Here is a 139,298-nt window from a genome sequence, read left to right on the forward strand (position 1 = left end):
CTGTCTCCACCGGATTCTCCTGTTCATCAGGAAACTTCAAACTACCATTGATGAACCCGAACTTTCGTTTGGCTCTAAGTGCATTCTCCAATTCTGAAGACCATTCAGAATAGTTCTCTCCCGTCAAGATCACAGGCGTAATACACGTTCCTGGATTATCAGCGGGGGCGAGATAATAAGGAGATGTCGTCCCTTCAGTCACAGACTTCGACGAACTCACGATTGCTGTCTTCTCTCCACTCATCTTCTATCTCTCGTTAAAAATACTGAGTTTGCCCTTTGATTGGCTCTGATACTATGTAAACAAGAGATATGGTGAAAAAATCTTATTATTCTTCTCTGTCACTTACGTGACTTATATAAGCTTTACATGATAACCTTGAATCATAACAGAGAATCTTCTGATATCTATCTACAACAGAACTTATCCAATATACATTTACGTACGTCGGTCTAGAACTATCTAGACCCTTCCTTAACACCTAACTGTAATTAAATAAACCTGTAATTGTATCTACGTTTTGTTTTCAAAAGAAAGAAAAAACTGTATCTACGTTTCTATTTATTAATCTTTTATGTCAGTTCTTCTAGTTTAGGGAACTTTTTCGGAACTTGTTAAGACTGATCATTATTAACCTTCCTGTTCCATAGAGGAAACGAGTGAATGAATAAAAGTCATAATTAAAAAATTAAAAAAAAGGAACTCCATTGGTTTTGATTTGATTTATATTTATTCTATTATATGTAAACACATTATCTTGCTCTTCTTCATCTTTTGCTAAGTCACTATTCTGCTCTTCTTCACCTATTATTTCTCTACCACAAGCCTGCTTTCCTTCAACCAATTTGTTTTTACCAAAAAAAAAAAATCATTAATCTTATTACGATTGAAATGTAGTCCGATGTATTCTTTTTATTCTATAAGAACTGTTAATTTATTTCACCAAAAAAATTAATCTAAAACTTTTTGTTATATAAAAATATCATTTTAGAATTTCAATGTGAGTAATTTATATCTATTTTAAAATTAGTATAATTGTAAATTGCGTTGATTTTATAACTAATTTTATTTATTTCAAATGTTATTTGTTAAATAAATGTAATAATAAGAATATAAATGTATTTTAATTATTTTTAATCAGTGTGAAAATATCAAAATAAACCGAATGAATATTAAAAAATCCAATTATCCAACGTACGACCTATCTAATCATAAAAAGATACAAACGTGTAACACACTTTGTGAGAAAGAGAAGAGAAACACAAACTGCAATTTGTGTTATTGTGTTCAACCCTTAACGTGGCATTGGTCAACGACTTTGACACAGAAGCATGTCATTGGTTGTACCGTGTTCAACCTTTAACAAGATAATATGTCCCAGGGCGACTCTTTGATATCATCTTTGGACACAACTTACTTACTTTCGTCGACTTTGTTTAGTTTGTTCAACTATGGACCCAAAATTATGTATCTCTCTGTTTTAGGATTGTGAAGTATATTTGGTTAATTTGGCACATGTCCTGATGTCCATGAATCAAAAAGTATCCAAACTGAAGAAATTGGAGACAGAGCTCCTGTGTATTTGCCTTTGGAGAGCATGGCTCTACGTGAAGCTGGAGTGTTCAGACTTCAAAGGCATATAATCTTTTGCACTTTGCTTTGGAAATACATAATTTTTAGTATATTAAGTTCTTGATTAAAAGGAATAATCACATATGTATAGATAAAAGTATTATATTAAGAACTACGAATTATATGAATTCTATGATAATAATATCTATAAACTAAGTATTATAGGGTGGGAACTACCGAAATAAAGTAAGGGAGTTTGTGAAGTTCACATTTCAGTTTGCTTTGGCTTTCGATATGTAGGGCTTTGTCACCATATTTCTCCTTCTCCTCACTCTTCTCTGCCTCGTCGAGGTTGTCGATAGTATGCATCAATCCAATATAATCGAGCAACGATCAACGTCAAGTTCTGCGAATTAATCACAACTTTTTTAGTTAATTAAATACATTAATATGCATTTACGCGGTAACAAAGCTGATTGGCCTGAGTGAACTCGCTCAAATTGATAGCGAAAGGAATGACAGTTGAGAGAATTTGAGTTGCAAGCTGAATCAACAAAACCTGATCGATCTCTAGAACTTAGCATTGCATTAATTAGAGCCAGAGTTGGCCCTTTGGACCAAACAAAAAAAGCCATTGTTTTCGGTCGCTTAATTATAAGAACAATTTTGGTCACAAATTTTCAAAAATTTCCTTTGGTTTAGTGGTAAAAATGTGGAACCTAATTTCTTTTTTATCTTTAACCAAGGTTGAGTCTCAGAGAATAGCCTATTTTAAAAAAATTCTTCTGGTCTAATATTTTCTAGGACCGGGCTCTGATTAGAGCTAGCGATGTTGAAATATTTTGTTGACGATATTCCTCACCAAAATAAATACACATCTCCTACCTCATCACTGTCTCTACTTTTGTTTTAACCAAAAATCTTCTATGAGTTGTTTCCATCGATCCATTCTTCTTGCACGTAAAGATTTAATTACGAATGATTTGGCTTTGTTGTAAACTGCTACAACAAGTGTCCATCGTCTTGCATGTCATATAGCCAAGTGTCGAAAGGCTAAGACAAATATCAAGAGCTGTTACAACCATTGTTTGTATGTTCGAATTGGATAACTATGTTGTGATCTAAATAGTTTATTTTCAAATTAAGTCTTACTTTTTACTTGACAACACGCCAAGTATATAGATATGTACGAGTGCAGCTACTATACTATTACAGTTGTCAATGCAGTAAGCTATACACATCAGATTAAAATCTTACATAAATAGTAACTTTTTCTTGTTCATTATGTAATTAGTCTATATTTTTTCGTTAGTTCAAAAAACGCTTAAGAACGTTCATAGTGCATCCACTTTTTTCCACAAGAGGAACCGATTTGCAAGTTCTATTTTGAATCATAATCTTTTCATTAGTCTACGTATCAAGAATCGGAGATGGATTTTGTGCTGAGAAAAGTGAACAGTTTAGGAAGAAAAGTTGCAACTTTCCCTCATGTGGAAACTATTGGAAGAACACTCTTTGCCTCATCCTTCTTCCTCTCTGCTTGGCATGAGTAAAACTCATCAACCACCACATCTATTTTCCTCTAAATACCCTTTTCTCTATTTATATTTTCACAGGCACTATCTTTGCTTAGAATTCAAATTGAGATTTTGTCTCTTTTTTTTCTTTGTTATTTAGTTACATGGAGCTCAGATCCAATTGGGAAGGATCAGAGGATTACTGGAGACCGAAGTTCGGGTATTCAGGAGATCAGATTAAGCATCTTATGGCAGTTAGTATCATGGTGAAGACGCTTGGTGGACTTATCTTCATCTATGGCAGCTTCTTTGGAGCTTTCTTCTTGGTACCAACTCTTAGTTTGCTCTCTTATTATATCTATTTAACTGCAAGGTTCATTTGATTAGTCTCAAATCGTCTCCAAATACAACTGATCCTTCTACGAGTCCATTAACATTACCATAACTATTTTAAAAACCCTGAAAACCCTTGAACCAAATCTATTCAGAACAACGTAGCTGCCTGAATATATAAATTGTGCAGTTCCTTCTATTTTGAGCTGTAACTCTTATAGTTATGGATGTCTTGGTTTCATTCCAAATAAATTTGTTTCCTTGTGGTTATATAGCTTCTACACCAAGGCATTGCTACAACGATACATCATGATTTCTACAACCAACGTATCGACACAGAAGAATTTGGACTACTTTATATCAAATTCAAAAGGGTAATAACAATGTATATTGCTTCCTTCTCAAAGACCAATTGTTTTGTTTCGGGTCTCATATTTTCTTGTTTTTGGGTTTCTCTGGGTTTTGTGTGCGTAGATCCTTAATGAAACAATATACGAAGGCGCTCAAAATCTCTATAATTCAAATTTTGACGAGCAGCATATTAAGCAAACCATATCGAAATTTCGTGAGGTGCGTTCTTGAGGCCCATGTGTAATAAGTTTAGACTAGTACTTTGTGAGGGCTGAGTATAATGCCTTTTGTGTAGCTTGCGGATCACGCAGTTACAAACCCTGCCTTGTTCGGACGTGATGAGTTTTTTCGACGGCTCTTACGTTTCATCAAAGCATTGGCCGTAGTAGGAGCATTGCTATTTTTCGTGACAATGAAGCATAAACTCAACAATTCCAAGAAGGAATCCAAAGTTAAAACTGACTGAAACGGGGGCTCATTTTGTATATTTACCTTTCAGGCTTTCCTTATAGATTTTATGTGATTTTCTTTGTCTTCATGCTGTTAACCTAAATATATATCTCCTCAACTTTTGGCTAAGGAACTCTCTCTCTTTCTCTCATATAAGTCATAGGTTGTAGTCATAGGATTATCAAATGCTGATCAAATAATCAAATAAGAATAAGGACACCAGCTGTTACTTCAATGTTAGATGTCTTTTTAAAGCCTTTAATTTAAAATTAGAAGAAAAAAACGAGAAGAATAAGAGCATCTGCACTGAGAGTTTTTAAAGAGTATTATCACAAGTGAGTCTTTCACAAACTTGAGAGACCTACATGAAAGTTTCTAATTTTACTACAAGAAAAACTGGTTATAGTAGTTTCTCATCATCACAAGTGAGTCTTTCACAGCTTTTAGTGGTTAGAAACCAATTTTTTTTGGCTATTTGACCAATAACTTCGAATAGTCACAACAATTTTTGTAACATTAACTTTGTGACTATCGCCTAGCTGTGATTATTTTTGGTTTCTCTTTCAAGACTAAGCTACTTTCAAGACTAAGCTACGATAATAATTGTGGCTAATATCCGAATAGTTACCAAATTTTATTTGTACCTATATATTTGTTTCAGTTAAAAATTAAAATTTAGTTAATAGATATAATATTTATTTCAAAATAGAAAATAATACTAAACCAAATTTATAAATCCATTTAAATGAAAAGCTAGATATGATTTATAAGGGCATCCGTTAGAAAAAAAAACTTATTTTAAACCGAGCTTTTTTCCTTTTCCAACATATTTTTTATTTCAAGTACTTGGTAACGAAATATAAATTACAAAAAGAAATTATGATTTTTTTACTATTAATACATCAAAATTATTTGGCCGAGAAATTTCTTTATATCAATAGTGTGAAAATTTGAAAAAATTGTGTAAGGGGACAGTCAAAACCCAAAATAACCAGCAGTATCGTTCTATATGAATACTCAAAAATGTACATGCTTCAGTTAATAATGACAAACATTTATACTATTTCAAAAAGATTATTTTAAATTTTAAATAGTAGTTTCAATAACTACATATAATTTAGAATAAAAAATATATGTATAAATGTTAAGACAATTTCTGAACATATAAAACTAGGATACTATTTTATCTTTAGAATATTAAGTTTAAACGATGATTTAAAATGTTAGATTACTATACATAATAGTTAGTATCATGAAAGTGAGAGGACTACAGTTAGGTGTTTTGAGTTCATAACAGTGTTTAATATTTATATTCGTGTAACAAAAAAAAAGTTGTTTTGGCCATGCAAAAAAAAATAAACTCTTATATCCGATTAACAATAATTTTGTATAAAACACCTCTGGGGGCAAGAAATGTTATGGTTTTCACCACTTCATGTAGAAGTGGATGCACTAATATAGGGAACGGAGTGTATGAAAATTTTATGTTAGTTTCAGGTTACTTTTGCAACAGATTATTTTCAATTGGTGAGATGGTTTCAAAACTATAAGAATAACCAGCGTTTGAAATGTATTTGGAAAACATTAAGATTTTGAAAGCATGTATCGTAAATCCAGAGATCATTCATATACTTCGGACGGAGAATTCAAAGACGGATAATCTACTACGTAATGTCAGAAAATAACTGTTTTTCATAGTTCACATGGATGTATAATTACCAGTTTGGTTCACAGAGTCAGAATGAATTTGTATATGTTAATAAAAATATATATATATATAATTATTTATGAAATTATATGTATCAGAAATTGTTTATTAAAACTAATGACTCATGCTAAATTTACGGAAAACATGAAAAATAAGCAAATTTATTTTTTAAAGTAATAGTATAGATGTGTTTAAAAGCTTCCAAAATAAAAATATTTTCTTTTATTGTTTTCATACATGCTAAAATATTAAAATATATCATAAATGTATTTTTGTGATTATCATTTTTTTGATAAAGTGACATCAATAACTTTAATTATTTTTAAGTTATTCTTATTAAATAATAAAATATTGTAAAGTTATTTTTCTGAAACAAATTTTTACAACATTAATTAAATTAGCATTATGAAATAAGTGATCATTCTTTAGTTTTTTTGTCTAACATTAATTAATTAGCATTATGAAACCAATATTGTCATGTACTTCAAAACTGTTTGCGTCCACACTAAAGGAAGCGGTGTTTATATATGCTAGTTTGGAAGCATGGGGTTTAAGAACAAAAACAAAAAAAGGAAAGGGTCACAAACAGATTACGTATATACCAATGCAGCGAACGAACATTTGTATACAAATCGTATTAATTAGCTCGGAAATTGAAAAGAGAGAAAAAAATCTTCGCCAGCTACAAGCATCAAGAGGTATTTTTTGTCTATAACATTTGAGAACAAAACACATCAATTCTGTTTTCGTCACTTGAGTAACGAGTTGTAGACAGACAATCCTGCCAAGAAAAAAGTGCAGCGAAATATTATTTGTAAAATAGCTTCAGTCATTACTCAATTTGACTAATTATTTAGTTGATCGGTGTTTCATTTACTTAGTACGTCCAAAAAGAAGTAAACGATTATTATCCCATCAAAAAATTCCATAACTTTTAAGCAAAAAGAAAAAAATTTCCATAACTTTATTTAGTTTGGAAACATAGGAGAAAGTTTAATTCCTTAGTGGGATTTTTATGAACTGAGCACCCACTGATAATAAAAGAAAAAAAAAACATATGAAGGCATCGTTTTTTATGGGTGCACTAACTTAGGTTTTACCATCTATTCTAGCATTATTATGATAAATTCACTCACAAATATCAAAACATAAATATAATAACGGGTACACGTGCACCCTTAATGCCAATTAGTAGCTATGTTTTAGTCAGGAAAAAAATTAATAGCTTTGTTGAAACGAAACCCGCCGTAGGCCTCATTCGTTGACCCGTAACACTTTAATCAACTTAAGTGTGTGTGAACACATTAGTCAACTTGCATTATGTTACATGAGCTATTTCGCCCGGTCAGATCTTTTATTTTGTTTTATGTTTACTTTTTTTTTGTGTACTTTTTTTTTTTTTCCATCTGAAAGTTTATTAATGGGTCAATGTCCAAAAGGACAGAGCCCAAAACATTACACACAAACGGCCCAACAGAAAGGCAAACTATACAAACCAACTAAAGGCCCGTCAAGCCCAAAGAAACCCGTTGAGGAGAAGAGTGACACGACGTCCACCACGCGTACGGTCGCCCAGCGATGCATGTACACGCGTCAAGATGATGGTCACTTTCGTCCACCGGTAGCAGGGAGGAGGCGAGAGGGAACTCCGCCGTCAGCGGAGAAGAAACCCTAAACAACCACCAGATCTACGCTTCAAAAAACCATAATCGACTTCAATCGATCCCTTAACCTTAGACGAAGGATGAAGGAAAGAGAGTCAATCAGACTGAAGAGACACAAGAACCGTAGATCGAACATAATCAGGAAGATCCTGATGAAAAGCCGCCATCAACACGAACGGGGAGTGTGACGCGGAGTCAAAAGCCGACCGTCCATTACCGAAGGTAAAGACGCCGGAAGCAAAAGCCGACCGTCCACCGAAGAAAGATGCGACGCCGGAGTATGATATCCGGCCGGATAGAACCGTCACCGGAAAAGCTTGAGCGACGGAGTATCAAACACCAAAAGAAACCGCCGCGGAAATCAGATCGACAAACTTTTTTGTGTACATTTAAGGAGTTACTAGATTCTGCAGATTTATTATCTCAATGAAAGTTTAATTTTAATGTTTAATCTATTTAAATAATAATAGTAGTAAATATAAAAATCTAAAAGATCTTGATTACTTTTGTATAAATGTATTATGCACTATATTTATTGTAACTAATGATGTATACTTCGTGCGTCTACCCGGTAATTTATGTATATGCAAATAAATTAAATTATTTATTGTAAATATATTTTTCAAAAAAAAAATAATGATGTATAATGGATATTTTATTTTAATTTAAATGTATAAGACGTTATATTTTTATGAAATGAATTATAAAATCAAATAATTTATTTATAATACTTCAGTAATATTTATAAATTTGGTTTAGTTATATAAATATTAATATTTAATTTTTGTATAATTGTTTTTGTAAAATAAGAAATATTTAAATGTTTTAAAATGTAAGTAATGGCTGAAATACTTTTGATGAAATTACTTCTAGAATTTGTCAAAAAAAAAGAAAAAAAGAAATTACTTCTAGAATTAGTTATAACTTCAGTAATATTTTTTATATCAGATCTTAACTAAAAATTAGTTTTGTATATTTCTCTTATAATAAGATAGATTAACTTAAGAAAATACTTACATTTCTATCGGTGACTGTTTTTCAAAGCCAATTCAGATATGAGTTCAAAATAAAAAGTATGTTAGGTAAAATTTAGAATACTAATTAATTAGGTTATATCATAAAAATTAAAATTATAAGATTATTTTAAACAAACATATCAATGATATATAATTTTAATTAATATGACATCTGTTGAAAAGAGTTGTCCGAAACATAAAGTTCAAAAAAAAAAGTTGTTCGAAACATGCGACTTTACCAGAATTTCGAAAAAGCAATGTGTACTGCAAATTACTTTCTACTTATAACATATTTTATAGCTATAATAACATTAAAACAGTAATTAATCATTGTGCTATAATGATTCGTTAAAGTATATAAATATAGTAAAATCAATTAGCTTCTTTTTCAAAAAAGGTATAAATATAGTCCGGAGGATATAATATTGCAGTCAAATTAAGTTTTAAAATTTTCATATCATGTACTATTTAAAAAATATGGAAGTTATTTATATACATGATATTTTTCAAATTTAGGCATATAATTCATAGATTTTTGTAAAAAGATTGAATAGTTAATCAAAATTTAAACCTCAAAGCTAAGAGTAACTAAAACCAATCTTTTTATTTTACGTATGATTATCAAATTTTGGTGGATGATGTAGCATGGTAAGATATTCTAAACACTTAGTTAAGACTAACAAAAATTAACTGCAAACCAATAGTCAAACCATTATATTTCCAGATAAAAATCCAATCAAAACCGTATTATCGATTATATTTAGTCAGAAATAAAATTTCGTCAGTTCAAGTATAGTCTTTTATAAACAAGGACATGGCATCATAGTCAGTGACGGAGCTACAGCTTGGTGAGGGTGGTCATATCACCCATATCAATTTGTATCAAAATAGTAATATACATTACAATTGCTAGAAATTGACATGTTTAACCTAAACAAGATTACAACCAAGGTTAAAGAAGTTTCTTTTGTGTGCATGCACATTTAACAAAGTTAAAGTTTAATAAGAAAAGTTAAGAAATTACGAAATAAATTTTGTTCGGAAAAATGAAAAAGAATTTTTACGAGTAGATATAACAAACAGTGTTTTATGGTCAACATATAATCCACCCAACGTTGATTTTTGTTTTGTCGTATATAATCGTAAACGTTGATTTTCTACAAAATATACGTGTGGGCTCGCTATAACGCACTTCGTGCGTCTACCCGGTGACTTTGTTTCACTCGGTCCACATGTCTCGCCATCACACTCTACACACATTTTTTATATATACAAATAAATTATTTATTTTAAATATATTTTTGCAGTCACTAGAAAAATCACACCCATTGATTCCCACATGCAATATAATATATGTACATACTTTTTGACTTTTGTGCCTCTAACCAAAGAAATCATCTCTCTCTCACACATCTCCTTCCGGGAGGCTTACCAAATGCTTTTGAATTCTCGCACATGCCTTTTGACAAATGCAGTATAAATACTCAAAACCATATAAGGCAGTAATTCTCAGGCTCATCAACAACATTGATCATATAGCTCATAAGCATTTGATCACCACAATCTCTCTCGATCCTATACTCAATACAAAACTTCAAACTTTTCACCAGCAATCAAAACACATCATCAGAAGATGGGAAGAGCTCCATGCTGCGAGAAAATGGGGTTACAGAGAGGTCCATGGACGCCTGAAGAGGATCAAATCTTGATCTCTTTTATTCACAAACATGGTCATAGTAACTGGCGAGCCCTCCCTAAGCAAGCTGGTATGAACAAATTAAAAGCTATATATATATATATATATATATATATATGTGTGGAGTCCAATTTCCTAAATCTCTTTATAAAATTTCTTAACACTGATGATAACTACTAATTACAGGACTTTTGAGATGTGGAAAAAGCTGTAGACTTAGGTGGATGAACTATTTAAAACCTGATATAAAAAGAGGCAATTTCACCAAAGAAGAGGAGGATGCTATCATTAGCTTGCACCAAGTCCTTGGCAATAGGTATATTTACTTTACACACTTCTGTTTTTACATATGAATTTATACACGTATGCCTATATACGGTTTACATACATCCAAAACACATACGATAATGATCATCACAAGAAACATGTCTTGGTCCACTATTATATAAAAGTTAGTATACAATTATCGGCTCTTTTGGAAAATTTGTATTAAAATTCCTTTTTTTTCTTGGTATTGTCTCTAGATGGTCAGCGATTGCAGCAAAATTACCAGGAAGAACGGATAATGAGATCAAGAACGTATGGCACACTCACTTGAAGAAAAGACTCGAAGATTACCAACCCGCTAAACCTAAGAGCAGCAATAAGAAGCAGGGTACTAAACCTAAATCTCCATCCGCAGCGGCGAAACTGAACAGTACTAGAAGTGAATCGGAGCTTGGAAATTCATCAAACCCTTCTTTTGAAAGCTTGTTCTCGGCATCACCTTCGACAAGTGATGAGGTTTCTTCTGTGACACTCATGAGCCACGAAGGCCATAACAACGAGGCTAAGATGGATAACAAATTGGGAGACATCAGTACTGCGGACCAAGATTGTTTTTCTTTCGAAAATTTTGGAGCAGATATCGACGAGAGCTTTTGGAACGAGGCGCTATATAGTCAAGATGAACATAATTACGCGTCGAATCTTGAAGTGACTGGTTTTGATGATGAGACACAACAAGAGTTTCAGCAGTTAGGCTCCGTTGGAAATGAGATGGTTTTCGACAGTGAGATGGACTTCTGGTACGATGTATTCGTGAGAACTGGAGGGGAGCAAGAACTATTAGCTGGGATATAATTAATTAATTGTTCGACAGTGTCCGTAAAACTTTAGTTGTATTAGTTTGGTTGTAGGTAAGTCGGTTGTAACGGTAAAGTTGTTACTTGTTAGTGTAAACTTTTTTGCAAAAACTTTTGTTGTAATTAGATGTGTTGTAGTTGTAAGTTATAGGTCGTAGATATTTTAAAATAAAATATGTAATGTATCTATAAAATAATTATATTTATCAATTAAAATCATTTATATTAATTATTTTATATATTATCAAAGTTTACTGTTATTTAAAATGTGATATTTAAATAATATTTATGTTGTCTAAAATATTTCAATAATTTAAAAAACACCCAAAATTAAATTAAAATATTTTTAGATGGTATTTATTATGATTATCTAATTTCTTTGATATTATAGATTTTTTTTTTCATTTTACAGATTTTACCGCCTATAAAGAAGGATGTAGGTTTTTTAACCAAAATACATAAGAAACAATTTTGCTTTAGTTTTTTGCTGTAACTTTAAAAATAAAGTTAAAAAATGATTGGTATATTTAATAGAAACTTGATATGGGTTTTCACTTTTAAAAATAAAGTTACAACATAACTGGTAAAATTTAATGATTTAAAAATAAATAAAGCGAAAATATAGATATAAAGCCCAGCCAAATAAAGTCAAATGGTGCAAATATTATGGCTAGGAAGCTCTTTAACTTTTTATAAAAACTAGCTACAGTGAAAACTCTATAAATTAATAATGTTGGAACTATACTAAAACTATAATTTTTTAATTAATTTATAGAGATATTAATTTACCGATATACTAATTGAACCAAAAACTCAATTTGAGACTATAAAATTATATTATTTTATAGAGATTTTTAGTGTATATTAATTTATAGAATATTAATTTAAAAAGGTTATACTGTAGTTAGTTACGAGGGTTACTCCTATTAATTAGATGTTACGTTTTCAAAAGATATGTATGTATTTTCTCCAAGATTGAGTAGTTAGCGACTTCGAGTATAATCAATGACAAGTGATTAACTATAACCTATATTGCGTTGTGGATGAAATAATTAGCCGACAAACATTGGATGCCATGCCAACAAAATTGATTAAAATGTAGTACTCTCTCTTTTTAATTTTAAGTGTCACTTTGGATCTTTGCACACAGATTAGAGAAAAAATTAATTTTGTATATTTTGTATATAAAAACATAATTACCTATACAAATAACCATACTTCAACTAATAAAAAAATAAATTGTATTTCATAGCTAATCCTTTTTTGTTTATCCTATAACGTTCTGGCGGCGACTTTGACGCAGGATATCAAAACGACGATGTCTCCGGCTGAAATTGACGATAAAACAATGGAAACTTTCGGGTTTGCTCTGAAGTAAGACTCGATGAAGCTGTTTATATATATGAGGAAAAAGAGAGGAAGGTAGGACAAACACAATAACTAAGATATTAAAAAAAGTCATTGATTGATCGAGAGGAGCAAGCGGTAACAGATATTACAGAGCAACCAAGAAGGTGAAGACGAGGTGGAAGAGTCAGGGATGATCAACTCGTACGCTCCAGACGAAATTATGGTTGGGTGAGATTGGGCTTGCTATGGACCGTAAAGAAAAGTAATGACAGCCCAATTTTGATCTTAACACGACAAAAACAATAGTGACATGGCAAAATATAAATATGTGACTGGAAAATTTTTAAACGATATGGACATGCTGAGAGTTGATTATTTAGAACTTTTAGTATTGTAAGATACTACTCAACTTTCTAAATTGGTTTCAAGTTCAACTATGGTGGAAAAGGAAAAGTTGCTACTAATTAACTAGCAAATTAATTATCAGAGAAAGTAGCTTAGTGTATAAAGAAGAATTCTGTCCGTTGTGTATCTTTCTTTTAAAATTCTACGAGACAGATTTTCCCAAGTTTGTGCCAAAAATGCATAATTGAAGAAGATATGATATCTTGGCTCCATTGTAAATAGACATAAAACGCACTGTGTTGATGTACTAATTCCATTTACCATACGATCACTAATGGACAAATGATTATGCATAGCAACCCATGACATGAAAGCATAGTTGGATGTGGCAGCAAGTTAATATCACGTATAATAATTTTATATTAAGAATATCACAATTTTTCCTTAGTTATGCAACTAGTAATTTCTCATAATGAGCGTTTCACTAGGAGAGCCACTCCCTAGACATTCCCTGAGGTCGTTGTTCTTCTACAATTTAACGCTTTCAACTCCAAAGTTTGCTAATTTTCTGAAGGTTTTTCTTTTCTTTTCATATTCATATATACAGTACGTTATTTGCAACTCCAAAGTTTGTAAGATCCAGTGAAAGTGCAGGAGGTCATGGTGGTGATGGAAACGTTTCTCTTGTGAAGTAATGGTTCATCCAAGTACTCGAGCGCACTGTATCTTATATATCTTAGAGGAGATGATTGATGGATAGTTTGACAAGAGTACTTCCACTCACTCTGCTGAACTGTGGTTTTGTTTTGACATAGAGCATGAATGAACCTTTTCTCCACTGGTTAGGAATGGGTTTAAGTGAGAAAGCTTAAATAACCTACCTATTAAGCACCGCTAAACTAATATGCGACAGTGAAGTTCTATTTTTAAGATGGTTTTGTTTTTCACCCGTTGCCTAAAAGATTCTTGTTGTTTTAGGAACTTTAATAATATCATTCTTCTGTTTCTAAATAAGTGTTACTTTGACAAATTTCATACGGATTAAGAAAGTGACTGAACTATATGTAAGCTGTTATTAATTACACCTCTCTAACCAATAGTATTTGAGATAACTAAAATTATTTATAAAAACAATGCAGTTTACAATTAATTTTCGGCTGAAAGTAAGTATAATTTGCATTGGAATTGCAAAGTGACATTTTTTGTATAACAAGAAGAAAAAAAATTAGAATGATATTTATTATGAAACAGAGGAAATATTAAGAAATGGATATTGAAAAAAAAGACTCTCCTCCTCATCCTCTCGAAGATACAAACCATATTCAACTTTGCTCCGGCTCAGGCTCCGGTGAACGCGTGAATGTGACGGCTGTAGCCGGATGCGCTCGTTCTTCTTTCCTTCGTCTTCCTTTTTACTTCTCCATGGCCACTCGCTTCCGACATATCGCAGGTTCTGGTGTAGAGGTTCTAATCGGTGGAGGCTCTGCTCGCGAAGGGCTCATCGCCGGTGACGTCTCAGCTGCAAGCTTCGGTGAGGTTCGTGAAGAGGTGGTTCATGGAGGAGCCGGCTTTTTGAGATGGGAGTAGATCGATTTTCAGTTTTCAGATCTACAATTCCTCTCCGCCATTGGCTTGAAGTGAAGGGCTGAAGCTCCGCTCCTGTCTCGTGGTGGTCTCCGCCGCTCTAGGGCTGTGGTTTCAGTCTTCTTCTCGGGTTTAGAGTTTGTGCCCCTTTCGGTGTCGGAGAGGTACAGCTCTGGTTCTCATTAGTTAGGTGGTCTCTTATGGTTTTCAACTCAGAGGCGGGTCTTCGACAGCTTGGTACGTAAGTGGTATTGGTGCAGTGCTCTCCTTAGGCTCGTGTGGGTGAGGTTTGTAGATGTATCCTCCGTTCACCGGTGGATTTCGAAGGTTTTCTATGGCCTTTGGAGGCTGCGGGTCTTGCTTCTTGCTTCGTTATCTCGGATCTTTTTGTCAAGGCACTCGTCATAGTCCTTCCGGGTGTTAAAAGGCCTCTTATCACTTGGCTTGTACTCCTTGTTTCATCGGCATTTACTTGTCCGTTGACACCGGTACATGGGTTTCACAACTTAGACTTTGATCTTTGGTTCTCGGAGATCACAAATGTGGAGATGGTTCTCGGGAGAGTCATTGACCGTCTCCGTGTCAACATTTGGTCTTAGTTCGCCTCCTGAACCCTAAGAGTTCGCTTGATCTGTTATGGTGGTGTTCTGGGTCTTTCCTTGTAGGTTTAGGAGTATTCTGGGCAGGATGTGGCAGTTAGGTCATCTCGCTTTTTGTTTGGTTCGTGGCGGCATTGAAGGTTGTCTAGCTGGTTTCTCGGACTTCTCGGTAAGGGTAACCTTCCTCTCTTGCTCGTCTAGCACTTCATGGACAGTAACGTTTGTAAGCTTCGAGGTGTTCATCGGTCGCTAGCTATTCCGGAGACGACATAGGAATTTCCGGCATCCGAAGCAACGAGGAGAATTTCACTTGGTCATCGTTGATGGTTGAGAACGGCGACCGATTCCTAAAGATAATAAAAACGATCTAGCGAAATGTGCTTGGTTTAATGGGTGGACGAAACTAGGTTGTAATACTTAGAATTGAGAAATTTTGTTCAAATCGAGGTTGTAAACAAATCTGAATCCCCGGTTATCGGGATGAATAAAAATTTCGATTTAAAAACAAAAATTAACAATATCGTATTGGCATTATCAAATACTTGTTGGTTCAAATAAATTTTTTTTTTTGGACAACTGGTTCACATAAGTTAAACTGTCTTTCTTGGCTCAATTTTCAAGATAGGAAACCTAGATATATACTCTCTCTATATATATATATATTATTAGGTTTTCTGATGTAAAAAAAATCTATATAGGTGTTCCTTGGATCTCTCTCTCTCTCTCCCTTCCCATCATTCTTCAGCTCCCCTTCTCATATTACGCTATTAGAACTTTTTTATTTACGCAGTTAATCAGAAGTCTTTATGCAGTTGACAAGCCTTCCGAGGGATTTGTTAGAGAATATACTCTCTAAGGTTCCGGATACACCTCTGGCACGATTCCGAACAACATCGAAACGATGGAACATTATGTTGAGTTCTGAGAGCTTTGTTAAGAAACATTCTGCGAACGCACCAAAGGATGAGTCTCTGTGTATCACGTTGATGAACTCTAGGGTTCACTTAGTAAGGATCAATCTCCATGATCCATCTGTTAAGGTTGCAACTCATCCATTCTACCTTAAAGATCCACTTTCCAATTCGTCACAAGTCGATATACGTAACGTGTCTCGCTGCGATGGCTTATTGCTATGTAGCACAGAGGACGATAGACTCGTGGTTTGGGATCCGTATTCAGGTGAAACCAAGTGGATTAAACCTAGAGACAGATACAAGGACACCGACTACTTTGCTCTTGGTTTCGACAACAAATCCTCATGCAAGCAATACAAAATCTTGAGGGTGGATCGTAACCATATACTACCAGTCTGCGAGGTCTATGACTTCACCTCTGATTCCTGGAGAGTTCTTGGTACGGCTACTGATTGGTATCTACCAGATTATTGTCATGGCATATCTATGAAGGGAAATACATATTGGCTTGCTATGCGAATGGTGAGGCCAGAAACTGAATTCATACTAGGTTTTGATTTTTCAAAAGAGACGTTTCAGTGTCTGCATCTTCCTCATCCTTCTCTTGGACTTACCGCTTTATCAGTGGTTAATGGGTGAGGATGAATCTTCATCAGAACTACAAGTATGGGTGACAACTAGTACTGGATCATGGAATAAGTCTCTAGCAGTTATAGGCCTTGATGGATATAGAGATATGTTAAAAGATATGATTCCTCGAGGGATAAGTTTCTTGGCAGACGAGCAGAAAAAAGTTGTAATGTGTTTGAACCGCGAAAACAACTTCAATATTCTGCGAGAAAATAAACACATATTGAAGGAACATCTTGGTGGCGGTTCTAAATGCATATCATCTCCCGCAGTTCTTATGAATTATCCTCCAAGTTTGGCTAGAATCCGACAAGGTACATTTCTTGGGGACGCAAAAGGAAAGCGGAAAGCATGTGACTTGTAATTTAAGCGTTATTTATCTGATAACCCCAGTTTCTTTTTTCTTGTTTTCTGCTAGCAACTTTTATACATTTTTCTGGTTTGCCTAAGGTTTTACAACCTTTTTTCTTTTTTCAACTTGTTTTTTGTTTTTTTGGTAAAACAACTATGTTGTTTGGTATTTTAAAATTTCCTATGACTTGTCAAATTAACTAATTCCATATATATATATATATCTACAACCCTCTTTCTGTTACTTTATGTGAATCATATTGATACTTGACCACGATCGACAACATTTAGCACAGTTGTTTCTGTTAGAGGTATAGTGTATCACCATTTATCCGGCTCACACGCATATTGCAGACAAGGAAAACATATAACCACTATTGTTTTATATAGACAAGGTGGATTTCTGTAAATGTTTTGTTGTTTTAGGCAAGACGGTTATACTTTGATCTTATATTATCATTATGTATACAAAAAATTCCATAAATTTATAATGCAAAGTTATAAAATTTATTAATTGATAGTAGAATTTGAACTGCACTATTGTTTATGTATAATGATATTTGTGTACAACTTTGAATACAAATTTTCAAATTTATAATTATTTTTATAAATATATTAGGTTTGTGATTAAAAAGTTAAAATAACCATACCAAATTATTTATAAATATTTAAAAATTATGTATTATAAACTCAACCCACTCCTAAATAATAGTCACTAGTTTTTGAACATAATATTATGGTATTTTTGATTGAATGTATTTTTAAAAAGTAATATTCAACTTACGATATTTCAAACAATTTTTCATCTTTCATATATGTAAGAAAATATTTAGTTTTTTTTTCCTTTTGTAACACGTAAGAAAATATATAGCACAACATGTTAAGAATAATAAATTGCGAGGAAGTCAACCAAAACACAATCGGACAAGTGTAATGACTACACTTTCACATGATGAAAATTGGTTTCCCTAGTAACTCACTCACTCTGTCACAACAAGATCATCAGAAAGAAAAAAATGCGTAGATCCAGAGGCAATATAAATCATCAAACAAAAGAGCTGATAAAAAATAAAAGCTCTTCTTGTAAATCGATCCAGAGGCAATAAATCATCAAACAAAAGAGCTGATAAAAAATAAAAGCTCGTCTTGTAAATCAATTCATGTTACATTAAAAAAAATAAATAACTAAAAATCAAATCAACACACAAAGATCACCGACACAACACACACAAAAAAAAAAAAAAGATCGATTAAATTAAAAAAAAAATACTTCCTCTGTTTTATAATATAAGTCATTTTAAAACTGCACACACAAATTAAAAAAATCATTAATTTCTTATATTTTTTAAACAAAAACATCATTAGTTATTTACCTAACCACAAATCAATCAATAATAAAATAGAAAACTAGATTTTGACCCGCACATTCGTGCGGATATTTTTCATCTTATGAATGTATACTTTTGATTTATTATAAACATTTTAAGTATATAATTTTAATTTTAGTGTTATATATTGTGAATATAAACCTATTACTGTAGTAAATTGTATACATGGTAGCATCCATCATATTATTTTAGTAAATTTTATTGATATAGAATATTTTTTGGATGTTATGATATTAATTTTTTTTTGTTATTAAATTAAGACTTCAAAATATTAGATTACTTTAATTTTTATAACATAGTTTGTTTTTCCGTGTTACATTTCAAGAAGTTATTCTTTATTATCTATGATTATACCTTTTGAAAAATTTAAAACATTATTATTTTAAGTTTGCATACTTATTTTTTTAAATTTTATATTTTGTCAAAATTGTTTAGAAAATTATACAACTATATTTGAGGTGGGAGATTATATGATTTTTGAAATTGTTTTGTTATTAAATAAATACATTATTTTATATAAATAATTTTAATTTCGGTAAAACTTTTATACATCTCTCAGAATATGTTTATAATTAATATAAATATTAAATTTATAATTAAAATTTGATTTGTCATTAATATTTTGAATGAATAATTAAAATTCTATAGTTTTCTAATAACATATTTTTAAATAGTATATGAACTAAAGGTTAGTTATAAACTATTATATTTTTGTATATTATTATTTTTTAAACAATATATTGTTGAGAGTTTCAAAAAAAAAAAAAGTTGTTGTAGATATAATAGTTTAACCTATGTTAATGAATTTATGTTTATAAATTTATTTTTCTAAAAAATATAATATAGTTTACGAATTTAAATACATTTTGATGATGAGTGATAATTTATTTAAATGAAAATATTTTAAAAATAAAATAGATAAATTTACCCATATTTAATTCATATAGTACTTCTATTTTAATATAATATATAATATAACTAAAAATATATAAAATAGTATAGAATTTTATTTTCTTGTTTTATAATAAATTTTTAATTAACATTGAATTATAAAGTTATATTAGTATTTACGAAATTAATTAAGTGTTATTTTATAAAAATATTTAGAAAGTTGGTAAGATTTTGTTAGATTCTTTTTCAACATAATTTGTTATATTTAAAAATAAATTTATATTTATATTTGTTTTATTATTAATGTAAATAATGAAATATGTTATTTTTTTAGAGGATCCTAGTATGACTTGTTAAAAGTAGATAGAAAATAGAACTTTGTTTTAATAGATTAGATATCCAAGGAACCAAACACATTTCTATGTCCAAACACGTGCTATTCTAAAGGAAGTCCAAAAATAAATGAGAACTTGTAAATGGTAGATAAAAAATAGGACTCTATTTTAATAGATTAGATATATTATCATTGGTCATGTAAACTGTTAATAAATTTTATATAAAAAATCGAAAAATATTATATAATTTAGAACATAAAATTTATTCAAAACAATTTATATTAAAAAACGAAGGGAGTAGTAATTAAAATTCAATGCAAAGCAAATTGTTAAATGGTTAAACTTAACGACAGTGGCGCTATCTTCACTCGAACTCTCGCTCTGGCTGCAGCTGCTGCTACCACCACACCAAAAAGCAAGGAAGAGAAGAAGAAAGTTCGTTTCTTTTCTTTCCCAATATAGAACGAACCAAACTCCTTAGATCCGATTCTCACTCCCATCTCCTCTTCTCTCTCTCTCTCTCTCTCTCTCTCTCTCGATTCTAAAAGCTATTCATCTTGGATCTGTTCGTCCCTCCAAATCTAAGAGCTACTGTGTGAGTGAGCTCCTCTCCTTGTTTCTCCTTGTCGAATCGTTTGATTATCAAATTAGGAATCTTTGTAATTCCAATGTGAATCGTTTGATACGAATCCTCATTGCTCTCATTATCAGATCCATTTTTTAGAATCAAACTGTGTAGATTAGCAATGGCGTTGAATCAAAAAAAAAGGATCTAATAGTTTAATTTCAGTGAATTGTTTTTTAATAAAGTTTCAACCTTTTTGTTTGTTTTGTAGAGAATCTCACGTTTCGGAACTTAATACATAAAAGAAAGAAAGGCGGAAGGCAATGAGGGGAAGAACAGAGGGAGGGAATAAGAAGAAGCCAGTGATTGTTCTGCTCTGCGTTGCAGCGGTTGTACTTGTTTTTGTCTACCTCTTCTTTGGCTCCACTAGCCATGCTATTGAGTACGGGAGGAAACTTGGGTTGGGTGGTGATAATGATGATGCTACCAAGAAGGAAGACGCTTCTACCTCCTTTTATGTTGACGATGACGCCAACGGCTTCACTCCAAGAAGCTTCCCTGTGAGTTATTGCACCCTTTTTTAGAGTGTTTTTATGATTAGACAGTGTGGTTTTAATTATTGTTTTTCTCTTACAAAAGGTGTGTGATGATCGACACTCGGAGCTTATCCCTTGCTTAGACAGGAACCTCATTTACCAAATGAGATTGAAGCTGGACTTGTCTTTGATGGAGCATTATGAACGCCACTGTCCTCCTCCTGAGAGGCGCTTCAACTGCTTGATTCCTCCTCCTCCTGGTTATAAGGTAAGTTTTTTTTTTCCTTTACAACATCTGTTTGGTTATAGTCGGTGTCTTCTTGACATGTTTTGATATTGTGTAGGTTCCGATCAAGTGGCCGAAAAGCAGAGACGAAGTTTGGAAAGTGAACATTCCTCATACTCACCTTGCCCATGAGAAGTCTGACCAGAACTGGATGGTTGTCAAAGGAGACAAAATCAATTTCCCTGGTGGTGGCACTCATTTTCACTATGGTGCTGATAAGTATATTGCATCCATGGCCAATGTAAGGGCACTGTGACTAGATCTTATATGCACTTCTTCAACTTACTGATTCTCGAAACTTATGCAGATGCTTAACTTTCCCAAAAACATTTTGAACAACGGAGGAAGACTTAGGACGTTTCTAGATGTTGGCTGTGGTGTTGCAAGTTTCGGTGGGTATCTTCTTGCATCAGATATTATGACCATGTCCTTGGCACCAAACGATGTGCATCAGAACCAAATCCAGTTTGCTCTTGAGAGAGGGATTCCTGCTTACCTCGGCGTTCTAGGGACAAAGAGGCTCCCATACCCGAGCAGATCCTTTGAGCTTGCACATTGTTCACGTTGCCGTATTGATTGGCTTCAGAGAGACGGTATCCTTCTTCTCGAGCTAGACAGGGTGCTGAGACCTGGTGGCTATTTTGCGTATTCATCTCCGGAAGCATACGCACAAGACGAGGAGGATCTCAGGATATGGAGAGAGATGAGTGCTCTTGTGGAGCGTATGTGCTGGACCATTGCTGCTAAAAGGAACCAAACTGTGATTTGGCAGAAACCAATGACAAACGACTGTTATCAAGAAAGAGAACCTGGAACTCAGCCTCCTCTATGCAACTCTGACAGTGATCCTGATGCTGTGTATGGTGTCAACATGGAAGCTTGCATTACTCAATACAGTGACCGTAAGTTTTCATTACTTACTCCTCACATGTTTGTGATATAGCATATGCTTACTGAAACATTACAATTTCATTAGATGACCACAAAACCAAGGGAAGTGGATTGTCTCCATGGCCAGCTAGATTAACCTCTCCTCCACCTCGGCTAGCTGATTTTGGATACTCCACTGACATGTTTGAGAAGGATATGGTAAGTTAAGCGGATGATCTTAGTTTTAGTGCTATAGAAACTGTAGTCATCTTATATTATTGTTTCCACCATACAGGAAACTTGGAAGCAAAGGGTAGATGCTTACTGGGATCTCTTGAGTCCTGCAATTCAATCAGACACTGTGAGGAACATAATGGACATGAAAGCAAACATGGGTTCTTTTGCTGCTGCTCTGAATGACAAAGATGTTTGGGTTATGAATGTTGTTCCTGAAGACGGGCCCAACACGCTTAAACTTATATACGACAGAGGCCTGATGGGTGCTGTTCATAGCTGGTCAGTTTCATCCTTAACGTCACTTAAAATCGAAATCTCCATTAGTATCATATATGATTTTATCATTTGATTATGCTGCAGGTGTGAAGCATTCTCAACTTACCCTAGGACTTATGATTTACTCCATGCTTGGGACATCATTTCTGATATCAAGAAGAGAGGTTGCAGCGCAGAGGATTTGCTGTTGGAGATGGATCGTATACTTCGTCCAAGTGGGTTCATACTCATAAGGGACACACAATCCGTAGTTGATCTGGTGAAGAAGTATCTCAAGGCTTTGCATTGGGAAGCAGTTGATACAAAGGCAACCTCAGATTCGGACAATGTTATACTCATTGTCCAGAAGAAGCTCTGGTTGACAAGTGAGAGCCTCAGAGACCTGGAGTGATGATCATTGATTATAATGAGGACAAAAAACAAGATTCACCGAAGATTTCTTTACTGAGATCATCTAATCAAAGCATACAACGAAGAAAAATTCGTTTTATAGCGGCATTTAAACATATTTCTTTCTGTTTAATGTTTTCTTTATTTTACGTATTCATATATGTTCTTTGTATGGTTCAGTAGAGATGACTCAGTTTCCTATAAACTATAACTTTTTGGATGCAATTAGATGTATGCGTTCAATCATTGAATAATAGCTTATATAGACCCATTGATTTGTGTTTTATGTAAGCACATTTTGGTCAAACATTGTTCTGTTACATACTTACATCTAATGTGTAGCTTGTTAAACAGTATAATGAAAATCATTACAAAAACATATGCAAAGTCAGCAAGACAAACAAGGAGCTGCATGGTTTCATTACAATTTCGTGACACTTGCACAAGTTTCTGTGTTGTTGACGATTAGCTTTCTAAGGAGACTTATAGAGTATGCTGTCTTTATGAGAGGTTTATGTATGTCAAGGTTAAAGCATAATGTGGCATATGAGATAGTTTTCTGATATTAATATATGAGTTTTTTTAGTTTACAAAAAAAATAAAAATATATATGAGTTCTTTATTCATATATTCTGCTCCTTTTTTCGGGTAATTGCATTTGCTGCATGTGTAAAATGCTGGAAAATAAGTTAGCTGCTGCAGAAGTCTCTAGAAAGAGAAAAAGAGTCTGCTTAATTAAGGATTTAGAGAAGAAAGAAACTGAATACATGCAGAGAGAAATTTACTTGCAGAGGTTTTCAGCAATTGCATTGTGAAGCTGCATTGTTATTTCCAAGATGGAAGAGTATTTGTATCCATTTTTTTATCAACAAAGAGTATTTATTTGCATATCTTATTATGGAATTTCTACCTAGTGGAGAGATATGATGACGTTACATGAGGAAAGACACTTACAGAAGATGAGTCGAGACTGTACTGTTAGCTATCGAGTCCATTCATAAGCACAACTATAATATCTATTATTTTGTTTTATTTTAATATCTCAAACAATTTCAGTATTTAGGTGAACGTCTGGATCAAGTTGCTAAATCTTATTAAGCTTTTACCTAAATAACAATAACCGTATCTTCCGCGTTTGCCAGTAAAAACGACCTCAAGGTGACTCAAAGAACCTTAATATAGGATTGAAGAAATTCCATTGAAATCTTCTGGTTATCGATTGACTTGCAACTTTTACATCCAATAATCATCTGCCATGTGTCCATCACACATATGTTGAAAAATAGACAAGAGAAAGAGAAAGAGCCTCGGTGCTCAAAGGGCAGATTTTGAGATTTCTTTTTCCTTACGCTACCTCTAGATCCCTCTTCAACTAGAGACTCATAACAAACAAAAAATAGTTAAGAAACAAGAAAGATAAGTAGATAAAAAAAAACTTTTGATTTTTCCTAAATCATTTTGGAAAAACACATTCTTTTAAAGTTTGTAACCAGGTAATTTATTTTCTTACAATATTTTTTTTTTGTACAATACAATATTTCATTTGTCTATTTAACATAAAAAATGTGTTGTTGTTCTTGTTTGTTTATGCATTCCTCTTGAATTTGCAGAAATTCATAGCTCTTGGAAATCTATATGTTTCATCTTCTTTGTTAAAAGGGTTTTATCTCTACCCATAACATGTAAGTTCATTTGATTAATTTCTTAAGATCTTTTATTTCTTGATATGATCACCCAAAAAACAATGTACATCTCTCTCATTCTTTGCATCCTCAGAACCTGATGGAAAACACTAGTAGAGAAGCATAAGAAAAATGACAAAAAAATCTCTAAATAATAACTCATTTCTGATGAACAAACAAGGGTTTTGATTTTGCTTCTTCCTCAATTTAGGTATGCAGCTGCGTGTTGAAGATGGTCTCACCAATGAAGGGTCTATTAAAAGGGTTGAGGTACATTGCTCGTATCTTCGGTGAGTTCTATAAAACCAAATCATAAATATCTACGTACCTTTAAAAATAATCAAGAAATCAGTTTGTTTTTAAAAACGTTAAAAAAATTGTTGCATGCAGAGGATGAGAAGGAACCAGAGATGCAAATTGGACAACCAACCGATGTCAAACATGTTGCTCATATAGGATGGGAAGGGCCTTCTGCTACGACCCCAAGCTGGGTATACATATAATCTCTCTTTTTTTAAAATATATAATGTACTTGTGGTAGTGGATGAGCTCATATATGACTTGCATGGGAATATTCAGATGCATGACTATAAGCCACCCGAGGATGAGGCAAAAGGAAGTTCCGAAAAGAAACCTGCGAGTTCCAGGGAGAGGCAAAAGAATAAGGGAAGGCGTAAATCATCTACAAGCACAAACTCACCTGCAGAGTCTCCAGCAAGGCCAAGACGCAGCACGGGTAAACAGAGAGAGCAAAGTACGGGTTCAGGGTCGGAGTCAGGTTCAGGGCTAGACATACCTCAACAGAATGATCAGTCTGTGGTACAGAAAACCCCGAGGCAGAAAAAATCAAAAGGAACAGCAGCAGTAAGAGGAGGAGGCGGTGAACCTCCACTGCCTGTTCCACCTGTAGAGTCAAAGGAAACAGATATATCCGTGCGGGCGGTTTATCCTTGTGTGGGTCTAGAGAGTTCTACAGGAAGATGAGAGATGAAAAAAAAAAAGAGTTTTTCATGATCAAGTTTAGAGTAGAGTTGTGGTTTTGTTTTTCTTCTCATTATTTACAATTGTCTTTTCTCTCCCTTTTGTTAGAGATGTACGTTTGTATAACAAGACCAATGTTTTTATCAAGCGATTAAGTCGAGAAAACAGTACAGTTTGATGATTATTAATCAGGGATAACATATGTTTGGCTTAAATGATTTTGGTTACTCTAAAAGTATTATACCTCAGCAACCTTTCTGTTGTGTTTTTGGATCAGCGGTTACATGTTATGATAGTTTTTGTTTTAATAAAACCAAAGCTTTTACTATGTTAAGCAAAACTCATTTGCTAAACTGCTGGTACAAAGCATTTAAATTAAATACGTTCAGATGAAACCAAAATTTTTATTTTTTTTATATAAAAATAATTTTCTTTTGTTTTTGTTTGTCATATTAAAATATTCATGAACAACTAATATAAAATCATCTGCAAAAGAATTTAATGTAAAAGCATAATTAAATAAAATATTTAAAAACCGGTTCTTAATTTTTTTAATTAAAAGTTAAAAGACAGTTTTTTATATTTCGCCAAAAACTCCATCATACGAACCCCATTAATCATACTCTAAAATTACGTTGTCTGTATTTTTGTCAGTAAAAATGCAAATTGCGTTTTTTCATCTCATAATTTTTCTTGATTGGCAAAATATTTGTATAATCGTGTTTAACCATAATTCTGGCATTAAGCCATTAGGCAAGGTTAGGAAACTCGATCAATAATGGGCTAAGACTTTTTAGTAAACTCTGTGTAAGCCCAATATGTTTATACTAAATACGGGCCTACAGGACCCAAAGTCGTCGTTTTAGATAGGGTTTACTATAAGTTGTGTTTCTTTGGCTAGCGGACGACGACGGCACACAAGCTTCATTCAAGGTCAGCCGAGCGAAAATGGTAATTATTTCTTCTGTTTTGTATTCGTTGAGCTCGTTTCGATTTTTTCAAGATCTCTAGTTTCAAGATATAATGTATTAGGTTAATAAGAGAAGTGTAGGCTTCATTGGACTAGTTAAAACTGAGGCATGTTTTGTTTGAAGGTGAACATTCCAAAGACAAAGAAGACATACTGCAAGAACAAGGAGTGCAAGAAGCATACATTGCACAAGGTGACCCAATACAAGAAAGGTAAAGACAGTCTCGCTGCTCAAGGAAAGCGTCGTTATGACCGTAAGCAATCTGGTTATGGTGGTCAGACCAAGCCTGTCTTCCACAAGAAGGTACAATATAGTTTACTTCTTCTTCTCACAGATTGTTTTTATTTTATTTTTAGTTAGGTTGTTACACATCAGTTGTGATTATCCTTAATCAATGTGGCGAACCATTAGTAATCTTGATTTGGTTTTCTTTTGGGTAGACTCTCAAACATCAGTTATAATCAGTTTTTTTTCTTTCAAAGACTGAGATGTATTTATTTGTGACACGTTGAACAGGCTAAGACCACGAAGAAGATTGTCTTGAGGCTTCAATGCCAAACCTGCAAGCACTTTTCTCAGCATTCAATCAAGGTAATAACGAACTATCTTCATACATAAGTTCTTTTTATTACCAGATCTGCAAGCGCTTGGTAGTTGTTCTTACATTGTGTCGGCTTTTGTTTCTTCAGAGGTGCAAGCATTTTGAGATCGGTGGAGACAAGAAGGGGAAGGGAACATCTCTTTTCTAAGTTGGTCTTGTCTTAACTTTTTGCAAGTTTTGTTACTCATGTCGGATCATGATTCCATCTGTTTTAGCTCTCGTATAAGATAATCCCATCTTTGCTTGTTAAAGATATGGTTTGACTCTTTATCATTGCACTTCTTAGTCAATACAATATAACTCGCAAACCATATTTCGTTTTAGTCTCGGTTTTGCTCAAAATCAGCGAAAGCTTCGTTTAGGCCTGGTTAGGCTGGCAAAAAACCCCAAAATCTGAAAAGTCGAATTCGATCCGAAAAAATAGTATCAAATTCAAACCTAAAATGATTTAATATCTGAATGTGTTCAAAATTTTGGTATCAAGAAAACCGAATCTGACTCCAATTGAAGTATTTCGGGTATCCGAAATAGATTTATATATTTAATTATATTAATTATTTTTAAATTTAATGTATAATAAAAAACATTCAAAATATATAAAATACTTAAAACACCAAAATACTTGAAATATCTATTAATTCGGTGTCCAAATATTCAAACCAAACTAATTTATATGTTAAGCTTAGGTATTTTAATATATGCTATTCAAATTTATATGTAATATTTTATTTTATTTATAGTTTTGAGAAATATTAGTAATATAATGAGTTTAAAAAAAAAATTAAAAGTAATTTAAATAGATTATCCGAATCGAACCCACAAAGATCCTAACCGAATCCGGACCGAAATTTAAAAATACCCAAATGAGGCTGAAATTTTTGACCCTGAAAATCCGAAACACGAATAGATCCGAACCGAACCGAACCGAGTGGGTATCCGAACGTCCACCCCTAGGCCTAGGAAAAAAAAGCTGAAACTAAGGAACCGAACCGAAATACCCAAAATTAGAACTGAATTGAAATCTTCAAATATCCGAATGATTCGTATATTTCTATAGCCGAAATAACTGAACTGGAACCCAAACCTGCACAAAAAAGGAAAGCCCAAGTCTCAGCCTGTCTATCTTGAAAATCAAACGGTGCATGAAATTTCATGTGAGCAAGTGGATGAGTTTGTTATAACAAACTCGTGAGCTGGCATCGTCGCTATCACGAAAAACAGAGAGAGAATACAATCAAGTTGCAGAGTACAAGAGAGCAAAGACTTAGCTCAAGGTCGTGAGGGTGAGGATCGATGAGTTGCGAAAACGGTACACGGTATATACTATTCCGGAGGTGACTTTCCGATCTCACAGAAGAAACGACAAGTGAGCTTCATTTCTCGATCTTGTATCCTGTTGTATAGATCCGCCATTGTTGAGATCTTGTAAGCTTGATTGAGTTTGATAGTGAGTCAGTTGAGGGATGCCGTTCCCTCTCCGGTGAATTGATCAGCGAACACCGGGTGAACAAATTGTCTCGGTGCTGTTCTCTGATTGTTTACTTCGATCGCTAACCTGAAAATGAAAACAATCGAATCGATCACTTAACATAAGCAAGATAATAACCCTACTAAATCAGATCTAAAACTCCACAAGAGGATTACAGGCTTCTGTCACATTTTGTTTCTGTTAAAGGATTTTCAAAGGCTTCAGTCACATGATACTCAACAAAATTTTGCTCTAATTCTCTAAACATCTAGAAACTATTACTACAACAATGTGTCATGCTAAAAACAAAAGTTCTCTTTCTAAATACGACAGATAAAAACTAATTCAGGGGTTCTCTTTGCAATTTTGTCAAAACAGCTGTATCTTAGGGCATCATTAACGCTGAAATCCGTTGAAGGTTTCTAAAAAAAAAATTATATTAATATTTAATTATTTTAGTGTTTTGAAACGTTGCAGGAACGACAACTGTCTCAAAATATGTGGAACCGGTTCCAAAACTTACTAAATAGGAACCTTTTGGCTGTTTCTCTTTCATGATTTATTAATTTTCATTTAATTTTAATTCTTAAGAACTCCTATATATCTTTGCGTTAAAGGTGCTCTTATCAATCTATATATATTTGTCTGGTGCTTCTCAGTTCTTCCTTATCGAAACGAAAAATAAATCGGTTTTATACAATTAAAGCGAATTAAAAGGTCATGGGTAACAACATAGACACCGGAAACTTTGGCCACCTGGGAATCACGACGGCAGAGATGGAGTCCCTAGCTAGCTTCTGCGAAGCTGTCTTGCCTCCAGTGTCGCCGCCTGAAGAATATTCCGGCGGAGATGATCACTACCGGAACAAAGAGACACTCCGATCATTTTTCTTTACTTCTGGGTCTCGTACTCCTGTTGTTCGCGAGGTAAACCCACTTTCTTCTGGATACATTTTTTTTAAAAAAAATTCCCTAAAATAATATTTTTAAGTTTTTGTCGTTAAAATAGTTTTCAATAAAAAAAAGTGACCAAATTTTTTTATTAAAGGGTAAAAGTATAACTAATCTAGACTTGTGGTGGGATTTTGGGATAGAATTTTAATTTTAAAAACTAAAAAATAAATATTAAAAATTTAAAAATAAAAAAATAAAATAAAAATTATTTTGATCTTTAATTTAAAATCTATTTTTGTGACAAAAACTTAAAAATAGCTATCTGAAAGAATTATCTATTTTTTAACTCAATTTTCCTTTTCAATACAAAAAAATTTGTCAAACGTCTACACAGAAACAAAAACATAGAGTTTGATTCAAACTCGTTTTACATAAAACTATAATATGTGTATAATATATTTTAAATTTTATATTGGGCAATTGTCAATAATATCACCTTTTGAAGTTTATGTCTCAAAAATAGCACTAGAAGGAGAAAGTCACAAAAATGACATTCATTAAAGGGTAAAATATCCCTAATACCCTTGGTTTAAAATTAAATAAACAAACAAAAATAAATAAAAATAAAAAAATAAAAATAAAAATAATAAAAAAATAAAAAAAAAATAAATTTTTTTTATAGTTTCAGATTATATGTTTTCAGATTCGAAATTTTTATAATTTTTTTTTTGAAATTTTTTTTTTTTGAAATTTTTTATAATTTTTTTTTTCAAATTTTTTTTTTATAATTTAAGGATACTTTTTGAAACTGTTTTTAAAATTTTTTATTTTTATTTTAGTATTTATTTTTTATAAAATTTTAAACCCTAATTCCTAAACCCCACCCCTTAACTCTAAACCCTAAGGTTTGGATTAATTAACTCAAGGGGTATAAGTGTATATTTACCTCTTTAATGAAACCTATTTTTGTGATTTTGAGCCTTAAGTGCTACTTTGGGAACATAAACTTGGTTTGGTGCTATTCTAGTCTTTTTCTCTTTTATATTCTTGAAATATCAAACATGTTCATGTTTTTTTTTTTTGTAAATGTGTGTTTATAGACAATGTTTTATAAGGTGTCCTTGCAAAATTTAAACTCAACAAAAATCAACTTTGTTTTAAAAAAAACGCTGAAGGTTCTTCATTTTGCATTGGATGGCGTTCTTTTTTTGAGTTAACCCAAACAATGTTTGAGGACCTTTTACCAAAAATAAGAAATGTTAAAAAAAAAATTTGTTACAAAAAAAATGTTAAAAGTTAAAAGAAAAACAACGTTTAGTGGTTCTATAAAAAATATACGCACTGATAAAGCGAGGTCTATAAATGAAGGTAAATGTTTTGAATAGAAGTCAAATATTGCGTGAGTGAAAGACTTATTTATTGGATGCAGAGCATTGAGTTGATCACTAAACGAGGGACAGTAGAAACTTACCTTGTAACGAGACTGGTTCTGTTCTTGCTTGCTACTCGGCTAGGGACGTTACTCATTTGTGGAACCGAATGTTTGGTCTCGAGATGGCCTTTCGTCGAGAAATTCAGTGAGCTCTCGTTGGAGAAGAGGGAAAGAGTACTTCAGAAACAATTCAGAAACTGGCTTTTAACTCCTATTAGAGCTGCCTTTGTCTACATCAAAGTCGCCTTCCTCTTCTGTTTCTTCTCCCGGGTATGTCTAGAGATGTCAAATGGGCGGGTTGGGCAGGTTTAGGTATGTCCGAATGGGTTTCAGTTTTTGCTGGACATTTTTGGTCAAAGCCCAAATAGAACCATGTCCAAATGAGACCATAACCAAATAATACCATGATATGTTGGGCTATCCATGGACGGTCCATATGCCCACTTAATTTAAACAACATAATTTCAGTTTTAAAGATTTAAAGATTCTGAAGTTTTCAATTTTAAAAATGCCATATATTTAAACTTTATGTTTTAAACTTCATGTTTCAAAGTTATAAAAAACATAAGATAAGTTCAAAAGATTGGTGATTTTGTCTGATTTGTGGAAACAGAAACAGTCGCCAGACTCGCCACCAACTTCGTTATGAACACAAATCACCGATCCATCTAACCCATAACACAATATTAGTAGATGATACAAATCAGTAGCTAATAGTGAAAACCCACAACACAAATCACGAAATCAAACCTTAAGATAATGAAATCAGAAGTTAGTGAAGAAGAACCGAAAAGAATCGAAGAAGAACAAAGACGAGGAAGAAGAATCGAACACGAAGAAGAAAAATCAAAGACGAGGACTCGAAGAGGAAGAATCAAACACGAAGAAAAATCGCAAGAGTGAGACGAGAAGAAAAAAAAATGATTTGTGTTTTCTTCCAAATTTCCAAACCCTAGACATTTAAGTTTATTGGGCCGCCCATTGTCCAAATGGTTAAGCCCAGTGTTGCCCATAGATATAATTGGGTTCACCCATCTGGACAAATTTTAATTATGGTTTAATTTGGGTCTGTCCATTTTTGACCATATCGATTTGGACACGGGCCACCCATTTAGAGCCCGCCCATTTGACATCTCTAGGTATGTCCCAAATCCTCTGTTTTTCTTTACACTCCAAGGCTTGTCTAAGTCACAAAGAGACTGTATTTATTTTACAGTTGTGTTCAATTTGGATTAACCAATCTAAAATCCATCAAGCTAAACAGAAAGTTCCAAAAATAAAAAAACCCTAAACCTAAAAAATTTACCAAACCATATGAGATTGTCTTTTCCTTTGTTTAATTACACATAAAATAAATATAAGTTTCTATTCTAGTATAACAAAATCTCCTTAAATCTTTTATTTGGAAAAATTAGAATAATTAAATTCGAAATTATTATTAAAGTATGCAAATTAAAATTAATTTAATTTTGATCAATAAACGAAAAATATATTTTATGATATTGTTTTTATAAAAAAAAATTACATTATTCGATACACAAAAAATGCCATTTTTACTCAACAATCATTTTATTAAATTCTAAAAACTGTAATATAATAATACGTTATAAGATCCAACAAAATATCTATTATATTTTTTTTTAACTTGATTATTGCCAAAATAACAAAAACTAAACTTATCTACACATATTAACATAAATTAAAATATATAATTTTTTCATTAAACTAAAAAAATATTTAAAAAGAAATGTAAATTAATAACCATGCGTTTTGTAAACCTGAACCAGAATCTACTGGTTTCAAAATAGGATTTTTCCTACTTTTGTGCTGACAACTTATTATTATTTTACAAAATATTATTTTATTTTAAAAATTAGAATTATAATATTAGTATTTTCTATGTTTAGTAAATTAGATTTTTAACTATAAATCTTATTATTATCTTGATTTGCCGATGCTTTTGTCTAGGTGAGTCCAAATGGCGAAAACCTTGCATGGGAAGCCATAGGTTACAACGTGAACACCAATGAGAATAAACCTTCTGAAACACATAAAGAAAGACCTCTTGAAAAAGGGATGGTGGAGACCATGCAAGAAACAGAGCAAACTCTCGTCGAATCACTTGCTCAAAAGGGCCTAGAAGCGGAAACAGACCACGATACGATCAGAATCAAATGCGACGCTGTCGTGGTCGGATCTGGTTCAGGAGGAGGCGTGGCTGCTTCTGTTCTAGCAAAAGCTGGTATGAAAGTAGTTGTTATGGAGAAAGGAAGCTACTATACGCCGTCTACTTATCCTTCTACCGAAGGTCCTGGCATGAACAAACTGTATGAAAATGGAGGGATCCTCCCAACCATTGATGGGAACATGATGGTGCTCGCTGGTGCAACCGTAGGCGGTGGATCTGCTGTTAACTGGTCTGCGTGTATAAAAACGCCGAAGTCGGTTCTTCAAGAATGGTCGGAGGATCGAAAGATCCCTCTTTACGCCACCAAAGAATATGTTTCAGCTATGGAACTAGTGTGGAAGCGGATAGGCGTCACGGAGACATGTGAACTGGAGGGTTTTCAAAACCAGGTTCTTAGGAAAGGTTGTGAAAATCTTGGGATCAATGTCGAAAACGTTGCACGTAACTCCTCGGAGAGGCATTATTGTGGGTCGTGCGGGTATGGATGCAGACAAGGAGACAAGAAAGGAAGCGACCGGACTTGGCTTGTAGACGCCGTGAGTCACGGAGCTGTTATTTTAACGGGGTGTAAAGCGGAGAGATTTATACTTGAAAAGAACGGTAATAACGTAGGACGCAAGAAAATGAAATGCTTAGGAGTGATGGCGAAATCTTTAAACGGAAACATAGCGAAGAAAATAAAGATCGAAGCTAGAGTAACGGTTTCAGCGGCTGGTTCACTTTTAACACCTCCGTTGATGATCAAAAGCGGGTTGAAAAACCGACACATTGGTAAAAACCTTCACCTACACCCTGTCCTAATGACGTGGGGTTACTTCCCGAACAAGGAATCTTCCAGTTTCAACTTCAAGGGAAGGTCTTACGAAGGCGGGATTATAACATCAATGAGCAAAGTGTTGTCAGAAGATTCAGAAGTTAGAGCCATCATTGAGACACCTGCACTAGGACCAGCCTCATTCTCGGTGCTATGTCCTTGGATCTCAGGGCTTGACATGAAGAAGAGAATGTCAAGATACTCAAGAACCGCGAATCTCATAACGATAGTTAGAGATCGCGGTTCAGGAGAGGTGAGAACCGAAGGCAGGATAAGCTACGTTGTTGATAAAATAGATAGAGAGAATATCACAGCCGGGCTTAGACAGTCGTTGAGGATACTCATAGCAGCTGGAGCAGAGGAAGTGGGAACTCATAGAAGCGACGGGCAGAAACTGATATGCAAAGGGGTTGATGAGAAGTTGATCGAGGAGTTTTTGGACTCGGTGAGTGCAGAGGAAGGGCCAAAGGCGATGACCGAGAATTGGAGTGTGTATAGCTCAGCTCATCAGATGGGAAGCTGTAGAATTGGAGTGGATGAAGATGAAGGAGCGATAGATCTTGATGGAGAGAGTTGGGAAGCTGATAAGTTGTTTGTGTGCGATGGAAGCGTGTTGCCTAGTGCGGTTGGTGTTAATCCTATGATTACAATTATGTCTACGGCTTATTGTATCTCCACGAGAATTGTTAAGAGCATCAATGAACTTTGAGGAGGATCATAATTTTAATTTTTTATTATTTTTTTTTGTTTTTTTGTTTGATTTTTAAAAAAAATAAAAATAAAAAAAATAAATGGACCAATCGCGGGCCGCCACGTGGCGTGAGGTCCGCGTTACAGTGATGAACCGGATTCATCCTAATGAACCTGCAAGAGCTGAGTTCATAAAAATGAGAATATTATAATATTTTTTTTTTTGGGAAATGTGTGAACTTCTGCATTGGACCCTCAATGCAGATGCCCTAAGTCCATCACCATTGGTTAATTCTTTGAAGAAAATGATGACTTCAATTTCGTATATCAACTCTGCATTAAAAAATCCTTGTAGATCTGTGTAGTGTGATTTATTATTATTATTATTATTTGTTAAACTTACAGAAAATCCATATATAAACTGGGTGGTCAAATTGTCTTGTTCTTAATACACTTAGAGTATGATTAATCCGGGTTCTTAATTTAAGGTTCTTAACTCGTGTTTTGACATTTTTTTTTTGTTTTTTTTTACACTTTTCGGCTAAGAACTGATTCTTATATTTTTTATTTAATAGATGGTTCTTAGTTAAAAGCTAAGAAAACATCTTTCTACTTCGCAGTACGTAAAATCTCTTATGGGTTGTCATTCTTGTTCTTATAAATTTTATCATTTCTGGTTTTTTTAAATATACCAGGACAGCTTTGTAAGTAAGCAACCATGCATTATCCACAGTTTCTTAATCTCCAGGAAAGGTTATTCATGTTCAAACATATACAAATAACAACAATATCTTTCTTCAGAAAATGTTACTGATAGTCTAATAATATGTTATTGTTTTCTATTTATTGGAAGATAACTCATTTTTTGATCGGAATGTACAGTACAAGCATGTATCTTTCTCCACAATAAATTCTTGCTGGCTCACCACGCATGCAGTATAGTATTATACGTATATTTTTACTGCACGTAGTTTGCGTATCAAACTGGAGCGATAATTAGGTTATATTTCTTATAGATTAATGTTCGGGATCTTGACCCGAGTCAAGATTAATCATATGGGCATTTAAATGTCCCGTAGTAACAGTTAGAGGATAATTGTCTTGAAACTCGATAACTAGTAGATGCAAACGATAAACACAAGACTAACACACATTCATCAAATTATTAGTAACATGTTGAAAGATCATAACAGATCCAAAGAGACGATCATAACTCATAAGTAAAAAGGAAAAAGCTAATGGCAATGATGATAAATACCTATTATTATTATTACAGTCACATCTGGATCCATTTAGCAAGCTGGGTCGGGTTGACCACACCAGGAATATGGATCCCATCTGTCTTGAACACACTCGAGACATCAGAGTAGCTCTGGTGAGTCTTCTTCTTCACTTCCCTGTGTTGTTGCGGCGACGGCGTGTCCAACGGCCCAACTTCAGCCCATCCAGGATATAGCTTCCGGCCCAACATCGTCCCGCACGTGAGGAACTCGTGAGCCATGTAGCCGGCCAAGACCAGGTTCGATGTAGCCGAAGCGGCTCTTGGATCAAAATCTAAACCACTCTCCGTCATGTCCTTGCGTTTTCTCGACGCGCCCGTCGTTTGAACTGCATGCGCGTGGTGGTTTTGACTCATTTGATTACTTTTCTTCAGATGATGGCACGTGGTTATCGGATCAGGGTGATAATGGTCAATGTACACAAGAAAGGGCAGAGATGTCAATTCATTTCTCACCTGAGGTGAAAAGCGTCAAACGCATGACTTGTCGAGAAAAATAAGCGGATACGGACAGAAGTTAATAAAAAAAGTTTTCTCGATAAAATAAAATAAAAGAGTTTTGTGATGATGTTTAAATTAAAGAGAATATAAAAATATTTAAAAAGCGATCGGAGGTTGCCGGATGAGATAAATCTGAGCGTATTGGTGACGGCAATATACGGCACCGTCAAGGATCCGTGAAAATTCGAGGCCGTAGATCGGAGAAGATAAAGTAGGCTGAGATCGGGGAAGAGATATCGCCGCCGGGATCGGCGGAGGAGTAAGCAGCGAAAGACGGAGAGCAAAGGGGATAAAATAGAGAGAGAGAGAGATGAATGGGAAAAGAGACGTAACTTCTTATATTCGATAGATCAAAAAAATGCGACGAGGCTTTAACTGGGCCTGCAATAAAATCTGATGACCTTCGTGGGCCTACATTAAATCTAATATCTAGCTTTTTAGAAGTCGCGGATGATGGAGAATTAAGTGAAGTTGGGTTACTTTAGATAGCAATATTAGAGATCAGTAAGTAAAAAATGTTATTTAGTCATTTTTTACATTTAAAAAAAAAACTAATATATAATTGACACATGTAAATGCTGTCTCTCAAAATAGAGTTTCCCACTAGATAATTTCTAAACTTTTTTTCGGTTTTTCATTATTTTATTCAATTTAAAAGGTGAGGAATTCTTGAGAAATTTTCTAGGACCCTTTAAAGTTTTTTTAATCACAAATATAACTTCCAATGGTCAAAATGAATATAATGTTTCATTAAAAGGTAAATAGACATTTATATTCCTAGTATTATCTAAACTAGAATTATGGTTTAGATTTGAGAGATAAAATATATGATTTTTTTTTTAAAAATACTTAAATTAGTTTCGAAACAAATTTTTGAAACTCAATTTTGAAAAAAACGATTTTCAACAAAAAAAAAGTTTCAAAAAAACAAATTTATAAAAAAGTTCGAATTTAAAAACATATAATTAGTAAACTATAAGAAATTTATTTATTTTATTTAATAATTATTTATATTTATGTATCTACAAAATAAGTGTATAAAAATCTTTTGGTTCTTTAATGAAACTTCTTTTGGCAATTTTCCTTTTTGTAGATTATTTTGGTGAAAAAACTATTTTAAGGTTATCAAAAAGAATTACGTGAAATTCTATGAGAGATACCATTGACTTCGATAGTGTTTTTGTTCTTTAATACAGAGAATAATAAAGAGATTGGATATTAAGAAACTATGTTAGTGATTACCTCAACAATCAAGGGATATTAAGAAACTATGTTAGTGATTACCTCAACAATCAAGGGATATTGAGAAACTATGTTATCTTTTTTTTTTCTGTGAAGAGTCTTTATCTTATATTATATAGAAATTTGAAGTTTGGTTTTATTTCTCTAAAGAGTTTAAAGTTGTATCTTGCAATTAAGTTTGAAATATAATATTTTGGTTAATCATGTACACTTGTTTTAAACTTTTAGTTCAAATTAGAGTAATTAAAGTTTTTGGATAGAAACATTATCCAAGCAAAAATATATTTTCGCTGATTGACACATTTTGTCTGCCCTCAGATAGGTGCAAGATTGACATATTGGAGGGTAGGCAGCGTTGAAAATGTAAGATAAAAAAAAGTTGTTTAAAAAAAAGATAAGAATCTTGTTTAATAGTCAAATTATTTTGAACAAACTAAAAATAATAATTTGATATCTAACGAATCAGCTAGACATTACTTGATAGTTGGTACTGACTTGTCACACATCCATTTTCAATTTAAAATACTTTTTATGACCATTGGGTTGTGGCGAAGATCAAGCATACTTATCCCGGAGTATCTTGCCTTGCTTCTTGACATTAAACTATAATGAGAATCACTTTATCTATATTAATTAGTTATGTAAGTCACAAATAAATGTCTCCCCGGACACGCCGTTAGCCTAATCACTAATCAGGTTATCTATCACGTTATAAGTATAAGCAGGGGTAGAAATGAATGTAATGTTGCTTCGACAAATCCCATCTTGAGATCAAATGCACCTTATGTCAAAAACAAAGAGGTATATTTCTTTTCTACATGATTAGTTCCTCATTGATCCAATATTGAATATTCTACGTTTCTATAGTCGGTATGGTCCAAGAATCATAAGAAAAAAAATAAAGATAAAAGAATTCCATTGGTGATTTCTTAAAATATATTTTTTTTCTAAGAAAAGAGAGAAGGACAAGTATTTTTTTTGTTCTTCTTTTGAAACAGAAGGACAAGTAGTTTATTAACCTAAATACTATGAGAAACTTACTAGAATCTAACTATTGGAGCGCACGTGTTTGGCCCTGGAACTGTCACATCACTTGTCCTTCTAATTGACCGACCCTGCCTGTGACGCCTTGATCAGATATGTGCTTCTGGTATATGAGAAACTATACTACCTGTGAGGCAGCTCGAGAATTTTCCACGCGAAATCGATTTAACTCCAGTCAGAGTCGGCCATACAAAACCAGTCAAGTGGCTTAAGTAGTAGATACCCATATAATCAAAAATATACAATAAGAAAATAATCTTATTTTCTATATGAAAACCAAAATAATACTAGTACGGTATTATTGAATAAATTTGTATTCAATGTCAATTTGTTTCTCGTTTGTTAAGGCGGCCTTCCATTATTTTAAACAAGAGCTGTTGCTGTCAGAAGAGAGTCGGTCAAACTAATATTTCTAACTGAATAACTTTATGCTTCAAATAATTATGAAATTTTGGTTTCAACTTTGAATGGTACCAAAATTGACACAACTCCTAAATATTAAAAAAAAATTGTTCATGAATTGCGTATAAATATTTTCATATAAGAATAAACCAGCTAAGACACCACATGATCGACTTGTAATTTCTTCTTTCGTAAATATTCATACCAAATATAATATCCTTTTAAGAATCAATGAATTGTTGCGAAGAACAAGCGTATCCGGGGTTATGTCGTTTGCGTCTTGAAATTAAACTAGAATGAGTTGGCGTTATTTAAAATAATTTTATAAATAATTTTTTTATTAAGGAATTAGTTATACAAGTCAAAAATCAAATGTTACCCCGGACACGCCTTAAGTTTCAGGCTTATTTCTATATAAGTTAGCAGAATATGGGCGCATGTATTTCAACAAGTCCCCATCTTTAGATCAAATCCACTTTGTGCACACAAAAACAGGTATTTTCTTGTCTATATGAATTAATTATTCATTAATTCATTCTATAGTCGGTTTTGTCCAAGATTTTCAGAAAATAACTTTTAAATAGGAAAAACGAATAAAAATGAGGGTGGCGGTGATCGGAGGTGGGGTAAGTGGATTGGGAAGTGCTTACGTTCTTGCAAGAGATGACGCAGTTAAGGAGTTGGTGCTGTTCGAAAAGGAGGACTCTCTGGGAGGTCATGCTAGAACGATGCGTTTTGATGGCGTTGACTTAGACCTTGGATTCACAGTCTTCAATAGTGTACGTATGCTTGCTCTGCCTCTATCTGGAATTATTAAAACGAAAGCCACCCAAAATTCCATTTTCTTAGTAAATATATAAACGGTATGTGCGTGGAAATGAATATATATGGATAGTATTTTATAAGTAAATAGCAAGTTTTGAACAAAAGATAGACACACATTCGTTTTAGAAGTTTTTACTCCTATAGTCCTATGCCCATTAAACATTTTGAGACGCGTTTCTATACGCTCCTTTTCCATGAGATAAACTTCAATTTCCATCATATGAACATGCTATCTATCATGTTGAGTCTTTTTAAATCTGTCATTTCGTGTTGAACAATGGTTCGTTTTGGCCATTTACTTTTTTAGGGAACACATTTAATCATTTACTTGAAAACTATATAGTTTAAAGTGTTTTAACGATAAAATTAATCAAGTCACCAGATACCTTTCATGACTAATTTTTGTGTAGACAAATTTTTGTTATTTGCTAATAGCAGCAACTTAACAAAATTGCTATTTACGTAAATAAGATTACTATATATGTATAATTGAATTGCACAGACCTGATGATGTATATGTGGGCCAAAATGCATAGAAAATCTCTTGTAGCTTTGATTGTGGTGTATAGGCTCTGCTAGGGCCGCCTAGACGTTTTGATAGGTCGTGACTCGTGAGTCTCGTGACTCGGGAGTAATAAACTAAAAATACGTAAAAAAAAAAAATTGGATAACGATCATGACTATCTATGTAATCAGGTTACGCATCCGAACATGATGGGATTCTTGAAGAATCTAGAGGTAGACATGGAGGATTCTGATATGTCTTTCTCAGTGAGCCTTGACAATGGCCGAGGCTACGAATGGGGATGCCGCCACGGCCTTTCAAGCTTGTTTGCTCAGAAGAGAAACATTCTCAATCCGTATTTCTGGCAGATGATCAGAGAAACAAAAAAGTTCAAGGAAGACGTACAAAAATATCTAGAAGACCTGGAGCGTAACCTTGATGTCGACAGAACAGACACCCTAGGAGAGTTTCTCAAGTCTCATGGGTATTCTGACGTGTTTCAAAAGGCTTACTTGGTGAGATAGTATGTTCATGAGAGTTTCTTGGACAACAAATAAAATAATAAATTATGTTTTTTTTCTTTCTAAAGCTAAGATTATGTTATTGGACAGGTACCAGTATGTGGTTTGATATGGTCAGGTTCATCAGAGAGCGTTCTCAACCTTTCGGCGTACTCTGTTCTTTCGTTTTGTCGTAACCACCATTTGCTTCAGGTTCATACATAAATCTGTCTAAAGTACTTTCTAATTTTTGTAAGTATATATATTTTGATAAAAGAGTGCTTTCTTAACTTTGTTTATCATTTCTTTCTCAGCTCTTTGGGAGGCCAGAGGGGCTGACCGTTGCAGGACGTTCTCAGACTTTTGTGGCAAAGGTTCTAAATTACTAAAGTTGCATGTATTATATATATATTGGTTTTGTTACTCAGATTACTTGCGGATCAGGTTAGGGCAGAATTGGAGAAACGAGGATGCAAGATTATAACAAATTGCAATGTACAATCTGTTGCGACATCTGAGAATGGTTGCGTCATAGTAACAACTGAAGATGGATCTCAACAAATATTCGATAGCTGCATATTAGCTGTGCACGCACCAGATGCTTTGAAATTACTTGGAGATAAAGTTACTTATGAGGAGACTAGGGTTCTTGGTGCTTTCCAATACACTGACAGGTAAACCCATACTTGTAATAATCTAATCTAAGCAAGATTATGGAGACTCATTAACTTGTTTCAATGCAGCGATCTTTATCTCCACCGTGACACTGACCTGATGCCACGGAAGACTGGTGCTTGGAGCGCTTGGAATTTCCTAGGAAGTTCTGAAAATAAAGCGAGCGTTACATATTGGCTCAATATAATTCAGGTACATTGACAGCATTTGGATAGCTTTTTAACATAGAAGAAAATGAGATTGAAAGTGTGTTTTTTTCTATAACAGAAGCTTGGAGAGGAACATGATCCATTCTTTATCACTGTTAATCCTGAATATACACCGAAGAAAACATTGTTCAAATGGACCACTAGTCATCCTGTGCCCTCCGTTTCCACTTGGAAAGCTTCACAAGAGCTATACCAGATTCAAGGGAAGCGTGGTATATGGTTCTGTGGTGCATATCAAGGTAACACCTGGATTTTGTAGTACTAATCAAATTTGTTTTAAGATAAAACTCATTCTAACTTCTTAAATAAAATGAACTAAACCCTATGTTTAGTCCCTGTCAATGTTAGTTAATGTGGTTCATTTACCTTTTTGCAGGTTATGGTTTCCATGAAGAAGGACTAAAGGCATTGATCATTTCTATAGTTAATCCAATTCAAAGTTCCTCTTAGTGAGTTTTATTTTTAACTTCAGAAGTTTGTTAATATTATGTCAGGCTGGCATGGCGGCTTCACAATGTCTGCTAGGAAAAGATATGGTTACAACTTTTACCAACCCGAAACATATGGTCCCATCTGTAACCGAGAAAGGGGCTCGGTTTTTCTTTACTAAATTCTTGAGAAATTTCATATCAACCGGTTGTATAACGTGAGTCTTTTTCTCTTGTCTTGAACGTCCTAGTTTCATCTTATATCATTTCTTCAGTATTACATATACTTATTAGTTAGTTCCTTACAGAATACATGAAGAAGGAGGTACAGTGTTCACTTTTGAAGGAAAGGATTCAAGCTGTCACTTGAAATCTATCCTTGAAGTCCACAGTCCTCAGTTTTACTGGAAGGTTTGCACATAGGACACTGGTTTTAGATTAGTTCTTGCAATCAGTGAAACTTGTTTTTTCTCTAAAGCTCTAGAGCTGGATTCTTTATTGTTTTTTTCCCCCATAGGTTATGACACAGGCAGATTTAGGCCTTGCTGATGCTTATATCAATGGAGATTTTTCATTTTCTGATAAGGAAAGAGGACTTTTGGATCTGATCATGGTATGGTAAATACACTTATTGAAGCATAAAGATATGAGTATAGAAACTTATGACATCCATCATAAACTTGCAGATTCTTATTGCAAACAAAGAATTGAACTCAAAAAACTCAAAACTTGCTAAGAAAAGGTAAAGGATGATTCAAATTTTAGCTAAGCTATTAAGTAAGCTTTCACTTGTCACAACATTACAAAAACCTGTGTTTGATCTCATAGGGGATGGTGGACACCGATGTTCCTGACTGCCAGTTTAGCATCTGCAAATAATTTTCTAAAGCATTTTTCTAGGCAGAACACATTAACCCAAGCTCGAAGGAACATTTCTCGTCACTATGACCTTGTAAGTTTTCTTGTGCCTTACATTCACTATGTGTCAAACGAACATATCTACTCTGAGTTTTTGATTTGCTTCATGGTTGGGTACTTATGCAGAGTAATGAGCTTTTTGCTTTGTTCCTGGATGATACCATGACTTATTCCTCTGCAGTATTCAAGGTGGGGTATTATTTTATTTTTTTCAGTTAATATCTCTGATTCTGACTTACAACCTTTTTCCATTTTCATGTTATAGTCGGTTGATGAAGATCTGAGAACTGCACAAATGAGAAAAATATATCTTCTAATTGATAAGGTAACGTCTATAGAAAAGTGTTTCTTGATTTAAATCAAGAACCAGGATTCTTTTATTCTCTGTTTTTAATGGCAAAACATTTCACTATAGGCAAGGATTGAGAAGAATCATGAGGTTTTAGAAATCGGATGCGGGTGGGGAACTTTAGCCATAGAAGTTGTGAAAAGAACTGGATGCAAATACACTGGCATCACACTTTCTATTGAACAACTTAAGTATGCAGAAGAAAAAGTGAAAGAAGCTGGACTTGAGGTTAGCAGAATCCATCTCTGGATCTTGGTATTGATTTCCATATCCTATGACTAACAATATAACATCTTAATCACCAGGATCGGATTAAGTTTAAGCTCTGCGATTATCGCCAACTATCTGATGCTCACAAATATGACAGGATTATATCTTGGTAATATATATTGTCTCTCTTATCTGCTGTATATGTAACTTTGTAATCTATCTTATAATAAAACATTTTGGAAACTTCAGTGAGATGCTAGAAGCTGTTGGCCATGAATTCATGGAGACGTTTTTTAGACATTGTGAAGCTGCACTTGCAGAAGATGGCATTTTTGTATTGCAGGTAACATTTTCTTTTTTCATTTTCAGCTAATTTCCAGTCTCATGTTTTCACAATCATTGATCTTTTTTTATAATGTTTTGACCATAAAAGTTCATTTCAATACCTGAGGAGCGTTATGATGAGTACAGACTAAGTTCAGATTTCATAAAAGAATACATATTCCCTGGTGGATGCCTTCCTTCTTTAGCCAGAGTTACTTCAGCCATGGCATCTTCTTCTAGACTATGGTAAAGTCTTTTCTTTATCAAGTGTTTAGTTTCAAGTGCATTTTCTCTACTTTCTCTTTCCTTCAACCTTTCTTACACCCAAATAAAAATCAGCATTGAAAACGTTGAGAACATTGGGATTCATTACTACCAAACATTGAGATTGTGGAGGAAGACCTTCTTGGAGAGACAGAAGTAAGCTTAATACTAAAAACATTTCCTCTGTTTTATGTTCTGATAATCATATGCTTTCTCATATGTCCAACTTATTATCTTTGCAGACAAATAAATGATCTTGGATTCGACGATAAATTCATCAGAACATGGGAATATTATTTTGACTACTGTGCAGCTGGTTTCAAGACTCTTACCCTTGGAAACTATCAGGTTACACATATGAGTATTAACCATGCTTTTTCCTCAGTGTCACTCAATAAAGACATTATTTGAATACTTGATCATGCGTTTTGGCCAACGTTACAGGTAGTGTTCTCACGTCCTGGGAATGTGGCTGCACTTGGGGATCCATTTCGCAGCTTCCCTTCTGCTCAAGTATAATCAAGAATATATGCATCTTTTTCAAACTTGCTTAAAGTATTATTGCTCTCTCATTTCTTGTGTTGTTTTCCATAAAAGATTCATAGTTTGGGTGTGAAAGTACATATGTAAACTTGTAAGAATATATGCTTCCATAATTCTGTGCCAACAATATTGTACTGTCCAGACCATATATCAATTTATTCTACAATAAAAGTTCATAACCGCCTCAACAATGTGTCTTATCTTTTTTTTTTTAAATATATGTTAAATTTATTCAAAGAAAACTGATTTGTTTACAACAAGTGCATCTGTTTTTTGAGAAAGCTAAACCTTAGTTACAACCCAACTCTGCTACTTTGTGGCAAGCCACAAAGTTAACGCTCCCGTATACTTCAAATCTCCTATTTGTCGCAATGAGAACAATGTGTCTTATCGTTTACTTCATAAATACAAAATCCAAAAAAAAAGTTCCAACACATACCACACTTCATGAAGAGTGGCCCCTCTTTATCTCATAAGCAAGGCAAAAGCCAAAAGTTTGAGGTAATGAGGCTTAGGGTTGCTTCTATAGACCCAAGAGGTTCATCGGCTGGCAGGTATGCATCATCCTTAAATTGCAACATTGAATTATCGGAAACCATTGGGATTTTCACCGATTTAACTATGTAATACGTGAAGATTCTTACCTTAATCATTGAAGGGCTTTCCTTAGTTGACAGATATATACGGTAAAAAGTGAATATTTGGCATTTTTACGTGAATCTATGAAACATCGGCGAACCTGATCACCGATTTAACTATGTAATACGTGAAGATTCTCGTACCGTACGAGTCACATAATCACACAAAAGTGGAGAGCATGCCTTCATCAGATGGAGACACTGTTTGTGCAGTGCAGCCCTCTTAGCTTAAGCATGGCTGCATGGGTATTGGCTCATGGAAGGTGCACTGTATCTTGTACTCTTTCATGGTCATCACAAGGGAACAAAACTGGGAACCGATTAAAACTATAAGAAACAGGTTCAATTCGGCTCAGAACATATAACACACAAATAAAGTAAAATTTGGGGTTTCTTTCTCTAATGAACTAGTTTGGCTCTTTTCGCAAGATTATAAGAAAATAGTTAGTATTTTTCTTTTTTGAAACACAAGAAAATAGTTAGTAATTATTAGTTATCAAAGACAGAAAAATGTAGTAGTTGAGGAATATTTAGAGAATTGACGATCAATTTATAGTCCGTATAAAATGGAAAAGCTCAATATTTTGAAGAAAAAGAAAGTTGAATATCCATAATTTATTCTGTTGAAAATAATAAAAAAAAAAAGAAAATATTTTTTTTTTAAACAAAAGGAAAATATCCATTTTGAAGCGAAACGAGAACGTCGTTCTTTTTCTCCACGCCTATAAGTAATAGAGAAGCTGCAATCGCAACAACATCCACTCACACCCTCTTACATGGAAATCAACAGTTCGATTCCATCCAATGGCAAAAAGAGCATTCGCGATGCTTGAACGCCAATCGCTAGCGGAGAATTCATCGCCGTCGGTCGATACCAAACGCCCAAAACGCTCTTCCGACGTAGCAGCAGCGACCGAGAGTACAACAACAACATGTTTGTTCCCAAAAGCGGTTATTGGATACCCGGAATTGTCCGAAGAGCCAAGTAGCGATTGGGATAGAAGCGTTTTGTGTAGGATCTGCGTTCGATTACCTGACGGGAGAAGAGTGCAGAGAAACTTCTTGAAATCAGAATCGGTTCAGCTTCTCTGGTCGTTTTGCTACTCCCAGATGGATCAATCGGAGAGGAACAAGCCTTTCAAGCTGTTTCAAGCCATTCCGGGTTATTACAAGAATCTTTATTACGGATATTACACGAGTTTCGAACAATCTGGGCTTGCCAACTCTTTGATCTCTGTGACTTGGATGTGAAGAATAACCTCTCTTTTTTTCTTGCTTCTGCTACTTAGTTTGTATTTTGTAATCTCAAGTTCATCGGAAAGATTCGATCAAATCGATTTACAAAACAAACTGTTTCAAAGTCTATCATAGAACATGTATCACCTTTCCATGGTTACGGTTTTAGTTAATCAATTATGACAACAACTTCAGCAAATATCACTCGTCAACATTATTCTTGTAACGGCTATGAGTTGGTAACGGGGTCAAAGTAACTCAAACGTGTCGAAAATAATTAAAATTCCTAATATTTTCTTAAATTACATGTATCTACCCGAAAAGTATAAAAGGAAATATATTTGAATTGTGGATTTGATTTCAAATCCATAACACAAAAACATGAAATAAAAACTTAAAAGCATAAAGAAAGAGAACTTATACAAAAACAAAGTAAAAAACTGAAGACAACTTCGTCGACATGTTTATTTCTCAGGACAACTTGTGGTCTTCAGTTGATCATTACATTAAAACCATAGGAGCTTCCTGACTTTGTGCACAAAGAAAGAATAACATTTTTGAACTTTCATATGCTCTATAACAACTATGGTATCATTATATAACTAATGTTCTTGTTTTTTCAATTAGATCTAATTAACATATATGGCAAGTTCTCTTCAATAGATTCTGAAAAGAAAACATTTGCAAGGGATGACATGTGTTCTTACTCTTGCATGTCTTGAGCCTTCTTACACTTTCTACACTGCGTAGAACCAAGACAAAAATTCCATAAGCAGATTCTACCTCATGTAATGTCTAGATTTCGTATTTCTAGAATTTTAGAATACCTCGTAAAAGTAGAAACTGCATTCGTAGAAAAAGTAGCTAATACAATTAGTAGAATTCGCATTCCCTATTTTTAGAAGTTTAATTAAAAGTAGATTGTTCGTTCTAAAAAAATAGATATGAACTTGTTTAATCCGGAATTCAATTTCTACAAAACTCATTTTCCGTAGAAGACAAAATCTACTTTTAGTATAACGTAATTTAAAATTTAAATTTATCAAGTTTTTCAACAAAAAAATATCAGTTTGCGTATATGAGTATTTTATCAATTGTTTGTATTTTTGCATAAATTTTTTGATTCATAAAACTATTTATTTCATTAAGTTTTAGAAATTGAAATGGTAAAATGGAAAAAAATGGACAAAAAATATTTTATACTAAATGAACAACCATGCTATTTTTTGTTCTGTTTTAGCAATTTTCCCAAAAAGAAATAGACATGATATATTCCTCTGCTTTGTATTCCCTCATTAAAATATGGATTTTAGGTTCCATTTAAAATCCTATAATTGCAAACTGAAACAACTCTCTCATTCTGAACAAATACCTTTTAACTTTCTTTAAGTAAAATTAAGTCAAACTAAAACTTTCCTCTAATTTGGACTGGATCTATGTAAGTTTCAAAAAAAACCAGCTTGGATCCAATACGAAAACAAAACGACATCCCAATTCATAAAAATCAAAACAACAATACAACAGAGAGAAATCAAACATCGGTTTTTAGGTTTTGTTTTTGGACGACACAATAAAGGGTAGACTCATATAAAGGCTTTGAAAACATATTATCACTCGCCAAGTACTTGATTATGCAGAAACTGCTGCTGCTGTTGAGCTATTCGGATTAAATTTGATGCACATTACTGTATTCCGACCATCATCAGCCAAAGATAGAGTAGCCTTACCGTAACTCTTCACAGATTAGGAAAAAAAAAATAGAGGAGAATTCAGTTTTTTTTTTTATTTCGTAAAAAATTATATGCCAACAACGTACCACATGATCGTCGTTTTGCAAAGGAACGTCAGTAAATACGAAATCAACGTGTCTGCCAAGTCCAATAGGCGATGAATTTAGTCGTTCGAGTTTTGGGCTTAGTCTTGTTCTTAGTCTGGAATCAGTCTACACTAATACCAGAAACATGAAGTAAAGTTTTTTACTAGGCTTAAACTAGAAAAAGAACAACATCAATGCCTATGCTTGGACACATGTGTTGGATTGATAATTACAAACAAGCCTATTATATGTAATAGTTCAAATGATAAGAATATTGTAAAGCATATTTGCTTATCCTCTCTCGTTTTTCTATAATTATTTTATCGTTTTTCTTTTGAAAAATGAACGCTTTCAATCTAATGCATATTATTTATATAAGAAAAACTCCATAATGCATATTCTAAACTGACATTCATAGCATGAAAACTACATAACCTATTTTAAGTGGAGACGCACGGGTTGGCTCGCAAAACTGCTTAGCTATACGGAGCAGGCTTGAACATATATACACAAATCGCAACCTATGGTAGGCCGGCGCGGTCGGTATAAAAGTTTAACCCCCTACGGATTGAGATAGTTGGAAGCAGATTGGTCCGTCTGGAATCTCTACATTTCAGTACTTATTTAAGTTGCAAATATTTAACTCAAATAGTAGTTCGTATATTGAGATAAAAGTTAATTTTCTTATTTGAGGATTTTTTGGATATTCTTCCGGATTCAGATCAGGTTCATATATCTCTGATATCTGAAATACCACCTTACATAATCCCTTTTGATATATTTTTTATAAATCGGATCGAATACGGATTAAGATTTTTGGTTCTGGTTTGGTTCAAATTTCTTGTTCAGTAACAAATTTCCATGCCTAATTGCAGATATACAAACGATCAAATAACAAAGCCTGACTTTAAAAGACTGATGGTAAATAGAACTTACATCTTCAACTTTAGATTTACATTTTTAAGGAGAAAAAACCTTTCTTCATTGTTTTTAGTATACATTGTACTAAGATTAGAAAAGATGTCAAGTCCGGTGTATATGTTGACAATCTGACTGAGGGATGTGTTGTGGTTTTCGAACGTGACATAATTACAGGGTTTTCTGTAATTTTTTTTGGAAAATGTGAATGATCTGTTTGGCAGTGCTGTTTCCGTTAAAAGGAGTTTGCTGTATGGGAGCAAGTTTCCTTTCTCGCTCACTTTTTTCACGGAGATTCACCATAGCAGTCTCCTTCTTTGTCTGCCTTCTAGCTTCTTCCAAGAGTAAATCTGAAGCAGTGAAAACTTGTTTGTCCAATATAAGAACGCTAAGATCATCACTCGGTAAGTCGTCTGCAGGTCTCACAAGACAGAGCTCTCTCGAGGAACTCGGTTCTGTAGTAAGACTCGGTTCTTTGGCTTCCTTCTGTCCTGCTTTCGTTCCATTCACACTTTCACTCTGCAATTTCAAGTTCACAATGTGTTTAAAAACTATTAACCAAAGATCAAATTCGCACATGAAACAAAGCCCTTACAACAAAGATCAAATTCTCACTAGAAACAAAGCACACATGTTCAGAATCAAGGCATACAATGGTTCATCAAAGTACACTAGAAACAAAGCACACATGTTCAGAATCAAGGCATACAATGGTTCATCAAAGCACACAAGAAACAAATATAAGAAAAGCTAAATAATAAATAAATATACAGTATAAGAAATTAAAAACAACAATAAATATAAAATGTATTATTTTCTGGTTTTTTCTAAGGATATAGGTGTAAATATACAATATCTGTAATTAGATATGTTTTGATATATGTTACTCCTTGTGCCATTATTTTCTATTTTCAGAAAAATTAATAGTTGAGCACTAATATAACTTAGGTCAAGCACACGAACAACAACAAAATTGAAACATTGCAAAGAATGCTCACATCAATATTACATACAATAACTTTAGGGAAAATTACCAAAAATGACTCAAATTTTGATTTTGAATACAAAAGTATATCGCACATTCAATCAAATGCAAAAGTAACAAAAAAAAACTAGTGAAATTACAACAAACTCCTTATGTTATTTAGTCAAAGATTTAATCCATACAAATAATTTGATTAAATATGACCAAACCTAAAATACAAGTATAATCTTAAGGAGATTAATATCTAAGTTGATATTAAATTGAACAAAAAATATCGTAAATATCACATAATGTAAGGTTTAGTTAGTGCTCATGTTTTACTAAGAGAGATATCATTAATAATTTGAAATAATAAATTAAATTATTGCAAGCAAACTATAAAATTATTGTGTTTGAAAATATTATAGTAAACTATTAGTAATATGGTAAATATTAAAATTATATACCACTAACCATATAACTCAAATATTTGTATGTATAAAAATAAAAATAATCATCCGCACGATTGTGTGGATCAAGATCTAGTTTTACCTTAAGTCATCAAAATTTATATATCAATGCAATACAAATTTTCTCTTTATCACATTGTTTTATACTCCCTAACCAAGTTTTAGATGCCACTTGTGAAGTACCTTTTCCATGAAAGCAGCTCCATTTTTGATCCAACTTCTTTGGAAAATGTGTACCGTGCCAATAGAATATGTTGACGTTGTCCAAATTTTAGTTTAATTATTATGCGATTTGTTTTTCCTGTTCCTCAAAATCATTGATATTATATAATATATATATTATCAAAAAATAAAAATATATATTTTTTGTAGGAAATTTTACCATATATATATATATATATATATCAATGCAATACAAATTTTCTCTTTATCACATTGCTTTACACTCCCTAACCAAGTTTTAGATGCCACTGCAAAATTATACAAGTTCTAACCATAATTTCCGGAGTTATTAATTACTGATTTAATTTATAAAGTATTACTCGGTTGAAACAAATAAAAAATAAAGCGAGCTAAATTTATGAGATATCTGTTACATTAATTTTTGGAGCATATAACGAAATCCATGAAAATTTTATTTCTGAAAGACTTAAGAATTTATCTCAATTTTTTATAACAATGGTTGAAACATACCCCTAAAAAAAACTATCGACATCATGTATTAAACATTTTTACAAGTACGATCCCTTTCTGTGGGGTTATTTATAAATGCATGGGAGGAAAACAAATTTTCTTGGAAACTTTCACCAACTTTTTTGTATCTTTGTTCATCGCTCCTCTTAAAAGAACCACTTATTATTACTATTATAAGCAATCAAGAGCCGTTCCCAATTGGTGTTGTCATGTACCAATTTAATTATATAGCATACCTGTATAGCGCATCAGTGAAGCAATAGCGATATAACATACGGAAAAGTATGCATCATTCCGACAGGACAGGCATAGTAATGGTAACCGTTGAAATTGCATTTGATGTATGCATGGGTAATGTATAATACAATAATAATAGTGTATCAGTATTTAGCACGTTTCATGGATTTTGCTAAAAAAAGGCTTGCGATTGACTGGTTTTTACAGACTTGAAAGAATAGACGTGTCTTGCGAATGGACCCAGCAAATTCCAACATGTTCAAAGTCGTATATGCAAAAACGTTAATAGAATTTGAAGTTACAAAAAAAACGTTAATGGACATCTTTTTTTTTTAATGGACATACTTTGAATTGGCGATGATTCTATATATTATAGTATGAGTGATTAAGTATTTGATAAATGATTATAATATGTGTGATTCTACGTTGTTGTTAAGGATGACTTATTGTAAAACATTTGGGTAACCTTGCTACATTAAATAATGCGAAGAAATTTAAAAAAACTAATGATGGATCAAAACTAAAACTAAAGCAGTATTCAAAGTGATTATGATAGATATAAAGGATTTGGTCAGTTTCGATATCCTGGCAAGATTCATAAATTTTGGCAAGTACATATATTATATTTGCAAATTTCTTATGAGTCTTCTTTGTTTATTTTAACCAAACTCAGATAATAGGACAGTGTTGTTTAAGTCTGGAATAAAGTATTTACAAATATTATGTTTTGTTTTGAATATTAGTTATGTCGGTGGTTTATTGAGTCAAAACTTAGGATTTAATGAACTTTTCTTGGGACTAATCATCTAACAATTATCTAGTTGATTAACGTGAGTTATATTGTAACAGTAACCATTTATTTACTGGTTACTCATGTTGATTAACGTGAGTTATATTGTAACAGAAACAGACGCTCTCACCTTTGACTTAAAATTGGTACCGTATATCTCTAAGAAAAAATTTTATTTTGCGAGTGTGTAGAAAATTTAGAAAAAAATCGAAAAAGAAATCCAAATTTTATACAAACCACATTATCTTTTTTTTTGCAAAATATAAGTACAACCAGAACATAAATTATTGTGCACAAAAAAAAAGAACATTAATTGTTTTATTTGAAAACAACTCCACACTAAATGCAAAAGTAACACACAGATGACAAACAAATACTAATAGAAACACTAATCAAGTTCTACAGTCTCTCCATCCAACATATTCCAAAGTTGCTCAACGTCAAACGCAAAGGTTGCCCCCTTTTTTGTTGCCGTACCTTTTGGAACGAGCCCGTCAGGCTGTTTGCTCTCCTCTAGCAAACTCTCCCACCACATATTCTCTCCATCCATTAAATTACTATAAAGTTCATACTTCTCCCCAGCTTTGTTACATGTCATACTATTTTCACAGACATTATTAATGTTGTTGAGTCCAAGGCATGGAGGAACAACGTCAACTTCTGGCAGGCCATGGAGATGGCTGCAGCCATTGTTAACGGTGAAGAGTCGAGGTCGAGGTTTGAAAACGTCGATTTTTTGGGCGGGTGTGGTAGAAGAGAATGTAACGTTTCTCTTCTTCATCTTGGTCTTACAACATGGTTCATGTTTCTTGCTCAGATGGGTGTTCCAGTAATTCTTGATATCATTAGCGGTCCGACCGGGTAGTCTACCAGCAATTAAAGACCACCTAAGCATGCATTTGAACGATTTGGATATACATATATATATATATATATATATATATATATATATATATCTTATGGATCATTAGACAAGATACAAGTTGAATTTTTGTCTTAAGAATACAAACCTGTTTCCTAAAAGCTTATGAAGACGGAGAAGAAGATCAACTTCATCAGAGCTAAGTTTTCCTCTCTTGATATTTGGCTTCAAATAGTTCAGCCATCTTAGTCTACAACTCTTCCTACACCTATTAAGCCCTACAAAACCAATAATTTTATCACGAAGAATAACACTAACAGAAATTATATATTATTTCCACACAAAGACACGTGTTCGTACAGAAAATGTCACTGAATTCATGTACTAAAGGACAATCGAAAAAAATTGTTGGTATCTTTTCGCTTTGTCAGCGAAAGTAAAAGCCTTAATTATAGATCTTCGTTTAAGTGCGACATAATTAATATGAACAACATGAATGTTTTTTTCATGAACAACCGCATAAAGCATGAGTCAAAGATTTGTTCATTATGACAAAAAGAAAAACTTTGCTTTGTGCAGCCATGTGTTAATTAATTCCCCGAATAGTAGACAAAGATAAAGAAATTTTTCATAGTGATTAATTATATGTATACAGATCATATGTACATATATGTGTGTGTGCAGAAGAAAAAAAGTAACATACCAGCTCTTAAAGGAACTTGATGCCATTTGCCTTCTCCATACTTATCAATGCATCGCCTCAAGAGACTGTCTTCTTCAGCGGTCCATGCACCTTTTGTCAACCCTTTGGACGAATCCTCCATGGACCAAAGATTGATATTAAAATTATCTAACAAAATTATTGTAAAATTTATACGTAACAAGAAGGGGAAAAGGTTTATAAGTAGTGGTTTCACAAATCCCTGGAGGACTATATATATACACGTGAGGGACATAGGCAGTGACGTGCATGTTTGATATCCACACTTCCTCTTTTTTTTTTTTCTTTTTTGAAACTCGTTCTTAATTTGTTAAATTATCTCTTCATATTAAAATATCACTATCAATATTAGAGTTTTATCGGATCAGCCGGTATCATATTGCGAGTTAATAGCAGGTTGTGGAATTTTTATCAGATTTTTAATTAATAAGTTTTCATCATTAAATCCAAACTGAATTATATATAGATCGTCGGGTCTATAGTCTAACAACAGATGGGGTACGGATATAAAACATTGCATGAAACTCAAACATTATAATATAATAACTTTAAAATTATTTATTTTCTAATAAAAGTCACAAATTCATATAAATTTTATCAAAATGTTCAACAAAAAAGTATTTGTGCTTTGAAAGTTTGGACCAAAATTTAGTCAGCATTACATCTACAACTTTGAGTGAATAATGTAACAGCGGTTCTTGGTCTCCCTTGAACAAGCCAACCAACCAGTCTTCTTTAATCTCTAATACTCACTAAGACACAAAACTAAAAACCAAACAAAAAGAAACACAAAGAACTGTGAGCGTTCAAGAAACAATTAATAGTTTGATGAAACGCTTTTCTTGCATGAATGATTATATCTTAATCCCTTAAACACAAACCCATAATCTCCTCTAAATACCCCCTTAACAAGTCTCCTCTCCTTCATCCCAAATCCAACTCACCACTCTCCTCTCAACAGCATGTCTTCTCCAATGGCTTCTTTTGCTCTGTTCTTCTTCACTCTCATTGTCCTGTCAAGTAAGTCTCATTGCACATATTATATTTCATTGACCAAAGACACTTTACTTACCACAACCTTGTCTTCTTTTCACAGGTTCTTGTCGCTACGCAATTGGTTCACCGAACAACAAAACATTTTTATCACTTGCAAGTAGGATTGGGATCAACTACGGAAGATTTGGAAACAATCTCCCATCTCCTTACCAATCAATCAACCTCATCAAATCCATTAACGCAGGCCACGTCAAACTCTACGACGCCGACCCCGAAACCCTAATGGTCCTCTCTCAGACCAATCTCTACGTCACAATCATGGTCCCTAACAACCATATCATTCCCATCGGCGCCGATCAAGCCGCCGCAGACAACTGGGTCAACACCAACGTCCTTGCTCACTACCCACAAACAAAAATCAGATTCGTCCTCGTCGGCAACGAGATTCTCAGCAACAACTCTGATCAAGACAAGCAAACCTGGTCGAGTCTTGTCCCTGCCATGCGTAAAATCGTTACCTCTCTTAGAGCAAGAGGGATTCACAACATCAAAGTGGGGACACCACTCGCCATGGATGTTCTTCGAACGAGCTTTCCTCCGTCGAGCGGTGCGTTCCGGGAAGAAGTTGCCGCTCCGGTGATGTTACCGTTGCTGAAGTTTCTCAACGGAACAAACTCTTTCTTCTTCCTCGATGTTTACCCTTACTTCCCTTGGTCCACTGATCCGGTTAACAACCCTTTGGATTTCGCTCTCTTCCAATCGAATTCGACTTATACCGACCCCCAAACCGGTTTGGTTTACACCAATCTTCTAGACCAGATGCTCGATTCGGTTATTTTCGCGATGACCAAGCTCGGTTATCCGAACGTCCGGCTTGCAATTTCTGAAACCGGGTGGCCTAATTCAGGTGATATCGACGAAACCGGAGCTAACATTCTCAACGCGGCAACATATAACCGGAATTTGATCAAGAAGATGACTGCAAACCCGCCGCTCGGTACACCGGCTAGACCCGGTTCACCTATACCAACGTTTTTGTTCTCGTTGTTCAATGAAAACCAGAAACCCGGTTCGGGAACAGAGAGGCATTGGGGAATTTTGAATCCTGACGGTACACAGATCTACGAAATCGATTTCAGCGGGACAAGACCGGTTCCTAGTCCTGGTTCGTTGCCTAAACCGAGTAACAATGTTCCGTTCAAGGGGAATGTCTGGTGTGTGGCGGTTGAAGGAGCCAGCGAGGCGGAGTTACAGCAGGCGCTTAACTTTGCTTGCGGACAAAGCAACGCAACGTGTGCAGCTTTGGCGCCGGGAAGAGAGTGTTACGCACCGGTTTCGCTTACTTGGCATGCAAGTTATGCGTTTAGCTCGTACTGGGCACAGTTCCGGAACCAAAGCTCTCGGTGTTACTTCAATGGCTTGGCGCGTGAGACCACGACCAATCCAGGTGAGTTTCTCAAAACACTTCATTATGTTTCTAACAAGAAAATACTAGACATACGAACATTTAAATACTTTTTTTTTTTTTTGAACACAATACGAACATTTAAATACATTTTATGATTTTAATGACTATTTTCTACAGGAAATGAACATTGCACGTTCCCTAGCGTTACCCTTTGAGAGTTCCGCAAGAGTCAAAACTAAGGCGTATGGAGAAGGATCAAAAGCTGGATCATTAGTATTTTTCAAGTCAAATCTTGTTCTTGATAATTATCAATTTCCTTTTATTCGAAGTTTTTACTCCTTGTTTTCTATTGTTGAGAAAGATTGAATAAACAACGAAAATTTGTTACTAATATGTTAAAAACGAAGATTACACATCTCTCATTTTTTATCTATCTGGTAATATATTAATGTGTGATAAATATAGTGAGAAAATGATAGAAGACATCATGGAAAAACTATAACGAATTGAACCAGAGCATATACAATCACCAAGTCGGGAACTACATTGAGTTTTTTTTTTTTAGTGTAAAACTACATTAAGTTTTGCTAGATTGGTTTCAGAGGCGAATCTGAAATTTTAAGGGCTTGAAACATTTTCAAAAACCTTGATAAAAAAATTCATAACTATGGGGCCTATGTCTATATAAAAAACCTTTAAAAAAATTTGGGGATCAAAGCAATGCATGCTTCAATAGGTTGTACCCAGATCCGTAAGAGTAAGATGCTAAATATATGTAAAGATTGAAGAAAATGGAGATAAGTTCTTATATTTGTGTATGTTGCCATGCGTATAGACATCTGTCTTGATTAGGAATAAATTTTAACATTCAATAAAATGAGTATTATATCTACAAATGTTGAGTCAATAACTTGACAATACGTCTCCTTTGAACCAGCCAACCAAGTGCCAACTACTCTTCTTTAATCCTTACACATTTACTAATAACACAAACTCAAAAGAAAAAAGAAGCACCAAAGAACGGTGAGAGTTCAGAAAACCAATCAATAGTTGATCTTGTCTTTGGGAGGCGATTAGCTTCGCTTGCGGGAGAAGCGGAGGCCACGTTTAGAGATTGTTCTTGTTTCGGTGGAAAGAAAGGCCATCTCTCTTGAAGTATGTGCGCCACAAACGATAGGAGCCATGAGACGGTCTACAAACTAGAAACGTAAAGTGGAGTCTCATGAGAGGACCACCTTTTTCTTAGAAAAAAAAAAGTTCTTGTCTTCTTTGGCCTTTTTAAGTCCCAAAGATTGCACACTTTATTAAGAGAACATCAATAAATTCCCATAAAAGTATTTTTGTTTAAATATAAATTAAATATTGGACACACTTAATTCTCATTATTTACAAGTTCACATTAAATTTTTATAACATTAAAAAAAAGAATTAATCAAAAACAAAGAATTAATCTGCAGTATTTTCTTTCCAAATATAGTAAAGTTCAAAATAAATATTTTCTACTATTATATCTGGGAAATAAAATTATAAAACAACCACCAAATTTGGGTGTTACATTTAATTATAGGTAGATTAAATATGTTAAACATCATGGTTTTCACATATCTAATAGATTTACAAGGTTAAGAGATGCACCGATAAAATAAAAATTTGTAAGAGAATGGTGATAAAATAAATAAAAAATCTTAAAATTGTGCAAGTATCTAATATCTACTCTGTTTGTTTTCTTTTAGTAATCTCAGAAGTTGCCATGCTTCTGCAGCGGTGCCAACCAACTGGTCTTTTCTTTTATCTTATATTCCTGTGAAAATCGTAATCACAATATCGTCACGCTTCTCTCGTCCTTTTCTATGTTACTTGCTTCGTCATCTCTCTCTCCTTCTCTTTCTCTCATCTTCACGCCAACACCAGTAACTTCCTTCTTCTCTCTCAGCCATGGCGTCTACGTCTCTGGCACCATCGGTTCTCGTTTCAAGATTCTCCTCCTCTCCTCGTGAGTTTCAAGATTCTGGGAGTTACAAGTGTTTTAGCCGCCGAACTCGTGTTCCTTCACGCCTGCGATTTCGAGTTCACTGCGAGTCTACGGCGAGTTCCCTTTCTTGTTTTCTACTTCTGACCGATTCTTTTGTTAAATAATATCTTGCGGAGGGTTGACTTTTGGGGTGGTCAACTATAGCGGTTGCACTAAACCAGACTAGTTTTAGGTCTTACGAAAGCTAAAATCACTTTTTGAGCCTTCTTGAATGATTTATAACATCAAAATCTTGTCTACTTTTCTTATAGGTTCAGGAGAAGGAGCTAGGACGTTGTTCACCCTTCTTGGAACGCTTAACAGTACCAGGGGGTGATGCTGCTGCTGCTTTGAGATCTAATGAATGGAAGGCTGTTCCAGATATATGGAGATCATCTGCGGAGAAGTACGGCGACAGAGTTGCTGTGGTTGATCCCTATCATGACCCTCCTTCCACTTTCACGTATAGACAGGTAAAATTTCTTATTTATCAGTTCCTCTGCAAAGCATTGCGTGACTCACTTGTAAAGATCCTCCTCCTTTGAAACAGAGGTTTTGAAACAGAGGTTTTTTTCGGCTCAAGTAGGAGTTAGTACGTATGTTATCACCTTACTGTTAAGTGAACTATGCTTCTGATTGATTTTCAAATCCTGGATAAATTGGCATTCAGCTTTATTTCTTCATATAATAGTTCTGTATTGTCTAGACATTCTGAAACAGAGGTTTTCAGTTAATATATTTATACCTTCTAATGAGTACTGTGTAGCATGTCCTTTGGTGTTTGTTATTTTTTCACTTTAGGATCCTATAAACCAATTATGTTTCAGCATCTGCCTCATAATTACTTCTTCTTATGTGATAAGATAGGTTGGTAATTATTATACTAGATAGGTTTGTTTTAAGATGATTTTCATTTCAATAATCTTAAAACTGCAGCTGGAACAAGAAATATTGGACTTTGTTGAGGGCTTGCGAGCAGTTGGAGTGAAAGCAGATGAGAAGATTGCACTTTTCGCTGATAACTCCTGTCGCTGGCTTGTTGCTGATCAAGGTACGTACGTAGTTGATTATATTAGAACTCAATATCCATTACATAACTTGCTTAGTGCTTGAGCCTTAACCGTTACTAGATGATCCCACTAGACTTGCAACACTGACCTTATCATTACTTACCTTACACGTTAATCATCTTGGTCATTTCCAGAGACAACCAATGATCTGTGGAGATGCGTATTGTATAATGTTTAATACTTTATGCCAGGGATAATGGCGACAGGAGCAGTCAATGTTGTCAGGGGATCAAGATCCTCTGTTGAAGAGTTATTGCATATATACTGTCATTCTGATAGGTATACCTAAACCTTTTCTTCCTTTGTTGAATTTGCACTTTGTCTTTATTGTTCTTTGTTATGTGTTCTGCTTGATTTCATGTAGCTACTGGTTCTTATTTGTCTTTTGAATTACCTTTTTATTGCCTTGTCTTGCAGTGTAGGTCTTGTTGTGGATAATCCTGAGTTTTTCAACCGCATTGCTGATACATTTTCTTACAAGGCATCTCTGAAATTTGTGATTCTTCTCTGGGGAGACAAATCCTCATTGGTTACATCAAGTAGGCAGACACCAGTCTACAGTTACAACGAAATAAAAAACTTAGGGCAGCAGAGACGTGCAGAACATGCAGGATCTAGTGATGCTGGTAAGTATGAATATGAGTTCATCGGTCCAGATGATACAGCCACGATCATGTATACCAGCGGAACTACTGGTAACCCAAAAGGTGTTATGCTTACACATCAGAATCTGTTACACCAGGTTTTTAAACCAATCTTTATGTCATCATTTACACAATACTGAGTTTGCTACACCAGGTTCTGAAAAAAAATATTTGTTTCTTGGATTACTTGACAGATAAGAAACTTATCTGAATTTGTACCTGCTAAAGCTGGGGAAAGGTTTCTAAGTATGCTGCCATCATGGCATGCTTATGAACGGGCTTGTGAATACTTCATATTTACATGTGGAGTTGAGCAGAAGTATACTTCTATAAGGTTCTTAAAGGTAAGCCTCTCTATGCTATATGTCACACAGTGACATATTAAAGAAATATCGTAATCTTGGCTTTGAAACTTTTCCTTTTATGTTTTTGGTATAGGATGATCTCAAGCGGTATCAACCACACTATCTTATCTCAGTTCCTTTAGTATATGAGACACTCTACAGGTATATACTACTTTACAAGTAAAACTGTTTCACAAGATTCTTTTACTATGCTAAATAGATTTTTCGGTCTTCTGAGAGTTGCAGCGGGATTCAAAAGCAAATTTCAACAAGCTCCCCTGTTCGTAAGTTATTGGCGCTTACATTGATCAGAATCAGCCTAGCATATACGGAGATGAGAAGAGTTTACAAGGTTCGTGACACAGATAATGTCGCTCTCTTTTAGTATTTATTTCTGCCTATTTGTGATGCTTGGACCGATGATAACTTCATTGCTCTCTCATGTTCAGGGTCTTTGTTTCACAAAGAACCAAAAGCCTCCAGTGTATATTGTTGCTTTGGTGGATTGGTTGTGGGCGAGGGTAGTTGCGTTTGTCCTGTGGCCATTGCATATGTTGGCTGAAAAGCTTGTGCACAAAAAAATCCGCTCGTCTATTGGAATAACAAAGGTAGTATTACAACACTCTACTTCACTTTCTCTTTTTAGTTCTATATCTATAGCCCAAAAAAAACAGTTTACTTACAACAAAAATATTGTGAGAATGACTTCTTTGTTTTCTCCAGGCTGGTGTTAGTGGAGGTGGTAGTTTACCTATGCATATTGACAAGTTTTTTGAGGTTAGACAAACCAATATTGTTTCTTGAAGTTAGAGATAAACGTTTATTATCTACCATGCAAACAGAGTTTATTCTTGGTGCAGGCCATCGGTGTGAATGTACAAAATGGATATGGTTTGACAGAAACCTCACCGGTTGTCTCTGCGCGAAGGATTAGCTGTAATGTAAGTTTAAGCTCTTACCTCAATACGAGTATAAGCTCGCATCTAGTAAAGTAGTGCTCAGAGGACATTACAAATTCTCCTATCTATTATGTGCTCTTTTTATATATAATCATTCATTATTTTTGCTGTTATGTTTATTATGATCTTATATAGTTTCTTGGAGTATGTCAACTAGTTAATATTGTGTTTTCTTATATGAAGGTTCTTGGCTCAGTTGGGCATCCTATGAAAGACACAGAATTCAAAATTGTAGATCAAGAGACTGGTAATGTTCTTCCACCTGGTTCAAAAGGCATTGTCAAAGTCAGAGGCCCACCAGTTATGAGAGGTTACTATAAGGTAAAACACTGACTTTCTGCTGATTTTACAACAAAGTTGTGAATTAATTTTCTCCAAATATCTTCTGTATTTTGGATGATTAGATCATATTAACTCATATTTGTTGACTTTTCTCAGAATCCAGTGGCCACCAAGCAAGTTATAGATGACGATGGATGGTTTAATACTGGAGACATGGGTTGGATAGCGCCTCATCATTCAACAGGGCGGAGTCGTAGCTGCGGAGGTGTCATCGTTCTTGAAGGCCGTGCCAAGGACACCATTGTACTTTCCACAGGTATATTATATGTGCTAGCAGGTATTTTCACAGGTTCAAGAGTAATGATGCTATAAACGTTTGATATATAGCACTTTGATCGCTGTAGGTGAAAATGTGGAACCATTGGAGATTGAAGAAGCAGCCATGAGAAGCAGTCTGATTCAACAAATAGTGGTTATTGGACAGGTACTTGTATAGAAGCACTTTGATTTAGGAACACGGTATAGGATGTTTCACTTCTTTACTTTTTCGTATTTGATTGCTTCTCAGGATCAACGCCGCCTTGGAGCTATTGTTATCCCAAACAAAGAAGCAGCAGAAGGAGTAGCCAAAAACAAAATTTCACCTGTAGATCCTGAAGTCAACGAACTTAGCAAGGAGACGCTAACGTCTATGGTCTACGAAGAACTGAGGAAATGGTAACGGTTCAACCCTAGTGAATATATTTTTATTTCTTAAAATGATATTGAGATGTGCGCAGAGTGTATACCTCAACCCGAAAAAGTTGAAAACCAAGTGTTACTCTATAAATCGTCATGCAGGACATCAGAATGTTCATTCCAAGTTGGTCCAGTTCTCATCGTGGAAGAGCCCTTCACGGTAAAATCCATATCAGCCTTTTTGGCTAGCTTTTCATTGATGTCCCCTTCATTTGTGATTGGAAGATTGAGCCTCATGTGAATGTTGTATGAACATCATTGCAGATAGACAACGGTTTCATGACACCTACAATGAAGATAAGACGGGACAAGGTGGTTGATCGATATAAGGATGAGATAGCTAGACTCTACAAGTAGACTAGACATTTTTAGCATCCTATTCTTTTCAAGCTTTAGCTGTTGATATGAAACTTCCGGAATAGTAAAAGTGACTAAAACCATCTCAGTTAATGGTACCATGTTCATTATATCATATATCTCTAACAGATCACATCACATGTCTCTAATATGATGACTTATGTACTAAATTAGCAAGGACAATATTAATGGCCTCCATGTTAGGTAGAGATCTCTCGAGTAATAATTGGGTTTCCGCAAAGCAACAAAAATCTATTTACTATGAACGTAACAAATCAAAATATAGGCATTTATTGCCCTGCTTGTTATATGCCACACTCTCTTTACCAATCCCGACACACTCAGAGACAAATGAAAACACACTCTAATATTTTGGTGACAATCACGTTGACGATCAGCCTCGTTTGCCTTGCACGTGCCGACGAACCTCCATGCAATAGCTCGTCAGAGACAGAGGAAGTGATGATGATGATGGAGCCATCATTGATGAGCCAAAGGTTCATGGAGGAGAAGAAACAGATATCGTACGGAGCTCTCAAAAAAGACCAGCCGGCTTGTGGGAGAGCTCGCCGTGGCCACTCTTACACCAAAACTTGTCTTCCTCAGCCGAGCAATCACTACACTAGAGGTTGCTCTAAGATCTACCGTTGCAGACGTGATTCTAAATGATCTCACATCACCTCCTCGTTTGTGCGTCCTCACGCATTGCCATTTGCCACATATATATATACTTCTGATGTATGTTTTTTTTTTTGTGAAACAAACTTATATTAAAATGGGAAAGTTAAGTTTGGTACAATAAGGAAAGAGCCTGTTTGGCTACAGAGTCGGCTTTATTATTATCCGCCCTGGGGATAGCTATAAACTGGATAGCACTAAAAAGAGGGATAATAAGATAGATGTCGTTTAGAATCACAGCGATCTTTAAGAGCACCATTATTGCAGGTTTCAAAAGAGTTTTTAAAGGTTTGGGTCCCACAAAAATTGCAAAACCGGTTGCAAAAGGCGTGAATAAAGAAACGATCCTGGTGGGTTTTGTCAACTGCTCGCGGGCCCCACCGACACGTGGCGGCCCGCGATTAGTTCATGTTTTAATTTTTTTTAGTTTTTAAAGCCAAAATTTCATTAAAATGTGAGAAATTCAAAAACACACTTTTTTGATGTACTGATTTTTCAAAAAGATATATTTCTAAAGCATTTTAATCGCATTCCATTTTCCACTTCAAAGTCCATTTTGAAATAAACTCTTCTTTTACCCTACTCAATTTTATATGAATTTCAGCTGAGACATGGCTTTAGTTTGTATGTTAGTTGTGTGTTGTCTTTATAAAAACCAATATACATAGTTCACTTAGTAAGCCATCAGCAATAATCTAACAGACTAACACCATTTGTTTCCTACTTCAGGTTTTGTCATACTTTAACTTTCTATTCAGAAAAGATGATGATGAGGCGATTCAAAGGTCAAAAGTTGAATTTTTGGATTGACCATCTCAGTATACAATTCAGAAAAGACAAAGGATATTAAAGCCGAAAGTAGCTTTACATTTCTTGTTTGATCACTTGTTCGAAAAGTTAACTGGTAAACAGAAAATCACATAAGTAAGCCTAACAACAGAGTAAAACAAAAACTAATTTATCTTGAGATAATATAAAACAAAAAATAAGCCTCTCAAAACCAAGAACAACAATCCCTTTTTTTTTTGAACGGCGAACAACAATCCCTTATTCATACAAATATTTGGTCAACCTCCTCAGAAGACCAATATCTCACATTCCTCAACCAGAGCAAACCCAAAACCAACTCAAATGGCCTAATCATAAAAACCACACGAAGAACTCTCAGTCCTTTTTCTCTCAGTACCTGTAATGACCCGGCTTGTAAGGACCTTCAATAGGTATGCTGACATAGTCAGATTGGTCCTTGGTGAGCTTGGTGAGTCTAGCACCGAGCTTGCCCAAGTGAAGTGCAGCAACCTTCTCGTCCAAGTGCTTAGGCAAAACATATACTTTCTTCTCATACTTCCCGCTCGACTTCTCGTTCCATAGCTCAAGCTGCGCAATCACCTGGTTGGTGAACGAGCACGACATCACGAAACTCGGGTGTCCAGTGGCGCATCCCAAGTTCATCAAACGACCCTCAGCTAGCACAATGATGCCTGACTTGGTGTCGGGGAACACCCACCTATCAGTCTGCGGCTTGATGGTGATGCGTTTCACACCAGGGAAGGTCTCAAGTCCTTGCATATCGATTTCGTTGTCAAAGTGGCCAATGTTGCAGACTATGGCGTTGTTCTTCATCTTCCTCATGTGGTCGACCATGATGATGTCTTTGTTTCCAGTGGTGGTGCAAAAGATGTCAGCTTCGGAGACGACGTCCTCAAGGGTTAGGACTTGGAGGCCTTCCATGAGAGCCTGAAGGGCACAGATTGGATCTATCTCAGTCACGATCACACGTGCACCAGCGGTTTTCATGGCTGCGGCACAGCCCTTTCCGACATCACCGTAACCGCAGATAACAGCGACCTTTCCGGCGATCATGACATCAGTGGCTCTCATGAGACCGTCAGGGAGAGAGTGGCGACATCCATACAAGTTGTCAAACTGCAAGCAAGTCAATTATCAGTGATATAACACAGAGAATTACAACTGAAGAAACGTAGATTTTGTTTCAAAATATGTGAACCACAACTTCAACCGTGTTTTGGTAAATGAAAATTTCACATTATACCTGAGCATTTTAACCGAAACCCAAAACACTAAACCTAATCAAACTTGAAAAACCCGAAACAGGAACCGGACAAGAACTCATACGTATACGAACAGAGTTCATGTTTTCTATACCTAAAACAGAAACTATCCTTAATTCCCAAAGTATAATTCATATACCTAAAAGTATTAGTAGTTTAGTTTTAAAATAACTATATACTTGCAAGTATAATTTATGAACCAAAAATTAAATTCGTAAATACCTAATTTTTTTTTAATGAATTACTCAAAAAAAAACCGAATTACTCTAATATTTTAATTTAAGTTACCCGATATTTTAATCCAAACAATCCAAATTATTTCATTAGTTGGTTCCTAGTATTTTTACCAAATGCTTTTACCAAAAGGTCCAAAACCAAATTAAAAAAAAAATCAAAGCAAACCAAATTTTATAAATATCTGAAATTTTTCTACATTTCTGCCCCTAAAATAAAAACCGAAATAATCAAACCTAAATTAAAGCAAAAAAAAAAACAAAATGTGCAGAACTATTAATAATTGTACACAGTAACGTTACAAACGCCAGATCCTGTGTAAGAGCACTCCCAATGCTCTTATAGAGCTATAATGGGACAGAATAAAAAAGACATACCTTGCTCTTGGTGACAGAGTCATTGACGTTAATGGCAGGGAACAAGAGAGCTCCACTCTCCTGCATCTGATAAAGCCTCTTAACACCAGTGGTTGTCTCCTCCGAAACACCAACCAATCTCTCCTTCATCTTATGATACTTCTTGGGATCAACTTGAAGACCATCTTTAATAATCGACAACACGATCTGAAACTCAGGATTATCAGTAGAACTCGGATCAGGGACCTGACCCGTCTTCGCAAAGATCTCCTCAGCCTTAACTCCTTCGTGAATCAAGAGCGTGGCGTCACCACCGTCGTCAACGATCAGATCAGGACCACCTCCGGGACCCCAGTCGAGAGCCCTCTCCGTGCACCACCAGTACTCTTGAAGAGTCTCTCCTTTCCATGCGAACACAGCGGCGGAGTCACGAGCGATGGCGGCGGCGGCGTGGTCTTGGGTGGAGAAGATGTTGCATGAGCACCACCTGACCTCAGCGCCAAGAGCGGTTAGCGTTTCGATGAGAACGGCGGTTTGGATCGTCATGTGGAGAGAACCGGTGATTCTAGCGCCTTTGAGGGGCTGAGAAGGTCCGAACTCGGTGCGGCAAGAGACGAGCCCAGGCATTTCGACCTCGGCCAGCTCGATCTCGAGACGGCCGAAGTCGGCCTGAGACATGTCCTTGACCTTGTACTCACGGCCACTCGACGTCTTCTCCACAAGCAACGCCATTGTTTTGAATTTTTCCAAGTGTGCGAGGAGAAACGAAAGGTAGCGAGTGATGTTAAATAGATTAACGCGGGAGATGAGATGGATGGCTGAGATTAGTTGTGGGGAGAATTTGGTGGATCTGGTAAAAGAATCAGACTTTTCATCTTCTTTTTTTTGTTTATAGATTTTCCTAAAAGGGTGGCAATTCTGTTTTCGATTTCACTTATGAGAAAAAGTATTAGTATAATTAAGGGTTTTTAGTAATTAAACCCCTCAACTAAAGATGAATCGTAAAAAAAACCCTCAACTATAAATCTTGTGAAATAAACCCCTAATTTTAGTTCCGTTAACATATGTTACCCTCCGTCTAAAAAACCGTGACGGAGGGTGACATATGTTAACGGTTTATAAGTTGAGGGTTTATTTCATTGGATTTTTAGTTGAGGGTTTTTTTTACGATTCATCTTTAGTTGAGGGGTTTTATCACTAAAAGTCATTAAATGTTATTAAATTATTTATTATCATATACATTGTTTTAGGATTTATAAGCCTTTAAAACTAATTTATAAATTTTAATATATTATAAAATTAATTTATACATCATAAGTTAATAATTTTCAGCACTACTTACAACTTATTATAACTTTGAAATATTAAATTATTTGATATTTGGCAATAGTGATATAAAAAAATTTGTGTGTTTATATCGTCATTGTCAAATATGAAATAATTTATAGTTTCTAAGTTATATTAAGTCTTAAGTAGTGTCGAAATAATTTATCCATAAAGTCAATCTTTCTATTTAGAGTATGACGCATTTTTTTCTATTTTCATGATTTATGTCATCCGGCTCATACTTTCCCCCTCCCCCCTTCCAAAATAATACATGATTATTTTTATTCTCATTGATTTCGGAATAACTACGTTATATTTTTATTTTCTTGATCAATAATATATTTGAAACATAAAGTAATACAATAAATCAAGAACAATATAGGAAAATAGGAAAGTATGAGCCGGATGACGAAAATCATGAAAAGAAGAAAAAATATGTCCTACTCCAAATAGAAAGATTGACTTCATGGATGAATTATCCTCGACACTAATTAAGACTTAATATAACTTAGAAACTTTCAATTATTTGATATTTGACAATGACGATATAAACACACAATTTTTTTATATCACTATTGCCAAATATCAAATAATTTAATATTTTGAAGTTAAAATAAGTTGTAAGTCGTGTTGAAAATTATTAATTTAAGATGTATAAATTAATTTTATAATAGATTAATGTATTAAAAATATAAATTAGTTTTAAAGGCTTACGCATCAATCTAAAACAATGTATAAATGATAATAAATAACTTAAAAACCCGTTAATGACTTTTAGTGATAAAACCCCTCAACTATTTTTGAATCGTAAAAAAACCCTCAATTAAGTTTTCAACATTATAAACCCTCAACTTATAAATCGTTAACATATGTCACCCTCCGTCACGGTTTTTTAGATGGAGGGTAACATATGTTAACGGAATTAAAGTTGAGGGTTTATTTTACAGGATTTTTAGTTGAGGGTTTTTTTTACGATTCATCTTTAGTTGAGGGGTTTAATTACTAAAAACCCTATAATTAATGAATTGTGTATTGGTAGTAAGACAACAACAACAATGTTTCAAAAGGAAAATAGATATATATTACATGGATATGATATGTCCATATGAAAATAGAACAAAAAATACTTATTCTAAATGTTTTCATCTGATCATCAGTTTTGAAAAATATATACACATGTAGACTTGTCGCTCTGTTTACGTTTTAAATTACTCATTCGTTTGTTTTATCTTTAGCCAACACTTTTCATCATTTGGCCAATCATATCATCAGCATTTGTACAACCTGACAATAGTGAACTATTGAAATAATATTTTTATTATGATTAATTGGTATATATTCATAAAAATCTAAGATATGTATGCAAAATGACTGTAGATATTAGATAGTAAATACTTTGTGGTCTATAATTCTATATGAAGTTCAATAGTTAGCTAGTGTCTACCCTATGCAAAATGTGTTATTACCGCGGTCACTCACATGACATCTTGTAGATTTCGTTTCTTAAAACTTTAAACATATCTTCTATTCTACTTTGGCCAACCGGCAAGTGTGGATTCAAGGCTAGGGTAGACACATTTCTGTAACGAACACGGTATCTATTTGTGTAGAACTTAGAAGTTGCAAGGGCCACGCATTACGAACTCCATAATCGGCATTCCAAAATAACTTTTGGCACTTTGTGGTTCGGTGAGAATAGTCATCAATCTCAACTACCACACTTCCAAAAGTTTCTTTTAAACGTGATTATACTCCACACTGCTATTTCTTGTTGAAATGTCAATTTGTTGGCTGCTTAGTGTAGTACTTTTCAAATATATGTTTTAATACTTTGAAACTAAGAAAATATATTTTTTATTCAAGATTAACTGACATCCTATACAACTTTTTAAATTAATCCTAAACTAAATATGATGTATATTTACCATATTTCAAAAACGCCTAATTACTTTGAGTAGTTATGTGATGTAATCTGATTCCTTTACTTGCTATAATTTTAGTAATTAAATTTGAACTTTGAATTTTATTTACTAATTGAAATCATTGTCAAATAACTATCTTCATGTAGATAAAATGATGGATTTAAAGTTGATTTTCTACATCTCGAAAAATCTCTACCTATAAGTGTGCTATGGTCAACATATTTCGTCTCACCAGAAGAATCATGAACAACAACAGAAAACACTTTCAGTGATCAATGGCTTACAAAAGTTTCTTATCTTATCGAAAAATGAGCATCCTCTCAAGAACTTATTTTGCTCTAGGATGTTTGGTCACTTTTCTTGTAAACGCAAACTCTCCAAACTTATGCCCAACTTTCCCCTCTGTGATCTTACAACGCACATGAGTTTTCCCATTATAGATCCTCACAGACGAATCCACATACTCTGGCAGAATAGTCGATCTCCTCGACCATATTTTCCTGTTCAGAGCTGCGTTTTTCTTCTTCATCAAGAACGCGTCGACGAACGGATCTTTCCATACAGATCGGCTCACCATCTTATTGCCTTTCTTCTCATCCTCTGTACTCTCTTCCAAAGGCAAGCTTGGCCATTCTTTTGCAACATCCACACGGATGTTAAACCCATTCAACTCCTAATAAACCACCACAAATGAACAATACAACACAAAATAATAAATATAATATGATATTCCTTTTGTATTTCTAACCTGTCCATCCATAGCTTAAATAGCAGATTTAGCAGAATCCTCACTGATGAAGTTAACAAATCCATAACCTCTAGACCTCCCAGTCACTTTGTTTGTCATCACTCTTGCTACAGAAGCAAAGAATACGACAAGGTTTATGTTAAATACACAACAAAAACACATTCTACTACAGAACAGTGAAAAAAAAGATGAGCAAGATCCAGGGCATACCCTCGGTCACTCCGTTGAAGGTAGAGAAAGCATCCTTCAAGGAATCGTCGTCAGTTCCGGGTGATAGGCCTGGGACCAAAGCATCCAAACGGTTACACAAGAGAGATCAAATCAAAGATAGTACACGGTAACAAAGATTCACGGCTAAAAATGGCAGTGAAATGAAACCATCTGATTAGACTTATTACCACCAATAAAAAGCTTTGTGGACATGTAACGGAGTGAACCGAGCATTGATGTAACTGGAACACTTCTGTTTTGTAAGATGCCGAGTTTGGTGCAGAAAGCCATTTTAAATGTCTGGAAAAGATAATCCCATTTCAGACAGTTTTCAAGATGTCTACACTCCATTTTAAAAGAGTTTCTATGGCGTGGAGAAACCCTAAATGCGAAACGTGGGGAAGAGATCATAAATCAAAACCTGGGAGTCAATGGCTGACTCGTTAAGAGCAACATTATCAATGGCAACTCTTAGCAAACATCTTAGAATTTTTAATTACTATTTTTAGTCTAAGAAGTTTTCTAAGATACTTAAGTAAAATACAACATTATCAATGGAATCTTAGTTCATCCACATACTTAAGAATTTATCAGCAACACCTTCAAGTTCAACCATTCAGATAAAACTTACAGAGACCATTGAAGTTGTTCCCAAAGTTATGATATCATCACTTGCAAGCTCGACAGGATGACCCCACTTTCGGCTGCCTAGATCAGGATGACTTACTGACCGAGAGTTCAACAGAGTTCCATTAAGGCTGCCCATGTCTACCAGCTCCCATTTCAATTTCTGAAAATCAAAGCCAGGCAGGTGTGAAAATGTGACAAGCAGGAGTACAATGCTTAGGTGTATATCTAACACAAGATATGTTATATATCTTGCACGACTAATTAAAGATATAGATTGAAGTTGTATTATTTATAAACTTAGGAAAACAAAATAAAAGGAAATTACTTTGATCTTTAACAACAACTCTTGGAGAAAGCTGGGAAAGTATATCCTTTTCCAAATCAGGTTGCTGCGAGCCATAGGTTTGCACCTCTTGGGAGCTAACTTTATCAGCTGGATGCTTAAGCGTCTCCCCAACCAAAGCATTGTCAGAAGGTTCAGAGATTATTTGTAGATCAAAGCTTTCACCTTCATAAATTTTAAGGACCCGATGGATAAGCTCAAGAATGCCGACTGGATAGGGAAGAGGGATGCTGAAAGACTTTACCTTGGGCGAGATGGGGAGAAGAAGAAGAAGAAGGAAGCCTTGGTTTGTAAACCCCTCGTCCCTCAGTGAGAGAAGAACGCAACAGGCCTTCGTTTTGGAAACAAGCTTCTTCTAAATCAAATTCCCTTGAGACCTCACTGCTTTGGCCTTGGATCAGATTCTCATCATGAGATACAAGCGGTCTCTGCAAATCCCCCACCTGACAAGTAAAAAGTATCAGAGCTATAAAGAGTTGATCCAAGGCTAATCAATCAAAAAAAGCCAAAGGAGCCATGATACATCAATGTAACGCCACCAAGTCATTGGTTATGATCAAGCGTTAAAGGTTGATCATTTAGCAAAGATCGGGAGATTAAGGGAGGTTACCTTGAAGGTAGAGAAAGGGGAGGATCGGGAACGGAGAAGGAAGCGCCATGGCTTGCAGACGAAAAGGATGATGATGAGGAGGAGAAGCATTTGCTCATGGTCTCTAACATCGCCATCGTCTTCGCTGTCTCCTATCTCCTATCACAACTCGCCACGTGACACAAGCAACACCACCAAAAACTTCTTAGGTAAAAATCGATTCCATTAAATAACTCCTTTTTTATTTAAATTTGGCCCAAAGTAAAAATAAGAATCGGGCTAAGAAGCTCGATAATGATGCTCTAAGGCTTGTCGCGATTCTAACCAAACCGGTTCGATCTATATGTTTGGGTTTAGCTCTCTATTAAACCCGGTTTTTGGAACCAAACCGGTTTACCAGCAGATCTGTGTCCCACTTCCTATTAAACCAGTTTTCTGAAAACGGCGTCGCTTAGCTGAAACCCATAATAATAATCGGTTCAACGCGCCTATTAACTTTTCTTCTTCGTCGCTTCAACCATATCTACTCTACTTGGGCTTTTTTCTAACTGGACTCTATAGGTTTCTGTGGCTTGGCTGAATGAATAGGCTTTAAAGATTTGTAACTGTATATTGTATTCGAGTCGTCGATCGGCCTATCTAAATTGGATTTTCTGTTTAACTGGTCTCCTCGTATAGGATTTCCAATTATAGAAGGTATTTGCACTCTACTGATATAGTCGTGAAATAAAGGCCACAACAAAGAAAAAAGTGGACTTATCAAGTAGTGAGTTTAGAAAATCAAACAAATGAAGGAAACGTACTCAAACCCATAAGCTAGTAAACTGGAAAAAATTGCCATTAGACTAACAAACATTAATTATCAATGATTAGGGTTGATGTATATATTAATTGGGGCTGCAAGCCCATGCTTGTTTCGCTTTTATTCAAGGCGCCACTGCTTCATGTTAGCTTATTACTTCTTACATGAAAGTATGGTTTGTATTAATCATTTAGAACTCGGATGCATGGCAGTGCTTCACTGCTCACACATCATTGTAAAGTAAAAATCTTCTTATAGAAATTTAACAATATTACCGACGATACGTCGGACTAATGGTTTAGTGCTTAGAATTGATTTTATTGTGCCCATAGTTCATTCCCATTAGGATGGATATTTTATGTCGTGTCATTGGTATTAGCGCTGGCTAGTTCCGAGTCTAGGGGAGATTCGGACCTTAAACCAAACTCTTTACCGTTTACAAAAAAAAAAAAAATTAAAACAAATGTTATCGGTTTTGATAGGGAAGTAATTTGGCTTTTAAAATGAGAATCAGTTTTTTTTTTATTCACGCCTTTTCCTTTTGCTTGTAAAATAAGGATGATTTTATGAAAAGATAAAGTGGAATTATGTGATTCTCTAATGATTCATCATAGCTCATTATATTGGTAATATTTCAATTTCATAGTTAATGATGAGTAGTCATTGTCTTTGCCTTGGCACATGGGCAAGAAGAACCACATCCCATATTGCAATAATTTCTTAATATTTCTTTCATATACAAAAAAAGAATGCATATATATATATATATATATTGTTGCATCTGGATGTGTCTTAACATTTTGTACATGTATGTCTTTTTGGTTTAGAAAATTTATTTTTTCTAGATAAGCATCTATTTTTATAGGAGAAAAATCAGATTTTGAGGCTACTATAAATACAGGTTTAATGATTTGTAAGATTATTCATTCACATAATAATAATAAAAAAAATTCTAAAGAGGTATTTATCTCAATTCGTTTTGATCTTTTTTTCGTTTTTTTTCAAAGTTGATTTGCGTTTGCTCACAACATATATGTGTGTGTATATTCATAAACAAGTCATATATACCCTATCAGTCAATATCAATTCTCTTTTTGGAGGAAATGGCTTAGGGAATACATACAATTTAATATCAAGCATAACTTTTATCACGATAGTCTAGGTTATTTCGTGCATTAATTAAAATAGTATAAAAAAGCATGTCGATTTATAGCATACTGAACAAACAATCCGGTCCTCGTATATCATCTTATCCCTGGTGTTTGAAATAATTAATTGAAAAGATTTGAAGGAAATCCAGTATTGAAGTAGTATTATCTTGATTGAGTTTGAAGTATTTCTTCCTGTTTGTAAGACCATCGGCATTGAGAGAAATGATAAATTTTGACGAGTCTCGAATTTTTGAAAAGTACTCTAGCATCAAAGTATTATTATTATTGGTGAGAGATTTTCTTTTTAAAGACTCCCAATTTGGATGTCGTGATAAAAAGTAGTATTATATAAAATTGGGAACGATGAAGTGGAATTTGATCTTTGATATTGAGGAACACCATTAATCATAAGACACATTGTACGTATATATGATTGGTTACAAATGTTCCATGCAACAATAACTGAGGAGATGATGGGACAACAAAGGCCTAAAAGGATAAAGTCTCTTTTCAATCAAGGAGAAAGAAGCATTTGCCGACATAATAGAGAGATGAGAGTTTTGTGAAGTTAAGAAGGAAGTGTGTAGAGTATGAATTGTGATGGGCTTTTCAACTTGCACATAAAGCCAAGATAATTGTAATTGGTCAACAAAATCACTGTCCTACCTTTTTGGCTATTTCGAGTTATTTCTTTAGAACTCTTACCCGCGATCACGATCAAAAAGGAAAAAAAACTTTCATGTCTAGTCAAAATTACTAGAAAAACGATTGATTCATGTTATTAAATTAATAAAATAGAGGTGGAAATGTATAAATATGATAAAACGAGTCTCATAAATATTCCAACTGAAGATCAGCAACAAACGTGAAGAGTATAATTATATTTATCTACATGCTAGTTGAAACAAACGATCGTCTAATTATCGATGAAGTCACATTCTTTGAATTTGATTAATGTAACCATATACTGATCGCAGGGTTCAGTTCACCGGAGTTGGTTATATAAAAAGAAAGTATCAAATAAGAGATCTAGATCTTATTGTCCTCTTAAGTAATTTAATTTCAGATTTTAGGGCATCTCCAACCCTACTTTATTTTCTACTCCAAACATCATTTTGAAGTAAATCTTCTTCAACCCCACTTTATTTTCAACTCCAAAATGGAGTAATGCCTAGGGTTACTTCATTTATGGAGTAATCTTATTCATTACTCCATTTTGGTGTTGAACTTTTTTTATTTGTGAATTGGTCCTTTAAATTTTTAATGTTTTTATTTATTACTTAAATAATATTTTAAAATGATACAAGAACATAAATAAACAAGATATTCCATTATTTAATAATATTACATAAAAATATATACTATAATCAAAAAATAATAATATAAAATAAAGATAACATAAAAGGATCTATAGTTGCGTTTCGCTATTGTGAAAGGACTTGTTCGGTTTTGGAAAAAAATGTGTTACATGACATCATGACTACATGTACATAACATGATAATTAAAGATGAGCGTGAATTTGATACACCAACTGAACTTGGAAGAGAAGCTACACCTCCATATATCAAAGTTACATAAGATGAAAATGTCTGATTTCAAAATTTTCTTGTTCGATTTAGAAATATCAAAGATAAAGAAGCTTATGTTTCATTACGAAATGTATTAGTTGATCATTGTGAGAAAAATATTCTAATGCCACTATTAAACCAACTTATATATTATCTTTTATTTTATTTTTATGATTTTTTGTACTTTTTAATAATAAATGTTTAATTTAAATAATTTTTTTAAGGAATTTTTGTAAACATAAAATAGTTGGGGTTAATTAGTATTTTTTTTATAAATATAAAGTATTATTAACAATTATTAATAAAATATATTATTTTTAGAGTAAAAAATGGAGTAATACGCTGGAGTAAAACCTTACTTCATTTTGATGTTGCACTATTTTGGAGTAAAATATGGAATAATACATTAGAGATGCTCTAAGTATAATAAAAAAAAATACAAGTAACGAGTGAAGAATTTAATACTACGTACATTTAATGCTCGGCGTATTCTAGCCTTAACCACAACGACCTTTAGTAATGATCTTAGTTACAAGCTCACCAATTATTTTAATCGTTATTTACCTTATGCTTTGTAAACAGATCCACCCAGTCCCAACTCCCAAGGTTTAATACAAACTCTTTCAGACTTCGTGAAATGCCATAACAGGCTACCTTTCTTAGATTTAATATGAACATCTCCGTTTCTACAGATTTTTATTTACTTTCCATATCAATTTAACTGGTGTTTAAAGATTTTAATTTTATTTTAAAATAAGTGATGTTCTCACAATTCTAGGTGAAATTTAATGTCATTTGAAATTTTGATCAATTATAAATATCGCATCTTTTTCTTATTGGTTGAATTAGTTTTATTTAATGTTATTTTATATTCCATCTGTTTCTTAATATTACATATTCTGGAAAAAAAAATTGTTTTTAAAAGATTTATTTTTTTACATTTTCAAGATATGTTTTATTAACTAATTGCAAATTTCAAAAAACTTAATTGCACTTACTGAATTTTTATTGGCTTAAAATTATGAAACAAAGATAAACACAAAAAAATTATGTAAATTTAATGTATTTTATTAAAATATGTGAAAAAATAGAATATGTAACATTAAGAAACAGGGGGAGTATAACCAAAGCCAATTACATAAAAGTTTATATTTTTTTAATATTTGTGCAAAAACCTTAAATACCTCTTAAAATGATACAGATAGAGTATTTGAATATGCAGTTTGATGTCATCAGATTTTTCTTTTAATAAATGAACTTTAATGAAAGGAAAGTAATCAAGTTGTACGAGAAACCACATCCAATACTAAAATATGATATTTTAACCCCAATCTCATCGAAGCAAGACAAATTTGTTCTCCACTAAACATCATGTACTCAAACATTTGTCTCTCCGCCCCCATAGCTGAGGGCGGCGTTGGCCGTTTTAGTAGTTGTGAAGCACGCTATGGACATCAGTTTCACAAAATGTGGATCCATTCCTCGTAAGATCTCAGTCAAGCTATCAACCTAGGTTTGCACAACAGTAGATTATATGGAGTTCTTGGGGATATTGATTAATCATATTTTTTACTAGTGATTGTTATGCGCTTCGCTTGAAAAATTGTATTCTGCTAGTGTTTAATCTTTTCAATATGTTTGAAGTGTTAAGTTATATATTATGTGTAAATCATTATTTATGTAATTACATTTTTATCACTATTTTTTTGTTAAAATTGTTTGTTATTAGGAGATTAGGTATCAGCTTTGTTACAGTTGATCAACCAAATTTCCTAATATGATTGTTGAAATTTTTGAACGTGACTATGTTATGTTCTTTTAGCAGTATAGAGATTTTATCTATGTTTTTTATTTGAAGTCATTTAGTTTTTATTATGCTCTTGTGTATTTTTTGTTGGTAGTTTTATATTGCATCTCTTGTTTGAACTATTGAAGTATATACTTTTTCAGTATTAGAATTATAATTGAACTTATTCTGAATTCAGCATGTAACATTGTAAAATTTTCACATTTATTTAAATACAATAACTTTATATCTTTTATTTAGATCTTGAAAAAAGTTTTTTTTCATTTGGTGTGTCTGTTTACAAATCATATATTTCTCTAATCTTTAAGAAAACCCATGAAAGTGTAATTGTTTTACATTGTTTACAAGGTTTGTTCTACTTTTTTTTGTAACACCAAGGTTTGTTCTACTTTAAATTTGATAATAAGTAGGATAAAGTTTGTTAAAATTGTGATTTATTTAATTTAACACATAAAACATGCATTATTTCTCATTTATATCTTTGTTTTTGAATTTAGTGGTATCTTCATATATTCTACTAAAATTGTTTTGTTAGATGAATCAAAATATAATAACCAATTTACTGTAACAAAATACTATTATTTTAAGTTAGGTAGGCATATGAAACCCTTATATAAATCGTTACTATTTTGCATATGTTATTGTACTTGAAATCAAATGAACCATGTTATCCGAATAACTAATTAATTTTTTAAAAATATATATGAATTTTTTTAGATATGATCTTTACCTTGCCTTTAACTATCACATTCCTAATACCATTTTTTATGTTTACATCAACCACATTTACCTTTATTTTTAAATAATAAATAAACAGTTATAACCTCTGGGTTATAACCCAAGGATTAACTAATCTAGGCTTATGATTTAAAGTTGATGGGTGGAGGTTTGGAAGGTGGAGTTTGGTATTTTAATAAATATATAAATAAATACCTAAATTTTTTGAAAAAGTTTGAAAAAAGAAATTGAAAAATTATTTTTCGAATTTCAAAAAGAAAATTTGCAAAAACAAAATTGAAAAAGTTCGAAAGAAAAGGTATAATTCGAAAACTACTAAAAAAATTATTTTCATTTTATTTTATTTAAATAATTATCTATATTTATATATCTATAAAGCAAAAGTGTAAGAGTTTTTTGCCTCTTTAATGAAGAAAGTGTACCAACAATGTGGTAAAAATGAAATTTACCCTTTACTATATCTAATTTGTGTATTATATACTAAAAATAAAGTAAATATTATATTAAATATAATTATTTTTATTTAATAATATTTATTTTAAAAATATAATTATTATGTATTCCTTTCATTTTATTCATAGGCCTGAAATAATTATTATGGATCCGCTCCAAAATAAGATATCTGGAGCGTCTGAATCTGGATCCGGATAGTAAAGTCTCGGATCCGTTAAAACCAAATCCGGATCTGGATATTTTGATTTTTAAGTCCAGATATCCGGATCTGTATTTTTAAAATTTTTAATTTTTTTAAATTTTATTAATAATTATATTTGATATATTAATATTTATACATAAATTAGTTTAATAATGTTATATTTTAATTTTAATATTATATACATATAAATATAGTTATTAGTCTTGTATAAATATTTAATTTATATATTATTTTAAAATTTTAGTTTTTTTTTTAAATTGCTTTTTAATTATTTTTACGAATCCGAGTATTTTCAGGTAATACAATATCTAAACGGATCCGACGCATCTGGATCCAGATCCGGATACCTTAAATTTTTCGGATACCCGGATCCATCCCACCCCTAGTTCTTAGACATCAAAATTATGTAAAAATCAAATAATTTTAATATACGTTTCAAATCAATTTAAATACATACCAATTAAATGTTAAAATGATGTTATATACATGGAAATAATGATGATATTATTACTGAGTATATATATATGTTTCATAAAATAAATTTTGTTTAGAAAATATTAAAATATTTTTAAATATATTAGTATAACCAAATGTATTAAAATGAATCATTGATTATAAAATAATTATGGACTATTGAATATTACATTAGTACATTTGGTTTAAATAATAAGAAGATGAAAAATATGAGATATTTAATAATTTTAAAAAGAAATTGTGGTGAAGTGACAAATTTTAGTTTACCATTTGATGAGGTGGCTTCATGAAAAAATATTCAACTTTATTAATATAAAAATTCTGGAAATGTTTAAATTTTATTTATCGAAAAACTACAAACTAAAATGTTTAAGTATAAATTTCAGACATTGTAAGAATTGTAAAACATCAGCTTGGGTCATTAAAAGGTTTTAATTATAAATCAGTCAGTTTTACATGCATTGGTGTTGGTGGAAAATATGAGTTATTATCCGTTTTAAATATGTATTCTAAAATACAGTCACCACGGCCGGCTTTCAAAATTGATTTTAGTAGATGTATTAGGTAGTGTGATACAAAACGCTTAATTTTTGTTATCTTGAAGTTGAAAATCGATTAATAAATGATAGATCTACAAGTTTGAAATGTAAATTACATCTAAAAAGTAAAAGAATTAAAGGCTATAAATATTTAACATATAAATGAATAAATGGAATAAAGAAGAATGAAATAAAATGAATGGATTATAATAAAAAAAATAGAATATATTCGTTCTATTTATTTTATATAAAATTGTTATGAAATGTTTTATTTTGTATTTTATTTACTTTTTCTGGAACTGGTAAAATAATCATTTCATTTGATTTAAGTTTAATGATAATAATTGATTGAATTAATTATTCTACATTGTTTTATTCTAAAAATGGGTAATCTAGTTACATGCAAAAACTATACGAAAAAAAGTAAAGTTTATGGCGATGGCAAAGAAAAAACAGTAACTACATATAACTGAATAAAAAAAGATTTTTAGTAATTAAATCCCTCAACTAAAGAGGAATCGTAAAAAAAACTCTCAACTTAAAATCCTGTGAAATAAACCCTCAACTTTAGTTCCGTTAACATATGTTACCCTCCGTCTAAAAAACCTTGACGGAGGGTGACATATGTTAACGGTTTATAAGTTGAGGGTTTATAATGTTGAAAACTTAGTTGAGGGTTTTTTTTACGATTCAAAAATAGTTGAGGGGTTTTATCACTAAAAGTCATTAAAGGGTTTTTAAGTTATTCATTATACATTTATACATTGTTTTAGATTGATTTGTAAGCTTTTAAACCTAATTTATATTTTAATACATTAATCTATTATAAAATTAATTTATACATCTTAAATTAATAATTTTTAACACGATTTATAACTTCAAAATATTAAATTATTTGATATTTGACAATAGTGATATAAAAACATTGTGTGTTTATATCGTCAATTTCAAATATCAAATAATTGAAAGTTTCTAAGTTATATTAAGTCTTAAATAGTGTTGAGGATAATTCATCCATGAAGTCAATCTTTCTATTTGGAGTATGACGTACTTTTTTTTATTTTCATGATTTTCGTCATCAGGCTCATACTTTCCTATATTGTTCTTGATTTATTGTATTACTTTATGTTTCAAATATATTATTGATCAAGAAAATAAAAATATAATGTAGTTATTCAGAAATCAATGAGAATAAAAATAATCATGCATTATTTTAGAGGGAGAGAAGTATGAGCCGGATGATAGAAATCATGAAAATAGGAAAAAGTGCGTCATACCCTAAATAGAAAGATTGACTTCACAGATGTATTATCTCGACACTACCTAAAACTTAATATAACTTAGAAACTATAAATTATTTCATATTTGACAATGACAATATAAACACACAAATTCTTTTATATCACTATTGCCAAATATCAAATAATTTAATATTTCAAAGTTATAATAAGTTGTAACTAGTGTTAAAAATTATTAATTTAAGATGTATAAATTAATATACAAATATATTAATGTATTAAAATTTATAAATTAGTTTTACAGGCTTATAAATCTTAAAACAATATATAAATGATAATAAATAATTTAATAACATTTAATGACTTTTAGTGATAAAACCCCTCAACTAAAGATGAATCGCAAAAAAACTCACAACTAAAAATCCAGTGAAATAAACCCTCAACTTATAAACTGTTGACATATGTCACCCTCCGTCACGGTTTTTTAGACGGAGGGTAACATATGTTAACGGAACTAAAGTTGAGGGTTTATTTCACAGGATTTTTAGTTGAGAGTTTTTTTTACGATTCATCTTTATTTGAAGGGTTTAATTACTAAAAACAAATTGTGGATTAACTTTTGTAGAACTCTCAATTTTCTCGTTAGGCACTAGCTCTAGCGCTAGCTAGACGAGTTTTTCTCTCTTTCATAGGTTAATTAATGGGCTTATTTGTGATATAACCATAAAAAAAAATTAAATTAGTTTTGTAGAAAGAGGTTAGAGAGAGATAGGAAGAGAGAAGAAGAGAGAGAGGATGATTTTGGTTATATAATGAATTAGAGATTTTTGTTTGGTTATACCACCTAATTTCCCTTAATTAATTGTTTTTTTTGTATCTAAGAACATTTCAAATGTGAAATGGCACACAAAATTTTTTGTCTATATTTCATACTAACGTTGTTTTTTCGCTTTAAATATAGAATAAAAAAATAACATAACTTTATATTTTATTCTCTTAGGATATTTCCAATTCCACTATATTTTCAACTCTAAAATAGAGTTTAGAGTGAAAATGTTCCAATGATACTCTACTTTTCTATAATATAGTGAAAACTAGATTTATTCTAAATATAGAATAACTAATTTATTTTTTGTTCATCACTCTATTTTTTACTTTAAAATAGAATACTACTAGAGCAAACTCCAACTCTATTATAAAGTTACTCTATTTTAGAGAAAAAAAATAGAATAAACTATTGGAGATAGTTTTGTAGAGTAACTTTATTATAAAGTAAATTATTGAAACAAATCTAACTCCATAATAGAGTTATTATATTTTAATAAAAGAAAAAAATTTATGTACCATTGAAAATGGTCTAAATTCTATTAGTTCATCTGGAAGTGGCTAGTCCACCTGGAAGATTCCATCTGGAAGCGGCTAATCCACTTTTGTAACGGTACTATTAAATTAAATAATCAATGGGCGTAAAGGTCATCTGAGCATATTATAGACCCAGTTGGTTACTTTTTTTTCGTTTTTTTCCCAGCTGGTTAAAAGAGAGATATGTTATCTTCTTATAAATGGATACTTTCACTTTCTTTATGAAACTATGATTGGACATGAATATCCAAAACCTTCCAGCTTTTCTTCCTGACAAAGCATTATATCATGTCTGCTTTTAATCCAGTTATTTTTTTTCAAAAATGTTGTATCTAGAACTTACTAGCATCATATTTTCAAAATTAGATTTATAACAAATGAATAAATATTAAAATCGGCTTTAAAAAATAAAAAAATAAGATTAAATGTTTTGAATTTTATTTAAATATTGTTTTATATATCCATAGAAAATATATAATTATCATTTATCTTTTTAATGAATGTTAGATAATCACTTTGGTATGTGCTATTTTAAGAATAATTACATGTTATATGGTTAATTGAAGTTCTTTCTCAGTTTTATTTAATTTTATAATAAGAATAAATATTGTTTTGGTCTTGAAACATGGATATTGAATTTTTTTCTAAGAATTTATATTTCTCCTTTCTTGTATTTATCACTAGTTTGATATGTATCAAGTTTATTTGGAAAATATGACACTACTTCTTGTGTTTCATGTAAATTTCGTTGTAGAGAAATTTTTTTGTCTCAAAATAAGTATTATTTTATAATTTAATACAAATTTTATTAATTTTAAATATTATATAAGTAATTTTGTTATTTTCCGGTATGTTTTTCTATTAGTTGAAATGTGATTGTATATAGATAATAAAATTTTATTTAAAAAGTATATAAAATTAAATGTTTTTATTATGTGTGCACAAATCTTAAATGACACATAAAATGAAATGAATGGAGTATTATCTAAGAGACAAACAATTTGTTTATTTTTTATGTTCTTGTCATTTAGAATACTTTTCGAAGACAGTTGGCGTTTCACATGATATTTAATATAGTTTTGGTTGGATAAAATTCATATGCATGCCGTATTCAATACTTCTAAAATCATATGAAAACGATGCAAAACATTCACACTGAATAACTGTACCGACAAAGAGTTCCGTTTTTTCAACTAAAAGCCTTGGAAGGGACCAATATAGGCGACTCTACGGCTTTCCCTGATCGCTTTCAATTTTAATTATTGAAATTTGGCTGAGACGACCGACACTTTTTTTACAACCAGTTTGCAAACAAAAATGATCTCTTTCACCGAATCCTCCCAAAGTTCGATTAGTACAGCCTGGATTAGTACTTGGCTAAGCTAGAAGTGTAAGCGAACTATCACAGTTAAAGCATGACATCTCTAAAAGGGTAGAAACATGTCCCCACTAACCTCTAACCGATCGTTCAGCCCGTCTGATACTTAGAAATATATGTCTTGTACACACGCAAAAACCAATCGTTTCAAGCAAACATTCATGAGTTTATTGAAGACCTATGTCCATTATAACTTTATAAGTATATACTCTAGTAAGTAGTAACTAAGCGAAATTAAGTTTTCAAGTTCTTTGAGAGACACATCCCATGCACAAACATAAATTCTACACATGCAGCTTATATAATTAATTAGCTTGAAATAAAGTTTATTTGAGCTGATTCTGGAAGCTTTTGTCGGTGACATGCCACTAATTGTTACAAATAGAATAGTACACTACATACCGTTCTTTAACGTCCAAGAAATAATTTAGAACGTGTTACAAAAAGAAATTAGAACAAATAAAGTGATAAAAGTATACTTTATGGCTGCCCTTCCAAACAAAATAAAATTAACTAGCATGGGCTTCTGCAATAAATGAAGAACATGGTGAATCTACTAAGCAACAAACGAGGGTTTGAGCTTACTTTGAGAGACCAGTGCAAATCGAAGTCAGATTAAATTAAAACATCTTGCTTGACAATAACCTTAGAATCTCGAGAGATATACACATTTCCACGAATTTGTAGTTTATAATTTATTAATACTGGTATTGCAAAGACTTGTTATCTAATTTATCAGCAAGTAGTATGCATCGTAATCAGAGAGAATATTGACACCCAACCAAAATAAACGAAAATAAAAAGAAGTAATAACGGGGGACCTATACGATATCGCATCCAATGAAAGAAGTTTCAAATTAGACATTTTAAAGCAATTGATATGATTACAATAAAGAAACCACATGTTTATTCGCTAATAACTTTTTACAAGTCAAAAACTTATCTTCTGATTTGAAATCTGACCCAAGGTTTCTTCCAAGTTCCAACTTGTCCATACAATTCTTTGTTTTCTTGTCTTTCATTCTATATGATCACATGTAAAAGTTATAACCAAAATTATTTTACTTGGTTCGGGGATATCATCAGTCAAAGCGAACCACTGATCTGATTTTTGTTTTTGTTTTCCTGGATAGATTTCTACTTCTAAAGTACAGAGTTATCTATTTAATACATGTATTTTAATCTTGCAGTAGAATATTGGATAAAGAAAAGGTAAGTTTTGGCTCTACTGTTTTGTAATATGTTTAGAAGTTAGAACTAAAGCGGAGGTGTAACAATGTTTAGAAGTTAGAACTAAAGCGGAGGTGTAACAATAGAACTTAATTTGTCTTTTTTACTTAGATTATGATGTTAATTAACTTATTCGATTTTGTCCATTTCTCTCACCACTAAGTCGGGATCATACCTATATACTATGGTATATATCACCGAATAAATATTTTTAATAAAAGCTGTACATTTTTAATCTCGGGTAAAAGACTAAATAAACTTTATAAAAAGATTTAAATCTCAGGTTTTATAGAAAAACCTTTGCTAGTAGGGATGAATATTGGTGCATGTATTCAAGACTGGTATTGCATATCTTTAGTTTTGCTACATATAAGCTAGTAGGGATCAACGAGTAGATATCTTTAGGAAATGTTTAAAATGACTTCAAAATAATATAAGCTAAGGGTACAATATTACTTGAAACGAATTGATTCTTTCGTACTCGTTTATATATATATATATATATATATATATCTACTTGAAACTTTGCAAGTCCAGAAACAAGCTGCAGAAATAACTATGCCAGTCTTTAAATTTGATTTGAATTCATCGCTTTATTCATGTTACTGCAATAAGTCGATACTCATGGTGATCTGATCAGATCTAGCTCTAACATTAATGCTCAGAATAGTAATTGCGGTTTGAGCGGTGCGGAACAAACGGTTTAATAGCGGTGCGGTTTTAACAGTTATAAAAATATATAGATATATGATATATGTAGAGATTTTTGTTACTGTTAACTGCGGTGCGGGCGGGGCGATTCGTAACATTCGAAGTCTAATTTTTCAGCTTTGGTATACTATATACTTTTGATTTCTTTTTTTTTTTTGCGCAGAATTCAATCATCTTGTGAAAACGCGTGGACTAACTATTTTATAGCTTTTGTCCTAAAAAGGCGTCATTTATTTTCAACCTGTACTGTTTTAATATTTTTATAATAAGTTGATCACACCCCAATCTCACAATATATGATAATTATAGAACACAATGTAAAAGTCAGCAAATAAAATTGCCTCAAATGTTCACAATACGAACATGTAGAGGGGACTAACATGGGCACATTTTCCTGTCCCTTACACCACGAGACAAACAGAAGTGGGGTTGTCCTCTTGCTTAACCAGTTAACCAATGTGTTAAACTACCTTAATTATTTGAACCATTTTGTTATATACTTTGACAACGAAGGTCCATTACTTATTATTATTCTTCTTCTTATTAACAAAAAATACACTATGCACACTTACTGTTAAGTCTTAGAAGTTAGAACAGTCGCTACTATTTTATTAAAAATCCAGTTGGTTAAGTCCATGTTTTACAATCTCAAATGTTATCTTCGCTTATTTTTTACGTACCTCACATGCTTCTTCTTTTATTATATTGAACAGTGCTGTTTGATATACTTAACTTGACTAAGAAAACATTTAAGTATAGTAAAATCTACTTACTTTAATATACGATTTATTTAAAAAGCTTAAACTTACATGTTATTAGATTTGACTCAGGTTATTTATATCTATATCTATCAATAAATTGTTTCAATTAAAGCTAATATTTATATTTATCTATACCTCTTCTAATTTGTTATCTTCAAATATAAAATTGAAAAAAATATTAAAATGAGAATCTGATTGAATACAATTGGAAATAATCACCATAATGTATCTATAAAGATAAAGAACCCGACTTTAATATCTAGTGATAATGGGAAAAACTGATAAACAGATATTGACTATATAAGTAAATAACCCAAAGACTTTTTGAAAAAAACAAAAGAAAACTCTGTAAGAAATGGAGAACAATCTAAACTTTCTCCAATGTGGCATAAGCCTAACTAGCAAATCCTTCTTGTATTTCGGGTAAATTGACACTCGTGTTTCGAAACCAAAGTCACCATAACAAATTAACAAGTACAGCAATATTTTTTGTACAACCAAACTAATTTATTTATTTTGTTTTAGAAATTAACTCGTTATTTATATTATATATTTATTACAGAGAAAGTGGGTTCCGACCAGCAAAATCTCTCCCTTTCTCTTTATAAAATCATCAGATCGTTCCTTCACTCTGGTTTCAGGGCTCAAAAACTCTCTCAAACCCTCAAAATCCTCCCTTAAAATAATATAATAATTGTAACATTTTTCTTCTGTCCCCTTCTTGGATCCAGGGAGAAGAAGAATCCACAGACATATCTAGATCAGAGTAAGAGTTCCTATCTAAAGACGAAAATGCCCCCATCGGCGACGGCGGCGGATACAAGCAAGACGGTGAAGCTGGAGAGGTACAACAGCTACCTCCGCAAGATCCACAGCACCAAAGTCCTCAACGCTTCTTCCAAAGTCCTCTTCCGAGCAACACTCCTCGTCGCTCTCGTCCTCCTCCTCCTCTTCGCATTCAACTACCACCCACTCTCCGACAGCCGCGCCGCCGCATCGCACCACCTCCACCGACGCAGCTTCTTATCCACCGGAATCTTCTCCTCCTCCTCATCCTCCTCCTCTTCTGCTTGGGAGAAGCACGTGAGACAATCCTCGACAGCAAAACGACAGCACGGTCTCTCCGTCCTAGTCACCGGAGCAGCCGGCTTCGTCGGGTCCCACTGCTCCATCGCGCTTAGAAAACGCGGCGACGGAGTCTTAGGGTTCGACAACTTCAACGACTACTACGACACGTCACTCAAAAGAGCAAGACAAAACCTCTTAGAGAAGCAACAAGTGTTCATCGTCGAAGGCGACCTCAACGACGGTCCCCTCTTGCGGAAGCTCTTCGACATCGTCCCTTTCACTCACGTCCTCCACTTAGCAGCTCAAGCCGGAGTTCGCTACGCCATGAAGAACCCTCAGTCCTACATCAGCTCGAACATCGCCGGCCTCGTGAACCTCCTCGAAGTAGCCAAAGCGGCTAACCCTCAGCCCGCGATCGTATGGGCCTCGTCGAGCTCCGTGTACGGGCTCAACACCGAGAACCCCTTCTCCGAAGAGCACAGGACGGACCAGCCCGCGAGTCTTTACGCGGCCACGAAGAAAGCAGGGGAGGAGATAGCGCATACTTACAATCACATCTACGGTCTTTCGTTAACCGGACTCCGGTTCTTTACGGTTTACGGTCCGTGGGGAAGACCGGACATGGCTTACTTCTTCTTCACTAAAGCCATACTCCACGGGAAGTCGATAGACATTTACCGAACTCAGGACAATCAAGAAGTGGCGCGTGACTTCACCTACATAGACGATATCGTTAAGGGATGTGTCGGTGCGTTAGACACGGCGGAGAAAAGCACCGGAAGCGGCGGGAAGAAGCGAGGACCGGCTCAGTTACGTGTTTACAACCTCGGGAACACTTCTCCGGTTCCTGTCGGGAGATTGGTTTCGATATTGGAAGGGTTGTTAGGGACGAAAGCGAAGAAGCATCTGATCAAAATGCCTAGAAACGGTGACGTGCCATACACGCATGCGAATGTGAGCTTAGCGTATAGAGACTTTGGGTATAAACCAACGACGGATCTCGCGACGGGGTTGAGGAAGTTCGTTAAGTGGTACGTTGGTTATTACGGGATACAGCCGAGGGTAAAAAAGGAAAACTCTCACGCCGATGATTCCGCTTAATAATCTCTCTCTCTCTCTGCTTCATTATCATCACATGCTTGATTTTTCGTTTTACAAAAAAAAAACTATTCACAGGGACAGATTTCTGTATTTTTTCCTTTTTATTTTAAAATGCCAAAACTCATTAATGTGTGGGAATTTAATTGTCACAGGCTGTATGTTATAATAGACAGATATGTAGAAGGAGAAATGAGAAAAAGAGAAAGAAAAAGGGGTATAGTTGGATATATAATTAAGTGGGGTTTGTTATGTAATAAATGATGGGTTAATGATCTTGCTGGAAAGTGTTTAGAGAGCAGATCTTACCTGTTGGATTTTTATAATCAAGGAATGAAACCTGTGATCCATTATCAACTGTAATATAAAAGATTTATTCTCCTTTTCTTTTTCTTTTTTTGCCTTTTCTCTCCTTCACTTTTTTAGATTTGATGTTTTATTTCTTTACTATTTTCATGCCAAAAAGGAGTATAAATGAATTGAACTAAACCGGAAGTAAATATCAAACCGGATTTGACTCGACAAAAAAAACTTTATTGTGCAATAACGAATTGCAATAAACCAAAAAGAGAAAGGAAGAGGACCATTGGACCCATCAATCCATATTTCCAGTTTTCGGTGTTGTTATCTTTCTTTTATTTTTCTTATTGGTTCATTTTGTGTTTACCAATTTTAGCTTTTATTTTCTGTATAATAAGTCGATACAATATCTTACCATTTTTTATTCAAACACAATCTTTAAGACTCTCAAAGGTATGCAACAGTCTTGTAACTCTTTATATAGAGATTATATTTTCTAAATTCATTCGAAAACTAACCATCCTAATCCTAACTCAATTATGATTGGTGTAACTTGGATCCTAAGTTAACTTCATGTTATTTCCAACATAAGAAACAAGCCGGGTTCACTTACATACCTCAAGCAGTTATTATATCCCTTGTTGGGCACCTATTCAACATAAAAACCAAGTCAAAAAGTTGACTTGGAATTACATAGGAGGTCCAAACTAGTAACGACTCACCAAGACACTGTTGGCATATATCCCTTGACTTTGCTGTAAATTACCCATGTGGAGTAGCAGTTGCAGATTTTTCTATCCACCTCCCATTCATAATAATCGGGCTATTGAGTTATATAGCCAATGTTGTCAAGTGTATTTTTATGGATAGTTGATTCTCTGATCTATCAGGTGGAAGGCGTCACTGTCCTTCGCTAGATAGAAGCAAAGTGTTGGTGTGGATGCGATTCCTAGTGTTATCAAACCATTTGAAAGGAAACATTGATGACTACCAAAATATGACCAATGGTCAGTCCAGAACCTACTGCCGACCCCTTAGTTTTATCCATGGAAACATCTCATGCCGCAACTAAAGTAACTTGTTCGCTAGCCAAGAATGAGACTTGTTTCCTTTCATGATCCAAAAGTTGTTGAGTCTACCTTGGAGGACCACTTGCTTAAACCATGCTACCCATACCCTTCCCTGAAAAAGAGTAGACAAACAGGCTTTAGACAATACACTTTATTCCAAATTTCCTTTTTTTAATTCCCAAACCACCTTGCTCCGCTGGCCGAGTTACTGATTCCCAGGAGGATCTCGTTGAATGGTGACTGTCAATATCACCTTTTCAAAAGGAACACAGTACATAGAGAATTAATGCGTTTGATACAAGATTTTGGTATAGGATGAAAGAAGCACACTAGAACGTTTAGAGGCCCACAATCACTATTTTAATTAGCAAAAGACGACTTGAGGATGGTAAGGTTTTGACACTTCAAGCACAGAACGGGATCTTGACTTTATGAAGTAAATGCTCACAATTAAATAAGCTCAGTTGTTATTATAAAGTGGGACTTCCACGTAACGAACCACAAGGCATGCCCGTAGATACCTGAATTACAGCTATTTCAGAGTCAGACAAATCAGAAGCAAAGAATCTTGAATCCTGCCTACTAAGCGCTAGACCAGAGTGTAACTCAAATTCATGAAGCACAGTACGTACATATTGCGCCGACGGCAATGAACGATCAACATTGTAGAAGATACCAAATAATAGCTCACTCTCTGTTGAGGTGGGTATGAATGAAACATCAGCAGCCGCTGCCCATAAGTGATTTTCACTTTCAAATGGGGGTGACTTATATTTCCATTCAAACTAATGATTTAACAATTCAGAAATAAGAAAATAATTTTCAATACTAGCCACTCAGATCATTTGATTGATCCAATTATATGTATCGAATTGGTTTAGTCAACTAAAGGAAATAATAATTTAAGATTACGTAACCAAATGACATTACTGCATTCCAGACTCCAGTTTTATTAGAAAAAACATTCCATACTCCATTAATAACAAACACAAAGCAAGACTAACAAAACAATTGTGTCAACTTAAAAACACACAAGACTATTAGTTGAAACATTTGTTCGACTTTCTGAAACATTTTTTTCTTAATATTTTTTTTAAAAAACCTTTATAAAAAGATATACACATATAGAGATTATATTTATGAACAATTTCTCTTAGTATTTATATTTTATGGTTATAATTAAGATTCTGTTAAGATTTTTTTTTTCTTTTTGAAATTTTAAACCGCAATACGGAAGTTTCATATTTTAGAAAAAATCATAATTTGGGAAGCGTAAAAAATAAATAAAATTGGTGAAAGAAAATATGAGAGAGAAATATAATTAAATAATTTAGAAAATTGACAAAGAAATAATAGAAAAGAAACAAATAAAGGTGGCAAGCATGTATATATAGTTAAGAGATTGATTGTTAAGTGCATTAGCAATTTAAGAGCTGTTGCTTCACCATTATCGGCTGGATTAGCTTGATTCTTAATTTTCTCTTCTCTCTGAATTAATTTATACCAAACCCTAATTTTTAAAAATTGTTTCAACAGAAGAACAACTTATAAAACCAGTTGTCCCTTCCATGGCTTCTTCTTCTTCTTGAGTTTGGGAAGAGAACGTGTCAAAGTGAAAAGAGGTACCTTTCAAATTCGAATATTCTAAGAAACCCCATGTTCTTGCTCGCGATATTATTCCCTCAATTTAATTTATCGTTTGTTTCTTTTCGCTGTAATTGTTTTTGTTTGTTTGTTTGTTTGCAATCGTAATGTAAATAAATCTGAAATCACGTTTGGGTTTAGTGTTTGGCGTGCTCTCTACGGATTTAATGTTGATTCTTGAGAAATAAGTTAATGTGGATTAAAAGGTATAGTAACGTATATGAGAGGGTTTTGAGGTTTCATACGTTAGTTTTCTGCCAAATCAGAGGAACAAATCCATCAACGTTTCAAAAACACTACTTGTAAAACGTATGTTCTTTTCAATTTGATTCTATTTTAGGAGTAAATATTTGTCCTTTGTTCTTCATTTTTTATTTCTCTTTTAAATTGGATATATGCTTCTATTTTCTTCCTGTGTTTCTATATTTGTCTCTTCTGTGTTCTGCCATTGATTTAGGCACTGGGTATTTTTAATGCTTATCTTTGTTTTTGTTGATGAGCTAATCATTAACCTAATAAGTCATCATTTGAATTCGTATGAGACTAACCTTTGCTCTTTATCTTTCTAGTTTATCAAAAGAAAATCATGTTCATAATCTCTTTTGTGATTTCCTTTTTGTATCCAGGTTGAAAACAAAATTTTATTCTTCCCACAAAATTCTTCTGAGGAAGTCTTTGGAGTCTTTATATTTAGACTGATTCATCTTCTTTTATATATAAACAATTATATATAAGCCAAGATGGATCAGATGTCACCTGATAACATCAATGGACTCATTTTAGCAGTCTCTTCAAGTATTTTCATTGGATCTAGCTTCATCATCAAGAAGAAAGGTCTCAAGAAGGCCGGTGCAAGCGGTGTCCGAGCAGGTTTCTTTTTTCTTTTCTGAAATCATTCTTGAATTAAGACTTTCAATTTACATAACTCTTGCTGCTTTGTTGTTTATCAACGATCAGGTGAAGGAGGGCACGGTTACTTATCTGAACCATGGTGGTGGGCTGGAATGATAACAAGTAAGTCTTATCAAATGCTGCAAAAAATGTTGTTAAGAATATGTTTGAATAGAAACGAAATATATAACAAGTGTGTGTGTTTTGGTTCTCTTGATGTAGTGATTGTTGGGGAAGTAGCCAATTTTGCAGCCTATGCATTTGCACCAGCTATTCTAGTAACACCTTTGGGAGCTCTAAGTATTATATTCAGGTATTCTTATAACTATTGCAAACATACATTAGTATCACTATAATACGTTATATAAACTATGTTTTTTCTTGAAAATGAAAATTACACTTGTTGTATGCAGCGCAGTGCTCGCGCATTTTATTTTGAAAGAGAAACTGCATATATTTGGAGTGCTTGGTTGTGTTCTTTGTGTTGTTGGGTCTGTAACGATAGTCTTACACGCCCCTCACGAGCAGGAAATAGAATCAGTCAAGCAAGTTTGGAAGCTTGCTATTGAACCAAGTATGTATATTTATGATTTATTCGTCCACAGCCATAATGAACACAAGATATGCAAGATTGATTTTCTGTTTAATCAGGTTTTCTTGTGTATGCTGCTGTGATTTTGTTTGCGGTGCTTGTACTGATCTTCTACTGTGAACCGCGCTATGGGAAGACTCATTTGATAGTATATGTTGGAATCTGTTCTTTAATGGGTTCTCTTACTGTAAGTTTTTCATCTTTTCTCTCTCCATTACTCCCTCTCTAGTTTCCTCAAGCTTTGTCTCTTGTGTTGTTAGGTTATGAGTGTTAAAGCTGTGGCCATTGCCATAAAGCTGACATTCTCAGGGATGAATCAGTTCAAATACTTCCACGCTTGGATTTTCATTCTAGTAGTCGCTATTTGTTGCCTTTTGCAAATTAATTACTTGAACAAGGTAAAAAACAAAAGCTTCTAAAGTTTCCTTCATATTCATCCGTTCCTGAGTTTCTATTTCGTGTTGACCAAGGCATTGGATACATTCAACACAGCGGTCATTTCTCCGGTTTACTACGTCATGTTCACAACTTTCACCATTATTGCTAGTATGATCATGTTCAAGGTCAAACTCTCTCTCGACCCTTTTCTTGTCTCCCAAGTAAACTCTATCTAACAGCACAACAATTTTTCTTAACCCTCTCAACACTTTGTCTACGTGATTTACAGGATTGGGCTTCTCAGAGTGGATTAAAGATCGCGACAGAACTGTGCGGGTTTGTAACCATTTTGTCAGGGACGTTTCTGCTTCATAAGACAAAAGATATGGGAAACAGTGCAAGTGGTCGTGGATCTGTCACTCTGCCTAGTAACACTCCTGTTTTCACCAACTCAGGATCTGGTCGGAGCTCCAGCTCGGAAAAAATACCCTCCTGAGAGATTTTTTTGATCATCCAAAGGTTTGATCTAACGGTCCAGATTCTTCCCTGTACGTAAACACGAGCACCTGAAAAAGAAATTAGCCTCAAAACACAAGGATGTGAGTGTTGGTACGGTGATGATTTTGTTAGGAATGTTTGACTGGTTGCTTTTCTTATTATTTTGTTTCACACATGGTGATAATTAATGTAATTTTACGATGAAAGATAATTAAGAACAAAAATATTCATAAGGTCAAAGATCACTTGGAGAAACCAATGTCTTGACATAAACTTTGGTGTCGCGACAACTGAAACAAAACCACCAAACCGAGAATCGTCAAGAGTTTAGACCAAGATTCTCCTTTCTCCAAACTCCTTCACCACCCCCAAAAATCTGCATTGTTCCTTCTCCAAGCGTCAATGTAGAACATCCTCTATTGAACACATCTCGTGACATATCAATATATCATATTATATGGTGGTGGATGTTAATGATGATGAGTGAGTGGCTTCCCATTGATGTAGATGCCCGATCTTGATTTGTCAGCAATAAAAACTCAAGATGGAAAACTCTTAGTTGCTACTTTTTCATCTATGAGTTGCTTTTTCTCCATAGCTTTCGAGTAAATCATTGCCTCTGTATTGGTTCCTTTATTGCAACAAATCAACTATTTGATACTGCAAATGAAGTAGTACAAGAGGAAAAAAAGATAAGGGATCCGGCCTGTAAGTTTTAAGCTAAAATCTATAGTAGTGATAATTATTAAAGCCCAGTGCAACAAGTCCACAAGTCCATATGTTCTAGGGTTTCATTACAAGTAGCTTGAGTTCTTATTGACACAGAAATGAACTAACTAAAGACATAGCTCAGTGAAGCTTTATTAAAGAGCAAAATAGAAATGGAAAGGAAGAAGATTCAAGTTGTCACCAAGAATAAATAGACTTGATTTATATCATAAAATGTAAAGGAGAGAGAGCTGCTTGAGAGGCAACTCTCTTAGTTACAAGACAAGACTCTCATAAGACTATTTATACTCAAGCTACTTGTAATGAAACCCTAGAACATATGGGCTTGTGGACTTGTTGCACTGGGCTTTAATAATAATAAAGACGCAATGACTCAGAGAAGCACTTGATATTAAAATGTGATTTAGTAGGTTTTATAGACTAAAAGGAATAGAAGAGATAAAACGCATTAACAGCTAACACCATGAATTGCAATCTTCCTAACCATGTTCATGTTAGTTCCTTGTGAAGTAAACAAGAGCGAACTCAGACTTGAAATGCAAAATAACAATTAGTAGTAAGTTCGAAAACGAAAAAAAACGAAAAGTTGATAACCAATATCCAAAACACACGTACGGGATCAGTCTCAGTATCACTATCCACATGACACGGGGTGTGTCAACTGCAGACTTAGCCAAATAATATAGTAACGAAATATGAAATCCTGAGCTCCAGCATTTGATCCATGAGCTGAATATTTCCACGAGAGCGAACCAGACCTTGTTGAATGTCTACATCTTACTACAAGCTAGTTAGTACCTAACAAGTGAATTCGAGGAGGTTTAAAGATGAAGTCTATAATCCCCACAAACCCTAAAGAACAATATGTACTAGTAGTTTCATCTCAGCTGTCACTGGAACCGGGGACCTCTAACACAATGGTCGAAACCTTTTCAGCTGAGCTAATGACACTTTTGAGCTTCTTAGACACAAGTCAACATATCAAATTACGAACAAAAGTTTCCTGTCTTAAAAATAAAACTGATAAATGGCTTCTCCGCAACCAGTTTCATCACCCTCATGGATTCTCTTTCGAAGTGAAAGAGATTAGAGCATGGGATGCCAAAACGGCATCGTTTCTTAGTCTTGTGACATGCCCAAGCTCGTCATATGATAGTCGTTACATATGAAATTATTTACTTAATTAGAACTTCAATGAGTTGTGATTAGAATTATAGTTATTAATTCCTTGGTAAAAACAAATTTATTGACCGAATCAATTCAGTTAGACAAATAAAGAAGTCATGGATTTTTCAAGATCGTTTTGACTGTTCTTAAGATGTGTTCAAATCTTATTTATTTACTAACTATAGTTTCGAATTATAAAAAAAATATAAAAATGATGTAATAAAATTAGGAAGATTTGTTATTTAATTATTTAGAATCTTTGCTATTCACAATATGTTTTAAAAAGATAAGAAAGAAAAAGTTATTCCTTAATTTAAACCATAATGGCGTAAATGTTACAATTCACTTGTCGCACTACAGTATATATTATTCACGCCTTTACTTTATATTTATATTTATATTTATATTTTGAATCAATAAATCGCTTTTTATTTGTTAAAGTAATATCATAGTTTGGTGCGTCTCCAATCTACCCCGCAACTTGCGGTGGTAAGTCAAAAAAAAAGACACGTGTTCGATTCTGATTGATCCAACACTCACAGCCTTCAAATCTTATTGGTTGATACACATCACCCGTTTGTTCTCAAATATAATTATCACCCCTAAACTTTACCAGTAATCACATGAATGCCATTATGGTAACAGTCCTCATTTTTAATATTTTTTTCTTTAATAAGGAACGATGACTAAAAGTGCATCAGATCAAAAAGTGCATCTATCATAAGTACGGTCAATCTTCCCCTTCCATTTAGCAGGGCCCACGTTAGTAAACGACTGAAATTACATGAATGCCACTCAATCGCACCGTCAATCTTGGTTTCCACAATAACTTCGGTGGGCCGCGTGGTAGCTGATTCTGACATCAGTATGCGTTAAAAGGAAAGGTGATTTAAAAGGATTCATTTTAGTGTCATCCCCTTCCCCACTTCCAACCAAAACATAATCAAAACATAAAAAAATAAAAACAATTATTAATTAAATATATATTTTTTTTAACCTTTCTCGAAAAACAAAGCCGTGTTGATATTTGGAGAAGAAAGAGATTAAAAGCTTCATATGTTTCTCCTTCTCAACTTATTTTCTCTCTCCTAAACCATTAACCAAAAAAAAAACTGCGAAAATTAAAATGGAAGCATTCATGGAAGAACTTTTGAACTTCTCTGTACCAGAGGAAGAAGGAGGACCGGTCCTTCGTTCGCCGAAGAATATTGCTCGCCGGAAAACTGGATTACGGCAGACGGAATCCTTCGGTTTATTAAATCCCGACGACGACCTTGTAAGTTCCTCCTCAAAAGCAATTAAAAAAAAATATCCCGACCGTTTCGTTACGTACATGTTCGGTGACTCGGCCGAGTCAAGATGACTCGCCGCCGGGGAGGTTAGCCGAGTCATGGCGTTTGGGTTGTTGACTCAGTCAGTTCCGCCTTTATTAATTGTTCTCTATCCCTATTGGTTAAGTGAACGTCATGTGTGGACGTTTCTTTTTGGCCGGTGTTGGAAAAGACGAGAATACCCTTGGGTTTTTTCGCTTTGGTTCAGTAGTTTGTTGGAGGGTGTTTTTGAGAATATACAGTCATTGTAGCGTGAGCTGTCACATTTAAATTTTCAACCATTTTTTCGAATTTTGATAGCATACCTTTTTTGAAAATATTTTTTATTATTATTATTATTCGATGCATCTCAATTATTTTTATTGTAATAAACACGAAATGACGTAATTGCCCTTCTATTTTCAGGGAGAGGTTGAGGAAGAAGATTTGGAGTGGATATCAAACAAAGATGCTTTCCCCGTCATCGAAACATTCGTCGGCGTGTTACCGTCGGAACATTTCAGCGTCTCGTCTCCGGAGCGAGAAGTGACCGAAGGAAAACAGTTGAGTCCGGTCTCGGTGCTTGAGACGAGTAGTCAGAACATATCTATAACTACGACGACGACCACCTCCAACAACAGTAGTAGCGGTAGTAACATAAGCGTCCCGATACCGACGATGATTAGTTGCTGTGCTAAGTTTAATGCGCCAGTTAAGACAAGAAGCAAGCGTAGGAGGAGGGAGGATTTGAGAATTTTGTGGACAGGGAACGACGAGCAAGGAGGAGGAGGAGGAGGAACGCAGAAGAGGAGGATGACGTCGGTTGCGGCGGCGGCCATGGGGAGGAAGTGTCAACACTGTGGAGCGGATAAGACGCCGCAGTGGAGGGCGGGACCATCGGGACCGAAGACGCTGTGTAACGCGTGTGGCGTGAGGTACAAGTCAGGGAGGCTTGTTCCAGAGTATCGCCCTGCTAATAGCCCGACTTTTTCGCCGGAGTTTCATTCGAATTCTCACCGGAAGATTGTAGAGATGAGGAAGCATGTTGTGTCCGGTGATGGTGGTGGTCGGCAAGATTGTGGTTAGAACTTGTTAGGATAATTTTCTTGTTCTTGAGTTTGTTTTTAGGGTTTTGCAGTTGGAATTTAGTTTTTAATTTTTTTTTTACCTTTTTAATTTGTGAAATTAGGGGTAATTATTAATTAGGAGATACTATGGTCAGTCAATGGAAGATTACTTTCTCATTTTACTGTTTATTTTGTGGTGATTAAAAATAGAAGAAAATATAAGTAAGTTAATGTTGGATAATTTCATAAATTGACTGACCCTTTTCAATGTCTTCTTGGTCCCCAACCAAAGATTATATTTTCTATGAGAGATATTGGAAATGCGAGGCAATTTTAGGAATTTTCTGTATGTCTTGATTGAGTGATTCACTGATTCTACTTTTGTCTTTAATTACTGACAGATTCTCTAAAAATAACGTACAGATATGTTATTGGATAAATGCGTACTCCATATGATATTTTACTATTTTGTACTTAAGAAGATTATGCAAGGGTTATGAGGGCCAAATGTGGTTTTATTTGTATTTTATCACAGATAGAGAAATTCAGATTATATATGGGTGAGAAAAAAAAATGAACAAATTATCAACCACTTATCAGCTAACAACTACACCTATTAAAGTCCGAGAAGTTTTGCATAAAGCAAAACAATAAGAAACTATTTTTGTTTCGGTCTCAAATATGTATTTTGTACTGCTAACTCCGTTTCAAAATGATTCATACTTTTAATTTTCACACATATTTTGATAAAATATTAAATTCTAATATTAAATTTCTATTTTTATAATTATTTATTTTCTATAATTCTAGACCAATACATCTATTATTTTTTGAAATTTACATTGATAAAAATAAAATAAAATAGAAAATGTATATTTTTAAAACAAAAATTAAAAAAATATACATCTTTTGAAACAAAGTGAATACATTTTATAAACATTTTATTATTCGATATGATCGACAACTTGTCCACTAGCATAATTATGTTGCGGTGGCTCACTACAAAATCGCATTAATCACAAATCATTGTCTATTACCTTTGATATTGTTTATATGATAAACATAATCGTCAATTACATAGCTAATATCGTCATTATCACAAAGCCATTAGTCTATTATGTTTGATTTGCTTAAAGTCAGAAAGAAGATCGTCAATATTGTTTTCAAAAAAAAAAAAAAGATCGTCAATTACATAGTGAATATCGTCCCTTGTAATACAAGATTAAGTTACTTTAGATTACAATAGAATTAATTAACATCATCATCTCTAGAGACAAAACCTGATGATGTAACCATTTCCTAATTTGAATAATTTAATTTTAATGTGATAATAAGTGAATTAAAAAAGGGTTAGACAAGTAACGTATGATTGAGGAGTCAGCATGTGTGGAGTAGTAGTCACATGGGAGTTGATACTTAGCTAATATCAGTGCACATGCCTTTACTCTTCTTCCTCCTAATTCCACCAACTCCATTGTCTCCATTCCACGCCATGAATTAAATCATCATTTTTTCTATAACATTTTGTTTGAGAAAGAGTTTTTTTCTCTGTAATATCCAACAATCTACCATATTTTATTTCATTCTATATATGTTATTGTATTTTTCTCCTTTTGTACCTTTTTGGCTTAAAATCTCTCCTTTATACATGTACGCAGGGGAGAGGCAAAGCCAGACGTTTTATGATATGGGTGAATTATTAAGAAGAAAAACATAATAGGTAATCGACTTGAGAATATGTGAAGGCATGACATGATTTTTACCATTTTACCTAATAAATTCTAATGGTTTTAGGCCTAAAATTTTAAATATAATTTTTTTTTATGGATGCACATGCATCCACTACCCATAAGGCCATAACCTACCTTCGCCCTTGTCTGTATACAAAACTTGCTAGAAATCAAGTGATTGTAGCATAATAGTATTGTATTGTTGATCAAAATCGGACACATGATAGTTGATGAATAATGATATCTTTTCGTTTTGGCATGAATAATGATATTAAGCCATGAATTGATTTTGACATAGGGTTAGGTAGATCAAAAATTAATTATTTTTATTGCATACTACATATCATCAGCCCGATAAATATGACCTTGATTTATAAGTAAATATTTTTATCTAACAAGATATGCATCTAACTATCTTTATATAGGCAACCCAACTCGTAATTTCTTTAACAAAAAACACTCAACTCGTAGCATAGTTATATTTACTAACTAGCATAATCAAATTTTGGAGGAAACGAACCGCGACTATTCTGCAGTTTGAAGAATCCTAGATCAACATAAATACGCTACTCTTTTCATCTTTTGACGAACTGTACGGGTCAATCTTTGGTGATAATATAGGCAAAAATAAAAGAAAAAAGTTTTGTGATAAAAGAAGAAGAGAAGATATTCAAGATAGTTGCTCAAAAACATTAAGAAACAATCGGGCCGAACTGGCAGTGCGTTCTTTGCGTATGTAAGACCTTAACCAAAATAATGGGTCAAATATGTAGCCTACGTGCGAATGTGCAAATCTCAACCTAGTTCTGTTTATACTCGTTTGATATTTTTGTACTGAAAAATGACCATGCTTACATATTATCAAATTTACAACGTAAACAAAAAGACACTCTATCTTGTCATTAATATAAGGGATGAGCATTTTATCCGTTAAATTCAATTCACTATTCATTATTCGTTTCGATTCAATCTGAAATTTTCGGCTATCCATAAATTTTTGAAAAAAACAAATATTAAAAATTAATATCTGTTAAAATCGAAGCAAATCACAAATATTAAAATTTTGGAAAGATGATATATGCTCCAATCCGGCAAATAAATACATGTATATCTTGATTATTTTTAGAGTTTTAAATGTGTAAATTTATATAATTATTATTCTAACATATGATTTGACAAATTCAATTCACATTATTACTTGTACTAAAATATTACATTAAAAGAACTTATGACAATTATAACTTTTTCTTAAGTTTCATCTTATTCTAATTGTTAACTAAGTTTAAAATTTACAAAATATGTAATTTCACTATTTATTTTAATTGTTATTTTATATATCATGCAAAATAATATTTAATAAAATAAGTTTGTATCGAATTTTCAAAATTATTTGTATTAATCAAAACGGATGCGATATCCGTAAGTATTCGTAAATATTCGCAAATATCTATTTATGTTTCGGATATCCGTATTTTTCTGAAGCAAAACAATTCAAAAAATTAGATATCCGATCTGTCTCTGGTCCAAATTAATATACAAAATATTTCAAACTCAGAAACAAATGTTTGATCAACGTTGACTTATCAAACATGGCAAATTGACAACGCTTAATTGTTTTTACTACTGTTGAAAAGGCTTAATTTTTTTTCTTTATTTTAGCAAGTTAAACAAGCTGATCTTTTCCTACGGTTTATCACTAGTTTGGAGTTTGGACTTTATACTATTCTTATTTCAAAAATGAAAAATGTATTCAAATTAAAAGAACTCAAAAGGTAATAATAATACGATGGCTTTAGCGAGGCTAACATGAACATCCAAACGCATATACCTATACGGCTATACAAACTAAGCTCTCTATTGAGTGGTCACACTCTTAGCTAGATTCCTCGGCTGATCAACATTGTGACCTCTCAGAACAGTCAGATGATAAGCCAATAGCTGCCCAAAAAAACAGCACAAAGTTTAACTCACAAAAAAAAAAAAAAAAAAAAATACAGAACATAAGATATATAGATCAGATTGGTGTTTTACCTGTAATGGCACTATATTAACAACAGGCTGTAAACAATCTTCAACTTGAGGAACCTCTATTGCTCTACAAGATCCACTCGAGCTCACAGAAGCAGCATCACCTTTTGAACACATAACTATTAACCTCCCTTTGCGTGCGTGAAGTTGCTGAATCACGGACTGTTGTTTGCTGAAACAAGCATCCCGAGTGGCGATTACAGCGATAGGTAGATTCTCATCAACTAAAGCTAAAGGCCCGTGTTTCATCTCTCCTGCAAGTATCCCTTCGCTGTGCATAAGTGACACTTCTTTTACTTTCAATGCTCCTTCTAATGCTGTTGCGTAGTTATATCCTCTCCCAAACACAAGCAGTGACTGCTCGTCTATCAACAGTTGCGCTAGATCCTTCATTTCCTCGTCTAGCTTTAGTACTTCCCTGACCTTATCTACATTCAAATATGATATAAACTAAACACAAATTGCTTAAAGACAGTCTTGAGAAAGAAGACCATCAACTTACTCGGTAAATCAAGTAGACCATCAACTATAGCTTCTCGTCTCGTTTGGCTGGAGATTGTGTCACTTCCAATAGCTAGAGCTAGCATTACCATCACGACAATCTGACTTGTGTATGCCTGATGAGAACAAAAGTTGTTTTAAACTTCAAATCTTTGAAAGATATAAATATATTCAGATATTCACGAAGATTACCTTTGTACTTGCAACCCCTATCTCAGCTCCTGCGTTGATATGGACACCACAGTGTGTTTTTCTAGCTATGGAGCTCCCAACGGTGTTAGTTATGCCGACACATAACGCACCGTTTTCCCTAGCATACTCCAAAGCAAGTAATGTGTCTGCGGTTTCACCAGACTGACTCACAAACACAGCAGTGTCCTCTCTGTATATTGGACCTTGCCGGTCCCAGAGATCACTAGCAATCTCCATGCTGACTGGTATACCTATGGAAATAACTTAAGTTAAGCAGAGTAGTCCTGGGCATATTACCCGAAACCCGAAGCAAAAAAAACCAAAACCGGACCAAATTGTACAAAAACCTGAACGGTTCCTATTTTTCTAAATCCAAAAAACCGAAACCAAAATGTAACCGGATCGAGAACTGAACAAGTAACCAAATATACAAAATATTAATTATTTTAATTTATATATATTATATAATTTATAAATAAAAATATCCAAAATACCCGAATTATCCTAATATTTTTTGTTTTTCTGCGTTGGTTTTTTCTGTTTTTTTTTCTTTAAAACAGAACCAAACTATTTCTAATTTGGTTCTACTTCGGGTTTTATAAAAAACAGAAACCTGACCCAAACCAGACATTACATGAACCGATCCGATCCAAAAATGTCTGGTTCATAAACGGGTCTTGAACCCACCAAACCGAAAACTCGAATGCCCAGCACTAAAGCAGAGTGGAAACAAAAATCAAGAAAAAAACATATTATTGTAGTAGTAATTACCAGAGAGTTCTTCCAGGATAGGTCTAGATGCAAGAGCGGCGTTGTAACTTGTCCCACACCCTATGAAAACTATACGCCGGCTGCGTCTTATGGTCTTTAAGTGATCTTTCAACCCACCAAGGAGGACTGCTTTTGGTTTGCGTGAACCACCGCCACGTATAAGCCGGCCTCTCATTGTAGTAGTTAAAGATTCCGGCTGCTCGTGGATTTCTTTTTGCATGTAATGGTCATACTTCCCTTTGTTTATTTGCTCCACTTCCATCTCTAGTACAGATAAAGCACGTTCCACTGAAGCAGGTCTAGATGAACCGTTACGCCTTTCGAACTTGAGTATTGACACACCTCCATCCTGTTGATAAAAGTGGAAGTGGTGAAGACTTATCTAAAGAATCTGCATAGGTTTGTATAATACGCTAATCACCTCATATCTACTGAAAGACGTGTCATAATATTTATTTACATGCTTCAGTTGCTACTTAGTGATCAGACCCGTTAGTCATATGCTAGAATTCAACATTAATACTCAATTTTGGCAGGAAATGCATACACATCAACTGCAATAGTTATGAGTAATACCTTGAGATGAACAACTTCGCCATCTTCAATAACCAAAACTTTCTTTGTATGCTCAACAAGAGCGTGCGGGTCACTTGATAGGAAAAATTCCTTGGGATGGTCATTCTTGGAAAGAAAGTGGGCATCCTTGAAAACATGATTATTGCTCTTGTCTTGATCTAGCTCCTACATAACAAAAATGAAATATATCGCAGTTGCTTAGGTAATGGAAAAACTCAGAAATATTTTGTTCCTGTGAGTGAAAAAAAGTCAGAAACGAAACAGAGTCTTGTGTTCTAGTGTGGCCGAAAGTAACTTACTTTAACGCCTAAAAGCAAAGGGCTACCACGCTTGCAGGCAACTAACTCATTGGGATAATGCCAGCTTTTAAAAATAAGAGCATAAGCTCCCTCGAGATGTCTCATCACTTCAAAAACAACTTCACAGAACGTCACCGTCTGTTCCCCTAGAGAGCATAAGAAATGGAACGTTACACCTCAAATGTGAAAAAAGCTAATATAAATAAAAATAAAACTACTCAGTCTAGCGAAACACTTACCTTCTTCATTAGCTTTGTCGAAAACAAATTTAGCAAGCTTGGGAATGACTTCGGTGTCTGTGTCCGAATCAAAAGTAAACCCATGCCTGACTAATGTTTCTTTCAGTACCTGAAAGCAAGAACAATAAATAAATAAGAATTAATGATCAAAAGCAAATCAAAACGAGTAAAAAAAGGAAGAGACCTCATAGTTAGTGATGACGCCGTTGTGAACAACCAAGAAGTCATCACCAGGACCAGAGGACTGAGGATGACTGTTCCTCGGAGCTGGCTCACCGTGAGTAGCCCACCTCGTGTGTGCGATTCCCGCGTGGAAATAAAAAACCTCGTCCAAGTTCAAATCTGTATTCGTAATCTCTGCAAATCGTAAGGCAAGAAAACACAATCAGATCACAAGAGAAGACTGGAAACGCAAAATGAGAGATCGAGAGAGAAGAGTGGAACCTTGGTTGACGGAATTGACGAGTGATTCGATGTTGCCAGCCTGGCGAAACACGAGAGGAGGAGGAGAAGAGGTGGAGTGGAGAGGAGAGAGGGAGTCGTCGATGGCGATGCCGGCGGAATCGTAGCCACGGTACTCGAGACGACGGAGGCCGTTGAAGAGGACCTCGAGAATGTGCCGTCTCTCTTTGTTCGCGTGGAAATTTAGATACGCGAATATTCCACACATTCTTCTTCTATGATTTCTCTTTGGCTCTTTCAAAAAGTTTCTCTGAGTTTTTTTTTTTTGGGTGGAAAGAATGAGAGGGAAGACGAAGGAAGGGTGAGTGAGAGAATTTTCTAATTTTGACTCCTCAGATTTGGATATATCTCCCCAAAATTTTGGATATTTTGGTCTTTCTCACTTGTGTCAGAAACAGTGACGTGGCTTTATGTAATTGGACGGAGAGCGAGTTTGCTTTCTTTGGCAGCAAGTACAGTCTAGGCCACGCACGTGGACGATGATGGTGCGCGCCGCTGGTCACGTGGGATTTCTACTTTCAACTACTTTTATTATTTGGTCCTGTTTTGTTTTTTTTTAAATTATTTTTAGGCCCAACAGCCCAACGTCGGAAACAACCCAATCCGTTAACAATTAAACTGCGTATAGAACCTCTTACACGCGTCGATAAAAGCCCATTAAAGAGTGCTGCTATAAATCATAAATCATAAAAAGTCATGACGAAAGACATTACGAGTTAAGGCTCAAACTTGATGACAAGTTTGAGAAAAGTTTAAGACAAGTTACAAAGTTTAAACATCAAATATATACATGAGTAGGCTAAGGTAAAACATTGATGACAACAAGGTTTGTACCGAATAATACAATCCCCCTCCAAAGCAAGTAAACATCTTTTTCTCAGACTGATCTCTTCGTACCTAAACTCTATCCAATGGTACTACTAGGCACAGTCCAGCTCCCTTCATACCCGACATTGTCTCCTCCACGATGCCTCTTCTTCATCGATGCAGCAGAGACCGAGCTCCCATTAGTGTTGGAAGTCAGAGAGCTTTCTACTGAACAGTTGGTTGTCGTGATGTTGCTTTTGTGGTCTATTGCTGCTACTTCAAGCTCGGACAAAGACGGCATCATCATCATCATCTTTGTTGCATCAAAGTACGGGACTGTTGCTCCTTGAGAGCTATTAGAGACTTTGATGGCTAGCTCCGACAGCTCTTCCCTAGCTGTCTCAAGCCCAGTAAACATAGCAGCTTGCTCTTCAAAGGCCTTGCAAGCCTTCTCGAGAATTGATTGTAGGTACTTCCCTTGTGCTTCTATCCTTACCTGAAGTCTCCGCTGCACCTGCCCATGCTAAAAATACTAATCAAAAGGTTTGCACTTTAACAGCATATCATATTCGCAGAAACTCCTACAAAAGGTATGACTCTTATTAGGTAGAAAGAGTCTTGGCTATGAACTTATGATAATCTTTCTAATGTTAACTTAGTATCTTCAAGAAGAAGAGTAAGAGAAATGAAGAAAACTAACCTCCAATTGCTCGTGTAGTCTTCTTTGGACTTCCATCTGAGCACGTAGAGCTTCAGTGACTTGGTAACTCCTGGTTTGCAAACAAATAAAGAGGTTTTAAAGATTGTAATTCGCTAACCAGTGGTAGCAGAAAACAGTAAGGAAATAAAAAATGAACTATAACAGTACTCGTTCTGTTCCTGCGCAGCTAGTTTCAATGATGACGGTGAAGAGGAACCTGTGTCCTGACTCTCCCCAACACAAGAAGCTGCAGCATCAAGTTCACAGAATCAGTGGAAGTCAACGAGACATGGACACACAACTAAGATTCATCTAACCAGGGTTCCCAACCAGATTTTATCGGTTAGAATCAGTTTCAAGACAATGAGCAGTTTACTTATATATATATATTTTCTAACAACACCAGTGACAATTTAACAAAAGAGTCCGTTGTGCCTCACAGATGATATAGGTCTACAAAATGTCTAACACATGAGGAAGATCCAAACAGCCAAAGGGATGAAAGAGGCGTTGACAAACAGAGATAAAGAATAAAATACCATCCTTGTTGGAGTTGTCAGTTGATTCTTTACAAGCTTGCCTCCCTTGCCGAAATTTCTGTCAGAGCAAACACACATACAAAGGAGAGAAGCATTAGACTAATCAAACACACCCAAATGGAGCATTACTGTAACAATGACATAACTAAAGCAAGTAAGTAGAGAGAAAGACCTGAAGATGAGATTTGAGGTGGTAGAGGGTGAGACCTTTCACTCCCATTGTTCTCATCAGAGTTTTGGGCGTCGCTTCTGCAAAATGATTAACACGTGTCAGTAACAAGACCAAACCCCCATCTCTAATCCAAAACACAAACCCTAGAAACGAGTCCACGAACTGAGCAACGAGAAGACTAAAAGGAACCACCTTTCACTAAAATCTTAGCTAATCAATAGAAAAGTTACTCACTTTCGGGACCACCGAGCTCCGTGACGGCCTCAACGAACCTCTCATGGAGCTCCGCCGTCCACCGGAGACGTGGTTTCGGGTCAGTGGTCAAGACCAAACAGGCGTCTCCGGGAAGATTAGTTCCGTCGAGAGGTCCATGGTACTCACCGCCGTCGAGAGGAAGGGAGCGAATCGCCGAGTACATATTTTTCCAATTGCGCCGCCTGTTTTCCCGGGAAAGTGAAGGAAGGAAAGTTTAGTTTTTTAGGGGAAAGAAAAGTTGGGTGGTTGTTGAGGAATCGGATCCGGGTCAAACCTCCGGGTTTTTTTTAGACAGCGACGAGACGGGTGGACAGATTTGGACGTACGCTCTCTCTCTCTCTCTACGATTATACGTGAACATTAATGATTACATTATTGATTAATCAATCATCATTTCCTATGTCATTTTAGATCCTTTGTTTAATTTTATTAAAAGATGATATGATTAGTTTTGCTTCTCTTATTAAATGGAGTAATAGATAACCCAAGATTATGAAAGCAGTAAGAGTAGTTTAACTGGTAACAAAAAACAAAACATGTATGAACAGTGAATTCCTCTTTATTCTTTAAGTTTAACACTATTTATAAGATTTTCTTTTTTCAATATTCCTTCTCATTTTTTTAATTTTAAGAATTATAGAGTAAATTTTTTTTAGAGTATTTGCATTGCATACCCAAACAATATTACCTAATTAACGATCGACACTATTTGGAATTGTACTTTAAAATTAGTGACAATAATACTTCGATTTTGTTTAAAAAATCTTCCATAATCTTCGTATTGGATTTGCTCAATTTTCTCTCCATTATACGTATCTCACATAATATCTATTGATATCATCCTATCATGTCAGTCTTTTTAGACCCTTCCAACAACAATTGTGTGGGGGAAGCCAAATGATTTTATTTTGTGTTTTCAAAAGTTCTACTTTCTTCTAAGGTTAGTTATATACTATAATGTTTTTATAAACATTTTTAAACAATAAATTGTTGAGAGTTTTTTTGTCAACTGTCGAGAGTTTCAAAATAAATAAAAATATAATATATAGTTGTAGATATAAAAGTTTAACCTATGTTAATAAGTTTATTTTTATATAAAAATTTTATATAGTTTACAAAATTTAACCTATTTTAATGATGATTGATAATTTATTTAATGAAACTATTTGAAGAAAAAAAAAACAAAATAGGTCAATTTATCTATTTAATATAATTTTGTCATATTTAATTCATATAGCACTTGTATTTTAATATAATACATAATATAATTATAAATTTATAAATAAATAGTATATAATTTTATTTTATTTTTTATAATAAAATTTTAATTAACAAAAAATTATAAAGTAGTATATTACTAATTATGAAATTAATTAATGTGTTATTTTATAAAAATATTTAAAAAGTTAGTAAGATTTTGTTAGATTATTTCTCAACATATTTTATTATAACTAAAAATAATTAAATTTAAACTTATAGTTGGTTTATTATTAATGCAAATAATCAAATATAGTTAGTATAACTAATTCTTTAAGTGGTCCTGTTTTTTTTTTTGAACACCTAAGTGGTCCTACTATAACTTGTTAATATTAATGGTAGATAAAAATTAGGATCCTAAATTAATAGATTAGATTTATGGTCAAACTACATTTTAATTAACTAATTAAGGAGCTATCTAAATGGCAAACCGTTTTGTTTTTTTCATTTATATATACGGTTTTTTTAATAAAAGATATAAATTTGAGAAAAAATTATAATTTATATATAGGGTTGTAAATTGATTACTCAAAATCTGCAGTTTATTGATGAGAATCAAAGGAACTACATCTATAAAAAAAAGTTTTAATAAAAAAGGTTTAAAAATTAAAAGGCTAATAATCCTAATAATCTCTTTGTATTTACTGCATTGCTTATTTTGTTGTATGTGTATACTTTATCATTAATTTCAACAAATTTTTGCATTTAAAATAATCAACTAATACATATTAAAGCTGGAAAATTTGAACCAAGTCAAGATATCAGAATCTAAAACGTAAAAAAACAAGAGATAAATAAATTTTATTTGGATATTCTTTGACGTGCAAACAAATTAGAAGGAAAACAGAAAATTTATGACAACAAAAGAGAGAGAGAAAAAAAAACGAAATTTAAATGTGAAACAGAATCTGCTTTTTTGCAGATGAAACAATCAAACCAAAAACTTTTTCCTTAATACTTAGTTACCAATCACCCTATTGTTTTCATTATTTACTAAACATTTTAGGTTATTTTTAAATTTTCATAAGCTTTAAAGAAACAACTAATTAAATTTGGTCATTTACAAAAAAATTTCATTGTTTCGTTGTCCAAGATCAGGTAAGTCTCGATCTTTCTCTCTATTGTATATTGTTAACTTAAAACTGAGTTTTAAACATGTAATCGATCAAGCGTCTCTATATCATGAATCCTTTTGCTTATCTTCGTTTTTAGTAATTAGTACGTATGGTTTTCAAGCTGAAATCACATGCATATATGTCAGTTATTCTTCTTTAGCTTAACATAACATTTTCCTAACTACTTTCACATGATATATTAATGTGTTTTTGTGAAGTCTATAATCCAAATTCAAAATTATAGATACTTCCTTCGTTTATTTTAATATTTAACGTTTTAGAAGGAAAACAATTTGTTCCAAAATCAATGGTGTTTTCAATTTTAATGCAAAATTTACTAGCCTTTTATATGATATTATCTTTTGTATTCTGTAATGTGTTTTATCACTGATAGAATTACGATTAGATGAATTATTTTTGATATTTTTGTTTAAAATGCAAGATTGTTTTTAAAAAAAATTGTATGTACAATCTTAAAAAGTTACCCATTAAAAATGGATGGATTATTAGAAATTTATAACCTTTAACGCATGCTAGAAAAGTTCCATTATATCATTTTCCATTATTTTCTATAAGGTTTGTATTTTTGAGAAATAATTTTTTGATAAGCTTTCAAGCTAGGCTTTAATAATTATTCTATTAAAAATCACATGATTTCTTACAGTAATTTACCATAATAATTAAACTTCTTTGAAAATTGGTATTAGAACATATCGGGACTTAGTACCGGAAATGAGAGAAAAAACAAAAACAATGTTTTATGACATTATTTTGAATTTTAATTTTAATAAAATAGTTAATTTAATTTAAATATATTTTGAAATACCCTTTTATCCTAACTAGGATTTTTAATTTCAATCCAGGGTTTGGTCCGATTTTGATTCTGTTTGGTTTTTGTTCTTTAGCCGATAAAGTTTTCTGGATTAATGAAATCTACTATATCTTGTATAGAATACTCTATCGTCACCCTATCATGTCTTTTGATGTATTTTACAACACTCACAAGTTCAGCTATGGCTAATGCCCAACATACCTCTGTGGAAAAAAAAAACAAGTCGTAGGGTTCACCAATTCTACTATTTAGTTTTAACCAAAACAAAATTCTACTATTTAGGATCACAAATATAAAACTAGTTTTTATAAATTTATAGACTTAATTACCACGATTTCCTTGGTTTCTCACACGTTCCATAATTTTTACCCATTGTCTTTCTTCAGTGATGTTGGTACAGTCTAAATTTGGGATTAAAATATAGTTTACGTTTGAAAAAAATTAATAAATCAATATAAATATGCATTTAAAGCACATAAGTTACACACATACCTTGTTTTTTTCTTTCCACCACGCGTAAACTTGGCTCTTGTGTTTTTGGATGCAAACATTTGATGATAGGAATATCCGATTCCGATTTAGCTGCGAATATCTTCAACGAAATAAGGAGTGTACTCAAGAATGACGAATGGGAAAATTTTCATAACATTCGTAAATATGTCAACGTTCATCAGTTCGAGAAGATATTAGCAACTAAACCGGAATCAGATATTACTATCATCAAATGTTAGCATAAGAAAATACAAGAGCCAAGAGTCTACGTCTGGTGGAGAAAAAAAAGAAGGTATGTGTCTAACTTATGTACTTTAAATGCATATCTATATTGATTTATTATTTTAAATGTTAATTGTATTTTAATCCCAAAATTAGACTGTCCAACATCACTGAAGAAAGATCAATAGGTAAAAACTATGAGATGTGTGAAAACCAAGGAAGTCATGGTAATTAAGTCTATAAACTTATACAACTAGTTTTATACCCTCCGTTCCTTAAAGATACATATTCTAGAGAAAAAAAATTGTTTCTAAAATATTCATTTTTAACATTTTCAATGCATATTTTATTAACTAATTGCAAACTTCAAAAATCTTAATTGCATTAATTGATTTTTTATTGGTTTAAAATTTTGGAAAGAAGATAAACACAAAAAATTATGAAAATTTAATGTGTTTTATTAAAATGTGTGAAAAAACTAGAATATGAATCTTTTAGGAACAGATGAAGTATTTTTTTATTCTAAATAGTAAAATTGGTTAAACCTTTGTATTGCTTTTTCACAGAGGTATATATGTTGGGCTCTAGTCACAGCTGAACTTTTGAGTGTTATAAGATACATCAAAAGATATAATAGGGTGAAGATGTAGTAATCTATTCAAGATATAGTGGACTTCACTAATCCGGAAGAACATTCTTGGCTAAAAAAGGACACCAAGAACTATTGCTATTCATGATATATACATTTAGGGATAAAGTATGTGAATAGATTTGGGGTTCAACGAGAGGAAGATCGACCATTTCAGGTCGACTGTTGTACCAAAAATGTAGCTCCACGTGATCCCTTATCAAAACTTAGTTACATAAGTAAGGTGATACAAGTTTTTGTCTAAATGTTTTGTTCATTGTTTCAACTTCTTGTAACTATAAGTATTGTCTTCATTGTAGATCATTTATTAAGACAAAGGTTGTGCAACTTAAAAGGGAGACTTATGCGTTGGTGTAAAAAAAAGAAGAAGGGAGAGTTATATGATGTCTCTCAATTAATTTTTTATAATTTGGATGATAATGATGATAACAAGTGATATTTATTACACACCATGGTATAATAAAACAATATTTGACACAAGTTCAACCTAACAAAGTTCAAACATATCACAACTTTAATATCACATAAATTCAGAAAATACATAAGTTTAAGCATCTGACATCCAAATTTTAACAAATATATTTATGCATCAAACTTATATAGTAATCTTTTGGCACTGAGCCAATGTGTAAAATGACATTAAAGTACATCGGCAAAACATAAAACATCATCTTCAAAAAAAGCTATCAGAGAAAAATCTGTTCTCATTAGCTAGACATATAAATCAACAAGAATATTGTTAACATCATCATTATGTACAGTAAAATTTATAAAATTCATTCAAGAGTTCAAAAATTGATAAATATACATGACCGAACAAAAAGTTTTTCAAAATTCATTTTAAATTTGGATAAAAAGTAAGCTTATTGAAATTAGCAAGGAATGTTTCTTGAGAAGTCTACTCAATTAGTAGATTTCTTGAGAATTCATCATTTGTAAATTATTGAGTTACTTTTGTAATTGGATAAATTTTTGATTTTACCAGAGAAAAAAATTACTCTTAGAATCAAGTTTATTTTGCAATTGACCAAATTTTTTTCAGAAATTAACTTTGTATAGAAGACTTTTAGAGAAGTCTATTGTGAGTAGACTTCTGGAGAAGTATTTTTATAGTCACATGAAGTCTTCAAAGGGTAATTTTTTCAGAAATTAACTTTTTATAGAATATTTTTAGAGAAGTCTGTTGTGAGTAGACTTATGGAGAAGTATTCTTATAGTCACATGAAATCTTCAAAGGGTCGCAAAAAGTCTTCAAAGTGTCGCAAACATATGTTAGTTTTGCAATTGATCTTGTTTGACTTTATAAGAGAAATCTTTTTTAGAGGTCTTCTATGAAAAGACTTCTTTGATTAAAATCTCGGAATAAAAATAGAGTACACTTATGGAAACGTCTCTTAGTAGAAGACTACTCCAGAAATATGCTAAATAATTAATTTTAAAATTAAATATTTTATTATTTTTATCAATTGTAAACTGATCTTATAATTTTTTTGCAATATTTTAGAGACTTTATGTGACATTTAGAAGACTTCTCAAGAATTCTACTCACATCAGACTTTTCTAAAAGTTGTCCATGAAAAATCAAACTTTTTAAAAAATTTGGTCATTTACAAAATTAATCTCGTTTTTTGGAGACTTCTCGAGAAATCTATTCAATTTGTTTTTTGTGACAAAGAAAAGTTTGTAGACTTCTAGAAAAGTCTTCTATGATTTTTTTTTTAAAATAATCAATTACAAAACTAACTTATGCATTGACCATAAGATTTCTCAAAAAAACTTCTCTAGATCTGTTTTTCAGTTTTGCAATTGAGCAAAAAATAATGGAACATTTAATTTTATAGTTAATCAATTAGCAGACTTCTTAAAAACTCACAAATATTTTCAGATATGTTTTCAGTAGAAATTATACCTAGATCCAGTGAGGGTTCGTGCTTACTTTCTCCAAACACCCAAAATTTCCTAATGAAAGAGATACACTCGTTATTGACCAAAACTCACTAAATTTGGGCAACTTTAATGAAAATATAATCTTGAAATCCAAAATTTTAAGTTTTAAAAATGAAATAAGAGACAATATTCAAGATAAATGATTTATGTATGTAAGAAATGAGATTAGAAGATGTATAAATTGATTTCTAACACATTTAAAACTTGTTTTTGGTTGTTAATGGTAGTTGGTGATATTGAAGACAATTGTAAATAAGTGATAAAGAAGAGGATGTTTAAGTAAAATCATCGTATTGCGAAAAAGATAAGTAATAGCATTTTACGTGAATTAGTTAAACTTTTCGGATGAATTATAACAATTTTTTTAAAAAAGATAGGGTTAATTTTGTGTTTGAACATAAATTTTAGGATATTAAGGACCAGAAAAAAATGTCAAAGGAACGTTCGGAGGTTGGAGTGCCAACAATCTCAACTTCATTACTATTGCTTGTGTGTTTCCATGGGAATATATCCTACCTTCAATGTATAAGTCCAGGTTTAATGTTACATACTTACATACAACGAACCATCGTCGTTCTTTTGATATTTAGTATGTAATAATATGTAAAATCAACCCTTAAAACCGATCGTAAGTCTTGCTTATCCTTACTTCCTTTTTATGCATAACTAGATAAACTCTAAATCCATTTAAGCAAACTAAAACCTGGAAAATGATAAATAACAAATCTAAAAAAAAAACAACGTAAACATAAAAAATGTTAAATCAAACAGGAATGGGCAAAGCTTGAACCCATCCACCACTGTTAATGAAGTCGAGATTAATCAAACTTTGAACACTGAATCCACTCAGCTTCTTAACCCAGCTCACACGTCTCCCCGTATTTGATCCACTCCCATAGCATCCAATCTCTGCAAACGTCAACTGAGATACATGGCCTCCAAAGTGCCATGAGTCCCAACCTTGGGGAACAACCACGTCGGTCAGGTCTGTGTTGTAAAAGATCACTCGAGCGTAACTGCGCCACGGTCTGCCCAAGAAAGCCTTCCCCGATCCGTAAACGAGGCTGTCCATGAACACAAATCCGCTAGCGTCATACGAGTTGGTCCGTCCTTGAGCCGTTATGTAACCAGTTACCCCCGGTTTTAGTGTCGCTCCTAGCACGTTTATCACGCATTTCTAAAACCCACCAATCAGACAATTTTATTTAATTTAAATAATCAAAAGATCACGGTTACTTAGGAGTTAGGACTACTATGTGTATTCATTCAAAAAAATATACTGTGACTATTCGTTTTTTTTACCTTTTCGTTGTTTGGATATAGATATGTAAACATTGTTTAATTGTAGTTATCAATTTGATTTATCTATATTTAATATATCTGCTATACACGGATCTTTTACTTGTATTATTAAAACTAAAAATATAATAAAACTCACAAGGTTATGTGAATAGTCAGAATGTAACGAACCTTGTAAATAGATTGGCCGTTACCAAATATGAAATCAACGGCGCCTTGGATAGTGCAGCGGTGGAAGAAGTGTCGGCCATCAGCATCCCACAAGGTGTCTTGAACTCCAGAAAAGCCTACCGAGTAAAAAGCACATTTATCACCGTTGATCAACGCCGCCACGGCAGGTATCCTAGGGTTTCTGTTCACTTTCCCTTTATTCGGGAAATTGTACGTATTCTGTAAATAATGCAAAAAGGAAAAAAAACCAGTCATCTATAGTAAAAAAAAAATCAAATAAATAGAACAAAAAGACGGAAGAAAAAAACAAAAGTCACCGTACCACAAAAGTAAGGCTTTTAACGACGGTGTTATCGGCGACACTAGCAAAGGTAGGGCTTTGTGCAACCGAGTCATGATCGTCCCATTCAACTCTAGTGTTCCTCTTTCCAGCTCCAACTATTACTATGAACGGTTTATCATAGGGTATCTTTATTTTCTCCCTACGGCATAAAATAAATCGTTACTAAGCTCTCTTTTTTGCACATATGTCAAGTCAGTTACATGTAGCTATACTTACCTGTAAACGCCGGCTGCAACGTTGATGAAGAACCAATGGCGGTTGTTGACTGGGACCGAATCAATTGCCTTTTGTATTTTAGTGAAATTTGAATGACCCGATTGATCTACGAACACTTGTTGGTGGTACGCTTCGATGATATGTGGTAAGCAAAAACAACAGAAAAGAGCGATGAAAAGTCGACGATTTCCCATTAGATGATGTCAAAACGTAAGAGACTGTGTAGTAGGGCGAAAGACAAATGAGAGTAGTGAAGGTTAATGTATTATTTAATAAAGGCTCTGCGATTAATGATTTTTATTTTGTTAAATATTTTGATCAAGATTTATTACTTTGTTTCCTTTTGATTATGTATGGAATGAAAGTTTGAATTTACATGAAACTGGCAAGTTGAGCTTTGTTTTGCGATTTGGTGATCAATTTTAGTTTGTGTGAGATGCCATAAACCAAAAAATAGGAAGTTGTGATCTTTGTGATTCTGGCAACTATAAAGTTTGTGGTCGAGACTTTGTATTTATTGGAAAATTATTACATAAAAATAGTATTGAATTTTGTGTAGTAGAGAAACTACATTAGATTGACAGAAAATTACACACATGAAATCAGGAATTAGTCTTACACAAAATATTTGACAGAAATTTGGAGAATATTTGTTAAATCTACAAAATTTTAAAAAAATCTGTAAACTTTTGAAATCACTAAACTATTTCCAAATTCTAGTTCCAATACCCAATAATAGCACAAAAAGGAAATTGTAATCTTTGTACTGCGGTAACTGTAAAACTAGTGATAGACACTTTACATTCACTTTGGAAATTATTATAAGGGTAATTAAACCCCTCAACTAAAGATGAATCGTAAGAAAATCATCAACTAAAAATTCTATGAAATAAACCCTAAACTTTAATTATGTTAACATATGTTACCCTCTGTCTAAAAAACCGTGACGGAGATCCTTATAAGTTGAGGATTTATAATGTTGAAAAATTAGTTGTTGAGTTTTTTTACGATTTAAAAATAGTTGAGGAGTTTTATCACTAAAAGTAATTGAATGTTTTAAAATATTTATTATCATCTATACATTGTTTTAGATTGATTTATAAGCCTTTAAAACTAATTTATAAATTTTAATTCATTAATTTATACATCCTAATTTAATAATTTTAATACATTAATTTATGCATCCTAATTTACTAATTTTCAACACTACTTACAATTTAATACAACTTCAAAATATTATATTATTTGATATTTGGCAATAGTGATATAAGAAAATTTGTGTGTTTTATATCGTCATTGTCAAATATCAAATAATTTAAAGTTTCTAAGTTATATTAAGTCTTAAGTAGTGTTGAGGATAATTCATCCATGAAGTCAATCTTCTTATTTAGAGTATGACGCATTTTTTTCTATTTTCATGATTTTTGCCATCGGACTCATACTTCTCATACCCCCAAAAATAATGCATGATTATTTTTATTCTCATTTATTTCTGAAATTGTATACACTTATAGATCATTGTGAAACCATATTAATCATATGTAAAAGTATTAAAATATTTATGAAGTTTTATAAATCGGTTATAAGATAATGTATTAAAATTTATAAATTAGTTTGCTTATATCAATCTAAAAAAATGTATAAATGATAAAAAAAAAAATTTAAAACATTTAATGACTTTTAGTGATAAAGTCTCTTAACTATTTTTTTGAATTGTATGAAAAAATCATTAACTAAGTTTTCAACATTAAAAATCCTCATATTATAAACCGTTAACGTATGTCACCCTCCGTCACGGTTTTTTAGACGGAGAGTAACATACGTTAACGAAATTAAAGTTGAGGGTTTATTTTACATGATGTTTAGTTAAGAGTTTTTTTTACGATTCATTTTTAGTTGAGGGGTTTAATTACTAAAAATAACAATGATTTTTCTAAAAGAAATTTCATCAGATTACTAGGGGTTTTGGAATTAGCCATACAGTAGTAGGCAACTCTACCCAATTTGGTCATTCGGTTCAAGAAAAGATAATATATATATATATATATATATATCTTAGGGATCTCTAAGTTAGGTGCTATATTATCACACCGAGGAGGGAGGACTACGTGAATGCCTCTAAGGCCCTAAGAGTAAGGTTTCCGCCTTTGTAAAACAACCGATATAAGATCGGATAAATGGTTGATCGGCTAAGTTTCTCTACTAAGGTTGTTGAAAACGTTTTTATCGAACCATGTTAACAACTTTGCCTCATATTTGAGATATCAAGTTGTCGACGACTACCCAAAACAATAACCCTGAATCTTATGAGTACGGTGATGAGGTTATGGTGGAGTTCGAGAGGCCAACGAAACGACTTCAACATATGTCCACAATACAAAACATAGTCTTGTCGATGCATCATTTCATTAGTATGTGTGAGACAGATAAGTTTCTCCGAGAAACTGCATATGTGAGATATCATTTCATTAGTACATGTGTTAGCAACTTTGCCTCATATGTGAGTTATCAAGTTGTAGACTACCCAAAACAAAAACCATAAAGCTATACGAGTACGGTGATGAGGTTATGGTGGAGTTCGAGAGGCAACCAAAACTACTTGTCCTCAATACAATACAAAGTCTGATCGATGCATCATGTCACTAGTTCGTGTAAGACATATAAGCTACTTGAAAATAACTGAATATTTAAATCAGTGTATGTTACCCATTCCGCTCTGACTGAGTCCAAACATTTGAAACTTTAATTTTCATCACTTCTTCCTTCCAACTTTCTTGTGTTCTTCATTTCTGTTTCTTTCTTAGAATTTGATTTTTTCATCCCGACTGCTAAGTTATTACTTCCTACAGAGGTAAGACCTGAAAGAAACGGCCTGGTATGAGTAGCCCCGAGTAAAAATCATCGACAAAACAGATCAATTATTTTTTTTGGATAAATCAAATATATATTTATAAGACAAGATGTGGTTTTCAAAGCCTCAATGCATTTGTGTGGCAGCATTTAAGAATCTAAATAAGCTTCTTATAGGATATTCTGTGGGCAGCAAGTCTTGAGGCTGGTGATGGGAATATGGCGAAGGTACCATCATAACATCATGGACCAACTAAATGGCTTCATCTGTACATAAATATGTTGTAACAAGGTGACTTGCACCGAGATTGTCTTCCATTTTGACGTCCATTCTGATCAATGGGGGATAGGAGAAGCCGGGTACTCCAACTTGTTTAGGTCTCTTGTTCAAGACAAACACTAAATTTAAAGTAGACTAAGAAGTAAGAAGCATCTTGAAAATGAGAGTCCGGAGAGGAAGAAGACATTTTACTTGTGCAGTTTGTGTGTGTGTTTCTTTATTTGTCTAAGCAACAAGGTCTTAACAAGAACTAATGTCATTGGAAAAGTCAACTAAAAAATCTTAAAATAAAACACAATGAAGTGAGTCACAGGGGCGGAGCTACGTTATGAGTGGGTGGGACAATTGACCACCATGATTTTTTTTAATTAATGTAATTTTGTACTAAATTTTAAAATGCTCCTGTTTAAAATTTAATTTTGTAAATGTAGTAATAGTGTTTTTTGTTTTTCCACGGATGAATGTTGTTTCTGGATCCGCCACTCCGACGACCATAAATAGAGGAAGTCAAAATTGAGACTAATACCAGAGTCTAGAGAACTGAGAACATGCATGCTTCTATATTTATAATTAGATTTTGACCCAAGTTTCCAAAGAATGAGTATTTAGGGTAATAACAATGTTAGATATAAATTAATATTTTGATGTACATTATTAAGTTATAAAGTTGTATTATATCAAAGAAAGAAATGATTTTTTGTTTAAAATTATATAATTTATCAGTTAGTTTATTCCAAATTCTTTTGTACACTCTTATGTTACAATGTCATCTTTATATTTTGTGTATATTTTATAAAAGTTACATTTTTTGAATTGATTAGACATAAGATTTACTTGACGTATTTTAAACTAATTTAATAATATATATTTATATATGTTAATAGTTTTAGCAGTGTTTTTGTACCCGATCCACACATGTGGTCAAACTGGTAAATCTTGTGATATGTATATAATTTGGTTCGGTTTACTTAAAACCTGCAAAGTAAAAATCTGATAAAATTTGGTAAGAACTCAAAACCAATAACTTACCCGCGATCCGATACTGCTTGACCCGATAAAAACCTATATAATCTGATGATATTTTTTTTTAAAAAAAATGATATAATTTTACTATCATATAATTTTAATAAACTACTCCCTCTGTTTTCAAATGTAGGTAGTTTTAGCAAAAAAGTTTGTTTCACAATATAAGTAGTTTACATATTTCAATGCACCTTTTTCATTTATTGGATATTGTGTGACCAATAAAATAATGTTAACCTTTTTATAATTGGTTGCTTTAATTGATTAAATGATATATTTTTTTAGATAATAACTTTCTAAATATTTGTGCTTTTAAGTAAAACTATTTATAATTAAAAACAGAGGGAGTATTTGATTTTTGATTCTTATATTTTTGATAAAACTTTTACTATAAAATTTAAAGCAAATCTGATATAAAAACTAAAATTTATAGTTATACTTAAATAATATTTTATTTTTGTTATTGATAGTCTATTATAAATGTTCTATTTTATTTTATTATAGATTTAAAGGCTAATTTATAATAATTGTTATTTACTTATTTATTATTTTTTAGCCAAAGTCCTAATTTGGTAGAAAATTAGCTATTTATTTGTTTTTCATGGAATATAAATTGAATTAAAATCTAAAATTTAACATAAAACATTGGGTTTTAGAATGATATAGAGTTTGTAATGGGTGTCTTATACTTTTGAATATTTTAAAATTATATTTCAAAATACTTTAAATTATATGGTTAATATATTTGATTTTTATTTTTTTCCTTATATGGTATAATATGTGGATTAAAATTCTAAAACAAAAAAATAATATTAACTTGGGTTTTCTTTTGTTAATTCTAATCTAAATGTTTACAATAATTGTTTTATAAATGGGCCAACGAAATTGAGATTTATTTTATTATGTGAATCGGAAATAGGGTAAATTAGTAAAGATATAATTTAATATCTACAAATGGCCAAATAAACTTAATTTGAGTGTAATCACGTTAAGGGTGAAAATCTAACGTAAACAATCCCCTATATATTAAACGAGAAATATTATAACATTTTTCGTACCCACATGTCATCACCACAATCATTCTTAGAATCCTTAGAAAAATATGTCGGTCCATCAAAATATATAATAAGTTTTTTATTAAACTAATCATAAATTTATTATTAATGTTCTTAATTGTTTCCTAAAATAAAAATAACGAAATTACAAAATGTGGCTAAAGTATATATGACAATTAATGATTTTAAATGATAAAAATTTGACAAAAATTAGTCTATTCTCTATTTTTTTTTAATTTTAACATATTAAAATAAATTAAACAACCACATTAACTAATACTATATAGTAAAAATTTAGATTTTATGTATATGTTATAATTTGAAATTTTAAGAACGAATATAAATGACTAAAGTTGTCAAAAAATCTCACATTGAATTTTTCATGGTTTAAATTTTTTTGTTATAACAAGATATAAATGATTACAAAATTATACAATAAGAAGTCTCATTTAATAAATATTAATATATTAATATTGTTTAAAATAAATTATGTACCATATAAAAATATATATGTATTTTAATTTTGAAATTTTCTTTGATTTTTAGTTTGATAAACATTTGAATAAATATTGAGAACTTAATATTTAGTTTTAAAACTTTTCATAATGTTTTTAAAATTATAAATGACTAAAACTATTAAAATTCTACCCAAAAAAATTGTTATCGGTGATTCAAAGTTTTTTTTACAGAATATAAAAATGATCAAAAATAATATGAGTATAAAATATTATTTAACAGATATCAATATTATAAACATACTATATATCTATGTTAATATCATTAAAACTTAATTTTGTATCATATAAAATAGAAAAAATGTTTGTTTGAATTAATAAAATATATTTATGTATTTGCACCAATTTAATCATATACATAATATTTACTGAGTTTTTAATTATCAATATATATATATATATATATATTATTTAATAATATTTAAAAGAACATATAATACATAAAACTAATTTATATAATATTTATTCCGCGCAAGGCGCGGATCTTAACCTAATTAAGTTATGAAGAATAATCCGAATTAATTATTGTTTTACGGGTGTATATAAGGTATAGGAGTTTATGACATGATGTAAATTGTTAAAGTATTTTCATTCAATGATGAATAGATTTTTGTGTGATCTAGTAATATATAGGAAATTTTCATGTTCACCACTTTATTGGTACCATTATTCAAGTTTACCAATCACTAAAGAGATATTTTCAAAAATATATTCTTTATTAAGAGGCACAAGACATGTATACCCTTAATATATATAATAAATAATTATTTAAATAAATAAAATATGAAAAAATATTTTTTTTTTATGTTTTTGAATTGTATTTTTTTAAACTCGATTTTTTTTTACAAATTTTGTTTCTGATTTTTTTTTATTGAAATGCAAAAATTCTTTTTGAAACTATTTTTAATTCTTTTGGAAAAAAAATTAAGTATTTATTTATATATTTATACAACCCTAAACTCCACATTCCAAAAATTCTATCTCACCTCTCAACTATAAACCTCAAGTCAAGATTAGTTAATCGTAGACATGAAAAGTGGTTAAGGTAAACATGGAAAGTGGTATTTTGGCAATTTTCCATAATATATATATATATAAGTAGAACTTGATCGGCGATAGTGTTTATTTTTATTTTTTTTATAAATATGATAATATATTTTAAAATTTACATGTATTAAATAATTGTTTAATATGATACTTCTAGACACTATAATTTCCTAGTTTATATGAAATAATTTTATTTTATCATGTAAAATAACAATTGTATCATTTATATTTTTATAATATAATATGTGCATCCGCACAAATGTATATATTTTATGGTTCAAAATTTTATGATAATGTATGATAAAAAAAATTATATACTATTTAAATCTGGTGCTATATATCTTATACTCTTTAACATTTATCATATTTAATTTACATTGGGCTATTACTTATATGAAATTATACGTAAAATAATATATTTATATATTAATTTATATTTTATTTAAATGATTATTTTATGTGACTTTTCTTTTTTAGTTATTACTAAAAATAATAAAAATATAACTATATAGCTTTTATACACTATTGTGTTCTAAATTTAGTGAATGGATACCAAAACCAATTCAGGTGGTTTTAATATTTTTCACGTTTATTAATTAGTTATTAATAATATAACATTAATATATCTAAATCAGTTTTTCGTGGTTTTGTGGTTGTTTACCTGATTAATATATAATTAATTTTTTCATGTTTATTAATTATTTATTTTAAGTTTATGTTTCAACATTAATTAGTTTGAAAATTAACTTAAGTAGGTTATATGGTTGTTTAATTTGACTAAAGGATAATAAATGCTAAAAGTTAGTTTTTGGTGGCATTAAAGTGTTATTAAGTAATTGTTTTAGTTTAAGATCGATTTAAAAAATTATTTATGAAATTAGGAAAAACAAAGAATACTTAGGGGGGGTTATTGGTAGTTAAATTTTGAAGGAGTTATAAAATTTAGAGATTCTATTGTTATTGGTTTATGTATTCTTACAATCTTGTTAGAATCTTTTGTTATTGGTTTATTGACTTTTAAATTCCATATAAATTCTTTTGTTATTCAAAAAGTTTAGTTTTTATTGATTTTGTAATTATAGTAAACTTTCTTGTTATTGGGACATAAATTCTCTCTAGTTTTACTCATAACACTCAACTTTACAAATATCATCTATACTCATAAGATTTTTACAATCTATGTAACAAAAAACACAAATATACAAGCACAAAAAGTTTTGTATTACATTCTTGTTGTCATGTAAAAGATAATTGTAAAAATAAATTTAAAGATAACAAATTTTTTAAAGATAACTTGATCAAGAATCATGAAAAAAATCATAGGCTGACCTTAGAAAACTTTAAAAAATCAAACAAGACATATTCAAATATTAAAAAATAAAAAAAAATTATTTTGACATCAAATAACTATATTTCTTGAAATAAAAAAATTAGAAGTATTTTTATAGAAAGATAAATCTGGAAAGAAAAACATATATGGAAATTCATGCTAATCAATCATAATCAATGACAATTTATACAATACATATGACAAGAATTCATCAAATCTACTTAACTCTTAAAAATCTTTGAACTTCAAAAATTTTCTGATTCCACACAAATTCCATTTCCAATAGGCCCCCCTTAATATTAGGTTTTTTTTTTTAATTTCACATTTGTTTCTTGTTACATAAAGAGTGTCGTTTTAGAATTCCAACGCAATTTATACATATTTTCAGTTTAATATTAATTGCAAAATGTATTGATCTTATAAGTAAATTATATATCTAAAATAGTATAGTTAAATTGATATAGTTAGTGAAAACCGTAATACATTTCAATCCTCTTTATGAAATAGAGAGAGTAGTAAATTTAGTGTGTTGTGAGTTCTATAGGAATTGTGTCTATTGGTCATAATTAATTAAAGGTAAATCAACCCATAACATACACAATCTTAGCATAATAAAGACAAATCTTAGCACAATAAATGATATAGGCTATCAATTAGTTAGAAAAAAATAAAGGTAACCAAACAATAATAAATAGTTATATCAATAATATTTTGTAAATAGATTTTTAGAATGATTATTTTTAATAGTATAGATTGTAATACAATATTTTTTTTGTTATTTATCACTTACTATTATAGATTTCATAAACAGTGTTCATATCAGTGAACAAAACTTTGTGTGGATCTGCGAATGTTACTCTGTTTTCTGTCTTTATGGACCAAACTATGAGCAGATTTGTGCTTACAGTAGACCAGAGACAAATACAAAATGTCTTAATTCATATAAAACAAAAGCGTTGACAATAATAAATATATCATCGACTGATAAGAAGAGAAGAGAAATATTAAATTAGAAAATAAAATATTAGTTCTAAACTTCTAAATTTCTAATATATAACATAACATGTGTTGCCATACGTCGCGCATTAGCTACGTTGTGAGTGGGTGGGGCAGTTGCCCTCCATAATATTTTTTAGTGTAATTTTGTACTAAATTTTGAAAATGCCCTTGTTAAAAATTTAATTTTGAAATGTCGTAATAATGTTTTTTTAATTTTGTCCCGGATAACTATTGTTGCAGATCCGCCATTGTTTTTTTTTTTTTGGTAAAAAAACTCTTTTACCTGTTCAGATCCGCCATTGTTGCATGCGCAATGCTAACCAAGCTTTCAAAGATGGTCTGAGAAATTTTAACTTTGAACAAAAAATTTCCTAATACTTATCAATATTCAATAATGTTTGGATAACACTCACCAGCTTCTTCTCTTTTTAACCTCCTTTTCTATCTTGTTTGCTCAAATGATTGTTCTTTTTTTTATTCGGTGACATCTTTATCCCCTATATATTATTTGAGAAGCATTACAACATTTTTTTGTAGCCACATGTCATCACTAGAATGATTCTTAGAATCCTTAGAGAAATATGTTGGTCCATCTAAATATATAATAAATTTTTTATTAAACTAACAATAAATACATTATTAATGTGCTTCATTATTTCCATAAATAAAATTACGGAATTACCTAATATGGCTAAAGTATATATGATAATTAATGACTTTGAATAATAACGATTTGATAAAAATAAGTGTATGTTATATTATATTTGTTTAATTTTAAACTATTAAAATAAATTAAACAATCATAGTAACCATTTAATAAAAATTAAAAAAATTCTTTATATGTTGTATTTTGAATTTTTAAAAACGAATATAAATTAGTACAACCATTAAAGGTTTCACATTCAAATTTTGTGATCTATGCTTTAAACTTTTTGTTATGACATGATACAAATAATTAAAAAAATCATATAAGTTGAAAGTGTCATTTAATAAGTATTAAAAATAATATATATATAAAAATATATATGTATATGCATATTAAATTATATGTCATATAAGAAAATAAATTAATATCTTAATTTTGAAATTTACTTTTAACAAAAAAAAATTTGAAAAAATATTGACAAATTAATTTTTAAAAATATTATAAATTACATAAACTATTAATCACACAGTGAAAATTTTGTTATCAGTAATTTAAATTTTTTGCTATAATAGATACAAATGATAAAAAAAAAACATGAGCATAAAGCATCATTTAATAAATATTAATATTAAAATATACTATATATATGTTACTATCATTTAAATTTAATCATATACCATATCAAATAAAAAAAATTTATTTTGGATTAATAAAATTTATTTATATGTTCGCACCAACTTAATTATATAGGTAATAATTACTGACTTTTTAATTATTCAATATATATTTATTGTTTCATAATAGGTTAGAAACATATAATATATAAAATAATTTATATATATAATGTTCATCCCGCGCAAGGCGCGGGTCTTAACCTAGTATTATTGTAAAAAGTGATGTTACAACAATTAATTTCATTTGCTTACAAATAAATAACAACAACTTGCATTTTATAACAAAACTTGAATATAATATATTTGGAAAATGTAAAAGAACAAGAATAAAAAGGGGTTAGTTGTCTCATTGCTCCAAATTGGTTCATTATTCCAGTAACCATGTAGAGAATATATATCTAAAATTTGTAAATCATTTATTAAAAGAAAATAAGAAAGGGAGTAGGAATACTTTGATGGCTACGATTTGATGGCTCAATAGAAAAAATGCGTACGTACAATATAATTTTTATAAAATAATATTTTAGATATTTTAGAAAATTAATTTTAAACTTCAAATTTTGTTACAGTTATTTTTTAATAAATTGATATTTTATTAAATTCATACATCTTATAATCATAATATAAATTAATAATTAATTTATAGAGATTTTAGGTTCTATGAACCAAACTAATCAATATACTTTTAAATTCTAATAGTTATTTAAGCAAACATACTTTATAAAATGGGCCCTTAATTATTTCTTCCAAAAGGAGGCCGTTGGCCTTTTTCTTCAACTACAGCCGGCCCTGGTTACAGTCATGTGGAAACCTTTGTTTAGTTGAAAAAGGCTTAGTGCGGAACCCTTTGTTCGTCTCTATCTTCTTAATTACGCAGCTTCTTGTGTACTGTGTACAGTATGAAGTTTGAAACACTTTCATCATCATGACAGATGGTTGCATCTTATTAACCTCAGAATCAGTCAAACATAGTCTTTCTTAAACAAGAAGATAATAAAAAGGTCAGAAACAGTTCTTCGGGTAACAAATTGTTTGACCGTGTTCGACCACAAGTTTATGAAAGATCCACTGCACAAGTACCGAATCTAGTTGGAAGAAGTGTGATTCACGAAATACCATGCAACGTCACATGAGTCATGGCAAAAAAATTAACGGGTTTGCCAACTCTATTGATAGCATGGATGCACCGGGAGTTTTGTCAGAGAAATGAGGATTATTACAACACAAAGGACGTAGAATTGTACGGATTATCAGACGACAGATGTATATACTGATCTGGACATCTTGTAGTTCTGTAGAAACCCTTCTTTGAACATTTGACGAGAGGACGATAAATTTTAGAGACAAATTTCAATCTTTAGTTTTCGCTCTTAAGCAGCTATCATATAATCAAATTCATTGGATACCCTTTTAGTCAATAAAGCTTTGTCTTTATGATACTTTTGCTCTCCATCCAGTCTCGTGTTTATACTGACTAAAAACGTCATAGCAGAAACGAGAAAGTCACCTCCTCTTGTCTTGTCGCATATTTCATCGTTATTTATTTCTGATTGTATTATCTCCACGAACATACTCTCCGAATTCATTACATTGAAGCTCATTCCACATAAACATCTGTAAATTACTTTCAAACACAGATTATTCATTGTTAATATAAGGAAACTTCATAAATCATATTAATTATAAAGCTGTTTAAATCTTAAAAGTTCAGAAACCAGAATCTGGATTTTTAAATGAGTATTAAAACTTTTTTTAGGGGAAATAGCAAACTCTAAAAATCGTCTACTTTTTTTGACAAAATTAGTTAAAGTTCTAGTGATATGTCAAACTATACAAATTTGGGTACAGAATAACCTTTTTAATTGTTGACAAAAAGCTATTGTAATTTTGTTACTTAGGAAAGCTAATTGAAATAATGTCATATCAGCCAACTTTAAGAAATATGATCTTATTTATTTTTGAAAAGGATAATTGTTTTTCAAGCCATATATCATGGCATCATTCATGCATTTATAAGTAGTTGTTTCTAACCTTTAGCACTTTAAAATAATTGAATTGAAATGTCAGAATATGTTAGATATGTTAATGATGTCTTGATGATTAGATGTACCATAGCAAACGAAAAAAAAATATTGCATCTAAAAGGTAAAAAAATAAACAAAACAAAAGGACATGTAAAATCTAAAATGGAACAAACATAGACGTCTGTTTTTAAGACACCAACATAAGCTTATGAAAAGTACCTTTAACGGAAACGACAGGAGAAATATAAAAATTATTACATGGTAGTATTTGCATGAATAAAACTAAATATCTCTTGGATGGAACTTGCAATGTCTTCTGCAGTAAACCTCGTCTCACTTGTAATCTGCACGTGTTTATACCTACCTGATGTTAGCATTTTGCGGTTACTATATACTTTATACCGATTCGTAATACATACGTATCTTCTTTGTAACAATCCTTTCTGATTTTATCTTTTCTGTGTAGGAAACCAAACCTGTAGCTAGGTGTTGCTGTAAAGCTTTTTCCTTTTAAACTTTGTACTACCCTAATTTTTGTTTAATAAAATTTGAAATTGTACCATAAATTTAAATAATGCGTGCTTATAATGACAAAGCTATATGTAATACATATTATCTAATTGTAATTGTGCTATATATATATATATATATATATATATATATATATATATATATATATATATATATATATATATGGCTATTGCCTATTTAGTAAACCCATGCTAATCACTAGACTATTACTTTTTCCCATAGCTTACTAAAATATGCATATTTATATTAAAGCAATCCAAACATATGGGTAAAAAAGTAATGGAGGACAGTTATATTAAAGCAATCCAAACAATGAGATATAAACTCCTAAAATTATAATCTAAGAAAGTAAAACTTGCCTTGACATTGAAGGAATAGAGGACAGTTTGTTCCATGGTAGTGATGTTAGTGTGAAGGATAGAGAGATGAAGATCCTCCAAAGCAGCAATAGTCTTAATCAGTTGTCCTGGTCTTCTTCTTGAAAGTATCTTGATCATAGCGTCAAACCCTAGCAGCTTCACCTCCACATCAGCCAAGCACGACTTGTTCTCCGCTGTTTCTTCCCGGATCCCTCCTCCTCCACCCTCTAGTTCAGTTACATTGCCGGTACTAATTAGTGGGTTAGCAACCGAAGTTATTGGTGAAGAAGAAGTCATTGTCGTGGTCATGTCCCCAATTTGCCTATTACCGGTTTCTCCGAGGATTCTCCGACGCTTTTGTGACTCCAGGCATTGTAGGAGTTGCTCCAGCTCTCTCACAAACTCTATTGCTCCACCTATGATCGACGCTTGATCTCCCTGTTAAATACATGCATAGTAAAAAAAATGTTCTCAAACCGTCCGAATTATATATGTATATATGAATATAGTCACACATAAAAGAAGAATGTGCGTAATCATACCCTTTGAACGTAGGATCCAGGCATAAGTGACCTGAGGACACGAAGATGCTCGTTCATTTGCTTTCTACGGTTCCTCTCGACCGCGATATGAGTCATTCGTTGGCTTTCTACTTCTTCGCTGGTCTTGCTTGTTCTTGCTCTCTTCCTCTTGCTCTTCACCTCCTTTGTCGTATCATTCTTGTTCTCTCTGTCTCCTTCTTCTCCTCCAATAAAACGGAGTTGCACCGAGTTGTTATCGTTTTCGTCTTCTTGATTCTCCTTTTCTTCAAGAAACACGTTGCCTATGTTTCCTTCACACTCACCTCCTTCTTGAGACATGAGATTATGGGTTTGGTTATGGTCCTCTATCTTATCATTCAAGACTGGAAACTTCAAGAAATAAACCGGGTCCAACCCGGTTTCTTGATCGTCTTGGTTTCTGGTCTGGTTTAACGCCAGTTTCGGACCAAAGTCTGCAAACTGCATCACGTCTGCGAAGCTCATTTTATCAAAAGTAGGTGTCGTTGCTCCAAAGCCTGAAGGAGACAGTTGATGCTGCTGCGGCATCGATTGCTTTTGTTGTTGAAGGTTTCTGTTGAACATATAGTCTATCATACCGGAGTTGTTATCGTCGTTACCGCCTGAGGATTCACCTAAGAAGTTCGGTGCCTGAAAGAAACCGAAATATTTATATATACACACATATATAGTCGAAGAAATAAATTATTAAGACATGGAGAGAAAACGTACGTACCGAGTAATCTTTATCCATTGCTTCGTACTTGATCACAGAGCTTCTTGGCCTGATAACAACAATTCATGAGCGTCACAGTCAGTTGAAAACATATATGTGAATCAAAAACCCGCGTCGTTATGAATATACATGTATGTCTCAATAGTTTTTTTGGAATTGGAGACGTACAAAAAAACCTAGGCAAAATACATACCACATGCATATATGTCTTATACACAGTGTTTTATCAAGCTGAGTTATGAAAAATAATTAAGCGAATGATAAAAATAAGAGGGCTTACCTTGTATGATTTACTAGGGTTTACGAGAGATGAATAAAAGACATGCAAAAGTAGCAGAAGATGGACAAGAAATATGTATAATGAGACGTCACGGTTGAGCAACCCCTACCAAGCTCTCATATATATATATATACACACACGCATATATATATACATAATACAAAGAGAGAGGATCAACATATGCGTACATATGGTATAGCAAGAGGTATTAAGAAATCCTAAATATACGTATATCCTCATTAGTTTGTTTGTATAAGAGTAACTTAGGAATCATTAATGCATATTTAATAGAAGGCGGATCTTCACACAAATCATTTGACAATAGTTAAGTCCACTCAATTAGATACATAAAAGTCTGTACTATCGTTGTCCGTTATCTTCAAAGATGCGATAAGTTTTTTCTTAATCAGTAACCTTAGAAAACCGAAGAATGTACATGTGTTAGTCCTAAGTAATGTTATAGCATGAGGTAAATCATCGTTCTTAAAGAAACATATTACATTACATTATATATTTTCCCCCTAACTAACCTATTTTTTGACCTATTTATTAACTAAGTACATTATATAACCAATAACAAAATTCTGGATCTTGGCTTTTTTTTTGTTATGTACAACGAAATTAAAATTGACCAATATTAAAAAGCTCTTGTATAGTTACAGATTTATCAGTTGTTTCGTATATTTTTTTAAAAATTAGTTCTGAAAACCTAAAAATAAATGTATTATAATTTTTTTTTGTGTTTTCTCGTGTGCTTATTTTAAGTTTGGAGACCTATTCAAATGTAGTTTTCTATCAAAACCAAATTCAGAATTGGGAACGAGTTTAATTAATTACAGAAAATGAGAATTAGTCAAATGATAAATTATTGAATATTCCAAATCATATCTTGTTTTTGTAATAAATACTATTTATATATTTGTTTTTTTTTGTTTTTTTCTTAAATGTAAGAATGAGAGGAGCCATAGAATAGAGAAAAGTAGTAATGTGAAACACACGTGTATCACCTCTCTATCTTTTGAACCATTAAAGAGTAGGATAAGCTCCAGAGTTCACAAGCAAGCCAAACCGCTCTTCTTTTCTACCGCTTTTTCGTGAACTTAATCAAATCTCCATACGCGTCTCCTCTTTTATTTATATCAGTTCAGATTGAATTACCTATGTTATTTGTTGTCCAGTACATTAATTTTTCCTTTTTATTTTCAGGAAAATGACATATGCTATTATTGTGTGTGTGTTTGTGGCGACATGTGAATTTTGTTTATTTTATTTTCTGTCATCAGACATGTGAATTTTAATAAGGACAAGGTTGAATTAATAATACGTAAGAACATGGTTCTCAGTTACAAAAAAAAAAAAAAGAACATGGTTCAAATAGTATTTTAATCACTGAAATTTTGTTTTTCTTGGATGCCATTACACGTCCAATAAATAACTAAGGAAAAATTGGTAACCATCGAGAAGACATTATGAATGAAAAAAAAACTAAATAATATAAATGAAGAAACATATTTGTAACTTATTTCTCATTCCCACATTTGATAAAAATGCTTTTGTTCTGCCAATAGAGTAAATTTTATTAAAAAAATAATAAATCTTGTAAAGTTGTTAATATAAAACTTGGACCATTAATATTTTTTTCTGAAAGTTTTCATTTATAATTTATTCTTACCAGAAATTATATATTTGTAACATAGGCGGGTATTTAAAAAAGATTTCATTTTTAATACTCCCTTATTGTATTAGTTGTTAAGAATATTATCTAAAATCCAACTTTTTTTCTCGAATACCAATTTTTAAAAATTCCATTTTATTGAAAATAAAAATTTCGTCAATAAAAACTATCAAATCAGGTTTGTGATTTTTAACAGATAATTTATTGTTAAAATATTGAGTTGAATTGCCAGCTCCTAATATGGAAAATGAAAAAAAATTCTTTTGTTTACTTTTAAATGAACAAAATAAAAAAATTGAAATAAAAGAATAAAATCATTATTTGAAAATCATTTTAAATTTATATATTATCTAGAAATTTTATCATTTATTTTTTTAACTAAACAAATATTTTCAGAAACCCTTTTTTTCCAAGTAACCTTAAAAGTTGTAACAATAATTTTAAAAATTTCACTTGAATCTCAGATTTCTTTTCTTGAACTTCTTTATTGTATACTTTATATTTCCTTTCGGTATTAAAATTCTAAATGCTCAAATTAGTAATATAGCAATGTATGTATATCATGCATATAAAACCAGAAATGACTTATTCTCAGAAAACTCTATGCATGGATTTTAATAACACTTTTGCATAGGGTCAAACAGTATCGCGATCCATTTCACTAATAAAAACTTCTGATGACTTAAAGTCCAAATTGCAAATTCGTCTACGACCCACTTTGCCAATATTTCTTATATTTATGTACGTTTAAATATGTTTTTCTGGGCAACATATGTTTAAATAATTATATTATGATGTAAGCTGCAAAACAATATTCTCATCATATTGTGTTCCTGTGGTAATTTTTATATTTTATTTTTACCTTCAAATAATTCAAAGTATATATTGTTTGAGTGGATTTTAATCCCCTTTCACCTGATGAAATCATGTAAAGTTTTCATTGCCAAAGTAACACGTACGCACTTTTATGTATATACTATTTTGACTGTAGATTTGAATTATAAACAAACAACTCAAAATAATTTTTACTTAATTTTTATGAACCGAAACATACATAAAACATATAATTTATATAAAATATGTAAATTGTCATATATATATATACGATAATAGATATACGGTAATATATTTATACAGTGAACAATGTTACCGACATATATTAACTACGCATCACTCTTTTGCTTTAAGATAGTTATAAAATGTTATAAACAAAAAGTTTTATATTCTCTTTTATTTCCTTTTTTTTTTCAATGACGACTTTTTCTGTCACCTTTCCTCCCTTTTCTACTTTTGTTACTTTCACTTTCTTTCTTTTATTCTGTATGCATAATATACACCTAAATAATATTGTTTCCCATACATATAACGTATGGTTGGTGTAATAACAACAAATATTTTGGGTTAGTCCCCCGTTAGTGACTCTTTACTTCTTTAGAAATTACATATACTTTGGTTAATAACCGACATTTACATTAATATGGAAAGGTTCCTCAGCTACTTTAGTACTAAATAAATAAACATAATATATAATTTGAAATACAAAGACAGTGACAAATTAATTTGGATATAAAACTGAAGAATTTTTTTTATCTGTATATCTTTATAAACTAAATGTTATATCATTTACACATTTAAGGATATCTAGATAACTCCTATTAAAAATTATTAGCTTTTACCCATAAGGCATCTCATATCACCTAGTAAAATTATGTTTTCTGAGGTATATAAATAAAGCTAAAAATATTATCAACGTACCAATCATATATCTATCACTTTTTTTTTTATATCAATACCTACTATGTTCTTGTGTATATATTCATTAGATTAAGATCCATAAAAAAATATAAATATAAATTTTTATAATAGATAAGAAAATATAAGAACTACTAGATATGATTTAGTTAACCAAATTATTGACAAATAACATGAACAATTAAAATAAAATAATATGTATCTCAAATCAGATTTTTTAAAATAAGCAGAAAATGTAAGAAAATTAACATTATTACGCGAGTGTATAAATTGTTTATAAGAGTATAAAAATGTATTACTCAGAACTTATTAACTTTATACTTCTTAGGAAATTATAAAAGTTTTAAAATCATTTCTTAATATTTATAAGCCATTATAACATTATAAAATTGTCAACCATTTTATTAATTATCACATAAGTAACATTATTACAGGGTTTATAAATTATTTATAAGAGTAAATAAAAATCCTAGTACAGCTAACTTAATGAATATTTATTATAAATAAAACTATAAAAATTAATCGCTTATAAATATTTATAAATAACTTATAAGAGTTTATAAAATATCGTCTATAAGAGTTAATAAATCACTTAAGAGAGTTTTTGTCAACATTTAAGAGAGTTTAAATTCAAATAAATGTACATTTGTTAGATTTTATAAATCATATAAACTATATTACATATAGCTTAATAACTCCACACATGTTTAGAATTTATAAGTGCGTATAATTATTTATAGAAGTTCATAAATCATAAATAAAATTGTATAAATCAGTTTTAAAAGTATATATATAGTTACGTAAATGTGTATTTATATGAATTTATAAATTCGATAAAACTGTAGTACACAGCATAATAACCCATGTAAATTAAAATCGTTCAAAAGAACAATCTCAAATGTCTTTATCAAATATTTTAATACTCCAGTTCTTTCTCAGTTATTCACGAATCAGAGAAAAATACAGAGTCAATAATTTCATGGCACACAAGAATACTCAAATTTCCGACTTCAGTGAACAATCAACTAATGTCGAAGTTTGGGTAGAGATAGTACGCGTATAGGAAACTACAAGTCAGCTTAATCTGAAAGAAAAACATCTTATTCTTGGTGACCCAAATGTAAATTCTAAGTTATATTTATTTATTGTTTTATCGTACTAGAAATTTGTTTAAGTTCCATGGAAAATTAGGGTTGTAAAATCGAAGTAAGAATTCTTTATAATTTAATGGAGAATCACTACTTTGACTATTTTGATCGATGACGAAGGATGGAGGATTTTATGACGATTTGAAGTTACACCATGTGTTGGATTGAGAATGAATACTCCCGTCGATTCCACATCAATTTAGTCAAGCGTAGTCAAATATTTTATAGATTTTCACTTATTGAAAACCCATTATTTGAACGTGTTCATTTCCAACGAGTTCTCTAAAGGAATGCTGACAACACTTATACGTCTAGTATGCATTCTCACTTTATTCATAAGGAATGAATATGTTATGTTAAGGTAATTTAAAATCCCAAGTTGCTCAAATTTTATAGACTTCGTTGGATGGGTTACTACTTAAGGATATTTAACTCTCTATGTGGATGATTCTTATGAGAAGATATTTCGAGAACATGTGTCAAAAATTGATTTTAAGATGTAACTCATATGTTCATTAAACTTTGGCTTAAAATTCAAATTCATCCTCTATGTATGTTACCAACACTACTATTTAGTGGGTGTGAATTGGAATGCGAAGCTTTATGAGAGATTGCCCAAGATTAAATACACATAGCATATCATATAGTTATGAATTCTCCAAAAAAAAACTGTCAATAATTTAATTATTTTATGAAAAACTATTTTTCAAACATAAGAAACCAATAACTTTTTAATGTGTATGCAATTATAAAATTCGAAAAAAGTTTCACCTCTTTACCGGAATACAAATATTGTAACTCGCAAGTTTTTTCCAACATTCTAGCATCATCCGGCTAAAAGGTTTTTACCAAAAAAAATTCCAAAAAAGTACATGTCAATGCATCATTTTAGTTTTTGGATAAAGATGAATTTTACTGCTAAGCATGGGTCAAACTACCTTCATAAAACTAAAATTTCACAACTTCAGGAAAAAAAAAAGAATTTCACAACTTCAGAAGAAAAAAAAATGAATAAAGCATTTCAAAAAAAATTATTGTAAGATATTTCGAGAACATGTGTCAAAAATTGATTTTAAGATGTAACTCATATGTTCATTAAACTTTGGCTTAAAATTCAAATTCATCCTCTATGTATGTTACCAACACTACTATTTAGTGGGTGTGAATTGGAATGCGAAGCTTTATGAGAGATTGCCCAAGATTTTGATATGAAAAGTTAGAGGTTTACTAAGTACCATAAAGTTTTCTTAGCTTTGCGTTTTTGGCAAGTCAATTACATGGAGCAAGGTGAAATTTTTATGCATTTTAATATTAATGACTTTCATTTGTGGCTATACTTTTAACAGATTTACATTGTTGGAAATTTTCAAGAAAAATCAAGATCACGAACGAAAGACAATGTGTTAAATTCATCTTCGATCCACTATAGATTTAACAGTGATGTTATAATTATATTTTACAAATAATATTAATAGTATTAATATACATAATATTTTAGATAAATATATTTATGCTTCTGATATTTTCGATATTTTCGAACACGAGTAAAATTTTGATTCAGATCTGGTTCATCAAATATAGGAAATAAGGTGTCGTTCTGATATTTATGTCAGATTGGATTCAGTTTAATACTTTAAATTTGGATCAGACCCAGCTTAGAACTTTGATCTAGGTAGTTTGCTCAGACTTATCACTGGACATAAAAGAGTACATTGTTTAGTAAATCATAAGAGATAATGTTGTCAAACAAAGGTCTTCTTTTGAGAGTTTTGTATAGAAAATAATAAGAGTATATATGTCATTTCCCATTAAAATTGTATTTCGAACTATTCTTGTAGTTGCAGTTTTGTAAAGTGCTAAAGAAAAGGTCATATCTTACTAAACTTTAAAAAAAAATTAAATAAATATTCTTCTAAAAATGGAAAACATTTAAATTTCAAAAAGAAAAACCTCCAAACTATCTTATATTTTGAGATGGGGGAGTACTAATTTCTGAGAAAATAGAATTTACTATATAAAATTTACTAAGGAAGGTAATTATGCCATAAATCATTGTAATACAAATTATTTTTTTCTAAAGTTGAAAAGAAATCAATTAAAGCTCCAATATATTGCTAAGTTTAGTTCACATCTAAGGGCATGATTGTTTTCCCCACCACCACCTGAAAATACAGTTTTTGCGGTTGGTATCGGTTGTTGACGTTTTGCAACAATAACATACACTGCTATAAAAGACACACACAATGTAATAAATCGTTTCAAGATGCTCTAAACCTCTTAAATTCAAAAGTTGTTTCCATCTAACGTTTGCGAGAGGGAAAAATATTGTTTTTAAAACTATATAAATATAAAAGAAAAATATTCAATTAAAATGTTAAATTGAAGTGATAGAAATACTAATATATATATATATATATATATATATATTATTTTAATTTGTAGTATAAAACTCTAAAACAAAACTATTTTCTATAATTTAAAAAAAAATATAATAGGATAATTTTATAAATATATATTTTATATTTATTATAATAATATGCTTTTTTATATTTTTATATTTATATAATACAAATATTGTTACTTATTATTTAACCACGATTGGATTTGGAAGTTAATCAGTCATAAATATTCCGCAAAAGCAATTATTTTTAATTGTCGTATCAATCGTACAAATCTCTTAATAAAATCGCAACCATCCACAAACACCCGCATCCGCAACCGCTATAGAGGCCCTAAGTACATATTGGTTATTTATACTTCACTGATACTTATAGCTTTAAATCCATTCATTTGATAATTCAAAGAAATAAATATTATAATCAAGCATGGGTTTTCATTGTTGTACTGATATGAAAAGGGAAACTCTAATAAGATTTGTCTATTAACTGGCAGTGCAGAAATCCCAAAACTTCTTGCTTCAAAAATAGAAATATATTTTTTCAACATGTGAAATTATTTTTAACAAAGAAAAGATTCACGCTTAGTTAAGATCCACAAAATAAAACCAAATAATTGAAGTCTGGTAGCAAGGGCTAATTTGGGGCATGACGTAAATTCATTTGTTTTGAATTCGACTCCAACCGAGAACAAAGTTGTTGTTATTTGATCAGTTTGGTTTTGTGTTTTGGTCCAAATAGTTTATATGGTAATACAGTAATAAACGATTTGGTTATTTTCTTGTATTAGTTGGAAAATATTTCAAATTCGGATCAGATAGTGAATGTAAGTTTAATCATCTCTTTCTAAAACCGACCGGATCAGTTGATATGACATATAAAATACATAAAATAAAATTACAATTGAGGAAGAAAGTTGAGGCTTGATTGTGATAGGAGTCACGGTAATCTTACGGTCAGTGGGTACGTAGCATCTCCAAAAAAGCATGCATTTCTGGAGTTTTTAGATTAATAATTAAGCTCCTTTTAACTTATTGCATATTCACGAGTATGCAATGCTACTTTTTCGTTTAAGGATGATTTCGGTTTTATTTATACAGGAAAATGTTATGTAGAATTGGTATAAATGTTTTCACATCAACCAAAGTTTACAAATTATTTACTGAAGCTACCGTGAACGATGGAAGTGCTATTAGGATGGTGGGATAGATCAATCTC

The 139,298-nt window shown here is 32.4% G+C and overlaps 20 protein-coding genes and 2 pseudogenes across 29 annotated transcripts; 14 read left to right on the forward strand and 8 right to left on the reverse strand.

Moving 5' to 3' along the window:
* The first annotated feature begins 2,848 nt into the window (after positions 1-2,848).
* Positions 2,849-4,457, forward strand: LOC106442339. 2 transcript variants are annotated; one of them, XM_022717674.2, is made up of 5 exons: positions 2,849-3,122; positions 3,251-3,416; positions 3,699-3,797; positions 3,898-3,993; positions 4,070-4,457. In XM_022717674.2, exons 1-5 carry the CDS (start codon positions 3,004-3,006, stop codon positions 4,238-4,240), a joined length of 651 nt encoding a protein of 216 aa, XP_022573395.1. In that variant the 5' UTR covers positions 2,849-3,003; the 3' UTR covers positions 4,241-4,457. The 2 variants fall into 2 exon arrangements, with proteins under 2 accessions (XP_022573395.1, XP_022573396.1); XM_022717675.1 differs by having other exon boundaries at positions 3,005-3,122; positions 3,286-3,416.
* Positions 4,458-10,108: 5,651 nt separating this feature from the next.
* Positions 10,109-11,664, forward strand: LOC111214203 (transcription factor MYB15-like). The gene is made up of 3 exons (XM_022716608.2): positions 10,109-10,378; positions 10,495-10,624; positions 10,833-11,664. Exons 1-3 carry the CDS (start codon positions 10,246-10,248, stop codon positions 11,428-11,430), a joined length of 861 nt encoding a protein of 286 aa, XP_022572329.1. The 5' UTR covers positions 10,109-10,245; the 3' UTR covers positions 11,431-11,664.
* A 386-nt stretch (positions 11,665-12,050) lies between these two features.
* LOC106384584 lies at positions 12,051-18,417 on the forward strand (annotated as a pseudogene).
* Positions 18,418-20,130: 1,713 nt separating this feature from the next.
* On the forward strand, positions 20,131-23,250 carry LOC106389657 (probable methyltransferase PMT1). 2 transcript variants are annotated; one of them, XM_013829976.3, is made up of 8 exons: positions 20,131-20,414; positions 20,656-20,944; positions 21,024-21,188; positions 21,265-21,447; positions 21,514-22,108; positions 22,183-22,295; positions 22,372-22,592; positions 22,674-23,250. In XM_013829976.3, exons 2-8 carry the CDS (start codon positions 20,708-20,710, stop codon positions 22,978-22,980), a joined length of 1,821 nt encoding a protein of 606 aa, XP_013685430.1. In that variant the 5' UTR covers positions 20,131-20,414; positions 20,656-20,707; the 3' UTR covers positions 22,981-23,250. The 2 variants fall into 2 exon arrangements, with proteins under 2 accessions (XP_013685430.1, XP_048632535.1); XM_048776578.1 differs by having other exon boundaries at positions 20,184-20,418.
* A 223-nt stretch (positions 23,251-23,473) lies between these two features.
* LOC106389658 (CRIB domain-containing protein RIC5-like) lies at positions 23,474-26,310 on the forward strand. 2 transcript variants are annotated; one of them, XM_013829978.3, is made up of 5 exons: positions 23,474-24,472; positions 24,590-24,661; positions 24,873-24,951; positions 25,052-25,152; positions 25,241-26,309. In XM_013829978.3, exons 3-5 carry the CDS (start codon positions 24,894-24,896, stop codon positions 25,643-25,645), a joined length of 564 nt encoding a protein of 187 aa, XP_013685432.1. In that variant the 5' UTR covers positions 23,474-24,472; positions 24,590-24,661; positions 24,873-24,893; the 3' UTR covers positions 25,646-26,309. The 2 variants fall into 2 exon arrangements, with proteins under 2 accessions (XP_013685432.1, XP_048632536.1); XM_048776579.1 differs by lacking the exons at positions 23,474-24,472; positions 24,590-24,661 and having other exon boundaries at positions 24,879-24,951; positions 25,241-26,310.
* A 186-nt stretch (positions 26,311-26,496) lies between these two features.
* On the forward strand, positions 26,497-27,537 carry LOC106389659 (60S ribosomal protein L36a). The gene is made up of 4 exons (XM_013829979.3): positions 26,497-26,593; positions 26,737-26,916; positions 27,130-27,204; positions 27,303-27,537. Exons 1-4 carry the CDS (start codon positions 26,591-26,593, stop codon positions 27,360-27,362), a joined length of 318 nt encoding a protein of 105 aa, XP_013685433.1. The 5' UTR covers positions 26,497-26,590; the 3' UTR covers positions 27,363-27,537.
* A 1,793-nt stretch (positions 27,538-29,330) lies between these two features.
* Positions 29,331-34,755, forward strand: LOC106389660 (long-chain-alcohol oxidase FAO3-like). Of its 2 annotated transcripts, none has more exons than XM_048776576.1 (3): positions 29,331-29,609; positions 31,006-31,278; positions 32,977-34,755. In XM_048776576.1, the coding sequence occupies exons 1-3, from the start codon at positions 29,403-29,405 to the stop codon at positions 34,717-34,719; spliced, it is 2,223 nt and encodes a 740-aa protein (XP_048632533.1). In that variant the 5' UTR covers positions 29,331-29,402; the 3' UTR covers positions 34,720-34,755. The 2 variants fall into 2 exon arrangements, with proteins under 2 accessions (XP_048632533.1, XP_048632534.1); XM_048776577.1 differs by having other exon boundaries at positions 29,348-29,609; positions 30,981-31,278.
* Positions 34,756-35,832: 1,077 nt separating this feature from the next.
* On the reverse strand, positions 35,833-37,220 carry LOC106386041. Its single transcript, XM_013825935.3, has one exon. The coding sequence runs from the start codon at positions 36,334-36,336 to the stop codon at positions 35,977-35,979; it is 360 nt and encodes a 119-aa protein (XP_013681389.1). The 5' UTR covers positions 36,337-37,220; the 3' UTR covers positions 35,833-35,976.
* A 2,331-nt stretch (positions 37,221-39,551) lies between these two features.
* LOC106389661 lies at positions 39,552-45,106 on the forward strand. The gene is made up of 23 exons (XM_013829980.3): positions 39,552-39,663; positions 39,753-39,947; positions 40,690-41,013; positions 41,110-41,211; positions 41,313-41,372; positions 41,443-41,672; positions 41,742-41,865; positions 41,941-42,121; positions 42,259-42,287; positions 42,377-42,528; positions 42,619-42,721; positions 42,828-42,923; positions 42,997-43,052; positions 43,139-43,262; positions 43,355-43,417; positions 43,494-43,553; positions 43,644-43,805; positions 43,883-43,956; positions 44,037-44,130; positions 44,221-44,357; positions 44,451-44,531; positions 44,618-44,723; positions 44,820-45,106. Exons 2-23 carry the CDS (start codon positions 39,768-39,770, stop codon positions 44,892-44,894), a joined length of 2,613 nt encoding a protein of 870 aa, XP_013685434.2. The 5' UTR covers positions 39,552-39,663; positions 39,753-39,767; the 3' UTR covers positions 44,895-45,106.
* Positions 45,107-46,310: 1,204 nt separating this feature from the next.
* LOC106386640 (plant UBX domain-containing protein 12) lies at positions 46,311-48,397 on the forward strand. Its single transcript, XM_048776580.1, has one exon. The coding sequence runs from the start codon at positions 46,361-46,363 to the stop codon at positions 46,805-46,807; it is 447 nt and encodes a 148-aa protein (XP_048632537.1). The 5' UTR covers positions 46,311-46,360; the 3' UTR covers positions 46,808-48,397.
* Positions 48,398-52,265: 3,868 nt separating this feature from the next.
* On the reverse strand, positions 52,266-54,513 carry LOC106386042 (transcription factor MYB114-like). 2 transcript variants are annotated; one of them, XM_013825936.3, is made up of 3 exons: positions 54,246-54,513; positions 53,691-53,820; positions 52,266-53,567 (listed from the first exon to the last, which is right to left on the reverse strand). In XM_013825936.3, the coding sequence occupies exons 1-3, from the start codon at positions 54,496-54,498 to the stop codon at positions 53,069-53,071; spliced, it is 882 nt and encodes a 293-aa protein (XP_013681390.2). In that variant the 5' UTR covers positions 54,499-54,513; the 3' UTR covers positions 52,266-53,068. The 2 variants fall into 2 exon arrangements, with proteins under 2 accessions (XP_013681390.2, XP_013681391.2); XM_013825937.3 differs by having other exon boundaries at positions 52,266-53,546; positions 54,246-54,456.
* Positions 54,514-55,134: 621 nt separating this feature from the next.
* Positions 55,135-57,080, forward strand: LOC125607039 (probable glucan endo-1,3-beta-glucosidase A6). Its single transcript, XM_048776581.1, has 3 exons — positions 55,135-55,283; positions 55,360-56,706; positions 56,845-57,080. The coding sequence occupies exons 1-3, from the start codon at positions 55,226-55,228 to the stop codon at positions 56,880-56,882; spliced, it is 1,443 nt and encodes a 480-aa protein (XP_048632538.1). The 5' UTR covers positions 55,135-55,225; the 3' UTR covers positions 56,883-57,080.
* Positions 57,081-58,404: 1,324 nt separating this feature from the next.
* LOC106389662 (probable acyl-activating enzyme 16, chloroplastic) lies at positions 58,405-63,187 on the forward strand. Its single transcript, XM_013829981.3, has 17 exons — positions 58,405-58,752; positions 58,951-59,151; positions 59,615-59,729; positions 59,940-60,027; positions 60,166-60,490; positions 60,587-60,736; positions 60,831-60,898; positions 60,983-61,088; positions 61,186-61,344; positions 61,460-61,513; positions 61,597-61,677; positions 61,879-62,016; positions 62,134-62,293; positions 62,382-62,461; positions 62,546-62,694; positions 62,818-62,875; positions 62,980-63,187. The coding sequence occupies exons 1-17, from the start codon at positions 58,603-58,605 to the stop codon at positions 63,070-63,072; spliced, it is 2,175 nt and encodes a 724-aa protein (XP_013685435.2). The 5' UTR covers positions 58,405-58,602; the 3' UTR covers positions 63,073-63,187.
* A 1,409-nt stretch (positions 63,188-64,596) lies between these two features.
* Positions 64,597-67,183, reverse strand: LOC106389664 (adenosylhomocysteinase 2-like). 2 transcript variants are annotated; one of them, XR_007338297.1, is made up of 3 exons: positions 66,434-67,183; positions 64,797-65,676; positions 64,597-64,766 (listed from the first exon to the last, which is right to left on the reverse strand). XR_007338297.1 is itself a non-coding variant. In XM_013829982.3 (2 exons), exons 1-2 carry the CDS (start codon positions 67,142-67,144, stop codon positions 64,930-64,932), a joined length of 1,458 nt encoding a protein of 485 aa, XP_013685436.2. In that variant the 5' UTR covers positions 67,145-67,183; the 3' UTR covers positions 64,693-64,929. The 2 variants fall into 2 exon arrangements, 1 of the variants encoding a protein (XP_013685436.2); XM_013829982.3 differs by having other exon boundaries at positions 64,693-65,676.
* A 2,720-nt stretch (positions 67,184-69,903) lies between these two features.
* On the reverse strand, positions 69,904-72,439 carry LOC106451224 (annotated as a pseudogene).
* Positions 72,440-87,168: 14,729 nt separating this feature from the next.
* On the forward strand, positions 87,169-89,144 carry LOC106389666 (UDP-glucuronate 4-epimerase 6). The gene has a single exon (XM_013829984.3). It carries the CDS (start codon positions 87,388-87,390, stop codon positions 88,762-88,764), a length of 1,377 nt encoding a protein of 458 aa, XP_013685438.2. The 5' UTR covers positions 87,169-87,387; the 3' UTR covers positions 88,765-89,144.
* A 1,227-nt stretch (positions 89,145-90,371) lies between these two features.
* On the forward strand, positions 90,372-94,847 carry LOC125607040 (probable magnesium transporter NIPA1). 2 transcript variants are annotated; one of them, XM_048776583.1, is made up of 9 exons: positions 90,372-91,753; positions 92,402-92,645; positions 92,733-92,789; positions 92,889-92,979; positions 93,080-93,240; positions 93,318-93,445; positions 93,519-93,656; positions 93,729-93,821; positions 93,926-94,847. In XM_048776583.1, exons 2-9 carry the CDS (start codon positions 92,516-92,518, stop codon positions 94,130-94,132), a joined length of 1,005 nt encoding a protein of 334 aa, XP_048632540.1. In that variant the 5' UTR covers positions 90,372-91,753; positions 92,402-92,515; the 3' UTR covers positions 94,133-94,847. The 2 variants fall into 2 exon arrangements, with proteins under 2 accessions (XP_048632540.1, XP_048632539.1); XM_048776582.1 differs by lacking the exon at positions 90,372-91,753 and adding an exon at positions 91,815-92,310.
* A 2,096-nt stretch (positions 94,848-96,943) lies between these two features.
* On the forward strand, positions 96,944-98,584 carry LOC106389667 (GATA transcription factor 1). Its single transcript, XM_013829986.3, has 2 exons — positions 96,944-97,306; positions 97,767-98,584. Exons 1-2 carry the CDS (start codon positions 97,157-97,159, stop codon positions 98,424-98,426), a joined length of 810 nt encoding a protein of 269 aa, XP_013685440.2. The 5' UTR covers positions 96,944-97,156; the 3' UTR covers positions 98,427-98,584.
* A 3,282-nt stretch (positions 98,585-101,866) lies between these two features.
* LOC106389668 (glutamine--fructose-6-phosphate aminotransferase [isomerizing] 1) lies at positions 101,867-105,507 on the reverse strand. Its single transcript, XM_013829987.3, has 10 exons — positions 105,188-105,507; positions 104,928-105,100; positions 104,744-104,852; positions 104,505-104,650; positions 104,206-104,370; positions 103,630-103,978; positions 102,859-103,109; positions 102,668-102,782; positions 102,169-102,593; positions 101,867-102,075 (listed from the first exon to the last, which is right to left on the reverse strand). Exons 1-10 carry the CDS (start codon positions 105,411-105,413, stop codon positions 101,992-101,994), a joined length of 2,043 nt encoding a protein of 680 aa, XP_013685441.2. The 5' UTR covers positions 105,414-105,507; the 3' UTR covers positions 101,867-101,991.
* Positions 105,508-105,852: 345 nt separating this feature from the next.
* Positions 105,853-107,921, reverse strand: LOC106389669 (protein PHR1-LIKE 2). 2 transcript variants are annotated; one of them, XM_013829988.3, is made up of 6 exons: positions 107,658-107,921; positions 107,424-107,500; positions 107,252-107,309; positions 106,881-106,959; positions 106,713-106,782; positions 105,853-106,535 (listed from the first exon to the last, which is right to left on the reverse strand). In XM_013829988.3, the coding sequence occupies exons 1-6, from the start codon at positions 107,839-107,841 to the stop codon at positions 106,110-106,112; spliced, it is 894 nt and encodes a 297-aa protein (XP_013685442.1). In that variant the 5' UTR covers positions 107,842-107,921; the 3' UTR covers positions 105,853-106,109. The 2 variants fall into 2 exon arrangements, with proteins under 2 accessions (XP_013685442.1, XP_013685443.1); XM_013829989.3 differs by having other exon boundaries at positions 105,853-106,526; positions 107,658-107,919.
* A 5,129-nt stretch (positions 107,922-113,050) lies between these two features.
* LOC106386859 (probable pectinesterase 29) lies at positions 113,051-120,491 on the reverse strand. Its single transcript, XM_013826672.3, has 4 exons — positions 116,222-120,491; positions 115,985-116,144; positions 115,663-115,881; positions 113,051-115,369 (listed from the first exon to the last, which is right to left on the reverse strand). The coding sequence occupies exons 1-4, from the start codon at positions 116,413-116,415 to the stop codon at positions 114,956-114,958; spliced, it is 987 nt and encodes a 328-aa protein (XP_013682126.2). The 5' UTR covers positions 116,416-120,491; the 3' UTR covers positions 113,051-114,955.
* An 8,261-nt stretch (positions 120,492-128,752) lies between these two features.
* Positions 128,753-131,358, reverse strand: LOC106389671 (transcription factor FAMA). 2 transcript variants are annotated; one of them, XM_013829992.3, is made up of 5 exons: positions 131,110-131,358; positions 130,830-130,878; positions 130,097-130,744; positions 129,555-129,992; positions 128,753-129,008 (listed from the first exon to the last, which is right to left on the reverse strand). In XM_013829992.3, the coding sequence occupies exons 2-5, from the start codon at positions 130,845-130,847 to the stop codon at positions 128,919-128,921; spliced, it is 1,194 nt and encodes a 397-aa protein (XP_013685446.1). In that variant the 5' UTR covers positions 130,848-130,878; positions 131,110-131,358; the 3' UTR covers positions 128,753-128,918. The 2 variants fall into 2 exon arrangements, with proteins under 2 accessions (XP_013685446.1, XP_013685447.1); XM_013829993.3 differs by having other exon boundaries at positions 130,826-130,878; positions 131,110-131,236.
* Positions 131,359-139,298: the final 7,940 nt, after the last annotated feature.

This window comes from Brassica napus, chromosome A3 (genome assembly GCF_020379485.1).
Source record: "Brassica napus cultivar Da-Ae chromosome A3, Da-Ae, whole genome shotgun sequence".
In the NCBI taxonomy this organism is placed as follows: domain Eukaryota; kingdom Viridiplantae; phylum Streptophyta; class Magnoliopsida; order Brassicales; family Brassicaceae; genus Brassica; species Brassica napus.

Coding starts and splice junctions, on each gene's coding strand:
- LOC106386640 (XM_048776580.1), top strand. CDS start 46,361: ATGGCAAAAAGAGCATTCGCGATGCTTGAACGCCAATCGCTAGCGGAG.
- LOC106389671 (XM_013829992.3), bottom strand. Junction 129,993..130,096: donor CTGGATCCTACGTTCAAAGG/GTATGATTACGC, acceptor TGTATTTAACAG/GGAGATCAAGCGTCGATCAT. Junction 129,009..129,554: donor TCTATTCCTTCAATGTCAAG/GCAAGTTTTACT, acceptor AAACACGTGCAG/ATTACAAGTGAGACGAGGTT.
- LOC106389669 (XM_013829988.3), bottom strand. CDS start 107,841: ATGTACTCGGCGATTCGCTCCCTTCCTCTCGACGGCGGTGAGTACCAT. Junction 106,783..106,880: donor GCTGCGCAGGAACAGAACGA/GTACTGTTATAG, acceptor TTTGCAAACCAG/GAGTTACCAAGTCACTGAAG. Junction 106,536..106,712: donor GACTACACGAGCAATTGGAG/GTTAGTTTTCTT, acceptor TAGTATTTTTAG/CATGGGCAGGTGCAGCGGAG.
- LOC125607039 (XM_048776581.1), top strand. CDS start 55,226: ATGTCTTCTCCAATGGCTTCTTTTGCTCTGTTCTTCTTCACTCTCATT. Junction 55,284..55,359: donor CACTCTCATTGTCCTGTCAA/GTAAGTCTCATT, acceptor TTCTTTTCACAG/GTTCTTGTCGCTACGCAATT. Junction 56,707..56,844: donor TGAGACCACGACCAATCCAG/GTGAGTTTCTCA, acceptor TATTTTCTACAG/GAAATGAACATTGCACGTTC.
- LOC106389668 (XM_013829987.3), bottom strand. CDS start 105,413: ATGTGTGGAATATTCGCGTATCTAAATTTCCACGCGAACAAAGAGAGA. Junction 103,110..103,629: donor TATCCTGGAAGAACTCTCTG/GTAATTACTACT, acceptor TTATTTCCATAG/GTATACCAGTCAGCATGGAG. Junction 102,783..102,858: donor TAGGGGTTGCAAGTACAAAG/GTAATCTTCGTG, acceptor TGTTCTCATCAG/GCATACACAAGTCAGATTGT.
- LOC125607040 (XM_048776583.1), top strand. CDS start 92,516: ATGGATCAGATGTCACCTGATAACATCAATGGACTCATTTTAGCAGTC. Junction 92,980..93,079: donor GCTCTAAGTATTATATTCAG/GTATTCTTATAA, acceptor TGTTGTATGCAG/CGCAGTGCTCGCGCATTTTA. Junction 93,822..93,925: donor CTAGTATGATCATGTTCAAG/GTCAAACTCTCT, acceptor CGTGATTTACAG/GATTGGGCTTCTCAGAGTGG.
- LOC106389658 (XM_013829978.3), top strand. CDS start 24,894: ATGGTCTCACCAATGAAGGGTCTATTAAAAGGGTTGAGGTACATTGCT. Junction 24,952..25,051: donor GTACATTGCTCGTATCTTCG/GTGAGTTCTATA, acceptor TGTTGCATGCAG/AGGATGAGAAGGAACCAGAG. Junction 25,153..25,240: donor CTGCTACGACCCCAAGCTGG/GTATACATATAA, acceptor GGGAATATTCAG/ATGCATGACTATAAGCCACC.
- LOC106389657 (XM_013829976.3), top strand. CDS start 20,708: ATGAGGGGAAGAACAGAGGGAGGGAATAAGAAGAAGCCAGTGATTGTT. Junction 21,448..21,513: donor ATATTGCATCCATGGCCAAT/GTAAGGGCACTG, acceptor AAACTTATGCAG/ATGCTTAACTTTCCCAAAAA. Junction 22,109..22,182: donor CATTACTCAATACAGTGACC/GTAAGTTTTCAT, acceptor CAATTTCATTAG/ATGACCACAAAACCAAGGGA.
- LOC106386042 (XM_013825936.3), bottom strand. CDS start 54,498: ATGTCCCTCACGTGTATATATATAGTCCTCCAGGGATTTGTGAAACCA. Junction 53,821..54,245: donor TCAAGTTCCTTTAAGAGCTG/GTATGTTACTTT, acceptor TTGGTTTTGTAG/GGCTTAATAGGTGTAGGAAG. Junction 53,568..53,690: donor CATAAGCTTTTAGGAAACAG/GTTTGTATTCTT, acceptor ATGCATGCTTAG/GTGGTCTTTAATTGCTGGTA.
- LOC111214203 (XM_022716608.2), top strand. CDS start 10,246: ATGGGAAGAGCTCCATGCTGCGAGAAAATGGGGTTACAGAGAGGTCCA. Junction 10,379..10,494: donor AGCCCTCCCTAAGCAAGCTG/GTATGAACAAAT, acceptor TACTAATTACAG/GACTTTTGAGATGTGGAAAA. Junction 10,625..10,832: donor CACCAAGTCCTTGGCAATAG/GTATATTTACTT, acceptor TATTGTCTCTAG/ATGGTCAGCGATTGCAGCAA.
- LOC106389667 (XM_013829986.3), top strand. CDS start 97,157: ATGGAAGCATTCATGGAAGAACTTTTGAACTTCTCTGTACCAGAGGAA. Junction 97,307..97,766: donor TAAATCCCGACGACGACCTT/GTAAGTTCCTCC, acceptor TTCTATTTTCAG/GGAGAGGTTGAGGAAGAAGA.
- LOC106389660 (XM_048776576.1), top strand. CDS start 29,403: ATGGGTAACAACATAGACACCGGAAACTTTGGCCACCTGGGAATCACG. Junction 29,610..31,005: donor GTACTCCTGTTGTTCGCGAG/GTAAACCCACTT, acceptor TATTGGATGCAG/AGCATTGAGTTGATCACTAA. Junction 31,279..32,976: donor TCTTCTGTTTCTTCTCCCGG/GTATGTCTAGAG, acceptor GCTTTTGTCTAG/GTGAGTCCAAATGGCGAAAA.
- LOC106389664 (XM_013829982.3), bottom strand. CDS start 67,144: ATGGCGTTGCTTGTGGAGAAGACGTCGAGTGGCCGTGAGTACAAGGTC. Junction 65,677..66,433: donor ACTCTGTCACCAAGAGCAAG/GTATGTCTTTTT, acceptor ACTTGCTTGCAG/TTTGACAACTTGTATGGATG.
- LOC106389659 (XM_013829979.3), top strand. Junction 26,917..27,129: donor AGCCTGTCTTCCACAAGAAG/GTACAATATAGT, acceptor CACGTTGAACAG/GCTAAGACCACGAAGAAGAT. Junction 27,205..27,302: donor TTTCTCAGCATTCAATCAAG/GTAATAACGAAC, acceptor TTGTTTCTTCAG/AGGTGCAAGCATTTTGAGAT.
- LOC106386859 (XM_013826672.3), bottom strand. CDS start 116,415: ATGGGAAATCGTCGACTTTTCATCGCTCTTTTCTGTTGTTTTTGCTTA. Junction 116,145..116,221: donor GTTGCAGCCGGCGTTTACAG/GTAAGTATAGCT, acceptor TTTATGCCGTAG/GGAGAAAATAAAGATACCCT. Junction 115,882..115,984: donor TTAAAAGCCTTACTTTTGTG/GTACGGTGACTT, acceptor CATTATTTACAG/AATACGTACAATTTCCCGAA.
- LOC106386041 (XM_013825935.3), bottom strand. CDS start 36,336: ATGAGTCAAAACCACCACGCGCATGCAGTTCAAACGACGGGCGCGTCG.
- LOC106389661 (XM_013829980.3), top strand. CDS start 39,768: ATGAGGGTGGCGGTGATCGGAGGTGGGGTAAGTGGATTGGGAAGTGCT. Junction 43,053..43,138: donor TCAAAACTTGCTAAGAAAAG/GTAAAGGATGAT, acceptor TTGATCTCATAG/GGGATGGTGGACACCGATGT. Junction 43,554..43,643: donor TATATCTTCTAATTGATAAG/GTAACGTCTATA, acceptor ATTTCACTATAG/GCAAGGATTGAGAAGAATCA.
- LOC106389666 (XM_013829984.3), top strand. CDS start 87,388: ATGCCCCCATCGGCGACGGCGGCGGATACAAGCAAGACGGTGAAGCTG.
- LOC106442339 (XM_022717674.2), top strand. CDS start 3,004: ATGGATTTTGTGCTGAGAAAAGTGAACAGTTTAGGAAGAAAAGTTGCA. Junction 3,417..3,698: donor TCTTTGGAGCTTTCTTCTTG/GTACCAACTCTT, acceptor GTGGTTATATAG/CTTCTACACCAAGGCATTGC. Junction 3,798..3,897: donor TTTATATCAAATTCAAAAGG/GTAATAACAATG, acceptor TTGTGTGCGTAG/ATCCTTAATGAAACAATATA.
- LOC106389662 (XM_013829981.3), top strand. CDS start 58,603: ATGGCGTCTACGTCTCTGGCACCATCGGTTCTCGTTTCAAGATTCTCC. Junction 62,294..62,381: donor CACCATTGTACTTTCCACAG/GTATATTATATG, acceptor TGATCGCTGTAG/GTGAAAATGTGGAACCATTG. Junction 62,462..62,545: donor AAATAGTGGTTATTGGACAG/GTACTTGTATAG, acceptor ATTGCTTCTCAG/GATCAACGCCGCCTTGGAGC.